Source organism: Lacerta agilis, chromosome 8 (genome assembly GCF_009819535.1).
Source record: "Lacerta agilis isolate rLacAgi1 chromosome 8, rLacAgi1.pri, whole genome shotgun sequence".
In the NCBI taxonomy this organism is placed as follows: Eukaryota; Metazoa; Chordata; class Lepidosauria; order Squamata; family Lacertidae; genus Lacerta; species Lacerta agilis.
This window is the reverse complement of record NC_046319.1, coordinates 47,466,560-47,593,872: the sequence shown is the minus strand read 5'-3', so window position 1 is coordinate 47,593,872 and position 127,313 is coordinate 47,466,560. Positions and strand designations below refer to the sequence as shown.

Below are 127,313 nucleotides of genomic sequence, written 5' to 3'. Positions count from 1 at the left end.
CCACCCCCATATGAGACCACTTAGGAGGCTGGTTTAATGCCCAAGAATGAACATTTGTGGTCTCGGGGGGCCGCCTTTATTGAAAGCTGAAGTGCTCAACTCAGGCATTGTGTCTGTAAATGGGATACTAGCAATACTGAAATCAGCAACTAGGGAGATGCTGTCTTGTCTCACAAGGTGTGTTTGTGTGTATGTGTGTGTGTGTGTGTGAGTGAGAGAGAGAGAGAGAGAGAGAGCGAGAGAGCTCATTAAAAACAACAATGTCCTGTGCATGGTTTTATTAGCCTGAGTTCTATCGATTTCCTTTTTCTCTGATGAGAGAAGAAACACAGATTTCAGCTCAGCTTGCCCGTATGGCTTCTGATTAGCAACCCTTGAGAAAAATTCAGGGGAAAGGGGGCAGAAAAGCAAACCGGATGCATTGGCTTTGGCGCTTGTGTTGCAATCAATAGAAGTCAAACTCCTTCGAGCTTGTGTGTATTTGATGAATTTCAGCTGATTTGGGATCCTGGAACGACCTCAGATCAATACTAACTTGCTCAAGGGCCGGACTCTAAATAACAAAGGCAGCAGAGTTTTGATCCACACAGAAGGACGTGTCAGCTTAATGAAGTTTTGTGAGTGCAATTAGCTTTGAAGTTAGGGGTGAAATTCGGGTCTGGCAGATTCAGACAAGGCTCAAATTGGCGTTTCTGCTATTGATTCCTATTGATAGGACACTGGGAGAGTCAGATCCCTATGACTAGGACTCAAAGACTGGGACAAAAATTACATCCCTATCCGATACCTCCCATTCCTATTTTCAAGACCACATTGTATAAACAGTATTGTATAAATGCCACCTGTATTATTATTAATTGAATGTATATACTGCCCTATACCTGGAGGTCTGAGGGCGGTTCACAGAAAAGATCAACATAAAAACCACAGTATATATAATCAAAATAAAAAACAACAACCCAATAACGTCCCCCCCCCAAGAGCCACATTTTAAAAGGGTATAGGATGTCAATCAGATCAACCAAAGGCCTGGTTAAAAAGGAACGTTTTTGCCTGGCGCCTAAAGGTGTATAATGAAGGTGTCATGCAAACTTCCCTGGGGAGAGCATTCCACAGACGGAGCCACTGCAGAGAAGGCCCATTCTTGTGTTGCCAGCCTCCGGACCTCTTGAGGAGGCACACGAAGGGGTTTTACACCTGTAAAACTAGTAAAAGGAATGAACAATAATGAATATAAGGAATGTAAGAAGAGACCAGCTTGATCAAGTCAGAGGCCCACCCAGTCCAGTATCCTGTTCTCACAGTGGCCAACCAGATGCCCATGGGAAACCAGCCATCAGGATTCGAACACTCTCCCATTCTGTAGTTCCCAGAAACTGGTATTCAGAGGCAGATTGCTTCCGACAGTTATTACAGATGCATAAAACCAGGTGGTTCCATTCTAGAAACATTTAGTTGACTTTTTTTTCTAATTACTACTGCAGAACATAAAACCTTAACCTTTATTTGCAGGGCTTGGGGGTGGGGCCAGAAAATGGTTCTTCCTTTCCCTTACAAATTGTAATGTTTGGCGGCTACCTGTATGTTGCCATTGTGCTGTTTCCTGGTTTTAATATAGTTGATTTCATTTAAAGGTTGGATTTTAATATTTTAAGTACATGCCGCCTAACAATCATGGGTGTTGCTTCTGTACACACCACCCCATTGGTCCCTTCCGCACCTGGAAAGAGTTCTGAGCCCTGACTGCAAACAACCCCAGTGCACACTAAGCTGGCCCCAAGCCTCGGAGGCAAACGGTTTGAGCCACAAAATCCCTGAGCCTCTCAGGCCTGCATTTTCCACTTGAATGTCTGCCATTTCAGAATCTGTTTCAAATGTGGGAAACCCTGATTCTAGCTCAGAATGTACCAAAACCTGCTGGATTCTAGCAATCAGGGTGTGTGTGTGTTTCAGATTACATGCTCTCCTATGTTGCAATTTTTATAGGAATATTAAAACCCTTTTTATTTGCTGAGTACTTTCCCTATCCTTGGGGAATTCTGTGTCTCAGGCTTTAATGGTGGATTCCAGCCCTGCAATCATGGAAATATGGTATATAGCCACGTTCCTTGCTGTCGTCATCGGAATCAGGTGACAACTTTTAAAGGGAAGAGTTCTGAGTCAAAATGGTTGGTATTTCTATCTATTTCTCGTGGAAATGTCTATTGTCTCCCCCTCCTTTTTTCTTTTTCTTTTGCTGTGGCTACTCTTAACCCCGCACTGTATCTGATGATTATGATCTGTAAGCCAAGTGAACTGAAGTAAACACATTGTAGATTTTTCTTACACTGATGCAGCCAGATTGCACCAAATGTGGCAAACCACATACACCATATATGTAGTGCATATATGGTGCCACAGCCATGTCCTTGATGCCTTTAGAGGTTCACTTCTGTTTAGAAATATGAGGGTGAGATACCTGTTTTACATCAGATGTTCTGCCCCTTCTTTCACACTAGTATCTTGTCCATAGAATCCATAATAGACAGCAGGTGTGTTTTTTAGCCTTAAAATTTTATTATATCATTTGCATCAACCATATTCCTTTCAGCACCATAGAAGTGAAGAAGAAAGACTTCTCTTCATTTGCCAAAATATCTTTTAAAAAAGAGAGAGAGGTGTAAGCTGATTTCATTTCATTACACACAAAGAAATGGATGGAACATTTTAATTTGGCTTTCTTTAATATATATTTATATATTATATATAATCATAACAAAAATGCCAGAAGGTTTGTATGTGCTTACCATATAAAAACATTAGTTTTTAGAAGGATACGATACAGAAAAAAATCATTGAAATTAAAAAAGTTTTTTTTAAGGTTTTCTAAATCTATTAATACAATATTTAAAAAGACAAAGATTCATAGTTAAACTGTGTGCAGGTTATGGACAAAGGAGAATGACTGCTTTAGTAATACCAGATTCATTTATTTTTTAAAAAAAGGTTAATCTGTCTTGTCACTGAAAACAGTTAAATTGGGAATTTTTCTATTACACAGGTTGAAGTCTACACAAACTCCCTTTCCCCAGCTGGACAGAGACAGGCAACATTTCACTCTGTGAGCTGGGCCGATATGTGTTGACTGGCAGATTTCAATTCCAGGCTAAGCATACATTAAAATGGACTGGGCTGATTCTATGAGACTGCAGCCACACATTAGGGACTCAGGGAAGTGGCTTCCAGCTGCAGTAGCATGGTCATTGATTGAGCACTTCATAATGGTAAGACTTTTGTCTGGGAAAAATGTGACAATGGAACTTGGAAGAGAAGAAAGAGAAGGAGGGGGTGAAAAAGAGAAAGAAAAAGGAGGAGCAGCAGAAGGAAGATGAGAAGGAGAAGAACAATAAGAAATTGGAGCAGGAGAAACAGAAAGAAGATGAATGAGACTGAGGAGACATTGGAAGAGGAGGAGAGCATATTTTAGGCCTGACGTTTCTGGAATCATGGCAATCTAGAACATTATGAGAACTGCCTGATCAGATCAAAGGTCCACCTAGTCTGGCATTTTCTCACCAAAGGTGGTCAACCAGTTACCTCTGGGAAACTTAAAAGCAAGAGATGAAGAGTTCTCTCCTGCTGTTTGTCCACAGTGCCCGGTACTCAAACTGCATCTGAACATGGGAGGTCTATCAAGCTACTGTGGCTACTTGCTGTTATATATACTAGGTGATGTCTGAGATAGTGGCCTAGTTCAGATACAGAACGATCTCAGTCTGACAAACCAAGAGGTTTGGGCATGCATTACCTGCTTTGCTTCCCTCCTCCTTTCTCTCTTACAACTTTATACAGTGCTTCTCCGGCTTGTTTCACTATTTTATGTCTGATCCAGGAAACTGCAGTTTAAGCTCTAATTACAAGCCAGGATTGTGAAACACCGTGTGATTGTAGCTGGAACTGAAACCACAGTTTCCCACTACTGTGGTTTTAACAAACCCCAGCAGTATTGAAACAAGGCAAGTGAAAGAAGGGCGCTTTCAGGAAATGCTGCTGCTTCTCTGTCTGGTTTTTCAGACTGAAATCACTACAGCTGAACGAGGCTGGACACTCTGAGAATCCTGTAACTTGGGAAGACCTCAACTTTTCAAGAAGCACAGAGCCGCTGCTGCTTATTGTCTTTCAGTGATTCTTGGTAACGTGTATCCTATGAGACAACCATTAATCTGGTTCATTATGCTGTATGTTTCCCCACCCCATGTCACACAATCAACTATTGGTGCCAAGGAATGTGCAGTGTGGCGTTGTCATGCTACATGTTGTGTTATATGAAGAAGCAGGAAACAGATATGCAATAAACCCAGCTCTGTGTCTCTCATAAAGTCTACTTCTGCAATGAAATAACAAGCTGATGCTAAGTATACACATCTCCTTCCCTCCTATTTCATCACACTTGATCAACATAGTAGCACCTGTCTCCATCCTGTTGCCCTCCAGATGCTGCTGAACTACAACTCCCATCATCCCTGACCACTGGCCATGGTGGTTGGGGCTGATGGGAGTTGGAGAACAACTGCTTGCTTGCAGAAGGTCCCAGGTTTAATCCTTGGCATCTTTAGGTAGGGCTACAGGGGACCCCTGCTAGAAGCACTAGATGGACAGACTCAATGTAAGGGAGCACCTTTTGCACATAACGTCTGGCGAGCACTAGGTAGGGGAAGGGTGGCATGTAGTATCTAATGTGCAGCATCAGTTGCTAAATATTTAACAAAGCCACCAGACCCAACTAATTTTAAAAATTCCATCTAGCAACTGCAGGCATGGCAAGGGGGAGCCATTAGGTTATGTACTTTGCACTAATAATAAGCACAGTATTAATAGGGAAGGAAGGAGAGCACTTATAAGAATGTCAGACAGCAGTAGCTACAGACAGGAAGTTGAGTCCAATATTTCTCAAGCGAGGAAGCTGTGAAGGTGGGTACGTTCTTATGGACTGTACGTAAAGAGCGCGGATAGCCAGTGCAATGCCCTCAAGATGTTGAGGACTACAATTCCCACAATCCCTGGGCATGCTGGCTGGGGCTGATGGGATTTATAGTCTAAAACAGTGGAAGCACATCACATTGGTGACCCTTGACATTGAGTATATCCAGCTGGAAACCATATTCTATGATGGACAGTGTAATCACTGAGTAACTGATAGTGCAGTCCTATTCCTGTTTGCTCAAATGCAAGTCCTACTGAGTGAAATAGAACTTACTCCTAGGTAAGGGGGCTGTGAATTTATAGACGGAGGGGCCCTGAGCATATTCTGGAATGTAATTCAGCTTGAGCAGGAGTTTTCCCTTAAGTAGCCAGGGGGCCTGATGTCCTGTAATTGCCCAAGAAGAACTAAGGATGTGGAGAGGCGCTCTCGGAAACATAGTTGGTCTTGTTTAATTTCTCTCATTAAAAACATCTTTCTTTTCCTCCCTCCCTCCCTCCCTCCCTGCCTTCCTTCCTTCTCTCCCTTGACATTCCTGATACTTTTCTCTGGAGCAGGAATCAACCAAAAATGACCTTGAAGGATCACTTTAAATGAAATCTGTTGATCCCTCTGACACCTGGATTTTTCTCACTGCAGGGAGTTTTCTCACCAGTCCTGTACTCCCTGTACTTGGATACTTAATGCTGATTGGTGAACAGCAGGTCACAGCACACCATGGCCTAGCAACCTGTTTATTGTGAGTCCAAACAAGCATGTTTGTAAAACTCTTTGCTCAATCTTTTTCAAAACTTTATTTCTTCCCTTAAAATCCCCTAAATGTTTCTCCTAACAAGGGACCAACAAATTCACTTTCAAAATGTCCTTGGTGAAATTCCATGGCAACTCTAAAAAGGACAATAAAGTATCCTGTATCTAAGGGGATTCATAGTAGTGCTATATAATACTTTAAGAATAGCTGCCTCAGGTTATACTTCCTAGATACATATCATGTACCATGATTCTAGATCCCACAGGACTCTGAAGAGGACTCATATGAGTGCAAGATTCAGGTCACTTTCCTCAGGAGAGAATATTCAGTAGCCAGTCCTGTGATCTCCTGCCTAGAGGATGTTGACCTACAACCAACCTTGGACTTAGAGGATGAGACTACTGTTCTTCAACCTTAAGTCCCCAGATGTTGTTGGACTCCAACCCCCATCATTCCCAACCAGCATAGCCAACAGCACCTGGGAACCCAAGGTTGAAGAGAAATGTTCTAGACCTCACAGAAGCCAAAGGACATAGAATTTGGTGAGGGACTCTTGAGGAATGTAGGTGTCTCCTTCAAGGAAGTGGGGCTTAATGCAGAATAGGTCTTGCCTGCTTTAGAAGGCCTCAGATGGCTTTAGCTCCCTGTTGTGGCAACATCTTTCACAATTCAGCCAGCAAGATCTACTGGGAACTGTCCAGGGTTCTTATTCCTGGATAGAGAGACCTAACATGACCACCTGTCTGGATTTAACTATACTTGACCATGCCCAGAACCATATGTCCCCATTTTCCTGGAGTTCAAAAATTCCACCCATTTTCAAAGCTTTATAGCTCGCAGGATACTTGTAGAGTTCTATAAATTATGCAGGCAACACAAACCTTGGTCTCATCCTCCCTTAGGGAGCAAGTATCTCATTGAGTCATGAGTGGCTTTGAGGAGATGCAGATGGTTTCTGCTCCTTTGAATTTGATTCTCCCATTTAAACACGCCTTTGGGGAGCTCGTTGAGTCGACCAGTTAACCATTTTGAACGGTCGGCATGAGTCAAACCTGAGGTGGCTTTCATAAGAAATCCTCTATCTCTAGTATCACCTCGCTGGCATTGTGTACAGGTATATGCACATGATACCTGTTCAAATGTCAACATTTCCTAGTCTTAGAAAAACATTTGGGGGAGTCCCTTTGGCAGGGAACTGGCTGGTTGTGGAAGTGTGGGAAATCAAGTTCTTGGAAGGTAAAGGTAAAGGGTAAAGGGACCCCTGACCATTAGGTTCAGTCGCGGACAACTCTGGGGTTGCGGCACTCATCTTGCTTTACTGGCCAAGGGAGCCGGTGTACAGCTTCCAGGTCATGTGGCCAGCATGACTAAGCCGCTTCTGGCGAACCAGAGCAGCGCACGGAAACGCCATTTACCTTCCTGCCGGAGCGGTACCTATTTATCTACTTGCACTTCGTGCTTTTGAACTGCTAGGTTGGCAGGAGCAGGGACCGAGCAACGGGAGCTCACCCCGTCGCGGGGATTCGAACTGCCAACCTTCGGATTGGCAAGCCCTAGGCTCTGTGGTTTAACCCACAGCGCCACCCGCATCCCTAAGTTCTTGGGAACCAATGCCTAAATACAAAATGCAGGCACATATTAACACAGTTATGATTGATGTGCATGTGAATAAATCAGGGCATTTTCCCTTGCAACATACAGGGGAGCCAATGGGAAGGGATTGTGTTATATCCATGGTTAGTTCTACTCTGAGTAAACCCACTGAAATTGGTGGATATGGCTAACTTAGGTCCTTTAATTTCAGTTGGCCTACTCTGACTAGACTAGAGCTTGGTTGCTGATAACCCTTTGTGACACTCTGTGCATGAATCGGAGACTTATAAATCAAATTCAACATACATCAGAGCCTGTGCTCAGCTTCGTCTGGCTCAGCCTGGTGCTTTCCAGATGTTTGGGCTACAACCCCTGTGGCCACTGGCTGAGGCTGATGGGAGCTGTATTTCAAAACACCTGGAGGGCAGCAGGTTGGGGAAGGGCAACCAGCATCAGTCATGCAGCTCAGGGACTGCCTTTATCTGCAGGGCTGGGATGGCACGCACAGGATTCAATAGCCACACTTCAACTAGGGATTAAGGGCAAGGTGACAAAGGGCACACCATGTTCACCACCTTCCCATAAGTTCAAGATTTCTCCCCTCCCCAGCAAAAAGGGAGGAGAAGGTGGTGTGGTATTCAGTGACAACAGCTTGTGTGACTCCCCCCCCCCCATGGGTTATGTGGAATACAGGAATATGCTCCAAGATCTGGGTGTTTTATCCTTCCATCTGGTTGTCCACATCATTGAAAATAAAATTGGATCCCAAGGGACTTTAGGCCATGTACATAATACAGCTGTTGTCTGGACAAAATGTAAATTTGCAATAACAGGAAAGAATGTGATCACAGACGTACGGGATTTACTTTTCTTTTTTTTTTCAAAACACCGTTCTCTGGAATGAGAAGTATATTTCTTCCATTTGCCTTCAAACAGGATTCCAGCTCTCCCATCGCATATCGAGGCAGCAGCAGAAGGCACAAGGTCAATGCACTAATAAGGCAAAGGAATACGATTCCCAGCCTAAAAGTTTCCCCAAAGTTTGACCCACAATACTATTCAATGGTTATGAATGACATTGTTGTTGATTAATCCAAAAGGATCTACCTCTTTTTTTTACAACTATCAAATTTTCTACAGTTTTAAAAATGGAGAATATCCAAGAACGATAAACTCTGAGAAAGTTTACTTCAAAACTGACCCTGACTCTCCCCCCCCCAAAAGAAACCCCACAACTCACACAAAAAAATAAATCTTAACACATTTAAATTTGAAAGGGGAAGGAGGAAAAACCTGGTTTGGTTTTCTTTTTTTCTTTTTTTAGAAAAGCAAGAATTCCCAGAAAGTAACCTGTAATTTAGACAAGTTAGCTTTTTGTGGGTTTTTAAAACTGTAAATAGTGTAGCACAGTTTGGCAGTAATTGGTACAATTGCTTATAGACCACACAGCATGTCTACTTCAGCTACTCACAGAATGTGGATATCTGGTGGTAATTTACACAGCTTAAAGGGAGCTATTTAAATACTGCGCCTTGGCTTAGTTTTACTGCTAGTGGTAAACATTCTAGACAGAGATGGTGGACAGCATATGAGCTGTAATTCATACTGCTTTGGACAGGAAAAAAGTTAATAAAATAAAAGCAAAACAGAAAAGTAGAATGAGAAGCAATGTTGCAGATAAAACAATCAGTCAGGTTTAGCTTGGGCCATGAACTAGGAAATCCATTGGTTCCTGCCTGTGTAGAGAAAGTTTGATGCAATGAAGACAGATGAATATGTGGGGAGGGAAAAATTTTCTTTTCTCTCTCATAGAATCAGAAAGTTGGAAGGGACCCCATGGGTCATCTTGTCCAGCCCCCTGTAATGCAGGAATCTCAACATGCAGTCCCCCATCCAATTTGAAACCTTACTGGACCCTGCTTAGCTTTGCAAATGTTCTAGCAGTTTTTATTGCAGATTGATTTCTGTTCTGGGCGATGACATCCTATTTGGTCCTGGTCATCACCACCACAGGGGTTGGTACAGTCCATAAAGGTGCTTTGATTTGGACATGATCCAAACTAGCCCTGATTAATACACTTTCTGCCTCTGCTTCCTTGGAACATGCAAAGCAGCCCTGTGGATGCTAGTCATCTAGGGCAAATGGGCACTGCCCCACCAACCTCACAGCCTGCCTGCCTTTTTTCTTACAATGGCTGGTGGCACTGACCGTCAGCTTCCTCCTTTGTAGAACACAGCAGCGAGGAGGATGGGAACAAATGTAGAGCTAGTTGGCACCACCTGTCATTGTCTCGGGCTCTGCCTACAGTTGGCCTCCCTGCCTTCCACCCTATCTCAGTTTGCACCACTGGTGGTGCCTTAGCAGGTCTGCTGCAACCTCTGCTCACAGCTATTTGCTTTCTGGAGTTCATTGCTTTTGAACGGCCAGATCAGGCATCTGTGGAAGTTTTACTATTGCTTAGGCTTTCAAAGCACGGGAGGAGAAAGGTGATTCCCTTTAAAGCTGACGCAGTCAAGTCTCCTTCTCTATGAGGGTTGTGGAAAGGCAAATTTCTTCCCACTCTGATGTCTCCAGATTTTTACAGGTGCAATGATGTGCCACAGGCTATGGCCCACCTGTAGCAAACCTTTGCAGCCATTATGGACTTCACTTTCAGATCCCTTTGTCCAAGTCAGTTTTCAAATCCCTTTTAGAGCCATTTCAAGTGGACCCACCCCATCCTTTACAGAGAAAAACCCATGACTGATTTTTTTTTATTATGTTTGCCCTGTTTCCATTTCTCCAGAAATGTTTGCATCATTTTCAATCAGTTCTCTCTGATCTACCAGTCTTTTATTTCATCTTCCTTGATTTCTTGTTCTTTGTTTTTCAGAAGAGGCAAAAAAAACAAAAAACCCCTGCTTCTGGAGCCATCTGGTTCTATGGTACATCTTGTTCAATCTCACAGCTATAGCACTGAGATCTGTTGCCAGATTCTGAGACATGCTCTCCACTGAGGATGGCCCCCAGTTAGTGCATCTGTACAAAGATACACTAACTGGGGGCTTGCCTCCTGAGATGATCCGAAATGTTGCACTGGTTGCACTGGCAACAACCTCTGTCGTCCTTAGCTGCAGAACCGCAGAATTATGAAGCATTACGAAATCAGAGATTTCGCTAGTGACTGGTGGGGAGGCTTGGTTCAATCTATGCTACACCCTAATGTATTTTGGCAACCGTGGAGCTGAACAGGCAACAATAATGCCTCCCAGTGTACCTAATACACAACAGGAACATGTTTCAGTGTGCAACAGTTGAATGACAAGCCCACAACTGTTTAAGCATATTTGAAAATTCTGAAAAGCAGATTGGGTTGATCTATGACATTTGATCTTCCACCATTTATAAGTGGCAATACTATTTTGGAGAGGTACAGATTCTTCCTGCTCTGGAAGGTGTGCTTGTCACTTCTAAAAAAAGGAAAGTGTCACATCATAAGTGCAGACTAGGAGAGAAACAGATTGTTGCAGGTGAGGGTCCGTGCAGAGTTCATAAAATAAATTTTTGTTCAGGTAGGAAATAGATAATAGTGTTTGGGTACTTATTCATGAACTTTATAGATGCCTGTGGGAAACCAGCAAGCAGGATTCGAACACAAGATCATGGCTAGTAGCCATCAATAGCCTTCTCCTTCATTCTAATTCTCCAGTCTAATTCTCTTTCAAAGCCATCCAGATTGGTGGCCATCACTGCCTCCTGTGAGTGTTGCAAGTGAATGAGGTTATAAACAAATGAGGTGCTGTGACTGGACAGTGGAAATCATGTTTAGGCCATGCTGCCCCAAAAAGCCACTCCCTCTATCAATGGGTGGGCAGAGAACACTTGGTGGTTCTTAGTGGGGGAAACTCAGGCACTCTGCATGTGTTTAAAGGCACTCTTTCTTTCCTTCATACATGCTGTACAAGCCCTGCTGTGGGAAGAGGGATGGGGTTCAGGAATTTCAGTCCACCACCTCAAATCAAGCTGAACCACCAAGCTGAGGGAGCAGGGCAGGAATGGAAGTCCAGCAGCACACGAGAAGAGCGAGCAAACAAATCTTCTGCAACAAAAAGTTAAGAGGTACAAATAGTAATGTGTGAGATCTTCCTCTCCTTGAAGTGACAGGCACATCTTCCGCATGTGGCACCTTTTAATCTGTCTGGTTCAGAATTTACAGAACTTCCCTACTGTGTCTTGCTATGCACTTCTGGTGAAGTTGCTTGTGTTTCAGCTAAGGCTCCCCACCACCTATTTCCTTGCATTGCCCTCTCTGTTCACACAATGCATGAGGACTAATATACACATCACTAGAGTAGCCACTGCTGCCCTGTGACTGGTTCCCATGCTGCTCTGATCGGGTTCAAATGAAGAAATCCCACTGGGATGGGCAGGCAGAACAGGAATCAACTTCATTGGTGCTATACCTCCTTGAGGGTTGATAGCACTGGTGTGGTTGCATTGTACATGACCCATCTGTTCTATGCGATTCCTTCATCCAGACAGCACTGGAACTGCATGGAATTCAGCCATGCCACTTCGTTGACATATTCAGTAGGTCTATGGGCCAATTCAGGCATTCAGCAGAATCCACTGGTCATGTTTCCCACGTGGTTGTGATGGTTGGGTTTACATAGTTCAATTCTCCCACTCCCCACCTATAGAAAACTAACACACTAGGGAGAAGATTTAGGCTAGCCTTTCCCCTGACATACTACCTTTCCATGTGCTGAGAACTATCCTTTGGTGGAGGAACGTTCCAATATTCACATAACTGAGGTGGGTTCCATAGCCTACGCCAAATTTACATGTGTTTATTCATAAATCCAATCTGTTCCTGTTCCGTATTAATCTGTGTTTTTTTTTAAAAAAAAACTGTACAAGAATTTGTATTTCAGTATTTTGATATGGATTTCAATATGCATTTCATCACAAAATATTTAAGTATGTATTTTGTCTCAATGTAGGCATTTTATTCTAAAATATGCATTATTAAATGCATTTTGGTATCACAAAAGTTCAGAACCTGAAGGGTAATTATGGCCTCATCCACACAAAAGGAGCTGCAGATCAGGTCAGAGCCACCAGAGAGTCAGAGTAGACAATGCTGAGATAGATTATTAGACTGACGAGGTTGTACCCAAGAAAGTTGTCCTGTTAGTAAAAGGACTCCCAGAAGCACAACAGAACCTCCTTCACTTCCCTCCTTCCTGGGCATCCCAAAATCTGCTCTGGAGGGTTGGGGAGGAAACCCAAACAGGTTTTGGGGAAACACCTGGGGGAAGGAGAATGAGGGGCATCTCCGTGGCACAAGAGGACATCCTTCCACTTCATTGGATACAACTTATTGTCTGGGGGTGACATAAGACAGCTTTGAAAGTTTGTGTGCTAAACCTCTCATACTGCAAGCTGCAATGGACCAGTCCAGGAAAGATGCCACCACTTGTCTCTGCCACATCTGCCATAGTATCTTCTGAAATCTTTTCTCCAGGATTGCATTGGAAGAGAATATTTTAGGATTCGACCCTACTGTTTTGACAGTCGCCTGTGTATAGGCAATATGACACTGTTTTCCAAACTTGGGTTTTCAAGGTCCTAAGAATGCTGTCGCCAGGATGCTTTGGGTTCTGAATTACCATTGCCATCCTTCTCGTTTCCCCTACCTGCCCACCCACCTCCACCCCAATGGTACCTCACTGACCATTCCATTCCTAAGTGAGTGGCATGCAATCTGGAGGCATGCTTCTGACGCAGGCATGCTACTACAACATTAACAGGCTAAAAAGAAAAAAAAGGAAAGGAAAGGGGGGAAAGAAAAGGATATTTTTTTTAAAAAAAAAAGGAGAGAGAAATTAAGCATTAGCTCATTAAGGATATACTGTATAAAGAAATGATTCAAAAACTCGCTTTTGGAGCAGCACTAACACAGAGACTGATTACAAACTAAATTGTGCTATATATCAGTATATATATATATATAAAAACATTGTTTTGTAAGAATGGCACTGGTTCAAAGAATTGGGACTTCTACCTTGGTTCCTTTTAAGTCCACAGTGAAAGTATAGAAATACAGGCTTGCCCGGTTGCCTGGCAACTCGTGACGCTTGTGGGTGGGCTGACACCCCCCTCCCTCCCCCATCTCCCCATGCACACATTCACATACGTTCTCTGCTTCCCTTTTTAACATCTTCCTAACAGGATGCAAATGGAGAGGAATCTGAAAAGCAGGTAGAATCGCAGCCAGAGGGTAGTCTGAGTCAAGCCTGGTCTCGAAGGGGGTGGGGGCATCCGAAAAATCCCACACTCTGTCTTGCATCTTGGTCACAAGTTTGGAAGTTGCCCCTTCTACACTCTTGGGGGACAAAAAAAAAACCGGTCCTTTTTTTAAGGATCCTCTTCTCCCGTTGAAACCATCAGGCGCATGGCAACAGGCAGGTGATCAGTTAAGCCTGCCAGCTGAGTAATGAAACTGAACTCTTCCACTTCCTGCGGAGGAACAGCAAAAGAAATGGTTTTTAAGAAGAGCTCTATGGTGTGTGTGTGTGTGTGTGTGTGTGTGTGTCCCCACCACTTTTAAGGTTTCAGATGAAAATAAGCATATCAGAAGAGCCTGGATCAGGCCAAAGACCCAAATAGTCCAGTGCTCTGTTCTCATAGTGACCTACAGAACTCTGCCCACCTGTGGGTCCCAGGAACTGCTCTTCAGAGGAATCCTGCCTCTAACAGTGGAATGAAAACAGTGCCATCATGGCAAGTACCTGCTGATAGCCTTGTATTCCATGAATTTATCTAATTCTCTTTTAAAGCCATCCATGTGAGTGACCATCACAACTTCTTGTGGGAGTGAATTCCACAGTTTAACTATTCGCTGTGTGGGAAAAAAGCCCTGTCTTTTGCCTGACCTGATTCTTCTGACATTCAGCTTCATTGGCTGACTCTGAGTTCTAGAACGATGATGCCCTGCCTACAGTATGGCTGAAGCCAAAAAAAAAAACAACAACTGGGCATCCTCCCAGGGGCATTTTAATATAATAGTGTCCCATCAGAGGGTGACTGTTCTTAGTGAGCCTTGAGGAATGCTGCTTGAATCGAGAAGCACTGTCCATCACAACTGATGCCAAATTCTGACACGCAGAACTGTTATCGGTATGCTTGTTCATATGTGATTGGGCTTACCACTTTCCACTCTAGATAGAGTCCTTCTTCAGTGTAAAGCATGTAGTCAATTCGCCTCCCGTTCCCCTTCAGAGCTCTCTTCCGCCCCTTCTGACTTGAAGCATGGGTCTTGCTGGTAGGAAAGACAATATAGGCTTTTCGCCCTTCTTCACTTTCCATTGTCCTGGTTAAAACACACACACACACACACACACACACACACACACACACACACACACAGTGGTTTATTATGTGTCAGATAGATCTACAACTGTGTCATCCACTGTTCTAACAAATACCAAAGGGGTTCCCAGTTTTTGGTGGTGGATGCTTTAGTGGAGATAGCAAGGGTATAAGATCTTCTATTTCTGAAGTTTCATTTTATATCGGTAACTTCCAGTTAACTACGCAAAACTATGGAATAGCATATACCGGTAAATATACATTACAATTCTTATACACCCAATATCAACAAATTATCTCATGTGCGTTGTTGTTGTTGTTGTTGTTGTTGTTGTTGTTGTTGTTGTTATTCTAAAGTACCTAATGTTTCCTAAGAACTGTACGATTCTTTAAAAATAATATATAAGTTGGTCCACCTAGCTATATTGTCTACACTGACTGGCAGTCAGAAACCTGGTTTCAGGCAGAAATCTTTCCCCACCCTACCTAGAGACAATAGGGGTTGAACATGGGACCTTCTGCATGCAAAGCAGATGTTCTACCACTGAGCTCTGATTCTTCTATCCTTGGACAATAAAGCATGCCTCTCTTTAGCTGTCCAGTTCTGGAGGAATGGGCAGTCAAAGCAGTGTACTTCCCTAGATGTTTACTCCGAAGTGTCTTACTGAATGCAATGTGGCTTACTTCTAAGTAAGTGTGCATAGGATTATTGACTATTTATGCTGAATCATGGGCTTATTCTTCAAATAGTAGTCTTGGATTGAAGATCCACAGTTGGACTTTGTGAATAAGGCACACACCAAAATTACCACACTATACCATCAATTATCTTGGAAATGAGAGAGATGAAATCTTGATTTTTTTCCACAGAAGGAAAGGAGACACCGGTTGTCAAGGCCTGTGGCTCCTTTTCAGGAAACTTAAAAGCATTTTAAAATAATTGGTACAATTGATTCTTATTACCCAGCCTTTATCAGCCTTTAAAATGTAAAATCCAGTTTTAACATGTTCTGAAGTATTATCTCTGGGGACCTAAGTCAATTGACACTAGCTTGCTTCTGATTAATTTCAGTATCAAGGAATCAATACTTATCAATGATCCCTGGATGCGATTTTTGTTTTTAATTGCAAAGAGGGAGGTTCGTTTCTATGAAGATGGTGGTTCAAATATGGACCGTTGTGTAATTAATCGTCTTCAAAAGTACCACAGAAAAGACATTCTTCAGACTGCTTAGGGGGAAAAGCTCATGGCATTTTCATTTTTTTTAATGAAAGAGCTGTTGGCTCTGACAGCATTGACCTCTGTTGAAACACCAGCAGATTATCTCCGCTTCCTAACAGCAAATTAAGTAAGAAGCTGAGAAAAGTGGCTGTGGTGGCTGCAACACATTTCCCTATATTTCCTGCAATATATTTATTTGAAAAATGGCTGTGTTCTATGGTGCGGTTACTTTATATAAATGGCGGATTTAAAAATGCCTGGAATCCCTTTGCACATTGTAATTTCTGCCTCCCACCACTCTTCTGCATCCAGCCAGTCCATGACAGATTGTTACCTTTGCACAACAAGTTACATGTACTATCACAGTCCTATGCATTTAACTGAGAAGTGAGCATCAGACTGAAACTTTCTAGGGGACCACCCAGGCTGGTTGCTTCAGTTCACATGTTGTTTTCGAAACTGTGAATTAGGTTAAGTTAACCTTTAAATGCAAACTGAATTGAATTTCTCCCCCATCCATACTCAAATTACCACCCAAGGCTGCTTTTCTCCCCAGGACATAAAATATATGTGTCTACATATTTCCACTGAGATTTAAAATCTACCGACCTATTGGCTGCCCTGCCTGTATCCCCCCCCCTTTTCTCCTCTAGAGGAAACAATCTTTGTTGGTCAGTCAACAGAAAGAAGCTCGGATTCTCGATGCCACAGAACTGAAAATTATGCCTATGGCACAGTGGAAGTGACACTTCCCACCAGTCAGTTTCTTGACCTCACCATGATGTCAGGAGAAGAGTTTCCCTTTCCTCATGAAGTTTGAAATCCAACCACACAATAAGAGGCACAGGGGTTTGCGGGTGCAGATGATTAGCTGACCCGAAAAACCGTAACCCGAAGCGGACGTAACCCAAGGTACGACTGTAGTTCAGAAAAGTGTGCCACGTCAATCTCAGTGACATCTGCCATGATGATCAATATAAGGAACTGATAAATTGCCCTTTTGGTGCCAAAGATTGTCTGGGCTGATAGACTATAACCTGATTGTATACAACACTGTGACAGCTTTAGACCCGCAATAAAACTTGACTGATAGGCAGGTGACCGCCCCTTTGAATAGTGGCATAGTATTAAGTGAAAGAGACCAACAACCAATCCACCCTAGGTCTGTGAATATCTTAATTAAATGGCCGTTTCTTCACTAGTTGCCCTAACAGTATCCTATTAATCAAGTCAGAGGTGGAGGCACATTGTGACTAAGCAGCAACGGTGTTTATTGATCTTTTAAATAAGGAAATAGGGCCATGTAGTCACTCTTATTGATGTATTTAATAGTGCGGGCTTCTTAACTTTATTAATAGATTTCCAGAGGTTGGTGCTGGAAGTCTAATGGAAGCCTAATTTACTGGGCTCTTTCCAGAACTATTGATGCCAGTATAAACAAGGTGATAAATTAGTTTCTATAGCTTGGGCAAATTTTATTATTGAAGGATTTCCACAAGAGTCCATTCTAAACCTCATCTAGTTTGTCAATGACATTAGCAATTTCAGATAGGTATCATTTGCAAGTTCTTCAGCAAGTTTTCTTTTTAAAGATGACGTTACAATTTGAGAGCTGCTTGACAACACATCAATTTTGCATGGGGATTAAATGCCAATCAAACAAGGTGTTTTGAATGACCAAGAGGAACTTGACTTAAAAATAAAATGAGAAGTTTGCTTTCAAAAGTGCTACAGGCCACATGACTTCACGAGTGCTTACTTTTTTTGCCTTAGGGCCTGTGGAATTTTATTGCATTTGATATTTATTTATTTATTTAAAAAATCAGTTTGCACTGTGGCCCAGCAAATCCTACATGCCAGAGTAGAAAGGAAATGAGGTCTAGGTCCTCCAATCTGGACCAACACAGGGACTGTTCACCCTGCCCCAGATTCAGCCCCAAATCAATCTGGAGGTGAGGGCAGTGCTTTTATTTCAGGGGGTACTCAATGGTACATAGTACCAGCACCTCCTTTTTGTTGTTAAAAAGGGTGGCACTTATTGTAACAACTTCATGGTGACTACTGGCACCTATTTTTCTGGGGGGGGGGAGCACTGGGTGAGAGCGAAGAAAGAGGCACTCTCTCCTCCCCCCCACCACCACCACTGAGAACACTGTTAAAAATATAAAAGCAATGCTCATTGGTGGTGCAGATTTAAAAAGCAGTCACTATATTGTATAAGCAGAGAAACGAGGTGATACTTACTTCTGCAGGTTATCTGCTGTGCACACTTCTTCATCGTATAGTCCTTCTGGATCTAACAAGGTACCTGGGAAGAGAAAGGAATTCATGGGGCTCCTATCAACCTTGGCTTTCTCCCTAATGGATGTAGACCAGATTCTGTATACTGTACAGTACCGAGTTGCGTTGCTGCTTCCATATATGATGCCAGTTTTGAGGCGGGTAAAGGCGCAGCTGGGCCAGGAAGGGGTTTGTGCATGCCAACCAGCTGATTGGCAGCACCTGCCAAGCCCTGTGCACAACTCTCTGCCACCATCTTTAGTCCCCTCTCCATCTGAAAAGTCATGCCGCTGTTTAAACTTAAATACAATGATGGTTGGGGAAGATAAATAAAACCATTGTTCGTGTTACACCGTGAGTGTGTGTTTTGATGTTTTCTTAATCTTCTTAAGCATATTTTATACTAACTGCAGAGCAGCTTGTCAAATTCTGAAGGCTGAAACAAAAATCGCTGAGAACTATGTGAACGAGTTGTGTATTGAACTGAAGTGGAAATTCTATCCTTTACGGAGGAAATGAACTAATTCCTTTTTGGAGGGGGTGAACTGGAACGGATTAATGAGCTCCCCCCCCCCAGCACTGCTCCCAAACCAAGCCCAAGGCTATGGTAGCATCCCTTACCAATTGCCCACGATTTGTCCTCCCCTGGACCAAGCCGGCATGGGTCCTTGTAGCGCGTAAACAAGGAATGCTGCTGCTCCAGCTTGTCATCTGCAGCAAGAACACAAAGGACCAGGAACAAGGACATCAGTGGCATGTGAAGAAAGGCAAGGGCAGAGGGAGGCAGGGTTGAGGAATCTGCAGCCCTCCAGATGTTTGCTGGACTGCAACTCCCAGCAGTCCCAGCCAGCTCAGGCAATGGTCAGGGAATAAAATGTAGAGGCCACAGCTTGAGAAACCAGAGGCCACACAGTGGGCATTCTTCACTCATCCTGGATTTATATTGCATTGCATTTACATGGGGCTGCCCTATGTCTGGATATCAAAGATGGAATTGATGTCCAGAGCAATTTCCGAAATGCAGCATTTTGTACTGGATCTTAGGTAAGTCTAACATTTGTGGGGGGGTTTTGTGTTTTTGTTTAAAAGTAAGTTCAATAAATTTCAGGTCTTCCTAAAAAAAACCTCACCAATTTTGGGGGGTTTCCTTAAAAAAGCTAAACAATTTCAGTGGTTTCCTTTAAAAAAGCTCGGGGTGTCCTGGTTTTTACTTTTTGAAATATGGCAACCCTAATTTACTTCCATGCCACTTAATACCAAGGCAGTCTCTAAGCAATTCATTAAAATATTGAAGAGTTATATCCAACTAAGTTTTATGCAGAGTGGGCCCATTGAAATTAATGGACCTGCACTAGGTCTACTCCAAGTATGACTAGCGGTGGATAAAGCCCACACTATACACTTTTCTTTTCCTCTTCCTTACTCCCATGTAGATCTCTCTAGACCTGTCAATTATTCCTTGGGGTTGGACTGATCTTTAGATTGGCTAAGGCAGGCAGCTAATTCAAGCAGTCGAAAATGGTGATTTTTCTGTTTTATTGCTGCAGTTTGCTAGGGAGGGGGGAATTATTTGGAAATGCCATTTCAAGGCATAAAATTATCTTGTTAAGTTTTGGGAAATTTATTATTTATTCATTATTAAATTTCTATACCGCCTTTCATCTAAAGATCACAGGGCAGTTTACAATATAAAAACACAAAAATACATACCATGAAAACAACACACACACACACACACACACACACACCCCTGTTTAAAAGGCCATAGATTGTTTAACTAGCTAGAGGCCTGGGGGGAAAGGAATGTTTTTGCCTGGCACCCAAAGATATGTGGTTGAAGGCGCCAGAGCATTCCACAAACGATGAGCCACTGCAAAACAGGCCTGTTCTCATGTGGCCGGCCTCCGGACCTCTCGAGGAGGAGGCACAAGAAGAAGGGCCTCAGATGATGATTGTAGGGTCCAGGTCAGTTCATATGGGGAGAGGCCCATATGAGGTTTATGCAGTTAAACCTTTCCATTCCATTCTGCTTTAGATCTAACCCTGTGCAAACACCTGAAACCTATGATGCCTCTTAATCATTTTTTTTCTGCATCTCTCCTGGAAGGAAAAAAAAAAAAGAATTTCTTTTTGCTTCTCCTGGGGGAATCCCACAAGTGGCTGCCACCGGCACTAATGATGTCATTTGTCACTGTCTATTGTCAAGGCAACACAATCCATAAATGTGCGGCTTTTAAAAAGCGGCGAGGAAGAGAAGAAAGAAGCCAAACTGCTAAAAATAAAACAATGCTCTGAAGGTTATGCCGATCAGATCATCTGGCCAGGGTTCACCACTTCTGCATCTTACTTTATAGAGCAGTGACCTGATTTGTATCCAGGTGTCCTAGGGTGGGGCCAAAAAAAAAGGTTGCCAAAAAAGTAGCTCTCTCAGTCTCACGCCAATTTATTATTGCCCATTTCATAGGTCCATCACAGGCACTGACTCCTAAGGGCTGAGGCAGTCTTGGTCCCCTGAATGCATTCTTTTAGGGGGGGCTTGCCCCCTCAATTCTCAGAGGACATTTGGCTCTGCCCTCTGGCTCCTCACAACATTGTGTCGGGACACCTAAAAGATATGGAGAAGCTGGCAGCTTGGTTGTCCATCAGTGCTACTAGCAATGATACCAGAGGCTATAAATGGCTCCTAGGAATGGGGGATATTTTTTGTTCAGTTCACGTTTAAAGGAAATTTGCACTTTCCAAAACAATCTGTGAGCTGAAACACAGCACTCCTTCAAAATTTTCACATGATCCCATTTTGTTCTCATCTTGCTTTGGAAATGGCAAATGTGGCAAGCTGGCCATGAAACGAGAACCGAGTCGACATTCTCTCCATCTCTATTACCAGCTACACGGATTTGAATCTTTGTAAAACTCAGTAAGCTAAAAATTTCTCCGAAAAGAGATTTCTAGGAATACTTTTGGAGAATTTCACCCTTTGGATATTCAGTGAAATCCACCCGCTCCTCATTTTGCTGCCTACAAAGAGCATGGAGAATTTTAAAAGGCCTGCCCAGTCCTTGAAGTAGCCTAGCTTCTGTTTATTGATTTGGCCATTTATGCCTGTCTTTCTATGATAAAGTCAAGTGTAAGGTGGTTTACAAAGAAAAGACGCAGCACAACTAAATTAAAAGCAAACTGAAGAACAGTATGAGCAGCAATAAATCAGCATCATTTCACATTATCTCTGTTTATTTTAATAAATTAACTCCATTTATTAAAAAGCATCACTTTCTCCAGTGATTTATTATAGCTCTGGTTCACCCTTGTTTATCCCAGTACTGTACATTGTCATGAACTTCACACTAGGAAGGAGAGCAGGGAATAATTAGGAAAAGAGGATGGTGGTGATGAAGAAGATGATGAGGGTAAGGACCAGTGGGATTCCAAGCACAACACAGTGTTGGCCAATGAAGGCAGGTCCATTAGGATGAATAGGGCACTGCCCCACCAACCTTGGTCTATCACCAGCCAGCCTTCCCCTGTCTGCCTTCTTACAGTCCAGGGGGTGACACTAGCTGCCAGCTTTGTTGTGCCAGTGTTGTCTTTAGCAGGGAGGAGGATAGGGGTAAAAGTAGAACTAGCTCTGCCTGCTACTGGCTCTGGATTTATCTACTCTTTACTGGATTTCTCTGCCCTTTGCCCCACCAGTCCCAATGGGCACCAACCACCAAGGGCAGAGGTGGATTTAGGGCAGTGCAACCAGCACTGCTGTGCTGGGCACCGAGCCTAGGGCTTAGCAGCTTAAAATACATCAAGCAAATAAGTGGCTGTCTCACCTGATGAGCAATTGTCAAAGTTGAGATCTCCACAGAGTACATCAAATGCCACCAGCTCCTCTGGATTGGCTGTGCTGGAGGAGGAGGTAGATTTTCTGAAATCAGCCAGCCAATCCTGAAGCAGATCCAGTTGTTCGCATCGAACAGTACTGTCCCCTGCAGGAAGCACAAAACAAGGGTTCTGGAGCAATTCCAAGTTTCATTGTATTTATTGTGGCGGTATCTTAAGCTACTAGACCATAAGATGCAATTCTAAAATAAACATGTTGGAGTTCCTTCAAATGTAAAGAGTTTTTTTTTTTTTTTAGGAATAGAAAAATGTGAGTATTGTGTAGAACAGGAATGGGAACCTATGATCCTCAAGAGGTTGTTGACCATTGTTCATTCTTCCTGAGACTGAGGGAAGCTGGAGTCCAATATCTCCTGAACAGCCACAGATTTCCCATCCCTGGAGCAGAATGTGGATTTAAAAGCATTTTCAATGAAAGCCAATGGGCAGACTTTCTTTGTCTCTTTATTTTAAATACTTCTTAACCCACTCTAGATGAGCCAGATAGACCAATGGTTTAACTCAGTACATCTGATCATGGGGTTAATGTGGCAACTTTGTTGGGTAAGGACCAAAGAGCTCAGTGGTTGAGCATCTGCACGTGGTCCCAGGTTCAATCCCTGGCATCTCCAAGTAGGGATGGGACAGACTGACTAGAGAGCTGCTGCCAGTCAGTGTAGACAATACCAGTCAGTGTAGACAATACCAAGCCATTTGGACCAATGATCTGACTCAGTATAAAGCAGCTTCCCATGTTCCCAAGGGCTCATTCAACTGCTCCTGGCAAGGGAGCACGTTTGTGCAAAAGAATGGAAGTACTCCGCACAACATAAGGAACACAGGAACCTGCTTATACTGGGCCAGGCCATTGGTCCATCTGGCTCAGTATTACCTATGATGACTGGCAAGATTTCTCCAGTTCTATCAGGAGATGTTGTGGATTAAACCTGGGACCTTCTGTACGCAAATCAGGTGCACTAAGGGTAGGGGAGAAAGTCCTTTTTGTTATGCAGCTGTCAATTGAAACTGAGCACCTACACTTGGCGGCGGCAGCATTCCATGCAGTGGAAAGGGGCAGGGGCAGATTTCACACATGCCTTTGTTTATCTAGTGAGGTCCAACTGATACTCTCCAAGGGCTCTGCTCTCAGCCAGGTTTGCATCATCAGGTAGCTGCCCCTCACTTTTGCAATTTGATTTATGGGACGGTGTGTCTGTGTGATGCACAAGCCGTAAACGTCCTTGCTTGACTTCCTTACCTCATCCATCATTCACACCATTCTGTTCAAAGATAATTTGGAGCTGGCTTGGAAATTTCCCTTTTGAATCACCAATAACGGCACGCATGTAAGCGACATGCTATATACGTTTTCATTAGCTCAGGTTGAACCCCTTCCCATCTAGTGTTTTCAGTCATTCAATATGTGTCGGCTGGTTTTAGGCAAGGGAAAAAATATAGATCTACAAAATTTGTGACTGAAGGCACCAGGGGGTATTGAATGAGTAGCTTTTAGCTACCCAGTGTGTCATGTGCCTTATTCGCTGAGCCACCAGGACAACTCTCCACAAGAGGAAGCCACCGACTACTATTTCCTGCTCTTCGGTTCCCCCAACTGCAAACAGCCAGAAGGAGGTACTGCAGCTCATTGATTTAGAGCAGGCTTCCTCAACCTTGGCCCTCCATATGTTTTGTGGCCTACAACTACCATGATCCCTAGCTAGCAGGACCAGTGGTCAGGGATGATGGGAATTGTAGTCTCAAAACATCTGGAGAGCCAAGGTTGAGGAAGCCTGATTTAGAGATTGTGAAGTGACAGAATGGGGCAATGGGATTTACCCTGACTTAAAAAATCCAACTCCAGCCTGGATCTACAACTTGAGAAACAACACGTCTCTTGAGTAAAGGCCAAATTGCTAGCAGACAAAGCTAGTTTACTCAAATGTTAAGGCCTCTAAGTTAAATGGGACTTGCTTCCTCAAAAGTGTGAATTGGGTTCTGAGAGCCCTGACACTATCAGTGGAAAATGGTCTTTTTAATTTTTGAGTTGCTATGTTGTTGTCTGGTTTTGTTTTGTTTTTTAATCTGAAGATGCAGTGTTGGTGCTAAACATAACAGGAGTGATTTTTAAAATTCATATCTACAACTCAGGTAGCAAATCAAAAGAAGTCACGGTGAAGAATGCAACGGATCACCTTTGAATCAAGTATAATTGAATGAGGCAGAGGATTGGGGTGGATTTCCCAGTTCTGTTTTGTAAGTTTCCATCAGACTGGCTGTAACCAACATCCTGCTCTGCTTTTCTTTCTGATTTCCAGTGGATAATTCCTATAGATTATTTAGCGATATTTTTGCTTATTTATTCAAATGAAAGAAACATCTATCCTATTAACGTGATTTTTTTTATTGAAATGAAATGTTTTCATGCCACTCGGTTAGTTAATTGCATATCATGTTCTTATTGTTGCATGATTTCATTTGACAGGGTTTCTTGCCCTGCAAGGCTGTATAGAAATACTGGGTGGTGTTTTAGTTTTACTCAGAGCAGACCAACTAAAACAAATGGGCCTAACTTAATGTTCATTAATGTCAATCGGTCTACTGTGAGTAAAACTTACTTGACCCGTATCCACTTAAATAAAATAAAATATTAAATGCATAGGAGTGGAGTTTGTTCTTTTTTGCTCTTTGCTGGGAGCTTTTTGTCACCCCTTTATTTAAAGCATGTGGTTGTGTGGTTTGTGTGTAAGAGATTTATATTTATAGTTTGCACTTAAAGGGGAATCAACCAGATCCACACTTTCTAAAACAATCTGCAAACACAGCCATCCTTCAAAATTCACATTTCTCTGAATTTTGCAACACAGTTCGCCAACCGAGTGCATAAAAAATACATATGCTGGTGTGAAAAGTGCATAAAAAATACATGCTAATGACAATAACATACAAAATTGCATTTTAATATGGGAAATTGCTTTACAGAAATGTGTATATTAAGGAAAATTTATTCTAAGAAGAGTTTGGATTTAATATCCCACTTTATCACTACCCTAAGGAGTCTCAAAGCGGCTAACATTCTCCTTTCCCTTCCTCCCCCACAACAAACACTCTGTGAAGTGAGTGAGACTGAGAGACTTCAGAGAAGTGTGACTAGCCCAAGGTCACCCAGCAGCTGCATGTGGAGGAGCGGAGAATCAAACCCGGTTCACCAGATTACGAGCCCACCGCTTTTAACCACTACACCACACTGGCTCTCTAAGGATCTAAGGATTGGGGGGGGGGGCAAACTGATGTGGAAATGTGGATAATGGAATTTCGTTTTGGGAAACTGAGAAACTGAGAGAAACTGAAATGGATAGATTTTCTCATTGCTGGTGGTGGGTCTTCCCCCTGCTCATGATTTTCAATTCAAAATCACCTCTGGCACATTTTCTCAATTAAGAGCAGCTCCAAAGACGTTGTTTTTAAGGGCCTGGTGTCTTTGGGCTGACAAAGGGTCTCCACTTCTGCTAACTGCTGACTCCACCGTCCCCAACACTATTCTCCCGCTACTTCTTTTTCAGGAAGTACAGCTCCTGCTTCCCAAAATGCAGCTTGAGTTGCACGTACACCTCTGAATTCTAAATTGGAGCCAGGCTTACTTTCAGGGGCCATCAATTTGTATGTTTCAAAACATTTCCAAATAGGCTTTCTTTGACAAAAACACATCCCAGACCCGCACCTTTTATGTGGCTCAAGCTTTTCTTTTCTGCCATCACGATCCATCCCTCATTTTTTAGAAACACAAGAAATGTTTTGGATGAGATAACCGGCACAGCCAAGGAAACTCCACTGTTATGAACTCAGGTCGTTCTGTTTTGTTCCATAAATGAACAGAGATTTATTGAAGGACATCTAAGCCTTTAAAACATAAGCTCTCTTGTACTTGAATACAGTGTGATAGATAAGCCGGGAAATATGAAGCAAACATATGAAAGACAAACAGGAAAGGAACTTGGAAGCCTTAAAGGGAGACATTCTGATGGGACGAAGGGGGAATATTCCGGTCCTCTCTCGCCATGCTTTTTCCTTGCCTTAAATATCTGTCATATGGTCCAAGAGTAAATCCACCAGAATCTGGCTAAAGTGCAGGGGATGTGGAATAGTATGAAGGAACTGTACAAGCACTGCACAAATAGCCATAATATCACATCTGGGTATTACTACTACTACTACTACTACTACTACTGTAAAGTATTGTTTATACTACTACAGTAAAGTATAGTTTAAGGTTGAATACCACTGTTTCAGTGTTTCTCCAATGGCTGCTAGCCATGATGGCAGGGTTCTCCCACCATCGATGGTGGCAGTATGCCTCTGAAAGCCAATTGCTGGGAATCACAAGTGCACAGAGTGCTGTTGCATTCAGGTCCTGCTTTTGGGCTTCTTAGCATTAGGGCACTTGATTGGCCATGGTGAGAGCAGGGTGCTGGATCGAATAGGGCATTGGCCCAATATAGGGAAGGTACCAAATGGATACATCCCTGCTACAGAAGAAGTGTATCGAGAAGACAACAAAACCAGAGTCTGTTTCATATCATGGATAAGATCAGCAAAACAAAGAATAGAATCAGATCGAAAATATATTGGAAGGCCTATCACTCATTGGGCACTGTGGTCTAAACCAGTGTTCCCCAACCTTGGGCCTCCAGCTGTTTTTGGCCTACAACTCCCATCAGCCCTGACCACTGGCCTTGCTAGCTAGGGATGATGGGAGCTGTAGTCCAAAAACAGCTGGAGGCCCAAGGTTGGAGAACACTGGTCTAAACCACTGAGCCCCTTGGGCTTGCCAATCAGAAGGTCAACCTAGCAGTTCGAAAGCATACCAGTGCAAATAGATAAATAGGTACCACTGTGGTAGGAATGTAAACAGTGTTTATGTGCGCTCTGGTTTCCATCATGGTGTCCTGTTGTGCCAGAAGCAGTTTAGTCATGCTGGCCACATGACCTGGAAAGCTGTCTGTGGACCAATGCCGGCTCCCTCGGCCTGAAAGTGAGATGAGTGCTGCAACCCCATAGTCACCTTTGACTGGACTTAACTGTCCAGGGGTCCTTTATCTCCTTTTTATCTCCTCTTTCGACCCAAGAACCACATTCAACCTTTGTACCCCAAAGTTGGTATTGTTAACATGTCCATTCCAACCCATCACTCTTTTGTACCAGCTTTTTACAAAACAAAGTCTAGAATGTTCCATCTCCAGTGTTGTATATACAGGAGAAGTATTTTTACAGAGAGTCCTAGACTTCTGCTAACAGTTTATGCTGGGAGAGGAAAGGTTGACAAGTTGAATTTATTTGATCGCTTTAAAGAGACTTGGTCTATAAGGTGTTTCCCACCAATGCCACCATTCCTTGTAGAAGTTAGGTGGCAGCAGGGGGGGGGCAAAGCTTTTAAATTTATTGGCTATCCCCAAAGCTTTACCAGATGACATAATGTTTATATTGAGATAAGATTTAAATAATATTTGGATTATCAACCATTACAGAGATTGGCTGAGGATGGCAAGTTTATTTGCTGACATGAAGTTGGTAGAGAAACAAAGTTGCCCTGGTCTCTTTCTGGATACTCTCAGGTGGCCATGAAATGACTCAACATGGTGGTTTTCCCCTTCCACATCATAAACTGATTTTTTTTACGGTTGTATTGTGCTGGAGACACACAAGGTAATGGGAAAGATCCAGCGAAACAAAGTAATGGGAAAGATCCAGCAAACAGTGGAAGGAGAGGCCAAGGAGAGTGAATCACAAATACAATCCAAGCTCCTTTGTGCTGGCTTGGGGCTAGTTGGATTGGATGGAGGTCAGGTGTCCCTTCACTGAGCTCCCCCAGCTTCTGCCGGCCTCTTTCCAATGTCACTCCGCCAGCACGGAGCTCACTATTCTGCCTGCCAAATGTATGGGACATCAGGATCTGGGACAGAGGGGCAGAGCAGGCCTGGGATCTGCTGGGATCTCAAGGAAGACCGACTACCACCCCATGACAGCAACTAGACCCAATTTGGGCCCAACTCATACACCAACTCTAGGTTGGTGCAGAGATTTGCAAGCTTCCCAGCTTCTGCTCCAACCAGCACATAGGAGCCAATTCCTAGGGGCAGAGGTCCTTCTGGTCCCCCCAATAAATTATTTGTGGGGACTGGGCCTCCCCAAAGTTGATGGACGTTGCCCTTCAAATGGTGTGTGTGCACCATGTCTTGTGATCAATTATGTGGGGTGGGGCTTACCTCCCCCCCCCATATTTTATTCATGTTGGAATGCCCTTGAGGCACCAGCATGAGCAACAGATGTGGCGCTTTGGATTGCAGCCTCTGTCTATTTCTAGTTTATGACACTTTTGCATCTACTCACTCACATGTCTGCCCAATCCTTCATCTATCGATTTTTGTTAAAGCCATCACAGAAATTTGTATTTAAATATGTATTTTCAATCTATTTTCTTTAAAAATTAATTTATAAATGTGTTTCCTCTCTAATTCCCACCCTACTTGAAGCCAGCATTTCAGTGCCTGGCCCTCTCTCGATGGATCTTAGGCTTCCAATAGATCTTGCAGAGCTGATGTCTGTCTGCCCTGGCTCTGCAGAAGACTTGGGTTAATGTACAACCCAACATTTTCAGCTGAGATGGTTAAAGTACTGACAAGAGACCATTGAGAAGAGAATAGCCAAACCCACTCTTTCTATCCCTATTCCACAATAAGTAGCAAAAGAAGCAAAACAAAGATTGGGAGAGCAATCTGTACGGTACCTGCCAGAGCTTGCAAGTGAGTGCAGGAAATGTATCCCACAATTCTTTGGTCCTGAGGTGTACTTCCCACTTGCACCTGGAAGGAAAATAAGAGAGGAACAGAAGGGTTAATGGACCACCACCAGACCTTTCAGGATCAAAACCCATTAATTGCAGGGAAAACATTAGAACTATTTTTTTGTAGCAAAGGTCTCAGGTAAGCAGAACTGTTCTCAGAGTAGACCTATAAAGAGAAGAGGCACTGGTTATTCTTCTTGGGGGTTTTTTAGGTGTATTTTGCAACATGCTCTTGGTGCAATAATAGTGCATTAATGATAGCTTTATACGGGACCATCCACATATCATTCTGCTTTATTAGTTGTATTGTGATGCTTCCCCAATGTTAATACACAAATACCGTCTGGAGGGGCACCCTTGCACTATAGTGCAACAAAAAGGGGAGAAGATCCAGAACACACAGACACACACACAGCTCTCCTCTTTGCCTCTTTGCCCATTCTCACTATCCCTGATTGTATAGCTGGCATGCACACAATGTGTGTGCAGTGGGAGCATGAAAAGAGGACAATAGGTGGACCTTAAATTAACTTCATTAAGGACTCCTAGCCATAGTGGCCAGGGTGCACTTGCTGGGGATCACAGGTGGGGAGGGTCTGGTTACACTCTTGTCTTGCTTTTGGACCAGAAGAGGCACCTGAGACCAGGATGCTGGACTTGATAGGCCTTTGGCAGCAGGGCTCTTTTCAGGTATTGTTGTTTTATTGCTAAGGCCGATGGCTGATGCAAATAAAGATTCATTCATTCATTTCATATGGCTCAACAACATTTTTTCCTATGGTTCCGGGGTTGATCCTGCATTATGACTTCCACCCACTGAGTACCTTTGACTACAGTGATACATTGGTTCTTGAATTTAATCTGTTCTGGGAGTCTGTTAGACTCCCAAAACTGTCTGGAAACCAAGGCGCGGCTTCTGATTGGCTGCAGGAGCTTCCTGCACTCAAGTGGAAGCCGCGTCAGACATTTGGCTTGCTTCCAAAAAACATTCACAAACCGGAACACTTACTTCCGGGTTTGCGGTGTTCGGGAGCTGATTTGTTCGGGAGCCAAGCTGTTTGAGAACCAAGGTACCACTGTATATACGTTAAAGGATTTGTGTTGAGTGGCAAAGTTTCTATAATCCACCTTTTCATGCAGGAACCAAACAGGCAACATGTTGCCCCAGATGCTTGATGAACTCTCCTGCAAAGACACCTCACTCAGTCATTCGTTTCAAGGTTTGCTGAAGGCTTGAGAGTAGCTGCAGTCTATCTCCACTCTTAATCAGTTGCTGGAAATCACAAGGGGTTGGAGGAGTGTTGCTATTGCTCTCCTGCATGATGGACATCTGGTTGGCCCCCTTGGGAACAGAATGCTGGAGTAAATGAGCCTGATCCAGCAGGGTTCTTCTTATGTTCTTATGGTTCTGTGATGGCAGGAAGACTACCATTTTTCTCTCTACTCCCCGACAACCCTTTTCTGTTCCTCTAGCAGGGTGAAACTTGCACCAATCTTGTACCAGCTCTAACTTCATTATCCAGGCTCACCCTGTGCCCAACAAATCAGGCATATTATACTACCCAAAGGGTCTTAGCTGGGTGGAGGGAGCCTTTGGAAGTGATTTTGCCAGAAGGCACACCTCACACTTGCTCTTGATTTCAAGTTGATATTTCATTGGGGAACAATGAGATGGACAGAAATGTTGGTAGAGCCTACAAACAATCAATAACCTCAACAAGGAGCGTAACTTTGCAGGCTTAGTCACCACCCTCCCAATAAGACCATTAATTCTAGAGTCTAAAATTACCCAATTGCACTGCTGCCTCTTGCCCCAGGTGAGATTTGTAGGCCCTTAAACAGACAAGGACAAGGGGAAAGCCATTGTGGGCACTTGCACTGATAAGGCTACCTCTGGAGCAACTGAAAGCGATGTGAGTATTTATTTCCCCTTTTACTTCTACATTTTTGCATTGCTCTCAGGCACAAATGGGTCCTATTGGGAAGTGCATTTCAGGAAGCATGGGCAGCCAGTGAAACTATAAACAGCTCCCCAGAGAGCTTGGTTCCCCCCCCCCCAAGTGAAAGGACAAATACACACCCAGCCCTCACCAGACTTGTAAAATTAAGGCAGGTTCTGTGCCAAAATCCCACACCCCCAGAGGATTTCTTTTCCTTGCCCCTCGTAAAAGAGGCAGAAAAACGACAGCTTTTTTCACAGGGCTGGGTCGCAATTCTGGAAGAGGGTGGACAGGCTTCTGCCCAGTACAACATGATATGCTGCACCCAGTGATCACCAGTAAGAGTGTCTGTTTCAGGGCTGTCCATAGAGGAGATTTTTCTCAGGGCCACAACAGCTGAAGAAAGTGGCACCCCTTCCTTCTGTGCACTTGCAATGAAAATTGGGCCACTCTGCACCTAACAGTTTCATTTTGTACAAGGATGCAAATGATTTCCTCTGAATACCAGCCCTGGGAATCGCAAGGGAGGGCAGAGCTGTTGCACTCTGCTCCTGCTTGCGGACTTCCTGTTGAAGCATTTGTTTGGCCACCATAAGAACACGATGCTGGACCGTGATGGGCCAGACCCAACAGGGCTTTGCTTTTTTATGTTTTATCCCTTGGAGCCTCATTTTCTTATGTCTTTTAACCCTCTGGTAGGCATTTCATTAGTGACTGCAGGATGCTAGTTAATCCTATGCAATACACTTTCAAAAACAAAGACTTTCCAGCTTGCCTCTTGCTAAGTTGAGAACACAGGTACAGCCTTTCAAGGACAATTGAAGGCAAGACAAAAAGGCACATTTCCCTCAAAGCTTTGGAAATGCATTTTCTTCTCTCCGATGTGCTGACTGCCTGCTGCATATCTGGCTTCAAACTGGGGGTCGAACAAGATTTACAGAAATCCCTTTTTATGAGTTGGCATTCTTGCCCTCTTGCCTGCAGAGATTTATTGTACTTTACAAAGCAGCTATGCTATGTTAATATATTATTTAAGCACGCTAAAACAGAATTAAATGTAAGTATGAAATGTTAATGGAACTAGCTCTAATTGCTCGCTGGTTCCTTCCACTGGTTTGGAGTGCCTGGTGACATAACACAGCAACTTGTGGAACTCTCTGCCACAAGATGTGGAGTAAGTTACTATCTTAGATAGCTTTAAAAAGAAAAATATTGGACAAAATAGGGACTAGGTGATTAACCATGATAACTAAATGCCTTGCCAAAAACTAAATGCCATTGCACACAAATATTGTAGCGTTGTCAATTTTGGTGCTGACCCGTAGCTGTCCCTTTAAAAGTGCACTGTGGTCCAGCAATCAGCAGGTGGTGATTTAAGCAGGGGGGGGGGAGCTTTTTCAGCCCAAGATTCCATTTTGGGCAACGTTTCAAGGGCCACATGTCAGTGGGGGGTGGGACCAGAGGCAAAAGTGGGTGGAGCAACTAATGCAAATTCTACCCTTGTGTGGTAAGCTAATTTCTACACACTCACAAACACCTTTCTTTTCCAGCAAGCAAGCAAGCAAGCAAACAAACAAGCGGCACTATAAGAGTTCAAGGGCACATTCCAGTCAGACAAAAATACTCTGGGTGTGAAGCAAAGCCAGTGAGGGGGTGTTGCCTTGGCAAACTACAGAGGGCCAAATAGGGAGGCCTGGAGGGCTGCATTCAGTCCCCAGGCCTGAGGTTCTCCACCTGATTTAAGCTCTGTGCAAAAGAATTTAACCTGCAGGTTTTAGCAGACAACACACATCTGTTTAAAGGTAGAGGAGCAAGGCAGTTTGTTTTTCCCCTCTGGTCATTTGGCAACACTACAATCATTGAAATAATTGGGCATCAAATGCAGATGCTAAAGAAATACAAGGCAAAATGTTGTGTTAAAAGTGCTCCAGTTCAGGGTTCCAGCCAGCTTTGCTGGCTGTGCTCTTGTCCATGATACTCCATTCCATTCTTTTCTCCCCCAACCTTCCTTCTCAATCTTTGAGCATTCAGTCAGCATTCAGTGTGGCCATGAAGCATACTCTACCCCAGTGTTTTTCAACCACTGTTCCGCGGCACACTAGTGTGCCGCGAGATGTTGCCTGGTGTGCCGTGGGAAAAATTTGTTTATTTGATTCCTATTCAAGAGAATTACTTTATATATAGTCAATATAGGCACAGAGTTAAATTTTTTAACATTTTCTAATGGTGGTGTGCCTCGTGATTTTTTTCATGAAACAAGTGTGCCTTTGCCCAAAAAAGGTTGAAAAACACTGCTCTACCCCCACCTGGGTCTTCTGGGGTCCTTCCTCCCATTTATGGTTTTATCCCTTAAATATATTTTGTATACTTCTGCAAACCATGGGGCTTCACTTGAATCTTCTGATACCTCCCTCTTGCTCATTTTTCCAGGCAGATTTTAAAGGATTTTCCATTACAAATTTGCCTGGAAACAGGATGAGGCAGACTTAGTTCCATCCTCTCTGAAAACTGGGATGGATCAGACTTTTATAGGTCCAATCATCCCTATGTGCAACAGTTCCATTGCCAGGTACCTCTGAAAGGTAAAGGAAATGAATGAATGAATGAATGTGGTGGCAACTAAATGCCCTAGAAATAAAGAAAAGCAGGAAACAATGAGATAGCTAATCACATTCTTATTTAAAGGAGGGTCTATTCTGCTTAATAGTCAAAGGCAAGAGCTGCCCACTGTTGCTTTTCTCCTAAGATTCTCGTGCATCTAGAATGTGTGGATTCCAGCCAAGTCTTGCATTAGCAGAGGCTGTGTGTGTGTGTATAAAATATTTATATTACTGCCTAGGAATACATGGGAAACTGCTTTTAAAAGCTGATGCAGAAATTCCCAGGACAGGTATGTAGGCAGAAATAAGCACAAGGTGCTTGCAAAACCCTAGAAAGTTTACTAAACCTCTGAGAGTTTGTCCATCTGTACTTGTAAATAGGCAACACAGTGGGACTTATCACAGTACACATATGAGGCTTACACTAGCCCAGTTCAATTTTGGACTTCTCTTTCTTTCTTTCTTTCTTTCTTTCTTTCTTTCTTTCTTTCTTTCTTTCTTTCTTTCTTTCTTTCAACAGCTCCTAGCTTCATTTTAAAAACTAAATAAATGCTACCCCATCTTTCTTCCTTAGCAGAACTCAAAGTGAGGCTTTCTGGGGATTTCCCACCCAGGAACTGACCAGATCCCAACCTGCTTAGCTGGCTCCCTCCAGATGTTTTGGACTACAACTTTCATTAGCCTCCACCCAGAATGGCCTGGTGGAAATTGTAGTCCAAAACACCCAGAAGGTGACAGGCTGGGGATGGGTGCTCTGATCACTACACACCATACTGGCCTTTTTTTGACGCTCCCTTCAGTTTGTGATTTGCCATGGGGAGTGGTGATGCTGTTGCTGAAGAAAAATAAGTCTAAAGCTTCATTGAGCTGATGGAGCTAGTTTGCTGACTCTTTAGTTCTTGAACAACGTAATTGCAAGAAAAACAAGCAAACAAGACAGTTTGGAATTCATGACAGAATTCATGCAGCATGGCTTGCAAAATCTTATGGTGATCAATGAGATTTAGGCACCCATAACTTTGCACCCAGCATGCTTAATAAAATGCTTTGCACAAGATTTTTTGAAATGGCACCGATGTTGCTCCAGTGCACTTTCTAGCTAGGCTAGAGGATCTGAGCAATATTTACTGATTTGTTTTATTTGGAGTCCTGGCAGTAAACAAGTCCCTCCATCCCATCTTAGTGAAGACTTGGGAGTTGATAATTAAGTCTATCAATCCTCATAGTAGCTGGAAAAGAGGCTTACTTTCCTGCAAGAGGGGTGGAAAAACAGCTGCCAGCTTGCCTGGATGGGTCATAAATCAATGACTCAGCTTTGGGCAGCTGGAAGCAGACTGGTTTTTTAATCCCTTAATCCTTAATATATGCACATGCTGAAGGGAGTCAGTGACATGAATGATGCCCAGATTCTGGAGAGGTTTGGCTTCTCTTTTTTTTGTTTTTTTTGTTTTTAATTTTATAAAAGCCCCATACAGTAAAAGAATCCAGATTTACACACTGCTGCCCATCAGAGCAGATAAAAGCTGTGCTAGATGGATCAAGAATGGTTTGTCTTGGTACAAGGCACCTTTCTGTTTTGATGTTCAGTATGTTCCTACCCCTGCACCAAGGGTGGAGGTTATCTGCCAGTGGAGGGCAGATCCAAGTGGTGGGCTGGTCCAAGGGCCAACGTGGGCAGAACCCCCCTTCTCACTGTGTCTTTCCAGAACCCCCTTTTCTGCTCCCATTTCTCCTTACCTAGCAGGCTGCTGGTTGTCCCTTGTGCCACAGAAGCCTGCCAGTCTCAGGCTCCAAAACCCTCTCCCAACAGAGATCCGAAAAGCACTCTCACTTTAGACTTTCGGGGAAGCCTTTTTTTATGGAGACAGGCTTCTGCACCTGCTTACATTTTTTTAAATCAGCCAGTCCCTGTAATCACATCGCACTATTTTTATGGTGTTTAATATATCGCCATGTTATATTGTGTGTGTTTTGGTGGTATACAATACTTGAATGAATGAATTGATGAATAACACACTTGCCAAAGCTCTGAACAAGCAGAATAATTTTGAAATTAGACTAAAGGCTGCATGCAGGCCAGAAGCTGCCCACCCCTGCCATATTTGGAAAGCCAGAGAGGATCCCTACCCCTAAAGGACCACCTTTCCATGTATCTTCCCCTACCTTTTGCCACCTGCCCTTAATCTGAGGCTTTCCTCCGAGTGCCACCTCCAAGGGAGGTCCAGCGGGTGGCAACAAGAGAACAGGCCTTTTCTTTAATAGCCCCTTATTATTGCAATGCTTTCTCCAGGGAGGCCTGCCTGGTACCTGCTTTGTTATGATTTTGGTACCAGGCACAGATATTTTCTCTCTCCTCCATACATTCTGGCTGCCCCAATCATTTGTTTGTTTTGTTTCGGTGTTCATCTCCAGTTGGGTGCAGTGTTAATCTTCTGAGTACAGTATGTTTTTAACATGCTTCAGTCATTTTCATGGTTGTTGTTTTTATTTTTTACTTGTGTTGTAAATCGCTTTGGGACATTTTTTGTAGTGGGAAGTGACATACAAATGTAACGAACCTAGAACAAGTTCCCTTGGGAGCAATGCAAGTTGTGCCGCCATTTTCAGTGGGGTTGTACAGGGGAAAACGTAGCTGCCCCCATGGAACCAACAGCAGACAAGAGAGGAAGCTCTCAGACCACCTTCTAAGTGTATGCATTTTTTAATTTAAAAAACTTTCATGCAAAGTTTTGAGTGTTTTTTTTAAGGATTTGTGCATATTCCTCCTAAAATATCCACATGGAACCAGAACAATGCAGGCACTACTGTAGAACTCTGCAGAACTGGAACCAGTCAGAATTTGGTCTTGTGTCCATCGCTACCTTGTATGCAAAATGTCCCAGTTTCAGTTTCTAGCCATTCCCAGGAGAGCTGGGAAAGACTGAAACCCTGCAGAGCTGTTGCGGATCATTGAAGATGCTACTGAAGTAGACAGGTCAGTGATCTGCTTCATAAGAACATAGGAAGAGACCTGCCAAAGTAGGCTGATGGCCCATCCGGTCCAGCATCATGTTTTCACTGTGGCCAACCAGATGCTCCTCATGCAAGCAGGACCTGAGCACAGCAGCACTCTCTCTATTTGTGATTCCAAGCAACTGGTATTTAGAAGCACGCTGCCTCCAACCATGGACAAAGAACATAGCCATTGTGGTGAGTAGTCACTGACAGCCTTAACCACCACTGCCCATGAATTTGTCTATACCCCCTTTAACGCCACCCAGGTTTATGACCATCACTGAATCTTGTGGTAGTGAATTCCAAAGGTTAACTGTGTGTTGTGTGAATAAGTGCTTCTTTGCATCTGTCTGGAAGCTTCCAAGCTTCAGCTTTATTGGGTGGCCCCAGTGGGTTCTCATATCACGAGAGAGGTTCTCCCTACCCATTCCCCTCACACCATTTTCAAGAAAGCATCCTTTAAGAATTGGAGGGCACGGCTTGCTTAATTGGCAAATGGGACCCAGGTCTTGGAATCCTCCGAGATTTATTGCATTCCGTTGCAAAAGAGTTCCCTGTCGGCACCTGCAAACTGTTTGCTGTGGTGCTGATAAAGAACAAGGGACGGAAAGTACAGCCAAAAGTCCAAGTAAGAGCTTGGGCAGGAGGTGAGCCAGCAGCTCCCCAAGCTCATAAACTGACAGATGCGCCACACAGTAAAGTCAATGCAACTGGGTTTATGAGATGGGCAAAGTCCATGGCCACTGAGATCATAATGCCTGCCTTTTCTTCCCTGCCTTCACAACAGCTCTTTTTGCATCTCTCTCTCTCAGAGATGTTATTTTAACCAGGGATGGGTGACATTTTGGTTTCTCTCTGTTTCTCATTTCCCCCAATCTCAAATTCATTTATCCACACATATTTGCGGAACAATTTTCCTTAATATAATGTACTTTCGTATGCTGTTTTTCACTAACATATGCATTTTTATTCACACTGAGGGAAGACTGAGGTTGATGGGGAGTGTCCCTATTCATCTGAATGGACTAGGATCCACTGCCTAGCTCCTTGTCCCTCCCCTATCAGTAGCAAAAGCAGAAGGCAAAATAAGAAAGATGACACGCATTTTCTTAATTTGCCACAATCTATACAGGCCAGAGGGACCCAGGTGGCACTGTGGGTTAAACAGAGTCTAGGGCTTGCTGATCAGAAGGTTGGCGGTTCGAATCCCTGCCACAGGGTGAGCTCCCGTTGCTTGGTCCAGTGGTGTCCAACTCTGGGGTTGCGGCGCTCATCTCGCTCTATAGGCCGAGGGAGCCGGCGTTTGTCCGCAGACAGCTTCTGGGTCATGTGGCCAGCATAACAAAGCCGCTTCTGGCGATCCAAAGCAGTGCACGGAAACACCATTTACCTTCCCGCCGGAGTGGTACCTATTTATCTACTTGCACTTTGCTGTACTTTCCAACTGCTAGGTGGGCAGGAGCTGGGACCGAACAACGGGAGCTCACCCCGTCGTGGGGATTCGAACTGCCGACTTTCTGATCGGCAAGCCCTAGGCTCTGTGGTTTACAAGCACAATACTCTATGCTAATTAACCAAGATATAGAAAGGAAAATTAAAGCAATGAAACAAAAAAGATTTGAATTTGTAAAATAAACCAGGGAAGTTATTAGCCTAACAACTGAAAAAAGAAAAAGAAAAAAGGATAATCTATAGTTTGCTTTAAAAAAATGGAACCCCCATGACCAATCAAAAAGAGATAAGACACAAATTTGTTAAATTGTACATAGACCTTTGTAAGAAAGAGCAAGAAAACACAGAATTGATATTGAAGTATTTGGCAGAATGTAAATTGGACAAATATCAGAAGAAAATGCAAAGATATTAAATACTCCAATATCAATGATGGTAATGCAAAGGGCACTAAGTCAAATTAAGACAGGAAAATCCCCAGGGCCAGATGGTCTGTCAGCAGGATATTATAAGAAATTTAAAAAGGAGTTAATGCTTCCACTGAGACGTTATGAACAGGGTACTGGAGACAGGAAGGATACCAGAGTCCTGGAAAGAAGCATATATAACTTTGAAACCAAAATATAATAAAGACGTATTAGAACCTAAAGTTTATAGACCGATATCGTTATTAAATAATGATTACAAATTTTTCACATTGATATTGACAAATAGATTGAAAATGACTCTAAGACATTTGATACACGAAGACCAGATGGATTTTCTTCCTGGGAGACAATTGAAAGAAAATGTTAGGAACATTATAAATGTTTTGGAATACTTAGAAGTCCATATTGAAAAGCAGGCTGTGGTAATATTTGTGGACACCGAAAAGGCTTTCGATAATGTATCCTGGCTATTTATGATGAAGTTACTGGGAAAGATGCGATTTGACAAAACCTTTCTAAAGGGTATAAAATGAATCTATAAAGATCAAACAAATATTATAGTAAGTACTAATATTTCAGAAAAATGTAAGATACACAAAGGGATGAGGCAGGGCTGCCCATTGTCTATTCATATTCATGTTACAGGTTTTGGAGCAAAATATAAGGAAAATGATAGAATACAATGAATAAAGCTGGGGCAGCAAAACTATAAATTAAAAGCACTTGTGGATGACTTAGTGTTAACTTTAGAACAACGAGAGAGAGAATACCAGAAGTGATGGAACAGATAGGCTGATTTGGAAAACTAGCTGGTTTCAAATTAAATAAATGAAAAACCAAGTTGATGGTTAAAAATATGGACAACCAAGCAAAAAACAATCTAGAAATCATGTGTGGGAGGAAAGTAGAGGGGGGGAATAAATATCTGGGGATCTGGTTAACAATGAACAACTATAACATTTACCAAGTTACCGGTAACTACGTAAAGGTTTGGAAAGAGATAAAGAGAAATTTGGAAATGTGGGAAAGAATGAAACTATTGTTACTCGGCAGGATTTCAGCTATTAAAATGAATGTCCTTCCAAAAATGTTTTTCTTATTTCAAAATATCCCAATAATTAACAACACTTGATACTTCAAAGAGTAGCAGAAAAATATATCAAGGTTTATCTGGCAGAGAAGGAAGCCCAGAATGAAACATTAAGTCATGATTGATATAAAAGAAAGAAGAGGCTTAGCTCTACCAGTCTTTCAAACCTACTTTGAGGCATCATGTTTATGATGGATAAAAGACTGGATATTATTGAAAAATATCAGAGGTTTAAATTTGGAAGGACATGATATACAATTTGGGTGGCATGCCTGCCTGTGATATGGAAAGGCAAAAATGAAATGCAAAAAGAGCAGATAATAAAAGCAAAATGATTATGGTTGCCAATTAGCAAGGCAATTCTGGCAAGCATCTTGGCAAGGGTTACCTAAGGAACACTTAGCTCTCCATGTGGGTGCCACCACAACCCACCTCCCCAGGGCTGCAAAGTTCACTGAGCTAAGGATTCTAAAGTTCTTTGCACACAAAATGGTGAAGAAATGATATAAAAGAGCTAGAGGAGAGGAGAGCCGAAATCATGGCCCATAAGGACGTTCTTTTTTGCAGGCCATATCGAAATGAATAAGGGCCAGTCCCGGGACTTGGGACAAATCCCATTCATTTTGATGCTGTGTTAGATAGACTAATGGTCTGACTCCGTATGAGGCAGCTTTCTATGTTCCAACGATGCAGGGTGTTCTTTATTGCACACCACAAATTTTGCATTTCCATAGTGGCCCAGGCATACAAAGTACACACACATATATGCACTTGTCCTGCTTGCAGACCAGAAGGTCCCTGAATCAGTTTCATATAGAAAAAGACCTACCTTGAGAAACAGGGCCCCCTTAGAAGACAAGGCGTCTGTTCCTTTTCCATTGGGATAACAGTGATAAGCAGCATCCATAACTGGGTAGCGGCTGGCAAAAAGCAGACCACTGTTCACAAACTTAAAGGTACAGCAGCCATGGCAGCTGTAGACCCCGACATCGTACAGAATGTATTCGAAGTAATGGTGGAGCTCCTCTTTCAATTTCTCAGCCGCCCTTTTGTCAAACACTTCCTGCAAGCACAGGAAGTCCAAATTGGCAGGGAAGAAAGCAGAGATCTCATGGTCAAAGAGCTCATCTGTGTTTCTCTTTTTTCTCAAGGAGGTCTTCTTCATCAGTGAGGCCTTGTAAAGGAGCTTGCTGTTGACAGTGCTCTGGTCCACAGGGCCGTCTGCTGCACGCACCTTCACTAGGGACTCTCGTGAGGCAGTGTAGCTATCCAGGCTCCCAGAATCCCCCTCTTTCTGCTTATGGTTCGGAGTCTGGCCTTTCAGGCTCTCGGCTTCAGATTCTGGTGATCGGTCTGCTGGCCCCTTGCTGTTATTGACTTGGCCCCCAGTGCCATCCGCTTCCAGGTCTGAAATGTGCCCATTGTCCTCTCCGCCTATGCGCACAATGCACGTGTTGCCATCTTCACCCTCATTGGTATCTCCTCCAGCTTTGCCATCTCTACCATCTTCGCTGTTGTTCGAGCCGGAGTTGTCCCCTTTGTACTCCATCGAGGTTGTCCTCTTGATGCCCACATTGACTGCGCGGTTATTACTATCTCCGCCCTGAGGAGAAACCAGGCTGCTGAAGCTTGCTGCGCTGATGGATGTGTTTGTGGGGGAATCAATGTAGATTTTGATCTGTGGCCTGCTAGCCCCATTCCGTATCCGTCGCCCGACCTCCTTAGCACGAGCCTGTGTGTTGAAAACATTGTTCAATCTTGCCAAGGAGTCTGGGAGCAGGCAGACATTGGCGCTGCCAAAGCAGAAGCTTTTCCCATTGCTGGCGGCCTTCCACTCCGTGAGCAACGTGCTTCCATGGATCTGGCTCTTGTCTTGCAGCCTAGAGTAGACGTACGGTCGCCTAGCAGACTGGAGAGGGGACCAGAGCAGGAAGCCAATCAGGGCAAAAGGCAGAGAGACCACCAGCAGCGCCAGGTAAATTGGAGTGGTGATGATGATGCACAGAGCGTGGAAGTAGCACGGATCATCTCCCCTTTGGCGCTTCTCATAGGTGGTAGGCACAAAAGAGGCTATAAGCCTGTCTCCAAGCCAATAACATGGGAAGATCAAGCCCCAGGAGAAAGAGTGCAGTGCTGACAGAAAGCCATTTGGAAATGGGGAAGTGTATAAAACCATTGCAACTCAGTTAGGACACCCCTTCAGGACCTTCTACATGGTGTCATCACCACCCGCCAGCCATCAGAATGTCCTAGTGAAGTTGCGTTTTCTAGACTGCAAGAAGCAGTTATCACCTTAGGAACACCATTTCATTTCGCGACAGTGAGAAGGAAGCGAAGCAACCATTCCTTTGGATGTTTGGTCTCTGTAGACTTCAGAGTGTATCATTGCTCATCACTAGAAGCCGTGGCAGAAGTGCACCTGCGAAGACAAAAAGAACAAGAATGGTCATGTTCAGAGGTGTCCACTGAAGGGAAGAGCTATCAGAATTATAAAGCTGTAATATTCCCCACAAACAGTCAACCAGGGTGATACCCCCACATGCCAGTCTGGCCACCAGCATCTCCTATGGCACCTGCAAAAGTTCTCAGTAACTATCCCTTCAAAAATCCACAATGCACGAGTAACCCTTTGCTCTTCCTGCCAAGTGCCTGTTTACACTGGTTCAGCCTCTCTTCCATTGCACACGCACCCTCAGGCATCCCCAAACTTCACTGGATATCAGGATTGGACACCCACCCTCCTACCAGTTTGGGATAGAGGAACAATGCAAAGCACTTTTCTCAGAGAGTGAGTGTGATGGTGGTTGATTTAGGTGCCTTTCCCCCCATGGATTGGGTGTGGAGGCATGCTCACAACTTTTTGTGGCCCTGTCTCTTTTTCTGCTTTTTTAGAAATGTATCTTGCCACATACCCTATGGCAGCCATATTCTGACTGGTGCCCAGGACACTTTCTCAAAACAGCCTACTGGCCCAAAAAGGTTGGTGATACCTGTACTGAACCATACAAACTGAGGGCTGCAGCCATAAAGGACCTGTGCGGTCCTGACCCCCTCAATAATATTTCAGACCCCTCCCTGAATATTCAGCTTTCACGAAAAAAGGTAAGCTTTTATAGCGGTACAGTATAAAGGAAAACATGCAGGCAGTATTCTACCCAAGTCTTTGCAAAGTAGCACACCTAATTCTGCCTTCTTGTGTTTTGGGCAATGAGTGCAAAGATAACCCATGCTATTTTCCTCATGATTAAGAAGAGAAGACATTACAAAAGAGTTTGGAAGAGGCCTGGATCTTTGCTTTAAGCTTGTAGTCAAGAGTTACAGATTTATCTGGGTTCCTGATCTACCACCAGATATAGTTGTGGGATGAAGCAGAGAATTCCTGCAAGGAACTGTGAGCTGTATCCTGATCAAAACATGTCCTTGGAACTTTGAAATCTCTGAAACTGATACATCTTTACATGGTTCCTCTCTCTTTTCCTTCTGTCCAGTGCAGCTTCTTTGGTGAGATGGGAATGTAATAACAAATAAATAAGCAAGTCCCAGGGCCAGCACACGGTTGGGCATCATCGGGTACTTGCTGAGGCCCATGCCTACCTGCCCCCTGCCTACCTCCACAGCCCCCTGGGGCCAAGTCTACTCTTCCTTGCTATTGCTGACTCTCGTCCTGTCACCTTGGGGTATGCAAGCACTGGCTAGTGGGAGGAGATGGAGATGGAGCTACACCGCACTGTGAGGTTATCTCCTTCCTATTTATCCTCAAAACAACACTTTGAGGTAGGTTTGGGCTGAGATACTCTCACTGGCCCAAGGTCACCCAGTGAGCTTCGCGTGGCCTTAGTGGGGACTTGATCCCAGGTTTTCCAGGTTCTACTCTGGCCACAGAGTTCTTACTGTGCATAACCTTTGCCTCAAATTTTTAAAAGTGTGGTGGTCAGACTGCATTGGCAGCTTGGAGGGGATTTTACAATCTCTTTCTCTCGCAGTCACTGCTTGAGCCACCACTGCTTCTTATCTCAGCTCTGCCTACCTCTTAGCAAAGGCAACTTGCCAGTTATCTGCAGGTTCTTCCTAGACAGCAATATGTGTGTCTTGCATTTTATCACTTAAGCTAATCAGCCTTGAAACAGCAGAGAAATCTAGGGACTGAAGAAGAAAAGGATGGAAAGAGGCATAATTCCAGGAAGCAGCATATACTGTGGTCCTGAGACATTGTGAAGTTACCAAGGAACTGTAAAATGTACTATTGCGAGAATTCTTTTTGTGCAGAACAAGGTAAATCACACAGTACTTGAGGATCTCCTGGCCATTGACATGGGTGCAAGTTGCATTGCGGAGCACGCAACACATCCCACAAATGGGGGCTGTGTGCCAGTGGAGGGTGGGGCTAGAGGGGCGAGTGGGTGGGGTTACCTTTATACAGAAACACAAAAGCCAGAAGTTGCTTTCTACACACATACTACAGCATCCTCCATCCAGGCGAAAGCAAGAGGAATGACCACAGTTCAAGCAAAAGAAGGAGGCTGCAAAGCAAGGCCAGTGGGTGGCCTGGGGAGAATCACAACGGATGGATAGAGAGGCCTTGAGGGCCAAATCTGGCCCCTGGAAGCCTCAGGTGTCAGGGTGAGGAACCTGTGGCCCTCTAGATGTTTTTGGAGTACAATCCCCGTCATCCTTGGCCATTGGCTATCCTGTCTGGGGCTGGTGTAAATCCTATGTACACTTAACGGGGAGGAGATCCCACTGAACTGAATGGGACTTACTTCTGAGTAGACATGTTTAGGATTGCACTGGAAACATTTTGTTGTTTGTGGGGAAATGTCTGAGGCTGCAACCCTACGAAGACACTTACCTAGAAGTAAGTCTCACGAAATTCAGGAATGTTACTTTCATAGCATTACTTGCATAGGATTAAGTTTTTTCATACGGTGTGTGGGTTGTTTAAATCCGTAACAAATTGGCCAAATCTGCTGTGACGTGATTTATACATTTGTATATTTCTAAATTTGCTACGGCCAATGGCTAAGGAATGTAATGCCACTAATTGAGCTTCTGCCCGTGGTTCATCGCTCAGAAGCTAAGCTATTATGTGCCTGACTTTGGAAATTAATGTGTTTGCGAACAGCTCTGAATGCTATTGAATGAGAATGTGTGTTAAGACAACTTTCTCTAAGAAGCTAAACCAAAACTCAATGGAGCAAAACAGCAGGAGGATGAAAAAACCAATCTGGCAAGCAACACAAAACACTCCCCACAAGTAGAAAATGAACGTAGCGGGATGAAGGTTGGGAAGATACTTTTATTTATATTTTACAAGGGGGACTGTTCTGATGTGGCACAGCACAGTCCAGCACATCTTGCTCCACAAACCACATGTTGTGACCAGGGCCGGATTTAGGTTTCATGAGGCCCTAAGCTACTGAAGGTAATGGGGCCCTTTATATATCCAGCTGTTCATTGCCAACAACAAATTGTCACTGTTTTTTGTGTTGAATATATGCTATATGGTAATTTATGGACCTAATCGGTATCTAAAGCCATTTGCACATAACAAAATACATATTTTATCAAAGTAATTTGTTTTTTATCTTATATTTTTTTGGGGGGCCCCCCAAGAGAGTATGGCCCTAAGCTATAGCTTGTGTATAGCTTATACATAAATCCATCACTGGTTGTGACAGATGGAGTGTTCCACTTGAATTAAGTTTCAATCCCTACCGAACCTTAAAGTTTATTGATTAATCTTAGCTACACTCAGCCGAACCGTACCTCACTGGGTTGTTGTGCAGATAAAATGGAGGCAGGCGTGTACCTTAGGGAAGAGCAGAAGGTGGGTTGGGATCTTCCTACAGTCTATCAGTTTATTTCTGATTCCCCAATAGTTTGATGATGGCAACACAAATGTGCCCCCTCCCCTTTTAAATTTGGCTGTGGCAATGAAGACCCCCTTGGAATAACCAGGAGGGGACAGACACTAGTGTTAAAGGACTGTGGAACAAACTCCCAAGGCTAAGAATGTGCCTCTGTTTTTAATTCTAACTGTGGGCACCAGTAAATACCAGATATAATCTAACCTCTGTGCAAGCAAATCAGGATGAATCTAGTAGGGGTTGTATTCAACCAAGACTTAACTCAGAAATTAATGACTACAACTAACTTAGGTCCATTTATTTTGTTGGGGCTACTCCAACTAGAAGTTAGTTGACTATAACCCTGCAATAGTTTGGAAAGTTGTTTGTTTGTCTGTTCACTCTGCATCTGAAGATAGCCTAGCCAAATGCAGCATGATGGTTCCTGAGATCAAGGATCAGGTTTTCATTTAGGTTTGGTTACAGTTTGTAGCTATTTTGAACCAAGGTGCCAGACTGAACCTTTCAAACCTGCACAGATTTTAACTAATGATTTCAAAACTGTTCATGTTTTTGGTTTCTTAGAATGCCTAAGTAATGCTGGGCACGAGACTGCAAATGCTCAATAAATAGGAACCAGGCAGAGGGCCTTCTCAGTAATGGCGCCTGTCTTGTGGAACGCCCTCCCTTCAGATGTCAAGGAAATAAACAATTATCTACTTGACTTTTAGAAGACACCTGAAGGCAACCCTGTTTAAGGAAGTTTTTAATGTTTGATGTTTTATCGTGTTTTTGTTGGGAGCCATCCAGAGTGGCTGGGGAAACCCAGCCAGATGGGCAGGGTATAAATAATAAATTATTATTATAGGTCACCTGGAAGAGTCCTGCATGGGGTTTACACCTGGTTCTGCTTGGTAGACTGTGAAGACCTATGGGTACTTAAAAAAAACACACACAATTAAAATATAGATTCAGCTTAAGAAATAATGCCAGAGGGTCTGGGAATGGTAGATTTGAATTTTATAGATGGCAGAGGGATGCAGTAATGAAATTGAACTAAATGTAGCCTTCTTGGTCCAGTGTACCAAGGTAACATGTGCTCTGTGCCCAATCCCATAATTATCCAAGAGAATGGAACAACCATGAAGAACTCTCAGCAGTCCGCTGGGTACTTAGCATGCTTTGAAGAAACCCCAGCCTGATTGTGTAATTACCCAGCAGACCAGGGGTAATTGGTCTCTGGGGTAAACAACATATGGTCCTTCAGGGTGTGGAGATACCAAATGGAGAAGGGACTCATCATGCTGCACCCCTTGCAAAAAGATGGCGTGTGCTTCCAGTGGGAATAGTGGAATGCAATATAAGAGCTTCAATTTGCATGTAATAGCTGGGTTCCCTTTCCCACTCTTTATTTTTATTTTAAACTACCCACATAAGATAAGCCACAGCAGCCAAAGACAGATCCCAGGGTTATTCCCTCCACATTAAAAAGATCCATAACTATCCCTTTGAGAAAAGCTTTTAGGACGGAATAGAGATCAAAGCAATCCCAAAAGAGTCTGACTTCTGGTTACAATCTTGGTTTCTGTACTGGATGGCTTGGCTCGGTATCGGGTGACGTGGCAAAAAAATGAGATTTCTTGGGGCTGTTTTAAACCACCCCCACTCCCAATCTAGGGCACAATTTCAGATCTCAGGAGGACGGAGACAAGGAGATTTCAGTGGGAGGAGAACAGGATTTCTAGCCAACCATCAAGTGGGGAACCTGTGGGGCCCTCCAGATGTTTCATGGTATCTACTTGCTCATTGGCCACCCAAAACAGCAGAAAAGATTGCATAGGCTAGTGTAGATGCATAGGTGCAAATTTTGAAATTACTATAATTTAAATAGAAATATATTACATTGTTTATCAAATTTATATCTCAGCTTAATGATTGTTTCTTCTATGCTTTTACCTGTTTCTATTTTATCTTTAAGCTTTTGGATGCTGCATGTTGCTTAAGTAATCTTAAGTAATCTTTTATATTTACAATACTGAAGGGTGTTTTTTGTGTTATAATATTTGCCATTTTATTGTTATGGTATTATGAAATTGTTTTTGTGGTGCTTGAAATGTGTTCCTGTTTCCTTTGTTGTAAGCCGCTATGAGCATTGTTGGATATTGTTCCTGTTTGGTTTTATTAATGGATTTAATATATTTTTTAACTGTTTTAACTTTGTGTTATGTTTTTATTTTATTTTTTTGCACACCACCACAATATTTTCAAATGGTAGGCAGTTTACCTATTCTTTAAACAAATAGATATTACTTAGAGCACGTTCACATCGTACACTGAAAGAACGTTCAACACACTTTTAAAGCACAAAAGCTTCTCCAAAGAGTCCTGGGAACTGTAATTTCCCCTCACAAAGCTACAATTCCCAGCACCCTTAACAAACTACAGTCCCCCAGGTTCTTTGGGGGAAGTGATGTGCTTTATATGTGTATCAGGTGTTCCTTAAATGTTTGACGTGAACAAAGTCCCCCATTTTTGTTCTTGGGCAATGGTGGGGACCTAGTTTCACTTCCTGTGTGCCTTTGATGAAGGAACAATCCCTTCCAGTCAGGATTCAGGCCTCATCATGCGACTGAAACTGCCTTGGTTGCGCTGGTCAATGATCTCCAGCAGGCTAGGGACAAAGGTGAGAGCTGTTTCCTAGTTCTGCTGGATCTCTCAGTGGCCTTTGACACCATTGACCATAACATCCTTTTGGACCGACTAGAGGGGTTGGGAGCTGGGGGCACTGTTATGCTGTGGTTCCGCTCCTTCCTCCTGGGCCGTGTTCAGAAAGTGGTGGTGGGGGATGAGTGTTCAGACCCCTGGGTTCTCACTTGTGGGGTGCCTCAGGGTTCCGTCCTCTCCCCCATGCTTTTCAACATCTACATGCAGCCGCTGGGAGAGATCATCAGGGAGTTTGGGCTGGGTGTTCATCAGTATGCGGATGATACCCAGCTCTACCTCTCTTTCAAATCAGAACCAGTGAAGGCAGTGCAGGTCCTGTGTGAGTGTCTGGAGGCGGTTGGAGGATGGATGGTGGCTAACAGATTGAGGTTGAATCCTGACAAGACAGAAGTACTGTTCTTGGGGGACAGGAGGCGGGCAGGTGTGGAAGACTCCCTGGTCCTGAATGGGGAAACTGTGCCCCTGAAGGACCAGATGTGCAGCCTGGGAGTCATTTTGGACTCACAGCTGTCCATGGAAGCACAGGTTAATTCTGTGTCCAGGGCAGCTACCAGCTCCATCTGGCAGCAGGCTGAGACCCTACCTGCCTGCGGACTTTATCACCAGAGTGGTGCATGCTCTAGTTATCTCTCACTTGGACACTTGGATTACTGCAATGCGCTCTATGTGGGGCTACCTTTGAAGGTGACTCGGAAACTATAACTAATCCAGAATGCGGCAGCTAGACTGGTGACTGGGAGCGGCCACTAAGACCACATAACACTGGTCTTGAAAAATCTACATTGGCTCCAGTATACCTGAAGGAGTGTCTCCACCCCCATCGTTCTGCCTGGACACTGAGGTCCAGTGCCGAGGGCCTTCTGGGTGTTCCCTCTCTGCGAGAAGCCAAGTTACAGGGAACCAGGCAGAGGGCCTTCTTGGTAGTGGCACCCACCCTGTGGAACACTCTCCCACCAGATGACAAAGAGAAAAACAACTACCAGACTTTTAGAAGACATCTGAAAGCAGCCCTGTTTAGGGAAGCTTTTAATGTTTAATAGATATAGGTATAAATTATTATTATTATTATTATTATTATTATTATTATTATTAAAATCTCTCTCACCTCTTCCCACCTTTCCCAGAGGGGAAAAATGGGGGGGGGGGACAGCCTTAGCTCAGTTGAAGGACATCTGTATTACATGTCCCATGTTCAATCCTTGGCATCTTCAGGTAAGACTGAGAACGGTGCCTGCCTTAGAGCCACTGCCGATCAGTGTAGACACTACTTAGTGAGATGGACCAATGGTCTGACTCAGTATAAGGCAGCTTCCAATGTTGAGCTATATTTACCAAACGACCCAATATGCTGCCTGATCCAGGTTAAACTTAGTTGTCGCCATCCTAGCCAAGACTGCCTGGTTGCCTACCTTGTCGCTCCCTTACTGTCACGCCAGGGAAGAAGCGTGGAAGCTATCAAACACTACTTTGCTCTCAGAGTTTACTCCTTTCCTTTCAGCCCTTAAGAGCTAAATCAAACAATTTCCAGCCCTCTCCAAATATGCCACTCGGGCAGCCCATAAGCTACCAGAGTCGACAGTAAACAAGCTGTCAATTTAATTGAGTGCTGCTATAAAAATGTATTTCAAATATGTGTTCATAAAGTTACAGGAGATGCTCTCCCATGGATGGTTGCTGCCAGGGTCCTCTCTAAACGAAAATCCCCAAATAGCCAGATCGTTCTTTGCTGAATGGAGTGAAGCCAGGAAGGCTGAGCCGCATGTCCAGTATTAAATGAAACTCAGAGCTTCATGCTCTGGACCTATTTATACATGCACTGGGGACATTTCAAACGCGAGCGTTTTTCTGGCCAAGCAATGCGAATATGAACACAAACCTCTTCGGGCCAGTGGTTCATTAGATTTTTACTTTGTCAAGCTGGATTCAGTTCCTCTTTTAGTTGCCAGCATGCCTGGGCTGTTTTCAGCAAATGTCTCTTTCTCTCAAGACCACTTCAAGCCCAGCATATTTCTTACAGCATAGATGGAGCGGCAGGGACCCTTAAGACATTTTTGCCATTAGCTTCTGCCAGCATGTCTAATGGTCAGGGATGATGGGAATTGTAGTCTAACAACATTGCTGGGGTGAGCACAGATTCCCTATCCCACTTTTACAGTAATGTTAGGAATCAGATCAGCAGTGGGCCCTGAACCTGTGAAATGTCTGGCAGATTCAGTGTGAAGAAACTTGACCACAGTTATATAGTGGAAGAGGAATGAGAATGGGAGTAGGGAGGACAGCTCCAGGCCATTTTTCAGAGTAGAACTGATGACATTATCTCTCAGAGAACCAGGGTTAATTGACAGACTCTCCTTACGGTGGCGGGTGAATGTGATGATAATGAAGCTTTCAAGTTTTACATTTTAAAAGAACAGTTTAGCATAGCGGAAGGCAGGGAAAGAAGAAGACCATCTAGCAGAGGCTGAGCATTTATTTCCTTTGATGGGGTTCCTACTTCATACCAGAGCTTTAGATTATTCCATTTAAAAGCTAAAGGTTGCATCTTGTTGTTTTAACCAGAGAAAGTGGGATATACATTGCAAAGCAAATAACCATCCACTATTTGCTTCTGCTGCTCGCACAGAGAGGCCAAACAGTTGATCATGATGCCTTGTGACCACCAGATATTCTTTGCCAAGGATTGTGTTTTGCATTGGACATCACAGCCAGGAGGGCCAGATCATGAATCTCTGCAGTATTATTATTATTATTATTATTATTATTATTATTATTATTATTATTATTATTTTGCTAGGGGCAATACAGAAGGTTTATTTAGCGTAAAATGGAGATGTTTACATTCCTTCTTTCTTCTGTGCTAAACTGTCCCAGTGGAAAGAAAGCAATTGCTTTTTAAGTAAAACACAGAGCTGTGGAAGTGATCTGCAGAAGCCACAATGGGAGAGTCAAATCTATGGTAAAGCCTTTTGAGGAACTGCTTTTCTCTGGACTCCACGTGTCCTGATAAAAACAACAACAACAGCAACCCAACCAAAGATGTTTTCCTTTCATACGCAAGCACACTAACCCCCTTCCGGTGTGTGAAATCATTCCACCAGCCTCTCAGTGCAACTGAGGTAGATGTTTTTTGCATTCATTGAAACAACCTACACCCATGTGAATAAGAAGACGAAGAGGGAATTCCTTATGCAACGATCAGAGTGTGGGAAAGACAGCAGGGGAGAAGGATCCTCCATTCTCTTCTGATCACAAAGAGATAATGTGACATAAGGGTTGGAGCATCGGTCTAGGAGGCGAGGGTTCAACGCCCTACTTGGCCATGGCATTCAGTGGATGACCTTGGGCCATTCACCATCTCTCAGCTTTACCTATCTCATTGGGTTGGTGTGATAAAATAATGGGGAGGGAGAGAGCCATGTATGTCACATTGAACTCCTTAGAGAAAAGGCGGGATATAAACACACAGTTGAAGATGAGAGGAAGGGAGAAAGATTTGTAATGGTGTTACCCCCACGCACCCGCTGCTGCCCAGGACTCAAGTGTCAGGCAGCCACCATTTAAATTACCCACAATGCCCTACAGTAGCATTGGATTAGAGATGTTGTAGAATATTTAAATTGAACTCACCTAGCGGAGCACCAGGAAAGGGGCCCAACAGAGCACACTGTGCCAAGAGTCCGCTTAGCTAGCAAAATTTATTTTTTGTGGCAAATTGGAGCTTGCCACCATGTCACAAATGGCAAGACCTCTGGTAGCCCACCAGTATGTATACTCTATTAAACTATATAATGCCAATAGTGTGTGTGTGTGTGTGTGCATGCACATACACACACGAATATAGATATAGATCTACAGATATAACTGCAGATTGGCTACTGGGCAGCATATGAGGAAAGCCTCATCCATCCACCCTATTAAATATTTTGAAAGTAGACAAATCTCACCTTCATGTCCTTATTTGGCACAGGGGATCAGTAGGACAGGCAAGTGAATCCACACAGAGCCTTGTTTATAGAGGAGCAATGGAACTGGCTGTTTTTGCAAAACACTGTTGGGTCTGGTTTAGTCTTCTGCTTCATAGCAGCTGTTGTAATTTAGTTTGTGTTTCAATAAATCTCATCTCTGTGGGCATTTTGTTTAACTGATCTACATGAAGGCAGAAGGGATGTTTACGTTGGTGCTCTGGGTCAATGGCAGCAAAAGAGGAAGGGATGTCGGGGGTAAAGACCAGCTCTGCGCTTTCCTCACAAGTTCATGGATTCTAAGATACGGTTACCAGATTTTTTCCAAGAAATCCGGGGACACTTAAAAAAAATAAAAATCATGCTTTATTTTAGGAAAGGGTTGCCCAGAGTTCTTGACCTTTTTTTTAAGGGGGGGGGTTCCGAAGTTGTCGGGTGCGCGCACCTCAACACAAGGCAGGTGAAGAAGCCCATCTACAAACACACAAATGCCCAGAAGAAGAGGTTGGGGGGGGAAGAGATCAAGTAAAGGCACTCGATGGTCTTGGGAAGTCCCCAGGCATAAATCCGGGGACATAAATTAAAATCTGGGGACATTCTGGGGTCAGATTTTGTCTGGGGACAGATTGGTGAATCCGGGGACTTAGAATCTAAGAGTGCAAAGCACAAAAAGAGTGCTTTGTTAGAAATTGAACTGAATTAAATGCACATTGAACAAACATCTGAGGCCAGCATTGTTGATAGAAGGATGGTGGTGGTTGTACAACTCAAACATGATTAGTTTTCTTAGGGGGTCGGATGCTAAGGGAAAGTAACATGGCAATAACACTTTCCTTAATTCCAACCTGATCAGCGAGATTTTGTATCCCCAGTTGCCTCACTTGTGAAGTGTTTAATGAGGTGTACAAGAGTATAATGGGGAGCCTAATGTGCTTAATTATCAATAGGTTCCAGAGTACAAGGAGATTTCTACCTTTGATAATGATCTAGAATTTTACCTGGGTGCATATCAGTGAGAGACTGGAGAGGACCCTTATCAAAATTAGTAGTTGCCCTTCACCCTAGGATCCCAGCGCAGGCTTACAGCAATTGAAAACACAATGTTAAGAACCGTCTAAAACAGAAATAATGCAAGCTTGCTTAAATGAAGTTCTTTTGTTTTATATTGCTCCTGCTTGATTCTTCATGATAACTAACACCTCTTGAAACACCCAGCACTTCTTGGAGGCTGGGCAAAAAAAAAAAAAAGTAATTAAAGATGGTGGTGGCCATGCCAAAATTGCATCAGACATCGGAGGTGGGCCTTGGTTGGGGCATTAACAGATGCTGCCTTTTCCCACGACTGGGACTCAAGGCAGCTTATGGATAAAAATGCAAATCACAGATAAAATACAAAAAGCTAAAAGCATGAAGGAGAAAATCATTAAAAAGTAATTAAACCCTAATATAATTTTTAAAAATATAACCACATATCTATTAAAATACATATAATAAAAACACCACAGCACTATTAAAACCCATTCCTTAAAAAGCAGTCAATTCCCCAAAGCCTGTTGGAACAAGAAAGTCTTCACCAGTTGGTGGGTATACAAGGAAGGAGCCAGTCTAGCTTCTCTAGGAAGGGAGCTCCAAAGTTTGGGAGCAGCCACTAAGAAGGCCCTCCCCCATGCCCCTACCAAGTGTGCCAGTTCTTTCCCTCCTCATTTTGATCCTCAACCCTGCGAAGTAGGTTAGGAGGCTACAGCTGCAAGAAGTGGTATATAGGGCAGGGATGGCGAATTTTTTTTCCAGCACAATGACCTCATTCCCTCAAGGGTAAGCTTCTGGGGTGGGGGTGCCAGTGGTGGGCAGAGCTAGAGGCAAAATGTGGGGGGAGCGAGTTAGTGGACCAATGATCTGGCCTGTTAAAATGCAGCTTCCTGTGCTTTTACAGGAGCAAGGAAGAAGAAACTGGATAGGATGATAATCATTATATCATGTCTAGCCCGTGAGCTTCTGAGGCACCTGCTTGACCAGAACACTTGGCTAGATGGACCTTTGGTCTGATCCAGCAGTGCTCCCCTCCTCCTTTCCTGCTTTGTGGGCTGCGTGGTGCCTTTTAATGGCTCAAAGGTATGTGTTGTCATTGTTCTGTAGACTGGAGGATGCTCTTAAATGACTGCTGGCACCAGGGATGAGTGTTTGATAGCACAGCAGTTCAGCTGTTGCCTGGGAGACCGATCCACTTCAGCACAGAAGATCTGGGACAAACTCCCCCACAGCTCAGGGGAAGACCTACAACTAGGCACAGAAAATCCCCAAAGAACTTAGGGGAAATCCTTGGGGGGGGGGAGTCATAGAATCATAGAGCTGGAAGGTTTCCTCAGCTCCTCCACAACGTTTCCTCTGGCCCCTCAGCTTTCATTCCTACACTGACTAGTAGTAGTAGTAGCTCTCCAGGGTTTCAGGCAGGCATCTCCATCGGTCCTACCTGGAAATGTTGGGGATTGAACCTGGGACCATCTCCACACAGAGCAGATGCTCTATCACTGAGCCATGACTCTTTTGACAAGGAACTAAAGGCAATGGTCTCCCATTCAAGCATGGACCACTGAGTCAAGACATTGGTCCATCTAGCTTAGTATTGTCTACACTGTCTGGAAGCAGCTCTTTGGGATTTCAGGTCGGGGGCTGTGAAAATGGGTGGGATGGCATTTCATCTCAGTTCTATAGCGACCCGTAAGTATGGAATTGCCTATCCTGTCTGCACAATCCAATCTGCACTTTTAAAAGAAGAAGCACCGGGTCCCTTAGCACAGATCCTGATCCAGCCACAGATACTTGCCTGATTAGACTTGTGGTGGGTGGAGAGAAGTGGTGTCTAATTTGCCCAGAAAACTGATTAGCAACCAATAAATGTAATGGGGCCTAAATGCTGTGCTTTCCAAGCTTGATGACTTCAATTAAATCACACAGCCCACTGAGTAATTCTGCAGGGGACGTCACTCAAGACTGGTCTCCATAGCAACTCCTACCCACTCCAAAATAAAAAATAAAAAAAATAAACAGCCCCTCTATCTGGCATCAGCAGGGTGTGATGAAACACCAAGATGCAGAAAATAAAAGTTTAGTCGGGGTGAGGAGGGAACATCAGCCTTAATATCGCTCTTTCAGCACTTTAACTGCTGATTATCTCACACTGTAGAATTCAGATTAAAATCTTTCCCCCTTTGAATTGCTTTCGGTCCCTAATTTGGAATGCTGAAGCAACAGGGAGGTTTAAGGGCTTGCCACAGAGTAGGGGTGGGGAAGCTTTAATAGAAATGAATTTTGCACTGTCTTCTTACCAACTCATCTACTGATACGCAATCCCTGTGAGGCTCATAACGAGGCCTGACTTCATAAGCAAGAGAGGGTAGCTCTGAAAACGCAGGCAAAGGGCCTTCATTGCCAGGAGTATATATTAAAACAAATATCACGGGGTTCAAGGCTTGAAAAAGTACATGCTGTATAACAGCCCTTATCGCCCACTTAGGACCAAGCAACTCAGACATTTTTTGCCTATATAGTACCAAACCTCTATAGCGCAGAAGGCCATTTCAGAGAACAAGGTTCCAGCTTTGATTTCATGAAAGCAAATTTTGCTTGTCTTGGGAGCAACATGGGGATTTAGGGGATTTTTAATGAGCCATTTGGCCCATCTAGTCCATCATCCTGTTCTCACAGCGGCCAACCAGGTGCCTGGGCGAAGCCCACAAGCAGGACCTGAGCACAAGAGCCCTCTGCCCTCCTGCAGTTTCCAGCCACTGCTATTCAGAAGCATTACTGCCTCTGATGGTGGAGACAAAGCACAGCCACCATGGCTTGTAGCCACCAATAGTCTTTGCGATTAATTCGTCTTTTGAAGCCATCCAAGTTGGAGGCCATCCTTTAAAAACAGATTGGGTGGTTCTGTCTTGAATGAGTTTTGCTTGCATTGTCCTGCCCCTTGCATTGAGTGCCCACGTATGAACGCCACTCATGCAGGTTTTTTTTTTTTAAAAAAACCCAACTAACTTTATGCAAAACTATTTGAAAAAGTGTGTTATATGTGTAAAATAGTCATATTCCTACGGCATAATTTTATACATATAAAATTTTTATACAGTGATATGCATTGTTGTATGCATCTGTTTATATGCTGGTTCCTTTAGCAAACATGGAGTGTATTTGTATTTAATATTATATCTATAATGAACAAGAACTGTCTGTATTTTTAGCAGAACTAGAAAGCAGGGAGGGGGAGCTTGCTTCTCTCCACGATTAAAGGGCGAGATTGGTATTAGAAAAAAATCTGCCGAGATAAGATTGACATTCATATTTCCAGCTGTGCTGGCTGTTCTTGATAGGAATGTCAGGCCAAAACATCTGGATGGTACCAGGTTTGGGGGGGGGAGGCTGAGCTACAAAATATGATCTCATGGTGGGGGCAAAGACTAGGTAAACCCATCTTCATCTACCTGCTTATCTACAAGTTTAAATAATCTGCTGTGAGTCATTTATCTGAGCTGGTGAACATGGGCTAGGTGTGAGATTAATGTGTGTGATTAAACCAGTGCTTAGTCTATATCTCACTTTGGGACAGGCATTATTCATCCACTACACAACTCTCCAGGGACAAAGGATGTTTAATGCATAAGTTTAAGACACACATTTTGTTAAGAACCCCTCTTGGGGAAGAGGAGCAGCTTCCTATCTCTTGGGGGAGGAAAGGCCATTTCCTGGTTTATGATCTGCCCCCCCCCTCGCTCCATACAGATCCATTCACTTGACACAAAAATTGATAGCATAGAATTAATCCCCAATGAATGGCCACAAGCATAACTTGGAGAGAGGAATAAAACTGCTCTTGACAAACTAAGCTAGAAGGACCAATGCGTTGACTCAATACATGGCATCTTCTTTTGTTCCTATGTTAAGCAGCCTCTTTCCCCACCTGCTGCTTTTCTAGTCTTCACTGCAGCCTCCAAGGCTGCTTTTTTTGTATACAGTATACAGTGGTACCTCTGGTTACATACTTAATTCGTTCCGGAGGTCCGTTCTTAACCTGACACTGTTCTTAACCTGAAGCACCACTTTAGCTAATGGGGCCTCCCGCTGCCGCTGTGCCACCAGAGCACAATTTCTGTTCTTATCCTGAAGCAAAGTTCTTAACCTGAAGCGTTATTTCTGGGTTAGCGGAGTCTGTAACCTGAAACATGTAACCCGAGGTACCACTGTATATAATAACTGTCTAGGGAAAGAGAGACAGGACTGTGTGTCATGTCTAGTTTGGCTCATAGATTGTAAGTATGAGGGCAAAGCTGGTGTCTTATTTTGATTAATCGACAGAGCCCAGTTAACATTAAAATACATTACTGTCATCATCATGATAGCAAGGAATAGAATACCTTGAGAGCTACCACACTGCCCACCAATCGCATACAGCCACTCTTAGGGGCTTCTGGGTACAAAAAAAACCTCCGGGTTTTGTGCCTGTTTTGGATTGCAAACAGGGGGGGAAATATACACACCCTGCATGTGAGCACAGGCACAAGTGGGTTGTGAAACACCTGCAGGTAACACTAATCACAGTACATTTATTTAAAGCGTTATATGCAAGTTACACTGACTTTTAGTTAGGGTCGCCATATTTCAAAAAGCGAAAATCCAGACACAAAAGTTTTTGAGCTATTTTTAAGGAAATCTACACTTCCGACACGGGTTGTCAAAAATCCACATTTTCCCAGACATTTCAGTGATTTCCACCCAATGGTTGAATGTTCAGGAAATTCCAGATGTATGGCAGCACTATTTTAGTTCCTTTCTAGGCACAAAATTAAGGTGCTAAATGGTTTGGAACCAGGATACTGCATGGACCACCTTCTTAAAGTGATCCAAGTTGGGGGCTATGCTATCACTATCTCTTGTGGGAACAAGTTCCATAGTTTAAGTATGTGGATAAGTACTTTATTTTATCTGTCCTGAACTTTGCAACATTCAGCTCTGTTGGATGTCCAAAATTCTAGCATTATGTGTGTGAGAGAAGAACCTCTTCTCCAGCTACTTTCTCCATACCATGCAAAGGACACCCTGACTTGAAGACTTTGATAGCCTTATCCTCCGTTAATTTTAAAGCCATCTATGCTAGTGGCCACCACTGCATCCATTGTTTAACCTTGACCTAGTTCTCCCTTTTGCCTGTCCTGAATCTCCCAACGTTCACCTCCATTGGACAGCCTCGAGTTCTAGCATTACAGGAGAGGGAGAACATTTTTCACCATCCGCTTTCTCCAGCAAGCGCTATCCTGTCATTTGCCATAGGCCACCTCTCCCTTGGAAGCACCAGTTGCACACATATTTCCCTTACGGAAAAGCGGAATGTGAGAGTTCGCAGAGCCCTGTCGCAGCCTGCGCCTTCCTGAGATCCTCTTGCTCTACTGCATTTGAATGCCTGCTTTCTGTAGCCGCAGCTTTGTATTCCACCCACCCTCAGTCTCAGCCCATTAACATTCTATTCATCTACCTGCACCTATGCAATTACAGCTCACTGCATCCACTTTTCATATGGAAGTGGAGCTGGCAAAGCAAGAGCACTGCCTTCTCCATTAGGTCGCTTTGCATCTGGATGTCAGTCATAATATCCTTAGTATGTCATTTCTGGCAAGAGGTCTGCTTGCCTTGAGCTGGATATTAAATGTCCTCTGGATAGCAAGCCAACCTTGATCGGGGGATGGGTTCTTTAGGGGGAGCAGGAGACCCACATGCATTTCAATGATGTTTGCTTTCAAGAATCAAGGAGACCTCTGCTTTGAATTTCAGCTTGAATACCAAAGGATGCTTCCCGGCATTACCATTTCATAATGCAAGTTCCCCATCATAATCACTGGATGAATGTTGCTCATCAAGGGCTATGATGGGAGCGTTATGAAAGAGGCTTGCTGAAGAAATGCACAGAGCAATTCAGCATAGCTTCAGCATGGAGATTTAATGGATGGTCCTGACTCGGCATGCAAAGTGGCTTGTTCTCATGGTGCATAGTTAAGCTCTGGCGTTCACTCTCATGAGATGTAGTGATGACCAGCAGCTTGGATGGCTTTAAAGGAGGAATGGATAAATTTCATGGAGGATGATGCTATTAATGGCCACTAGCCACGATGACTATGTTCTCCCTCCACTGTCAGAGGCAGCAGGTCTCCAAACACCAGTTGCTGGGAATCATAAATGAAATGTGTGCTATTGTACTTAGGTCCTACTTGTGGGCAGCAGTAAAACTGCTGGCACATTTGCAAAGCTAAGCAGGGTCCAGTATGGTTTCAAACTGGATGGGAGACTTTTGTGTTGAGATTCCTACATTGAAGGGAGTTGGACTAGATGACCCTTGGGGGCCCTTCCAACTCTACAATTCTATGATCTGGTTGGTGACTGTGAGAACAGGATTCTGGACTAGATGAGCTTTGGCCTGATCCAGCTGCAGGCTTCTTTTTATGTTGGCTACCTCTAAAGCAAATTCAACAGTAGATCAATAGGCAGTGAAAAGTCTTCCCCAAGCAACAACTCTTAGAGCGCTATAAAGAGTTGCAGGTTTATTGTGGCATAAACTTTCATGGACTCAATAAATCAGTTAAAGTTTAAGGTGTCATAAGATCCTGTATTGTTTTGGCTGCAGCAGGCTAACACGTTACAGTGGTACCTCGGGTTACATATGCTTCAGGTTACAGACTCCGCTAAGCCAGAAATAATGCTTCAGGTTAAGAACTTTGCTTCAGGATAAGAACAGAAATCGTGCTCTGGCGGCGCAGCATCAGCAGAAGGTCCCATTAGCTAAAGTGGTGCTTCAGGTTAAGAACAGTTTCAGGTTAAGAACAGACCTCTGGAACGAATTAAGTACTTAACAAGAGGTACCACTGTACTCTTTTGGAAACTGTCGTAAGAATCCGGTGTGGTTTATTGTAGGATCTACTTCAAAGTCTTGAAATCCTATATGTATGTACTTTGAAATATGTAGATTCATCACAGATAAGTGGCTATAGGACTGCAGCCTTAGAATCACAACTTTTTAGCCTTTATAAGATAGAAGACTCCCTGGAAAAGACCCTGATGTTGGGAAAGATTGAGGGCACAAGGAGAAGGGGACGACAGAGGACAAGATGGTTGGACAGTGTTCTCGAAGCTACCAACATGAGTTTGACCAAACTGAGGAAGACAAGAGTGCCTGGCATGCTCTGGTCCATGCGGTCACGAAGAGTCGGATACAACTAAACGACTAAACAACAACAAGATAGATTTGAGAATGTAATGGGGAAAATACTGTTAATACAAGGTTGGGGAAGCTTTTATAATTTCTGCCACTCCACTCAGAAACACATTAATGTATATGAATGGATTGCCATTTTTAATGGAATTCATTTTCAGATACGTATGCCTCGGATTGGCATCATTATATGTTTACTATTTATGTATACAACTTCACCAAGGTATTAGGTGCTTAACAACAGTTCAGAACCAAAAAAGCCCCCGACAGGTCCCTGCCCCAGGAGGTTGCAATCTAAAATGCAGGAAGAGGCTGGCAAGAGTGAAGGGAAATTATTGGTGAGAAATTTCAGTTTATATGTATTTTAAGAACGTGCATCTACCATGAATGATGGTCTAGTCATTTTACTTTGCTGGATAAGTGCAATTTGTTAATCAGCTGAAGTTTGGCATCTAATACATCGATGAAAATAATAGGCAAATGGTGTGAAATTAAGTGCCATTGCATTTGGTCGGTGTCCATCTTTTGCCCACGAGGCTGGAGAGGATCCACAACTGATTCTTCCAAGCAAAGTTCCATTTCCAACCCCACTTTTGAGCTGCTGAGCCTGGCGAAGTGAGCACTCATTGAAGGTCAGCAACAGAAGCAGCTGTTTGCCTGGTCCTCCTCCAAATCATGGCGACGCCCAGAAATTAAAGGGCATGGGAGGAAAAACTTCATTCTTCAGGCACAACTGGGCCTGGAGCCACTGGCACGTCATGCTTCAGGCCAGAAAACCCATCATGACATGGCTGTAAATGATCTCATTGCAGGGGGTTAGACTAGATGGTGCCTTGGGTCCCTTCCAGCTCTGGAATTCTACGATTCTATGATTCATTGTGGCAGCAAATGGCCTTCAGATCTAATGGGCCGCTTGCTTTTTCCACTGGTGCCAAGTTCGGGGCATCGCATTGTGCTGCTGCTTCTTTTAATTATGTTCTGTAGCCAAGACATTGTGCTTCTCAAAACGAGAGGTAGGCCTCTTCGCGGAGACGCATCCCAAGCTGCCAGAACTTTTTCTGCCAGGTGGTCTGACCAGGGTGGGAAACACAGAGCTAGCCCACACCATGATTCCTGCCAACCAATGTTCCTACGCCAGTGTTCTTAGAGGAATAGCCAAATTCAAGGAGAATACTACCTTCAGCGTGAGAGGCAGTGTGTGTCTGAATACCAGTTGCTAGGAATCCAAAGAAGGAAGAGTGGTCTCGTACTCAGATCCTACTTGCAGGCTTCCCTTGGAGGCATCTGGTTGGCCACTGCTAGATGGGTCTCCAGCAAGTTCCTTCTAATCCCCTGCCTCTACAACAGGCAAACATTTCAAGCAATATAAACGAAGGTAAAACCCAGGAATTCCAACCCCTGAAGGCAAACAAACAGCTTCAAAAATGAATATTATTTGCTTTAGAAATAAAACATTTGCCTCTCTGCCCTTTCCTCATTTGCTCACCAGTTGCGAAGCCTTTGAGGCATGATTTGCAGTCATTCACATACCTGTAGACAAACACACACACACACACACACCCCTAAAAGCTAGGCAGGCTTGGGGGGGGGGAGAGATGCTTTCCTCCTCTCTTTCGTTTTTTTTCCCAGAGAAAACCGAAGCTTTCTCAATTTGATCCTGAGGGGAAAGTCGGCTTTAAATCACTCGACTTGCAATTAAATAAGGTGCCTAAGCTGGCACCCTGGAGGCAGCCCGGCCAGAGGGCTTGTGGGGTGATGTATCGCTGTGTGAGTAATGTGCAGAGCCACGACAGTGGAGCTGCTGGAGCACTTCCCTTTCCTCAGTCGCCCTTCATGCTCCTCTTACATAAGTGCAAACTTGGACAAGAGACGCCGTCGTATTTTAAAGCAAGTCTATCATACTGAAGTAATTAAACAAGGGAGAAGAGGGACCGATTAGGAATCCCCAAGGGGCAATGTTGAAATAGGCAGTGGCTTGCTGATATGAGACAAGCTGTTCTAAACTAAGCGGAGGAAGGGACTGAGTTGAACATACGAAGCAGCCTTATACGGAGCCAGAATGCAGCTCCCTCTAACTTGGGATTGCTGGTTCTAGCTAGCGGTGCCTCACTGGGGTTTCAGATGTGGGTCTTTCCCAATGCCTGCTATTTTCTCCTTTAGCTGGAGATGTTGGAGAATGAAGCTAAAACCTTCTGTGTGCATTCTTTCATGAGACATGCCAACACAAGCCAGGCCCTGTAACTAAGAACCAGGGATGAGAGGAATCTGTCGATTTCAGTTTCTCTCAGTTTTCCATTTTCCAATCCTAATTTCAGTTCTCCACATTGCCACATCAGTCTTCAGTTGTTCCCCCGCCCCACAAAGTCCTCCTGAAAATTCATCAGTATTATACTGATCTGTATAATGAAATAGATTGTGTAAGAAACAGGCTGCTTTGCACGCCCCTCTCTGAAACTGACCTTGCTGAAGATTGGATGTTTCTAATGATGGTGAATCTGTCAATTTCTATTTCTCTCAGTTTCCCATTTTTCCACATTTCAGTCCTCCACTTAAAAAAATTGAAGTCCTTATGAAATTTCATCAGCATTTTTGTTGACTTTCTCATAATATACACAAGCTTATATGCAATTTGGCCTAATATAACATTTTTGCAAAACATTTTTTCTTAATATAATGAATTTTAATGCATGCTATTATATACACTTAAAATATCCACAAATATATGCATTTTTATGCACACTTTACTGCAGCATATATATTTTTGTATCCATTGCCTGAAGGGAGAGCGGCAATGCAAAATTTGAGAAAGTGCAAATTTTGGAGGATTGGTACGCTTCAGTTCTTATATCATGCTGGAAAGTGCTAATTTGGGAGGTTTACATTTAAAGGAGAACGAAATCAAAGGTCAACCCCACCCCTACTCAGAAGTCCTGCTCCATTTATTTCATTGTTCATTTGATACATTGTGCTGATTAGTTGCTGGTTGTTTTGTCAGCTGCCTCAGAAGGGTTTATAGCAAGGGTGGTGTGTGTGAGAGAGAGGGGGGGGGGAGAGATTTGCAGAGGGAAGCCAAGATTCAAAACAATTTTCAACAGCCTGCCTAGGATATATTCAGAATTGAATTGCAAGTAAACAGTTACGGGTTTGTTTTTAAAATCCTATCATAAGGAGAGGCAACAGTGCTCCAGAGGCAGAACCACATTGGGCCTCAAAATACTTCCCTGAAAGGACACTCCTGAAACAGCACTCCTTTTTCTTCTCCACTCCTTTGCCGTTTTATGAAAACTGTGATAATTTCCAGGACACTATTCACAGCTATCAATACGCCACTTTTGCTTTGTGAAATTAAAATGGGCTATCCCTGCTGTAAGGTGTTGTGTTCAAGCAAATGATGGTGACCAAACCTCTTTACCGAGAACAAACATGTGATGAAAACAACAACCAACCAACCACTAGAAACCTGTTTTTGCAGCTGCCCCCAAGTCTAGCCTCTGGGGCTTTCCAGCTATATGCAAAACCAGACTGAAATTGCCCCAGGCTTTGGTGAAATGGTACACATACAACACAGATTGAATTTCTGTAACATTACACCCAATGCTTTTTTTTCTAGAAAAAGAGGTGCAGGGTCTCCCACTTTTTTCGGACAACACTGTTGTTGTTGTTTTTTTAGGGGAAGAACAACTCTTTTTTGGGGGGGGGGACGCCTTACAATGTCGCCTCAGATGCGATGCCCCACAGCCTCCGACACAAAACCATGAGCAACATGCAGCCCAAAGCCTCCGACACGCAGCTCTGAAAGAAAGCCCTGATTGCACCTATTGCAGAGGATTTGCCTGTTCATGTCAGGATCCAGGCAGTGATCTGGAAACCAGCTGGGCCAGGAGAGCCAGGAGCAGAGGCGCATTGAATCAGGTCCTCTGACACTGAGCTCAATCCAGAGCCTCCTGAACCTGAGACCCCTGAACCAAGAACTCCAGATCTAAGAATCCCCAGTGATGGCAATCCTTGAGTTATACATCACTAAGCTGCCGGGCTCCTCATTGCTAAGGGCCTCACATTCCAGAGCCTTTTCACTCCCACAGACAGTGTACCCAGCAAAAGGTGATGCCCCTTTAAGGCTCTCTATGACACCAGCAAGGAGGTGAGGCCTAATAGGAGGTAGACAGGCCCAGTCCATAGTGGACTCGTTTTAAGACCAAGCACTAGTCCAGGGGTCAGCAAACTTACCATGCCTCGGGCCGATGTCTCCAGCGCTGAACGCACTTCCAGGTTGGAGGAGCACTGGTAATAGCTTGTGCACATGTGCACAGGCCTCCTCCGACCTGGATGTGCACCGGAAATAGCGCACAAACTATTTCTGGTGCTCCTCTGACCTGGAAGAGGGCAGCCGTGCAGCGCAGCACCGGCAAGAGCAGGCGGCGACAGTGGGTGGCGGGGGTCGCCGCGGGCCGAATAAACAAATCCCTCGGGCCTTATCTGGCCCACGGGCCTTAGTTTCGGACCCCTGCTTAACCTGAACAAGTTTTTTGCTCCATTGGACCTGTCCAAGGTCCTGAAGCACCTTTCTTTGACCACACTCCTTTCAGTGGAGCCACAATCCACCCGCACTCTGTCAGTTCAACCTCACCAAGACTGGAAAGTGGGGTGGTGGTGGACCACATTCAAAACTGGGTGCCTGACAAGTGGCTTGCCCGATGCGCTCATCATGACAGGCAGTGTGGTTCAGAATGTCAGACCGGGACCTGGAAGACCAGGATTCAAATCCCCACTCAGCCACGAAATTCACTAGGTGACCTTGGGCAAAGTCACCAACTCTCAGCCTAACCTACCTGACAGGGTTGTTGTGAGAATAATATGGAGAGGAAGAGAGCCAAGTATGCCACCTTGAGTTCCTTGGAGGAAGGGTGGGGTATAAATGCAAGAATGAATGGATGAATGAATGAATGAAAAATATAATGCTTCAGATGATATTGGAACCAGGGGCTCTTAGCAAAACCAGTTTTGGCACAGTTCAGCATCCTCTGGGAACGTCCACCTTGAGGCATTTGCCGGCAGGCATTCTGAAGTGCCAAATGGCTCTTGCACGATTTATCCCAGTGATTTCATGGCAAGCCACCAAAAACGCTTTCCCCCTTAGATTGCAGAAGTCACAGCAAGGCCTCTCTTGAGGACACTTTGCATACCCAATATGTGCACACAGAAGGCAGTGGCGGGTGGCTGGGTGACTAACAGATCAGTCCAGCAACCAGGACAATGAGGGAAGCCTCATTCAGCCAACATCCTACCAATGTAAATGGGGGGTGATGGGGAAGGCCTGAAGTTAGGAAATTATAAAATACATTGTTTTAAGAGACATGATCCCTGCTTCTTTCCCATGAAGGAGGGAATGAGCCTGTTAAAATGTCACTTTCCCCTTGCAATTTATAATATTTAAAATATTTGCTAAAATAATAATAATTAAAACTGCCGACTGATTAATCAGGGCTGCTTTCTGAGTGTATGAAATATTTCTAATCAATTAAGCCAGCTTTTGCCACCCTGGTGCCCTCCAGCTGTTTTGGACTACAACGCCCATCGTCCCCAGCCAGCATTGTCAATGGTGAGGGATGCTGGGGGTTGTGGTCCACAAGACCTGGAAGGCACCATGTTGGCTGCCCCATCTAACTGATCTGGCAACTGAATGCTTCTACCTCTCGACAATGCGTACATTTCCAACCAACCCTATTATTGTATGTACTGGTTCCTTTCTTCCTGCTAAGCATTCTTTAACATGCCAGCATTGTGTGTGGTCTTTAAAAACAAGCTAGTGCTCTTGTATTCGTGCAAAGCATTGTGTATGAATCTCTCCAGGAAAAGGTGGAGTGGGGGAAGAGAAGACTAACGGATTGACAAAGAAGCACAAAGGGAAGGCAGCAATTGCTATCTGAACCTCTGCTGCATTAGCATTGCTGTCAGTCCCTGGCTTCTATGCCCACTCACCCCCCCCCTCCACAGTCAAGTGGTTCAACCTTCCCTTTGGCATCCATGACCAGGAAGCACAGATTCCATTGAACAGTTCTCAGCATCTCACTGCAGTGACGTTATGGAGACCTCCGCTGGGAAAGGCACTGACCTAGTTCAGCAGTATCAATGGAAATACAAAGTGCTGGGAGTGGAGGGATTCTGCCCAGTTCCTACAGAACATTTGCAATGAACTCTGGGTACTACCTATAGGAGGAACTGAACAGCATCAAGCTGGCGAATCTGAGCACTGAAAGCACAGCTCTCTACAGTGAAAGGCAAGGGGGAAACTGTCACAGCTGTAAAGTACCATGAGCACCCAGCAGCTGCATGTGGAGGAGCGGAGACACGAACCCGGTTCACCACATTACAAGGCCACCACTCTTAAACACTACACCACATCAAACAGGAACATCTGTTTGGAGGGCTTTCTCCTGGGGATCCTTCCTTGTACACAGCAGTTCATAAGAATCCATAGCCAAAGGGATACAGAACGATGGGGAAAGGGCATAGCTCAGGGGTGCAACAACTGCTTTGTGTGCGGAAGGTTCCAGGTTCAATTCCTGGGAAGTTCAGATAGGGTTGAGGAAGGCTTCTGCTTGGAAACCTGGGAAACCATTTCTAGCCGGAGTAGAGACAATGCTCAGGAATCTTAAATAAAATGGGCCAATTCAGCGTATGCTGGGGAAAGTACATTACTTAATTGTTTTGCATGCAGGAAGTCTCAGGTTCAATGCCTAGCATCTGGTGAATGTTCAAGGGCAAGAGCTCATTATAGCAGTCCCCACAGCAGGGGAAAAGGCAGCATACAAATAATAATAATAATAATAATAATAATAATAATAATAATAATAATGGCCATGCCTCCATGAAAGTCCAAAAGTGCAGGCAGCAATGTTGATACACATGCACTCATTCTCACACACCAAAGAGTAGTAGTACATACCATAATACCCAGTTCATGAATATCAGCACGATTGCAATCTTATGCACAGTTCCCCAGGCGTAAGCTCCGCTGAACTCAATGGTGCTTAATATTGCTTAATATTGAGGACATATGTTTAGTTGGTTTGTTTATTTGTTTATCTATTTATTTGCATTTGTAAGTCACTTTATCTTGCCCAAAGCAAGATTCTATGATTCTATTATAAAAGGATGTAATATAGAGGAGGGTGAAAGGTTGTTTTCAGCTGCTCCAGAGAAGCGGACACGGGGCAATGGGTTCAAACTACAAGAAAGAAGATTCCACCTAAACATTAGGAAGAACTTCCTGACAGTGAGAGCTGTTTGGCAGTGGAATTTGCTACCAAGGAGTGTGGTGGAGTCTCCTTCTTTGGAGGTCTTTAAGCAGAGGCTTGACAGCCATCTGTCGGGAATGCTTTGATGGTGTTTCCTGCTTGGCAGGGGGTTGGACTGGGTGGCCCTTGTGGTCTCTTCCAACTCTATGATTCTATGATTCAAAGCAACTTACAACCAACCAACCAAACAACCAAACAACCAGCCAACAACCCACATTAAAATCAAGGGGCTGTTCAGCTTGTAACAGAAGACATTCAGACAGCTGAAATGCAACCTATACACTCTGAATACAAATGCAAAGCATCTTGTCAATAAGTTTTAACTAGCATGAGGTAGGAACCCCATCAAAGAAAAGAAGCACCCAGCATTTCCTTAACTATTTCCCACTATTCTCTGACTTCCTCTATGCTAACCTGTCATTAAACAAACTTGAAAGCCTTGTTATCATCTCATTCACTTGCAGCTGTGGAATCATAGAATTGTAAAGTTGGATGGTATCCCCAATGGCCATCTAGTCCAACCTTCTGATAGTCAGGAATCACAAGTTTGGAGTGGAAAAATGGGGAACTGAAAGAAACAGAAACTGACAATTCACCCATCCCTAAAAACATCCAGTTTTCAGCAATCTCAGTTTAAGAGACAGATAGTGCAGAGCAGCATAATTCCCTGTTTGGCCTCTTAGCTTCTCTGCTACCGCCAGGGCTGGTGTGATCATTAGGCCAGCTAGGCAGCTGCCTAGGGCACAGACCTCAGAGGAATACAGTACTGACCTTTGAGGGTCACAGATTAGTTTTTGTTATATAGTTTTGTGCCTTTCATTTTTTCTACAGGACACCTGTTTTTGAAAATTGAAGTTAGCTAAAAATAAATTAAAAAATTGTGGCAGTGCAAGTAGTTAGCCTTGCCCAGGGTGCAAAATAATCTGGCACCAGCAATGGCTACAGCAGCTCATCTTCCTGGGTTAGGACTTGGAAGCACATTCTCCAAAGAGCTGGAAGGGCCTCTGCAGCAGTTCTAGGAAGCTTGCTGTGTTCTGATAACATGTGAACTGATCTGTCATGGCAGGGTTGGACAAGACATGCGGCGAACGAGAACAGTTTACTTTCCAAGCTGAAGAGATTCAGGGCAATTTTAAATTTATATTCAAGGGGAAAGAGCCAGAATAGAATGATAAATGGGAGCCTGCTGAGATCTTGGTAGCAGGTAAATGAAAGCGCAGTGTGCTTTGGATCATAGGGATAATGATTTATGATGATCGCAGGATGTTCCCTCCTCCTCTCCCCCAAAGGAAAAGGCGGTCGCAATCTGATAGCCATAGCCACATAAGGCTTCTATCATAAAGCAGGGGAAATACATAATTTTCCATTCAGTATGTTTTTATGCATGCATCTGCCTGTTCCCAAATGTCAACCCACTCTTTGGGTGTGGAGTCTGTCCTTAATAAAACACAAATGCAGCAAATAAAACACAAATGCAGTCAAGACTAATCATAGATTTGAAAGGGACCTCGGAATTCATCTAGTGCAATGTCTAATAAGCTTATGGAACTCACTGCTACATTGTGCAGAACTAGCCTCTTAATCCTCTTTCAGGTGTTCTTATGTGTACAATGCGTGTGTAGAGGAAGGGGGCTCACTGCTGCTCTATACCTGATCTCCAAAGGTTCATTCAGATATCTGTAGGGAGTCCCTACATATGCACAGGAGTCCTCTACAGACATCTGAATGAATTTGTTTAGGCTGGATTCTGAAGCATGCAGCCCTCCCCTATTCATTGTACACAGAAAAACACTCGAAAGGGGCATCATATAACTTTTAAAAATAGGTAAATTCATCAGTAGCTATTAGCTACACTGAATACACCCTCTATTTCCTGAGTCAGTGTATATGACCCTGAATACCAGATGATGAAAGCAAATGATGACGGGGTATCGGCTTTCATGGTCTCCTTGTGCATCTCCTGGAAGACTCGGAGTCTCATGCTCTTATCAACTGAGCTATCCATGTGTTCTATAACTCTGATGTCTCTTGTTGGACAATTCCCAAGCTGAAATGGATGGACAATTGGGAAGGTGTGTAGGAACTAACCTACTGTGCAACAGTAACATCTGCATTTGTAGCTCAACCAGCTTTTGTCTCTGGCCCCAGCAACATACGACATGCAGCCATTAAGCATACCCTATAACTGAGAAGCCCCATTGAATGCTGGCTTTATTATAAGGCCTGGCCACCAATTCAGCAGCTGGAGGGCAGGACCCGTAGCTTAGAATGCTGAAGATACTAGATACCAGTTTGAATTCCCTTTGAAAAGGGGAGCAGGGACCAGACAGTTTGTTGACTGAGACCCTGGAGAGACCCTGCCAGCCAGAATAGATGACAAACATTGTCTAGATGGACAGATTGTCAGAAGCCCTATGGAACAAGTTTGCTGTGCCACAAAGAAAAGCAAAACGCCAGCAGGCAGACCATATAGACCAGGGCCTTTACGAAGACCAATATTGGTGATTGCTGCTTTTGGATGCAGCCGCAAGGATATGAGCTCATATTATATTTCAATGTGCCTCTTTCTATCAGTCCCATTAGCCACTGATTTCCTTCGAGGGCATGAATGTGGAATGAAGGAAAGAGATGTTTAAAAAAAGGAACATTTTCCTTTTATTTCCCCCTCGCCATTGCCACCTGCAAGCTCTGCTATACCATTCTGCTCCTGGTGGTTTGCTTTGGAAATTTGAACTTTCCATAGTACTTTCAGAACTGGCAGCAAAGAAATGATTTCTGCAAGGCTGTATTACGGTTTCCTGATTTGGACAGTACTAGAGGCACTTTGAAATAATATCCTGGGAATTCATTAGGATGGATCCCATCTTGAGCTGCCTCCAATTCGTCCCCTGAGATCTTAGCCTTCAAGCCTATTTTCTTCTCTCCTTCCTTTATTAGCTCTTGCTGACAATCATTGCGATATTTTCCTAACAAGTAAGATCCCTGCTTCTCATCCATAGAGATTACTTTCATTTAGAGCTCTGGAATATGCAACCTATCTTCGCATACAACCTTGCCCAACATGGTGCTTCAGCAGGGTCAAGGCTGGACTAACCATTGTGCTAAGGAATCTATAGAGTGGAGTCCTAATCGTGCTGTTTTTGGAGGTCCCGGCATGAATCAGCCACTGCGTTAAATAATGAAAAATGGAGGATAACTTTGGCTCAGTTTGACACCCCCCCTTTATATTTCACCACTCTCAGAATCATAAAATTGTAGAGTTGGAAGTGACCCGAGGGTCTTTTAGTCTAACCACCTGCAATGCAGGAATTACAGTTTTAAGAATCCTGGAGATATGGCCATCCAACCTTTGTTCAAAAAACTTCAACCGAGGAGAGTCCACCACTTTCTGAGGAAGTCTGAGTGATTGGGGCTTGGAAGAGTGTAATATATGTGGCAGCCCTTAAACTATGTAATTTCCTCTCTGCCAAGGTGTGTGGTACCTTCATTATGTAACTTTCATCATATGCTGAATATGTACCTCCTGGCCTCTAAGACCTGAGGCATATATCTCAGTATTCATCCTAGTTTCTTATGTTGTTGTTGTTGTTGTTGTTGTTGTTGTTGTTGTTGTTGCACTTCCAGGATCAAAACACATCTATCCATCTCTGAAAATTGTGATACACAAAAAATGTCCATATTATGGGAAAGTGTGCACAAAAATGCAAATGTTAGTGAAAATAAGATACAACCATGAATTATATTAGGGGAAATTGTTACTTATAGAAATGTTTATATTAGATAATGTTACACACAACATTGTGTATCATTAGGAGAAATATGCGCTAGAATGCTGATGGATTTTCATGAAGACTTTTTTTTAAAAAGTTTGCAAACTGATGTGGAAATTTGGCAAATTGGACTAAAGACTGTGAAAATAAGAAACAGAGAGAACAAAAATGGACAGTTTCATCTATCCCTATAAGTAACCTATAGAGTTGGATATTTGTTGAAAACGTGGCTCCTTGCTATAAATCAAATGCCTGGGAATGAAGCTGAGCTCATATTTTCTTCTAGAAAACTCCCTGCTGTTCAAAACAAAACAGGAGCTCTTCATTATGAAAGGAAGAAGCAATCCCCAGCTGGAAGGACATTAAAAATATGCACAGACTGGAAAGCATGATGTGCAGAATATGATCTGTAGTGCAAAAATATGGTCAGGAACCATGAATGGAAGTGAATAAAGACTTTTGCTCACGTCCCTTTTTATGCAATCAAGTAACTGTTATAGATATAAATTTAGAAACCCCTATTATTATGGACTGGAGCACCCTTGGGCATTTCTTTCTTGTTATTTTTCATTTCTCTTTGGTGCTCTTTCCAGTAATGACAACACATATTCTTTGGTCCGGAGTAACAGTGAGTAGGAGTGTGGTTTATATTATCCAAAGGGGGCCAGTATATAGAAAGGCAACATGAGGAAACATAACAAAAGTGTCTTGTCAGGAAATCAAGGAGTATAATGAAGAAAAATAGGACTTGTAGAAAGATGGGCCACTGTTTACAAGCAGCTGAGATCACAGATGAGGGCCGAGAGAAAGCAGTATTTATCCCTGTCTGTGGCAGAAAAACACACTTCCTCTCAAGAAGCTTGATGTGGCCTCAAAAGCAAGGAGGCAAAAGTGAAATTGCAGGCTCCATGCTGGGGAGACTGTTCCTGCGATAGGATCAGTGTGTGCCCTTGCCAATACAAAGGCCCAAAGAGGGACCAACAAGGTAATAAAAGTGAAAAGGCCAGATGTCTTTGGCCGAAATAACTCAAAACCACTCAGACTTGATTGGAAAGGAACATGGACCTGAAGAAAATGAGAGTGGAACAGGAAGTCCTAGGGTGCCCATCTTTCCGTGTTCCAAGAGGGCATTACAAGCAAGGATTTATGTCCAAGAGAAAAGCCAGCCAAAGCTTTCGAAAGCCAGACCTGAAGGCTCCAGAAGCCTTCAGAGAGGAGACTGGTGCTTAAGTGGACACCATGGAGAAATAAATAGTGGTAGACTTTGGCTGGTGGAACATTGTTGCATGAGAGAAGACATTACCAGAGATTGTTGTGCAACCATTAAAGATGGTTGTGCAACCAGTTAGCACACATAGAATTGTGGAGTTGGAAAGAACCTCGAGGGTCATCTAGACCAAGCCCCTGCAATGCAGGAATCTTTTGCCCAATGTAGGGCTTGAACCCACAACCTTAAGATTAAGAGTCTCATGGTCTACCAACTGAGCTAAAAGGCAAATCTTCCTAATTATGCACTTTCCAAAACGATAGAACAACCAAAAACACAACTATCCTTTAAATGTCTTACTTCTCTGAATTTTGCAATGCACTTCTCTAACAGTGAATTGTGTACAAAAATGTATATATTGGGGTAAAATGTGCACAAAACAGAATATATTAATGAAAAATAACATGCAAATATGCATCAGGCAAATGTGCATATTTAAAAATGTATACTGGGCATAATTTAAAATATGTATGAATTTTCATGAGGATTTAAGAAAAAGCTACAAACTGATGTGGAAGTGTGAACTGAACTTAAGATTGGAAAAATTTCCACATTTTGCAGTGCCATTCTCCAGCCAAGTAATGTGTACAAAAATGCATACAGGAGGTTCTGTGAGTTTTGATGTTCCAAAAACAGTTGCTCAGAATATACCTCAGTTATGGAAATCATGCAGGCATTTATCGCCCATAAGTGAACACCGCTAGGCCAATGCACACCAAATGTCTTTGTGAGGTGGCGACAGAGAGGTCAGCCTCTGCAAACAGCCACTCTCAGGGGGGCAGAGATATTCTGTGCACAAGCACCTCCTGTCTGCTTTGGCAGCCACAGGGCTTGGCTGCTTGACCAAAGAACTAGTGTGCAGCCAGCAGGATGCCTCTCAACACCCCCACAGGTCATTCAAGGTTGCGTAGGCAAGAGACTTTTCCATCCTATAGGCTGGAAAAAAGAAGAAGCCCCAAAGTTGGGGTTTCACCCAGCTCAGAAAGAGAGCTGAACTGATGAGAACTAATGCTGTTGCCAAGCTTCAGAATTACCCAGTTTGGATTGGAATACAGTGGTACCTTTGGTTAAGTACTTAATTCGTTCCAGAGGTCCGTTCTTAACCTGAAATCGTTCTTAACCTGAAGCACCACTTTAGCCAATGGGACCTCCCGCTGCCAGAGCACGATTTCTGTTCTCATCCTGAAGCAAAGTTCTTAACCCGAGGTACTATTTCTGGGTTAGAAGAGTCTGTAACCTGAAGCATCTGTGACCTGAAGTGTCTGTAACCTGAAGCGTCTGTAACCCGAGGTACCACCATATATGAATTTGGCCTAGTTATCATCTGTGCTGGCATTCCAAGCATGGCTCATTGGTCTTCTCTAAGCCTTGAATTACAACCCGAGCCAAAGCTTCTTTTTTTGTTTTTGCAAAATCTCTCCCCCCCCCCCCAAATTGAAGTTTTTGAAGAAATTCACCAAAAAAAGCAACACTTCAGGTAGGGGTTGCCATACGCTGGACATTTTTACCAATTTTTGAAAATTCTGCCTGGACGCTATTTCTGACGGATGAATCCAGGATATTTTCAGGAAATTCCGGATGTATGGCAGCCCTATCCTAGAAACTCTTGTCTATTCTGATGTATTTGCAATCTGTTGTAAGATGTCTAGTGAACTTTGGCTAGTAGGTGGGGTCTACATACAGTGGTACCTCGGGTTAATAACTTAATTCATTCTGGAGGTCCATTCTTAACCTGAATCTGTTTTAAACCTGAGGTACCACTTTAGCTAATGGGACCTCCCGCTGCCGCTGCGCCGCCGCCACACAATTTCTGTTCTCATCCTGAAGCAAAGTTCTTAACCCGAGGTACTATTTCTGGGTTAGCAGAGTCTGTAACCTGAAGCGTCTGTAACCCGAGGTACCACTGTACTACAAATATGTAAAGTGCAGAATATTCTTTGGGAGTAGTGCTACTACATTATACGGCCTTCCCACGGGGCAGTCTGCTGAGGAAGTGAATCTCATTGCGTTGACTCATTGTAGCAGCTCGGGGTTTTTCTTCCAGTGAAGAAAGAAAAGAAGAAATAAGCCTCAAGTACTTTATATATATATTTTTCAGGTACGGTTTAAACACACATAGAATTTCATCCCGTGCAATCCTGATGCAACGCAGGAAAAATTGGGCCCCGCTCTCATTTCAGCTAGACTCCATGTATGGCTTAAACATTGCTGACCACATACCCATTTGAATTATCTTGCCGCAGGGCAAAAACAGGTGAATGTTAATTCATTCCGGGATGCAGCAATTTTCAACATATCCTGCTATTTTTCCTTTGTAAAGGGGAGGTGACTCTTGCTTATTCATAGGTGATATCCTTCTCTTCCTTATGACTGCTCCTTTCCTGCTCGGTAATATTTTCTTACTAGGAATAAAATTAAGATCAACATTCCCCAGACTAAGTATTTAAAATTAGCAACACAAGCTGTTCTTTTTCTTAAATGTCTTTATTATTGCAAAGAATAACAGTGCCAGCCCTATGCCGATTATTAATACTTAAGAAGGCAATGTTGGCACGCCACTTGGAAGTTTTGCGTAAAATCCTGCCGTTATTTAGAGCTGTCAGTGCCAAGGGATTTGTGGGTCTGGGTTATGCACAGGATGGAAAATAGGATCCTCACTGTTTCATTATTTGGGGCTACTGTAACACCGCTTCTCCACTCCTGCCTCCCCCCCCCACACCCAATACCACTTAAAACTAACACAAAATGTGTCCAGCAAGCAAAAATTCTTAGTGAAGTGAACCATAAACTGAGGCAATCGCTTCTGCAACATTATAAAAGCAAGCTGTTGATCCAGGCTTAATTATGCAGCAATGTTGGGTGCTTTTTTTTTTACCAGTCCTGTACAAAAGTGATGCTTTAAAGGCTTGCCTCACATCCTCAGAGATGTGAAAAAAAGCTAGTATCATTAGGGGCATTTTGCAGAAGAATGTTTTACGGGGAAATGTCCTGCGATCCTCCCATATTTATTTCAATGCATTTATTTTAAGATGTAAACCTGGTTGGCTTTAAATGTGGGGCTCAACAAATTATTAGAGGATAAGGCTATCTATCGCTATGAACAGCAAAGGTTGTGTTCTACTTCTGGTGTTGGAGGCAGAATGCTTCTGAATACCAGTTGCTGGGAAGAGAGCTGAGGTGCCCTTGTCCTGCTTATGGTTTTCTTATCAGCATCTGGTTGACCACTGTGAGAACAGGATGATGGACTAGATGGGCCTTTGGTCTGATCCAGCGAGGCCTCTCATGGAGCCTCCACATGGTGATGTAAACGGGGGGGGGGCAAGATCTGTTGCATATTAAAATTGCTTCCTGCTTAATTTTGAAAGGCTAGATGGTTTATTGTGGTGCAAGTGTTAGAAAGAATTAGAAAGGTTATGTCATAATAAATGTCAGGGTTGCACTCCCTCTGAAGGAGCAGGTATGTAATTGGGGGTGCTCCTGGATCCATCTTTGTCCCTTAGCTCTGTACTGGTTAGGATGGAGGTTTACTGGTGGGAGGAAGATTGCAAATGATCTGGAGAGCACCAAGTTTGCAAAGTTGTTGTAGAGGTTTTTATGATTCTCTGACAAGCCTTATGGATTCTGCCCTGCCCCCACTCTAGATCTCTCTCTCTCTCTCTCTCTCTCTGCCATGCAACCCTGGACATGGCAATATTGAGGTTTCTATTATTCTAGCTGTAGGCCACCCGTAGTTAATGAAAGGGAAAGAACACTCCATTTCCTTAGGTATTGAGGCTTTGAAAATAAATGAAGATTGTGGTGGTAACAAATTTTCAGTGACGTCAGCTACAACTCCAGCTCATCAGTTTGCCAGCAATCGTTAAGTATTTATGTATCTCTTCACCACCTTTTCCAAGTGATTTATAGGTAAGATTCAACTGTTAAATATTTCAGTCACCGGTGCTCATTGCAGGCAGCTTTTGGCAGAGCCAGTCAGAAGATTTCTACACTATATTGATCAAAAGCTTTCAGCATCCAGCAGAGAGACAGGGGAAAGTCTCGACAAGAACAACATAATCTGAGGCTCTGCTGGAATGCAAGCTGATTTAAAAGTTGAGACAACGGGGGAGAAGAACGAAGATGGTTTGTGTTACCGAACAACCATCTCTTGTCTTAATTGTCCTTAGATTAGACCTGCACTGTTTGTGCCCCACTCACTCCAATACAACCCATGACTATGAATGGATGGATCTGTCAGTTTTGGTTTCTTGCAACTTCTCGCTTTTCCAATCTTAAGGTCAGTTTCACCTGATTTTTGCATCAGTTTCTGAATTTTTATTTTTCAAGTCACCATGAAAATTTATTAGTATTTCAGTGTGCATGCCTCCTGATATGCACATTTCTTTGTATGCCATTTCCCCTAATAAATGCACTTTGGCATGAAATGTTTATAATTTGACCCATTTTAATGTTATTTTCACTAAAATATGCATTTTCATGCATACTTTCCCCTAATATTCACATTTTTGTATACACTTTTTTTTGTTAGAGAATTTTGAAGGGAAGTTACATTTCAGTTCCCAAACTGCTGAAGGAAGTGTGAAGCAGGCTGACCATAATATAAGCACACATAATACAAATTGTGAAAAATGAAATAAAAACAAACAACAAAAATAACAACAACTTACATTGAAGCATCACAGTAAAGAGGTTATTGGGTGGTCCTGAATTAAGGTGACACAGTATAAAGTATTATTTTTGAAACCAGAAACTACCATAATTAAAGTCAGAAAGGCCACTTTTATCATTGCCATCTGTTGTGAACTTCATATTCCCTTCTTCACAGAAGGCTACATTTTGAACACTCCTTTTGGATGCTTCTGGAATGGTCCTCATTGAAATTTCTTCCTGGATTTTGGAATTCTGAATTGACTAGCCTTGTATACCAAAGCAGAACCAATACCTTGGGAATCCTCAATGGCAGTGTGTGTGTGTGTGTGTGTGTGTGTGTCCATCCCTCTGATCTTAATGTTTGCACAGAGCCCTAAGCCTGAGCAATTTGATGCAGCTGTCACTTTCTTTGTTTCCTTCATGAATTTTCCTTCCCAAACTAAAAATGCATAGGCAAGCATTGACAAGGTATTGTGCAAAAGAAAAAGAAAAAGAAAAAACCTTCTTTGGATCATATGCATGATGATACAGAGCTGCTTTTGTTGGTGATCAGCTTAACCCACTATAGCTCAGTGGGAAAAGTCCTAGCTCAGTGGTAGAGCATCTGCTTTGCATCCAGAAGGTCCCAGGTTAAATCCTTCCAGTTAGGGATTGGAATGACCCCACCTGAAACCCTGGAGAGTTCCTGTCAGTTAATGTAGACCACACATATGGCCCAACAGTCTGACTCAATATAAGGCAGATATCCCTATCTTGATGGGAAGAGGTAGTGGAGCATCTGCTTTGCATGGAGACAGTCCCTGATTCAATATCCAGCATCTTCAGGTAGGACTGGAGATCTCCATTGTCTTAAACCCTAGAGCAGGGGTAGGCAACCTAAGGACTGGGGGCCGGATGCAGCCCAATTGCCTTCTCAACCCGGCCCGCGAATGGTCCTGGAATCAGTGTGTTTTATATATATATATATATATATATATATATATATATATAGAGAGAGAGAGAGAGAGAGAGAGAGAGAGAGTCTAGCCCACCATATGGTCTGAGGGATGGTGGACCAGCCTATGGCTGAAAAAGGTTGCTGACCCCTGCCCCAGAGAGATGCTGGGAGTCAATGCAGACCCTCCTGATTTACATGGACCAATGGTCTAACTCTGTATGAGGCGGCCTCCCATTTTGTTCCTATTTGGAGGAATAGGGCTATAGCAGTGGAACATGAGTTTGGCATGCAGAAGGCCCCAGGTTCAATGCCAATCATCTCCTGTCAGGACTGGAAAAGATCTCTGCTGAACCCTCTGCCAGTCACTGTAGACAATGCTGAACTAGATGGGCCAGTGGCATTAAGCAGCTACCTATGTAAGACTCGGTTGCGGGGGGCGGGGGTAGGCACCAGCTGTAAACACAAGACTCCACACCTTGTCCGCATTTACCCAAGTTATCCAGTGGAGAGAGGAAAAAAGGTCAAGCGATGAGTTCCTCTCCTCCGTGTCACAGCAGAGGTCTGGAGTGGATAATGATGGCAAGTGGGAAAGAGAGGCCATCTGCTTATTAGTGAGATGCTTTAATATGCTTTCTATATTTAGAAGGCAAGTCATAGTTAATATTTATAAGGCACGCTTTCAATCAGGTGGCTAATTTCCGCTTTCAGGCAGTTGGACACGTTATTACCAAAAGGCAGCTCTGACATGTATACCAGAAGGCAATGTTTGTTTCCTGCTTTAGCAAGAGGCAGGAACGGAATTTACCGTTCCAATCTGGCGTCGTCAACTGGGCTGCCTGAACAATGGGCGATAAAGCAGGGATAGGCAACCTGGTGCCCTAAAAATGTTGTAGAACATCTGGTTCTCATCTGCCTCAGCCAGCATGGCCAATGGCCAGGGATCGTGGGAGTTACAGTCCAGAAACTGCAGGAGTGCAGTAGGCTGGGTATGCCTGGATTAAAGCATCGTATCTGGTATGAAAAACTAGTCTTGGTACACATTGAAGACTAAGGGTTGTGGCCAATGTTAGTCCAACTCTGGGTAGACACACTGAAATTAATTTGCATGACTAACTTAGGTCCGTCCATTTCAATGGATCTACTCTGACTAGAACTTACTTGGTGGCCACCCTAACAAATGTATTACGACAAAAGCTTATAGCATTTGTTAGCCTTTGAGTTGTTACAAGACACTGCTGCTGTTTTTGCTGCCACAGACTAACCCAGCTTCCCTACTGCAAAATATTTGGGATGGCCTGCTTTGGTTTTTAATCACTGGGATTTTTAAAAGCTTTGTCTTAGGAGCACATACATAGCCACTGTACATGTTGTTCCTTTGCAATTAATACGTACCATATTTTAACACACCCCCATGTATAAGACACCCCCTATTTGGGGGGACTCAAAATTAAGAAAATGGGGGGATTGCCCCATGTATAAGACTACCCCCCTTTAACATAATTTTTAAGTAAAAAAAAACCAAACCTAGTCTTATACACGGAAAAGTACGGTAACCTCAATCAACTTGTAAACATGACCAGTCCGTGTTCTCTGCAGCACTTGAATAGCCTGGTGTCCTTTCCCCCCTTTTTGAAATATAACCAGTGTTGTATCCATCTTCAGTGCTGTGAAGGCTGGCTCCCTTTGTGATATTCTGGGCCATTTCCCAAAAGTTTCTGCTTTCATTTTATTAAAAATTAAGGTTATAGGCAATGCTTGCGTAGAAAGAAATGTGCTCCCGCCTTTTAATATTCTTTCCAATGAGTTTGAAAATGCTAGGATGACTGACAAGTGTCAAATCCCCATTTTGCGGGTTTTTCTGTTATGAATATTCAATAGCATTAAATTAGCCGGCCTGCATTTGGGATCTGGATGTTCCACACTGATTCCCTCCACACCCATTTCCACGGATCAGAACTAAAGTCCAGGTGGGGTTTTTTGCTTAGCCTAAGGGCCACATTCTTGGTTGGGCAACTTTCCAGGGGCCACATGCCAGTGGTTGATGGGGCCAAAGGCAAAAGTGGGTGGGTGATGTAAATATTACATGAAATGTTGGAAGGAGACTGCATTCTCTCTAAATGCATGAAGAGAGATAATAGATTCCCTCACCATAAAAGGCCTGACTAAGGGCTTATTTGTAGCTGGTTCACACATGCAAATTTATCTTTCCATCACTGTAAAATCTAATGGTGGCCAGGAAATATAATAAATAAAATCATTTTTAAAAACGTGAATGGTCCGTTTTTGCTATAACACCACACGTAGAATTCCCATTATATCAAAAACCATTATTTTAAAGAGTGGAACCAATCAGATTTCAGCCAAGGCAATCTCTGTGTAACCAGTGAGATTGAAGAACAACAACAACGTTTTGTTTTCAATTCCATCCCTTATGATACCTAGCATGAAATTTGCATATTGAACAACAACTGCATACTGGGTCAACATTTTCATCAACTTATTGACCAAAACCAAAATATTCTTTTCCTGGTCAGTCACCACCAGTTCAGACTCCAAGGGTATGTGTGTGAAATTGAGAGCTTTTGTCCCAATGTGCATCAATTATTTCTCTCTCTCTCTCTCTCTCTCTCTCTCTCTCTCTCTCTCACACACACACACACACACACACACACACACCTCGAACTGTGGGATTATCAAGAAACCTGACCACCTTACTGCTTTCTCCTAACTTCAAATAACCGATGATCAAGTTAAAAAGAACTGGTCCCAAAACTGTCCACAGAGGGCAATTAAAACTGTTCCAGAGTAAAGATTTTGCCCTCGCTCTGAATTAGGTTTGTTTGACCACAGTTTACATAGCCAAATCTCATTGACTACATGATAATCTCACTGTTTCCAGCAACAGAAGACCAATTTGAATAAGGAACCTCTATGTGAGCAGGGAGGAAAGTTCTGCTTAATTTAGATGAATGCAAGAGGACTGCTAAGTTTTGCAGCTGCAAAGGCTTTTTGAAGGATGTTCAAAAACCTCTCTAGAGTGTTTGAAAAAGCACCAGGAAGGGGAAATAAACTTCACAGTGTTTCCCTTTACAAACCTGGTAAGATGTTCAGCTGAATCACATACGTGCTACTTTCCAAATGGATATTCAAATGAGGGGATCTAACAAAATGGAATGCCAGATCGGCCAAGGAAGCAGCTGAGAAATCTCCATATCAGAAAACGAGCACCTATTCATTTATTTTGTTTCGCAAAAAAAATTATATACCACTTGATTGAAAACAAAAAAACCTCAAAGTGGCGGCCCTCACCTTAGGCATCCAAAGGAGCAGGTTGTTAGGGATGGTAGCAGATTCTGCTTCAAGTGGATTGCACCCAGCTGCAGACCTGGCAGTCAGAGATGTGTATCTATCTGTTAGTCCTGTTTTATTATCATCATTTCCTATAATGGAAGATGTGGGTGTAGGAAAGTAAATTGGAAATTTACAGATTGTTCCTTGTTGAAGGAAAACTATACGAAAATGATGTATAGATGGTATATTACACCAGTAAAAATGGTAAAAATGTACAAAACTGGGTCAAACATATGTTGGAAATGTAAAGAAAAAGAAGGGACCTTTTTCATATGTGGTGGGAATGCAGAGAAGTCAAAAAATATTGGGAGATGATATATAACGAATTGGGGAAAAAATTAAATGACATTTGTTAAAAAACCAGAAGCATTCATATTAGGGATTTTAGGCCAAGATTTGCCAAAGAAAATAAAGAACTTATTTATTTATGCCACAACAGCGGCAAGAGTTTTGTTAGCTCAAGGAGGAAATCCCAATGAAAGAACAATAGCAAGAGAAATTGATGAGTTATGCGGAATTGGCAAAGTTAACATATAAACTACGTGAGAAGGACAACCGTGGAAGGAAGGAAGAATGTGAACTTTTTACAAATTATTTAAAAAGACAACAAAGAGATTTGGACTCCTTGGCAGGTTTTGAATAAACATCCACAACTTTATTAGTAGAATATTGACAGATATGGTAATGTACAATGTTAAAACATGCAGAAACAATATGTATAAATAAATCAGAGAAGGGAGCTGAGGGAAGTCCAGGGGGGGAGGGGGGAAAGGGATGTGTATTTGGTTGGGAGAGCGAGGGGTGGGGATTAGCGTGCTCTGGTCCATGGGGTCACGAAGAGTCGGACATGACTAAACGACTAAACAACAACATTTGGTTGTATTATTGACAATTTGTATTGATTTAAAATTTAATAAAAATATTTACAAAAAAATAAAAAGGAAGATGGGGTGTCAATTCATGGAAAGAGACCAATAAACTGGACTAGAACAAGCCCAGTAATAAAGTCTATGGTGGAGAGAGCTAAACTATGGAATGTCGAATGTATTAACCTGGAGACAGAGAGGAAAGAAAAATTGGGAGAGCAAGGGGTGGGGATTAGCCTGCTTGAGCCGCTAGGGGATTATAGAGCAGGTGTGGGGAACCTCAGGCCCAGGGGTCCAAATGCAACCACAGACCTCTCTACCTCACCCCTGGGAGTCTCACATTGCTCACTGGCCTTGCTGGCACCTTCCTCAAGCGCTTTAGTCTGGCTAGAATGTGCCCTATGGAGTGTGATGATTCATCTCGCTTGCATGGTTGCGGGATGCTGAGCTGTGGACATGTTTATGTGAGTTATTTTATTTAACAACGTTTTATACTGCTTGGTTTTCGTCAGACCTCTAAGAAGAAATGTTAAAACAGTTAAAAACATTTAAAGATAATTAAAATTAACAGTAAAACACACCAGCATCTATGTGTCTGGATACATCAGGCACCACTTGGGTGGCCTCAAGCTGTGAAGCGGTTTCTAAATCTGTAAAATGAAATCATACACCAGGCGATATCTCTGCAGTCATTCAGATATTCTTTCATAACTTTCCATGAAGGAGAGTTTATTTGCCCTGAAGCCCGACCCTTGGCGACTGCTCTTTCATATTATGTAGACGGTGGTGGGATTAAGGGTCTGGTGATGGGGGATATGACAGGAACAAAGTGACTGAACACTGATATGCAAAAATCATGGCATTACAAAATCAGTTTGGGAGACAAGTGGGCTGTACACACACACACACACACACACACACAGCCTTCTGGAGAAGGCTTCCCAAGCTAAGCATGCTTTTTTGAAATTTCACGGCATTTGTCTCTCCTTAGATATCCCCTAGGGAACTGCGTTGGCATGGAAACCGTGAGCTCTTATGAATGGTTGACTCTTTGCTTCTTTAAACAGTCATCTGATTCCTTCCACTTTGCTCTCTAGAATGAGGCACGCTGCTTTTTGCTTTTTGCAAACCTGGTATTTCAGAGGGGGCGGTTAAAAGCATAAATTTTATTTCTTAATTAATCAAATTTAATATAGGAAACATGTTGAAGGGGTGTGTGTAATATCTTGCCTCACAAGAAACATGGGTGGGAGTAAAACTGCCCCCCCCTTCCTTTGTGCATTGCTTGCGTTACTTGGGGCAACCAGAACTGCGTATAGTATTCAAATACATTTCACCATAGATTTATATAGCAGAATTATGATATTGGTAGTTTTACACTTAATTCCTTTCCTAATGATCCCTAATATGGAATTCACCTTTTTCAACACAGCAAAACACTGGGCCAGTATTTTCATTGACTGATCTATCACAACCCCCAAACCTCTTTCCTGATCAGTCACCACTGTGCAGACCCTGATCTATAAAGTTAGGAGCACTTTTTTCCCAGTTTCACCCAGTTAATTCCTATTCACCAATTCTCTTCTGCATCAAAAATCTGTCCTGAGCAATCTTCACCACATACAGTTGTGACTGTGGTTTCAGAGGCTTCTGGGGGTTGTACTAATGTAAAGTAGCCCTCATCTCACATTGTGGCTGACTGCAGAAATATGACCTAGGTAATAGCAATAGACCACCTTCCCATCCACTGCCCAGCAGGGGCATAAGGATCAACAAATGGAACCAAGGATCAACAAATGGAACCTAGTGATTATTGGATTGTGGTACCACAGAGGTGGGCTTTTTCACTGACAGCATCAGTGTTGTGGAATGATCTACCTGCTGAAATATGAGAGTCTCCATCAGTATTGGCATTCTGCTTGTTCTTGAAGACACACCTCTTAAGACAAGCATTCCCCTCCCTGATCCACTTGAACCTCCTCTGTTAATTGTTTTAATTGCTGTTTTAAATATTATGCTGTTTTGATCGGCTTGTTTATTGTACATTTTAATTATGGGTGTTTATTTTAATGTTTTGATTATTATTTTTATTATGCATTTTAAATGTGTGTGGCTGTATTTTTTTCTAATTCGTTTTATACTTGTAAACTGCTTAGAAGCCATTTCGGCCAATGAGCAGTATTAAAATTATATACCGTATTTTTCCGTGTATAATACTAGGTTTTTTCCTAAAAAATAATGTCCAAAATTTGGGGGTGTCTTATACACAGATAGATCTCTCCCCATTTTCTTGAACCGGAGTCCCCCAAAACAGGGGGCATTTTATACATGGGGGCGTCTTATAGACAGAAAAATACAGTAAATTGTATTGTATTGTATTGTATTGTATTGTATTGTATTGTATTGTATTGTATTGTATTGTATTGTATTAATGGGGCTTTTGATGGTTCAAGGTATTTCACATAGGTTATCTCACAGTCATAGTCCTGTGAGGTAGGTGTGTCCCCCCCACCGCAGGTTCCCATATTCTCCACTCCCTGCTGTATTCAAGCCAAAATATGTGTTGCTCTAATTTTAAAAATCCATGTTCTTCTCCTGTCTTTGCCTCCTCCATTACCCTTTACTTTTTTGTGTCAGTTTAGATTTGAAACCCCTTGGGACCACGTAAGGGAGGAAGGGCCGTTGCCTTCATGGCCTGCATGGAGACTCCCCAGAGGCACCCTCTTTGCATATTTATGCTTGAACCTTAAGTCTGATCCTCCAGGGCACTTCTTTTGTTGCCTGCTGGATCAGAACAAAGGCCTATCTAGCCCAGCACCTTATTTCACACAGTGGCCAAGCAGATGCCAATCGGATGCCCACAATCAGGGCATGGTCCCAATTTCCCCCTCTCCCACGCAGTGGCGGAGCTTCATGCTCTCGCACTGGGGGCGGGGAGCAGGCGGGGGCAGGGCTGGCATGCATCCTGGGGGCAGGGCGCACATCCTGGGGGCGGGGCATGTGTTCTGGGGTGGGGCGCGCCGCGCATTCTGGGGGCAGGGTGTGCAGCCTGCAGGGGCGGGGCGCCCAGCGCGGGTGGGGGAACAGCCATGATGTAACCCCACCAGGATCGCGCTGCCTGGGGCGGTGCGCTCCCATCGCCCCCCTTCCTCCGCCCCTGCTCCCATGCATATTCTCCAGCAACTGGTATTCAAAGGCATACTACTGTTCTTAAGCAGTGTGACTTCTTTCCCCTACAATTCTGAGATGAGGCTAGGAGACAGATTACATGTACCTTAAGAACACAGGAACATAAACAACACAGGAAGAAGAGCCTGCTAAATCAGTTCAATGGCCTATCAAGTCCAGCATCCCGTTCTCACACTGACAAACCAGATGTTTGTGGGAAACCTGCAAGCAGGATTCAAGCACAAGAGCGCTCTCTCCTCCAGTGGTTTCCAGCAACAGGTATTTGGAATCATTGCTGCCTCTAACTGTGGAGTCAGAGCATAGCCATTGTGGCTAATAGGCATCAATAGACCTCTCCTAGGGCTTGCCGATCAGAAGATTGGCGGTTCGAATCCCCGCAACAGGTTGAGCTCCCGTTGCTCGGTCCCTGCTCCTGCCAACCAAGCAGTTCGAAAGCACGTCAAAGTGCAAATAGATAAATAGGTACTGCTCTGGCAGGAAGGTAAATGGGATTTCTGTGCGCTGCTCTGGTTCGCCAGAAGCGGCTTAGTCATGCTGGCCACATGACCTGGAAGCTGTACGCCGGTTCCCTTGGCCAATAAAGCGAGATGAGCACCACAACCCCAGAGTCGTCCATGACTGGACCTAATGGTAAGGGGTCCCTTTTACCTTTACTTACTTACTTTATTTACTTATACTTGCTTGCTGCATTTTTATTTCTTTGTTTTGGTCTCAAAGCGACATACAATTTGAAGGGGAAAGTATGCAATACCATATTAAAACGTTCGAAGATTGAAAACTTTATTAAATAAAAGCGCTACCTGGCTGCATGTAAATGAATACCTTCCTTAGTCACCCTCCTCTAATTGCTAAGCAGTTTGAATGACAAGTATGTGCAAACGAGATCAATGTAATTAAGGTGTGAGCAACTAAGGCAAATCAATATTTGAAGGGCAAACTTGGAGGATAAGGTGGCTGAGGCTGCCCTAATAGCATGTTCTGGAGGCAGAAGGCAAGCACCTTTTGACAACCTAAGTGCACATTGGGGGGGTTAATGACTAATATGAGGACCGGGGGGGGGGGGAGTGTCGATGGGTGTTCATTTTAATCATTTGTTCAAGGAGGGTGAGGGTGAAACCCTTTTCAGCCCAAGGACAGCCTCACCTTGTGAGCAACCTTCTGCAGTGCCTATGTTCAAAGGCATAAGCACTCAAGGATGGTACAAAGCAGGGGCCAGTAAAGAGTGTGTTTGCTAGAGAGGCAGGGTGGTCTGGGGAGAGTTCTAAGGGCCAGATAGTGAGGCCTGGAGGGCCACATTCAACCCCTGGCCTGGAGGTTCCCTATTCCTGCCTTGGAACCATAGGGTGGTATTCAACAGAGTTTATTCGGGATAGACCCATGAAAATTAATAGATATGACTAGGTAAACTCCATTAATTTCAATGGGTGTGCTTTGAGTAAAGCTTCATTTTTGTCTCCTTTATTGCTGTTGTCATTAAAAAAAAACCACCTGTTGAGCTATTGTTTTAAATTATATTGTTAGCTACATTGGACTTGTTGAGGAATGGTAAATGTTTTCATGCTTAAAATAAACAATTTATCTGGGGAGAAATTTGGATGAGGAGTATTTGGGAAGCTCTTCCACTTACAGTATCTCCTCTTTCAAAGGGTGGTGGGAGGGGAGAGACCTAATGCTGTGCAGTGACAAAATGGGATTTAATAAAAGGTTGCACAGGAAATAAAGGAAATAAGATTATACTAATTCAAACACTGCATAAAGAATGGACCTGCTGCCTTAATTCAGGCAATTTGAATTATTAATGATTCTTCTTTCTTTCTTTCCTCCCCGAATACTCTGTGAATGTTCCCTTGGTAAGACTTCCTCAATGCCTGGATCAGGAAATTGGGGAAATCAGTTTTCTAAAAGGTCAAATGCTAACAGCGAGCAAGATTTGTTCTTTCACACATGGCCTGGTTTCCTTCACTGGCAGAGCAGAGGCTGGAAATCATAACCTCGCACGTTTTGTACGGAGAGCAAAGGAAAGAATAAGCACCCAACGTCCGTGAGCTACCTTTCTCTGTGCAGAATGCAATCCTGTAAAATGCAAGGCACTTTCCCCTGAGGGTCAGATTGGCTAATGAAAAACACATATCTTAAAATACAATTCACAGGCAATAGGAGATGAAATACTACAACAGAAAGCTTTTTTTGTTTTTTTTAATGCATCCAAAAGCCCAAGGAAATGCAGGAGCCGAGCATCATTCCCTGCCTGAGTAAGATCTACAAACTTGGGGCAACACAGGAAGGCCACTGAAAATGGAACCCCCCCCCCCATGGTTTCTCTCCATGTCATTGTTACCTCATCATACTGCACCTTCATCCAAAGCCTTGCTCTCTGGTGTTGCCTGAAGGGCCTTCCCTTGCTGGAAGACTTCAAAGAGAAAGGAGGCAGGCATCTGTTGGGTGTTTCCCATATCTCAGGGATGAGGTCCTTTCCAGCTCAAGGGCCACATTCCCTTTGGGAAAACTTACCAGAGCCACATGCCAGTGGTGGGTGGGGCCAGAGGCAAAAGTGGGTGGAGCAACACGTGTACATTTCACCTACGGCACACACAAGCACACCCCTCTCTATTCACCATCCTGACTTGCAAGAGGCATTACCAGAGTTCAAGCCAAGGAAAAAGACTTGGGATTTGGAGCAGGGCCAGTGAGGGGTGTGGCCTGGGAAAAGTTCTGAGGGCCAGACAGAGAAGCCTAGAGGGCTTCAATCAACCTGGGGCCTGAGGTTCCCCATCCCTGCTATAGGGGTTGGACTAGGTACAAAGTCTCTTAAAATATTTTTCCTGTAATTCCCAAACCAGAGCCAATGTTGTAGATTTGAAGCAGGAACACTGGTACCATGTTCTCGTGGTGTGAGTCACCTTCACATATTAACTGTATAAAGAGGGTCCATGTAATTAAAAAGAAATATTTTTTCCTGAGTCATTGAGATTTCATACCCTACTGACCTCCTTCTATACCACAAACAGGGCCAATCTCCATGCAAGGGCATAAAGTGGACCCAATTTAGACATAAAAAATGGCAACATTCAGAATCCAGAGGGATAAAATTTCAGTCACCCAGGATACTCTGCAGTTGGCCTCACAGTCATCAAATTCCAACAAAAAAATATTTCAAAGGGAGTGTCTATGGTAAAAACTGTTGAATTAGAATTTATCAGCAAGTTTGATTTGAATGCTTAGAGCTCTCAGTCAAAACCAAGGTTTCCTTTCCCACCACAGATGTGAAATTACTAATTAGATTATGTTGTTCACAACACTGCAAATGGTCGCTGTGCTTATCTTTGTTTCCTTTGACTTTCCATAGAAATGCCACAGCTTTTGTGTTGGACCACTTCAGCATGGGGGCGGGAGTGGAACTGCACAACCTGAATGCTCCCCTGGAATATAATAGCCACCTGGACAGACAAAATTAGTATCGCAGGTATTTAAGTTCTAAGGTGAACTTAACTCCCTAAACAATCATTTCTAAGGCTACATTTTGAAATTCTGATAAACTATAGAAACAAGTGACTCACCTGAAAAAGACCTGTTACTGTCTTGGGCTCCCTGTTTCAAGATTCATTCAGCCTTTCCTTCTGTAGCATAAGCTTGTTAAAGTCGGGTTCCTTTCCTGAAATAAAATGAATATAATTCAATGTTGTGAAGATTTGGGAATGAGCAAGACATCTCTCTCCCTCTCTGAGTTACAATCATGCTGGATTATGTCCCAGCGTGAAATGTAAAATCATTATGTGCTTCTTTGTGAGACCTTTTGTTATCCATGGCTGTATTTATTTCTCTGCCTGAACTTGCACAGTTTCCATTTTATTTTGAACACTTCTCAGCCACATTTCAGTTATTTCTGGAAAACATTGCTAAAATTGTGCATCTTTGTTATTGTTGTTTGGTTTTTTCAGTGCTGATTTAATATGCGAGTCTGATTCATATGGGAAATCTGACATTCATGGAATCAAGGGATGCACAAGGAGGGAGGAAGAGAGAGAGGAAAAGGAAGGAAGGCAGGAAGATTCCACAAGGAATTTCTAAGAAAAAATTGCCTACAGTGGACAAAAATTAAATAGCCAAGTTCAAAAGAAATGACTTTGACCTATCAAAACCAGAGCATAAGGTTTCTATGATTTATTTTATGAGTTTGTTAAATGATACAAGGATGAAATAATATGTTCCAACTCAAAAAGATAACGCAGAGCTAGAAAAGGACACCCATCCATGTGCCTTATGACTGGTCAGCGTTACTTGTCCATAGGCTACACCAGAATTAGATGGAACACTCCGCTAGGGATGAGGGATAAATTGGAGTCAGTTCACATTTAAAGGAGTCTCAAAGCAGCTAACATTCTCCTTTCCCTTCCTCCCCCACAACAAACACTCTGTGAGGTGAGTGGGGCTGAGAGACTTCAAAGAAGTGTGACTAGCCCAAGGTCACCCAGCAGCCGCATGTGGAGGAGCAGAGACGCGAACCCGGTTCACCAGATTACGAGTCTACCACTCCTAACCACTACACCACACTGGCTCCCAATGCCTATGCCAAACATCTTACATCTATGGTCAATAAAAGTTGTGGCCTGATTTGACCCAAACACTGGTGTCATGTCTCATTATTCATGGAATTTTGGCAGCCCATAGGGTGGGGGGATGCCTGGGCATGCAGACCACAATTGGCAGGTTCACCCACACTTGCTCTCCACACTCTCATGCAGGAGTCCCCGCTCCCAAATCCCGCCCTTATGATCACCTACTCCATGCTCCCTTTTGTAAACTAGAGATGCCAAGGATTAAACTGGGGACTTTCTGCAGGTAAGCCATGTCGTCACCGTATGGGGAGTGAAATCAGCAAGAGAAAATTTAGCAACACACATGTTAATAGGGGAACAATGAGGGTGGGGGGATTGTAGTTTTAAAAAATGAGTTTGTTTATTTTACACTGGCACAACAAAGAACAAGACTCAGTGAACCCATAGTCTCTGCTGGGGGGAGTCTAAGAGTAGGGAATGTAGATGAAATAGTAAAATAACTTGGGAAATGATGATGATGAAGAAGAAGATTAATATTGAAATATATTTAAATGACTGATGATGTGACTTTTAAATAAAATATTAAACTTGCATTTTTTTAGAATTCATAGGCTATTCATATAACTGTGCATTATTGCAGTGTTGTATACCATTATACTAAACATCTCTGCATATTATTAGGAACAATGAATATGTTTTATATAATATAAATATATTTTAAAAATCATTTAAAAATTGTAAATTGGGAAAATGCATTCTTAAGTGATTCTGATGACATATACACCGATACATAAACTCATACGTAGTTAGTTCCCTGGCCTAAACCACAAGGGAATCTTTCCTGCCCACTTTCTCCCAATTAAAATATACCAGTGTGTCATCCTTGGTTTAATCGATGGGTGTGGAGTTACATTGGTTCTCTTTTCTAATTATGATATGGCTATAGGCGATAAGAGAGCAGAACCCCCAGGAGTGGCTCCGTCAACCAGCTAAGTGTTAAAGTTTCCCTCCATGGACCAGGTAGAATCAAATCCAGGAGTTATGAGGCAGTAAGGACTGTAAACAGATATTCCCCCTGTTGGTCCAGCAGCAAGAATTGCTATTGATTTTTGTTTTGTTTTGTTTTAGACGAAGAAACTATGTTGATGTGTGAAAATACTCCCCCCTCCCTCCGCTGAATAGTTTCTGTCAAGCCGTTGGAAGTTCACTGCACAATTGCCAAGGCTGGTGTCTTTCAGAGGAAGTGAGCACCAGAAGTCTTCGTGAAAACATTTGCACATTTACAGATTGCGATGAGGATGGAAATTGGCTGCAGTCAGCAAGGGAGAATCAAGCTACAGTCCATATAGCAGAAAGTCACTCACAGTTCACCCCAAGTACAGATACACAAACATAGCAGGACTGAATTCAGGACTTGAATGTAGGAAGCTGCCTTATACTATTGTCCCATCTAGCTCAGTGCTGTTTACACTGACTGGCAGGGCTTCCCCAGGTTTTTGACAAGGGATCTCTCCCAGACCTTCCTGGAGATACCAGGGATCGAACTTGGGATCTCCTGCACACAAAGCAGCTGCTCTCCCATGGAGCTACTGTACTTGATTTGAACACTCCTAGAGTAGCAATAACCAGAGAGGAATGTAGGAGATGCTAGGCAGAGAGACATGATTCTGCCTGAGATTGTCCAGGTTCCTCAGCTGGACATTTGCCAGGCAAGAAGAGACAGGGGTGGGTGGAGATTTTGTGGGTTTTTCTTGATGAAATCGTTCCATGCCTCACGGGACATTTCAAAGCAAGGGCACGCATTCATACACAAGCACCGAAAAGCTGGAGAATGTAATTTAGTTACATCAAGAGAAAATGCCCTGAATTTCCCAAAGCCTTCTATGTGAAAGCAAACTACACACCCTTGATTTTTCATTGGATTAATACTGGAGATTGCAAAAGAAACAGCACCCTTGCTTTGAAAAAATGGCATTCAGGGTGCTTCCAGAAGACTGTAGGTCTCATGGACTTTTTGTCATCAGAACATATACTGAGTCAGAGCATTGGTCAATCTGGATAATATTGTCAACAATGAGGGGCAGTGGTTCTCTAGGGCTTCTCAGCCCAACCTGGAGATGGCAGGTATGGAACCTGCAACCTTTCGCTTGCAAAGCATGTGCTCTTTCACTCAGCTACAGCCCTTCCCCAGCTCTGTCCCGCCATCTTTCAAGTTGGTTTCACTAAGGATTTTAGTGATCCTGGGGTTAAGCTTTCCACATTCAGGTGATAAAACTATAGACTCTAATGGAGTGGCTGAGGGAAGGATTCACACCCAGTGCAGACCCCGAATATTCGTTCCCCGAGGCATGTGAGCCTGTGGAACCCTGGTAGTTCGTTCTATGATCTGAAGATATCACATTGACATCATCTTCTGGTTCTCAAGATCCACCCCAGAAACCACGACCAAGCCACTATAATAATTATAATTTATTATTTATACCCCGCCATATGGTTGGGTTTCCCCAGCCACTCTGGGCAGCTCCCAACAGAATATTAAAAACACAACAAAACATCACACATTAAAAACTTCCTTAAACAGGGCTGCCTTCAGATGTCTTCTAAAAGTCAGGCAGTTGTTTATTTCCTTGACATCTGATGGGAGGACGTTCCACAGGGTGGGTGCCACCACCGAGAAGGCCCTCTGCCTGGTTCCCTGCAACTTCACTTCTCGCAGTGAGGGAACCGCCAGAAGGCCCTCGGAGCTGGACCTCAGTGTCCAAGATGAACGATGGGGATGGAGATGCTCCTTCAGGTATACTATTCCCCTCCTCAATACAATCAGAGCCACTGCTGTTAAAAAACACCTCTTTAAATACAAGAAGGTTCTGCTTGTGGGGGCAGAGATGTGGCCTATTCAGCCTGCTGCTGAAGCAACATCTTAGATTATCATGCTGATATGTCAGCACACGGCTTCAATGAATTCCACACTGCTGTTGAAGCAACATCCAAGGCTATCCTGCTCATGTTAGCTACCATCCTGATCTCCCATGGAGCTGCCCAAGGTGCTGTTCATGCCTGAGCACCTACATCTGCCTGCCTCTGCTTGGAACAAACCTCCTTCTTGGAAATAAACTCCCTTGGCTCCTGATTCAGCCTCCTGCTTGGGTTTCCATACAAACTGCCCATGCTCGTGTAGTGGTTAAGAGCGGTGGACTCGTAATCTGGTGAACCGGGTTCGTGTCTCCGCTCCTCCACATGCAGCTGCTGGGTGACCTTGGGCTAGTCACACTTCTTTGAAGTCTCTCAGCCCCACTCACCTCACAGAGTGTTTGTTGTGGGGGAGGAGGGGAAAGGAGAATGTTAGCCGCTTTGAGACTCCTTCGGGTAGTGAAAAGCGGGATATCAAATCCAAACTCTTCTTCTCTTCTTCTTCTCATTGGCTGGGCCAAGATAAAGATATTCTGGGGAGTGCCAGAGACCAGTTTTATTCTCCACGTGATAAGATGAAGGCATTCTTTGTACAACTGGGTCAAAACAAAAACATTTCTCCTCCCTGCCCCAAATGTGTAGGAAGGATTCCTATAAGCTGCTGCTCACAATATTTCTGAGGTGCTAGCTGGATGCGTGACCCTTCCTTGCCCAGTTCCAATTTATTTCAGAGAGCTTGGTCTGGTATGGGGATTAAGATGGGGACAACACTTAAATTCAGAGAGCACGATCAAGATACTAGCTCTTCTAAGCAGAGCTCCATTGAAAACCACACTTTCGGTGCTTAACTTTGGCTTGATCACACCCAGGTAGCCTAATACGTTTAAAGCAAAGGTATTCACATTATTAAATGAAATATAATTTTGATTATTTTTTGCCTGTTTCCCAAAGCACCAAACCAGGATCCAAAACAAATCCTGTGGTCACTGCACATCCCTACTGTGGGGCACATCTGCTCATGCACTTCAGCTCAAAGAGTCCATCCTTTCTGGTGATTTGCTCACTGTTTCCTCTGTGGAGCAGAATTTGCACAGTTAAAGTTACCTATACATGATAGAAGGCCATTGTCCTAACAGGACACAGCAAGAGAGACCACTCTTTGTACATTTCCACTGCATTCCATTTTTTTAAAATCCTAAAAGACACATTTGAGAAGCAAAACGCTGTAGCTGGGTAGCCAAATATTTGCATTTTAAAGTTTTTCTCCCTACCCCTAAATTTAGCAACCGGAATGTGCAAGCAGATAAATAAAACAGTGCTCTCCTCAGTAAAATGAAGGAGGCAGCAGTCTCGAGAAACGGGAGGACATGCCAATGAGAGATGTTTAGCAAAAAGTCTCTGCCAATATCAAGACACAAGCAAAGTGGCTCTAGTTGGTAGCACCTTCTTTATAAGAAGAGTCCAAAATGCAGCTGGTGTTCCATTTAGAACTCGTGTAACCCCTATTCTAAAATAGCTGCACCGATTGCCAGTTTGTTTCTAGGCCCAATCCAAGGCGCTCACATTAGCATTTAAACCCCAAACAACTTAGGCTCCAAAGAGCTGAAAAATTGCCTCCTTCCCTACAGACCCCCCTCGGCTGCAAGGACTGCCAGAGGGGGCCCTCTTAGTAGTTCCATTGTCCATTGTCAGACTAGAGGTCCATCTAGCTCAGTATTGTTTACACTGACGGGCAGCTGCTCTCCATGGTTTCAGGCAGGGATCTCTTTCAGCCTTGTCTGGAGATCCTGGGGATTGAATCTGGGAGCTTTTGCACGTAAGGTATGGACTCTATCACTGAGCTAAAATAAACACATACGCCCCTCTCAGCATCTGCCCTGACAACACAGCTAAACCTGTGATGGGTGGGAACCACTCAGATAAATTTGGAATTTGCTTGGTGATTACGAGCCAAAAGTTCACATCTTTTCTGAGAGCTATCTCCAGCTGTGTAGTGTTGTGAGACTCATTCTGCTCTCCATGTTGTTGCTGAAACACCTCAATTTTCCAATGAAAATATATAGGGATGTGGGAGGAATAGGAGAGAGAGAGACAGTTGCCTAAGTCCTGGACAGTAATTGCAGGTGAAACAGACCCCTGATCTCTCCCACAGATGCATCTCCCCCCCCCTCTCTCTCCAGGGAACTGTGCACTCCCTGAACTACTGATACAGGACACCGCTCAGGAAAGGCTTCTGAGCCATGGGAGTTAGAGAGCTGAGCACATTTCCCTGGAGCATGAAGATATATAAGCTTTAGGGGGCTTTTTCACAGCTGTGTATGAGCAACGACTGTACTTCATGTCCAGGTCTTGGACAATAAATAAATGAAATCTTAAGGGACACCTGAAAAGTCATTGCTAGCACATTTTGCAGAAACATGTTTTTGAAAAGTTCAAGCCAGAGAAGAACTTCGTGGGGAATAAATGCTTGATTCATAATACATTAGAACAAATCTGTACTCTGGACCAAGTAATTACAAACATTAGTGGTGAACACCTACCCACCCAGAGGGATGGGTGAATCTGCCTATGTTAGTTTTTCTAAAACAAAAAGGGGGGGGGGTCTCATTTTTGCAGTCTTAGGTTTAGTTCTCCATAATTCATCATTTTAGTGCAAATTTCTCCCAATATACACATTTTTATGTGCACCTTTGCCCAACATACACAATTTGGCAAAACAATTTCCCAAATAAAATGCATTTGGAGTATGTTGTTTTCACAAATGTATGCATTTATTTTATTTTATTTTATAGCATTTTTATGCAAAGTTTACCAAAGTGCAACATTCAAAGGATGGTTGTGTTTCCATTTGTATATTGGTTTGGAAAGTGTGTATTAAGAAAGTTTGCCTCTAAATAAGAACTGAATAGGGACGCGGGTGGCACTGTGGTCTAAACCACTGAGCCTTGGGCTTGCCGATTAGAAGTTCAGTGGTTCAAATCCCTGTGACGGGGTGAGCTCCCATTGCTTGGTCCCAGCTCCTGCCAACCTAGCAGTTCGAAAGCACATCAAAGTGCAAGTAGATAAGGGAAGGTAAACGGCATTTCCATGAGCTGCTCTGGTTGCGCCAGAAGCGGCTTAGTCAGGTTGGCCACATGACCCAGAAAAACTGTCTGCGGACAAACATCGGCTCCCTCGGCCAGTAAAGCGAGATGAGCGCCACAACCCCAGAGTCATTTGCGACTGGACTTAACTGTCAGGGGTCCTTTACCTTTACCTTTTTAGGCTTCCCTTAAATATAAAATGGCTTTTTTTGTTTTTCATTTTGCATAAAATAACAGCTTTGGCACCACTTCAGGCACCAGTTTGGCTGCCCTCAGTAGCCCTGTTGTGTTTCTTTTGTAATTTGAGATGACACTGTGCTATGGTGTAGCATTTGCTGCCTCTATTGGCCAGTTGTTGTTGTTGTTGTTGTTGTTGTTGTTGTTGTTGTTGTTGTTGTTTTGTTTTGTTTTGTTTAAAAAAAAACACCCTCAAACACTTTGTCTTTAAGGTAAACCCACCACCTCCACATGTCTCTTCTTTAAGGTAAATCTACCTACCTGAAAAATCTTAGATTGCATCATGCTACCCTCTGAAAGTAATGGAGGAGTCTCGGTCAGATATTGGGAGTCCATTAACCCAGGGTGGAATTCTAGTCCTACTCAGAGCAGACACATTGACGTTTATGGTCAGGACCAACTTAGTTTCATTAAGAGCACTGAGTCTGAAAAACACTTAGCTGACTAGAACCCCCAGGCTGCAATATTGTCCCTACATGGACAATCTTTTAAAACAGTTGATACAATGCCAGATACAATGACTGAGGAGACCCAGATTCAAATCATGCAGATATAACATTCTCTAGGTCAGGTGTAGCCAATGTAGCACCCTCCAGATGTTTTGGACTACAACTCCCATCAGCCTCAGCTGGCATGGTCAATAGGCAGAGATGACTGAAGTTGCAGCCCACATAGAGGGCACCAGACTGGCTACCCATGCACTAGGTGCTCCTTAGGCAAGTCACCATCTTTAGGATAGTTGTGAGGATCATATAGGAGCGGAAGAGCCATGTATGCCATCCTGAGATCCTGAGAGGGAAGGGTGGTTTATATATAAATACATTATTAAATACTGGAAGCATCTTAGGTATGGTTTAAGACCCTTATGCTACTAGTGTAGGGCAGGCTTGCTTTCGCAAATTGCATTAAAGATGCAGCAAATAGGCTGACAGAAGGTGGTTCTTTCTATTTCTGATGGCCACTAGGGATGTTGGAGAATTCCATTAGAAATGAAAATGGTAGTGGAAAATGCTGCAATTTGCATGTTTGTTGGAGGTTAGGAATGGAAATCATGGTAGCGAATGCAAAATAGTATTTGCTATCGTTTCTTCAGTCTGCAGATGCTCCTCGGTGTTTTTCGTTTTTGCATTGTTTTTAAAGTTTCTCTTCCATGGAGATGCATTGAAATCAATTGTGTTATTGATTACATAATTAATTTAGTGAGTTTCAGTCATAGTGGATCTCAAGATAAAGAACACGGGTTTTAGTGGAAGCTGAATTATGGCAGAGCAGAGGCAGCACTGAATGTGACAAGCCCAGAACAGGACCGAAATGGCCACCTACCGGCAGCTGCAGATTATTTACATTGGCAGGGGGTGGACTAGATGGTCCTTGAAATCCCTTCTGTCATTTTGATTACATAAAAGTACAGTCTACTAAACAACAGCATTCTTCAGTGTTTTACATCACACTAATATTCACAAGCTCTTCATCTCCACAAGTCTCACTGAAGCTTTTCTTCGAAGGAAACATGCATGGCCTCAAGCTGTTTACAATCAATCAAGGTGGGGCTTTTAGGACAGGAGGAGGGGCCTGAATCTACCTCTATACTTTTGAGAAACGTCAGCAGAGACATTTCTGCAATCAGTTTCCTGCCAAGACTAATAACAAAGAGGTTCATATTTTCTGCAACAGTTTAAATATGTGTACGCTCCCCTAGGCTTTATTCTCATCACTCTTAAGGCCTGATTTTCTTCTTGGTACTTGGTACATGCAGGGCAGAAATACGGCTGCAAATAAACCCTCCTTGGCATAATTATGGTGCACAGCCCTGATGCTTGAGTCATATGCCCTCTGAATGGAAAAAAAAAATTATCAGCATGCAAAATTGCTATGAAACTTTACCAGTCTAGCAATGAAGCCGTCCTTCTCAGTACCTCAACAATAATTTTAACAATCCAAGTCACTTAAAACCTGCTTCCAAGCTGAGAGCATATTGTGGTTTTTTCCCGGGTAAGCAGAATTTCCTATGACTGCAATTCAATAAGTTATATCCCAGAAACAGTCATCAAATTCATGTCACTATTCACTCTTGAACAGGGCAGGAGCCTTAGAATCTATCATCAAGAGAACAGGGAAGTAGAATGGCTTGTTCTTCTCAAAAAGCAAAATAATGGGGCCCAAGAATAATGCATAAAAAGTGCAATTGCAGCCTAAATGAACACATTCAGCGCACGCTGAAAGGGAACCTCTTAGGAAATAACAATAGACCTGCTTGGCTTGTAAAATACATCATTAAGCTGCACAAAACCAAGGTTGCTTCTTTGTCTTCAGGAAAGACATAGACATTTTGGAAGGAAAGGTTTCTCTTGATGCATAATTTGCTGGATGCATATAGTACTGGAATTGGAGCAGAGAGACCCAAGTTCTAACCATGAACTCACTACAGGTTTGGTTCCAAGGGGGCATATAGAAATATACAGAATATATGTATATACAGAATATATGTATACAGAAAAAATGTGCATACTCAAACTGCCCCCTTGTGACCACCACCATGGAAGCACCGCTTGCCTCCTGGAGCCAGCACACTAAGAGGGCCTTGTCCGGCAAGCAAGGCAGACAGCTTAAAAGCTCTTTCTGTGCTGGGAATACCTGGTGCAATAAGACACCTGGTGCCAGCAGTTCCCATGGGAACTCACACAGTCCAAGATCTCGCAAGAGCATCCCTGAGCTCACATGCCGATTAGGTCTTTTCTCCTAAGCAAGGCAAAGAGCTTAAGAGCCCTTTCCACGCCAGGAAAACCTGGAGCAAAATGAGCTTTTAAGCTCTAAGTTTGCATATAACTTGTTGAATTTCAACCAGCCTTCAACCGTGCACGGTTGAAATCGTGGAAGTTGTACTACATTTTTGTCTTGGCTACAGTGCAAGATGGATGTCAAGGGCATCATTTGGCACCAGCTGAGGACCTCCAGACCAGCAGTGGGAGCACTAACAGGTCACCACTTCAAACGGCTTGTTCACTTGCCTCTGGCTCTGGCCCAGAGTGGAGGAGCAAACAAACAACAATGGCAGGGAGGACCTGGACCTGCCTATGTTCACATTGGCACTGTCCGGCATGCAAGCAACAGTGAGGCATGTCAGCAGCAGGAAATGAGGACATTGAGGTGGAAGGCTCATGGAGAGAGGGGACCTCCATGGATGGTGTCCTGCTCAATAACCCCTCAAAACCTGGATTTGCTGCTACTAGGGTAAAAACAAATTCAAGCACTATTCTCCTGCAAATTTCCTTTCAGTCACTGAATATTCAACCCAATGATACAACTTTGCATACCGAAGGTCTCAGGTTCATCCGTCTGCATCTTCAAGTAAGTCTCGGGAAACCTCCTGGAGAGCCACTGCTAGTCAGTGTAGACAGTAGTAGGCTACATGGACCAACCTCTCACATCTTTTGTCTTTCTTCTCCCCCCACCCCACCCCCGGCCGCCCTTCCAGCTCTCACTCCATTTCAGCTATCTCTTCTTCACTCTCTGTTGAGCCTGATATTATGTTTCTCTCCCCTTCTTCCCTCCTCTGTGCTCTGTTGTTCTTTGTATAGCACCTTGTACATGGATGGAGTAACAGCAGGCAGCCAGGCACATGAATTTGCTGCTACTTTAGTCCAGTGGTTCAAGAGACACCACAACCATCCTTATGAGAACTGATGAATGGGAACAAGATGCCCCTTGCAAGAAGATAGAAGATGGAGAGGTTGTGTGCAGAAACTATTAGTGTTTCTGTGGCATTTACAGCCTGCTGTATAATGGCAAGAGCCACATAGATTCATAGAGCTGGAAGGGATCCTGAGGATCTTCTTAGTCCAAGAATATGCAGCTGTCCCTTATGGGAACTGAACCTTCAACTTTGCCATCATCAGCCCCACACTCTAATCAACTGAGCTATCCAGCTGATTGTGCTGCTCTACCTAGTTTTGGGCAGGCCACACCTATTACTGCCACTTAGAAGGCTGCTCCAAAGGGAATTCAGCCTTTGGGCTGAAACAGGTCTCCCGTGCCAGCCTTAAATGGTTGGGCATGTTATGCGCTGTGTACAATGCTCAAATCTTCGGGTGCTCAAATTTATTTCTTCATCAATTAAGCATCCAGTCTATCCATTAATTGCTCAACATCGCACCCTCTGTTCTAATATCAAAAAGCACTGCTTGGAAGAGGGCATCTGAGCAGCACAAGCTCCATCGCGTGGGTTTCGTCAGCAACACGCACTGCTGCTTTGCTGTAGGATGCTAATTGGAGAATGTTCCTTTTTCATCCCTTGCGTTGACTAGGAGACGTTTCTGGGCGGTAGAATCTGGGAGAGCTTCCCAAACTACTGAATGAAAAAGGATGGATTTGCTATGTTCCCAACAGTGTTCTCTATTCAAATTAAATTAAAGGAAGAAATTAAGTTTTCTTCTACCGTATTGCTTGGCTAGGTTCCTAATTATTAGAAAAGAGACAGAGAGGAAACAGACCTCGCACTGCCTATACCTTAGCTAAGCTGCTCACAGCTGGAAAATTATAACATATCTCAATGAATTTGGCTTAAAAATAGTACAGTCAGAAGGGAAGGGAAGCATACATATTGTTATTCTTAAAAACTATGTTCAACATCCTCGTACTATTTAACTTTGTATTATTCAAGGGGACAACATAAAGTTCACTCTTGCTTCTGAAGAAAGGTCAGGCACCTAAGAATAGCTGGGAACATCCAGGAGCTCAAAGAACTTCCTACCTGTTGATTTAATTCTGCTTTGTCCAGGGATGTCCGCTGCATAGACACAAAAGGTGCAACGAAGGAGGGGGAGCAGTGAACCCCAACTCAGAAAGTTCATTAGGCTGTGAAATCTGTCCATTTCAGTTTCACTTAGAGTGCATTCAAATGTAGGGAATATTGTGGTAATTTCCCTGTCATGCTAGTGCTTCTGTCCTGTTTTCTAATGCCCCTTTCATACTGGGGTAGCTAGTGCTTTTTTCTGGGGAGGGGGGGTATGCAGGGGTATGCATACCCCTAAACATTTTGTGAATCTTTGTACTTTTGTCCATTTACTGTATTTTTTTCACCCGGTTTGAGCTATAAAATTGTGATTTTATTGAGTCAAAATGAGAGTACTCTTAAACAATTTTTAAGGGGGAAAAGCACGTGTGTTATGTAGCTTTTTGACCAATATACCGGCATGCCACACAACATTTTATTCACACCAGTGAACGTGCTGTGACACAACAAATGCCATCGGACCAGGTTGCTACTCCTCCACCCTTTCCACACATGGGTGCTTCTGTTCCCCTATGAAAACTGCAGGAAGTATATGCCGCAGTATACCGTCCCCAATTTCAATTTTCTGGGTTAATGGGATTGCAAACAGGTTTTTTTTTCTGTTAGCAATTACCGGTAACACGAAAACTACGCTAATCTAGAAACCGTACATTCGGTAAAACACTGCACCAATAATCAAGAAATCACACATTTGGTAAACATTGCACAACAAGAATCTAGAAATCGTACTTAGGACCACAGCTAGGTAGCCTTTTGGCAGGGTTGTATCAATGCGCACACCGGTAACACAGAGGAGGAATGACGGATGAACTGAATCAACTGCTGCAGCAAGCAGTGTGTGGTCCAATGCTGGAATTAATATGAGAAATTCCAGTTAAACTGGATGCTCAGGAGAATCAGAACTCAGAGCAGAACAAAGCGATGCATCTGGGAAAATCTGTATATCTCTAAGCCGGTTTTTTTTAAATGACCAATATATTAAGGGGCACCAATGAGGCATCAGCTGCGCCCAGACCTGCACATCTCAAGTCCCCAAAGGATGTTCAGGTGTAACAAATTGGTCAGTTTCCCATGTGCTCATTCTGAAGTCTGTTCTGTTTTGCATCTGCATTAATCTTTGAGGGAGGGGTTTTTTTTTTACACAATAAAGGTGTTTAGAAACTTTATGAAATAAATAATGGTTGAAAATTTGTACTTAAATGTGAATTTAAATACATACATTTGAAAATACTTTGCCACAAAACTCTTCTTGAAACATATTTTTCCTCAAATCACTCACTTCCGAAAGTATTTCAGCCCACAATAAAATACTTTCTAATGCATTTTGGAGCCGCGGTCTGCAGAGAAGTGCAAAATCTTAAGAACAACTTATGGGAGATCAGTTCATTTTGGAATGCGTTAAAGATCAAATTCCTCAAGCATCGCTAAGAGGCAGTTCTGGCATCAGATGGACCCAACAGCCCTGGGTGGCAAACAGTCTTATGCGAGGCAGGGGGTGGCATACCTGAAAAAGCAGCTTCGCAAAAAATAAATAAATCCCACAACCCACCCATTTTTCATTGCTGATCTCCTGGAATAAATTATCTCCTCTCACCAGCAATCGCAGCATCAAGAAAGCAATTGCCCAGGAGTGTTATCGGCAGCAAAACCTGCTTGCTGAAGGAGAAGGGTGGTGGAATATAAGCAACGCTCCCATTTAGACATGTGCTATATTTAGATTTCCATTTTCAAGCCTCAAACAATCTCCTGTTCTCCCCCTCCTCTTTCTCCCTTCATGGGTACAGCAAAGCTTTTAAACAGTACTGCAAAGTAAAAGTAAAAAATAAAACGTGTTGAAAAATAAAACGTCACCCTGAGAGACAAGTAATGAATCTGTTACGAACAACTGTTTTTCCATCTGAGGACCAAATGCCCAGGGGCTGCATGTCAGGGACTGGTGGGGCCACAGACAAAAGTGGGTGAAGCAACTGTTGCGGCTCTTAGCTTTGTGCAGCAGGCTGCATTCCAACCTCGCAAAAGTCAGAGGTTTCTGCACAGAGACAGGCCTCTCGCCATCTTCCATTGAGACAAGGAAGGGACATTATCTCACATTCTAGGCAATCAAAAGTACCTTGAGGGTGGCATGGAGCAGGCCTCCGAAGGGTGTGGTCTGGGGAGAGGGACAGATGGAAATGCATTGATATGTGTGGAGAATGGCCACCCTGCGACATGGTTTTTTTCTGTTGCAGCCCTGAATTTCTGTCTTGCATCATCACTGTATAGCTTTCACCATATGCTGATGAAGCACCGCTTTTGACACCTCAGATATGTGGGGTTTTTTAAAGACTCACTGTCAGGATCTTCCCCAGTATTGCTCATGAGTAACGACAGAGCCTCTTTTGAAAACTAAGGCTATTTATTAAGCATTGCTATTTACAAGCGGAGATAGTCAAAAACATGACCGTTCAATCACTTATCAGAATCCGGAAGTACATTCCTACGGCTTCCCGCCCAACACCAAATTTTCGGCACCCTGAAACAATGTCTCCTGTGTCCCCTAGCCCCCCTTCTCTGTGCCTGTGTCGGAAGCTGTGAGCTTCTTTCCGATCTCGTCTGGCTGGTGGTGCTGGGTCTTTCTGCAGCATCATGGAGCCCTTGCTCCGCTCCCTCGCTTGGAGACAATTCCTGGGATAGACTGGAGGAGGAGGAGGAGTCTGTTTGCAAAAGGGGCTCGGGTTCCCTATAGCTTAGCGAGCTATCTTCCCTTGAAGAGCAGCTCTCCCTGCCCTGCTCCTGAGCAGGACTCCCTCTCTCCCTCTCCTCGCGAGGAGCCGGGCTACTCATGACACTCACTCTATTATATTAACGCATTTAAATATTGCCGTTTTATATTGTAATCCACCCTGGGATCTTATGGTGAAGGGTGGGTAAGAAATCCATCACCAGCATGTCATCACTTTTGAAGTTTTTAAACCCATGGGAATTACCAGACATAGTGAATTCGAAGCTGAAAGTCCACCTCAAGTACTACAAGTGGCGTCAATTGTGCGTAAGTCAGACATGCCTGTAATGGCAAAAGATTAGAAACAACAGACATTACCAAAAAGAGGAAGAGGTGGCATACCATATTGGCATACCATAAGCTTTTCTATCAGCTCAGAGAGAGGGTGAAAATTAAAAGTCTCATCTCACAGCTTTATTACAAGGGTAGGAAAACCTTTTCAACACAAAGGCCACATTCCCATCTGGTCAACATTCAGGGGCCACATAAAAGTTGTGGGTGGGCTCAGGAGCAAAAGTGTGCAGAGCATCAAATATACATTTAGATTTGTACATTAGGCTGGTTTCTACTCTCTCTCTCTCTCTCTCTCTCTCTCTCTCTCACACACACACACACACACTCTGCTCCATCCAGGTAAACAAGAGGCCTTATCAGAATTGTAGGACACATTCCAGCCAGGAGGGTGTGAAGCAGGGCTGGTGATGGGTGTAGCCTGAGGAGATAGGTGTGGCTAAAGAAGGGGTGTGGCCTGGGGAGCATTTCAGGGGTCAGACAGAGATGCCTGGAGGGCTGCATTTGTCCACAGGCCTTAGGTTCCACCCCCACCCCCCGCCTTGTTAGATATTGGAATAAGATTAAGCTATAAGACCAAATGTAATGGCTCTTGTCAAAGTATGATTTATGGAGATCGCTGCTGTCTTATAAAGTTTGCATTGTATGAAACAAACAATAACTTGTTGCTTTTTTATTTTTTAAGGTTTTAAACCATGTGAGTCGAGGTTTGAAGAAGTTGTTACATCTGGTTAAGCTCATTGCCATTTTGTGTTCCTTGCGCCTTCGCTCTTGCCGGAATGCCATAATTCACAGGCGACAGGCCGTAAGCGCTGCAGACAATGCAGGCTGTAGCAAAGTATTTGGGAACTGGAGTGGCTCTCGTATCGTAAAGGCAAGAAATAATGTGGTCTGCTTTGTTGCCAAATTAAAGCATTCAGGAGAGGAGGTCATGCTCCTGGCTGGGATTATTGAGTCTTTAAAATTCACTCCTGTAATTAGGTTCTGGGGGAAACTAGAAAGGAATTAAATGAATACATTTCTCCTGTTTTCTGAAGCACATTGTCTCGAGCCTGCTAGAGAAGGGCCTGTCATTATGATGAGCGAGGGTGATTAAAGGGGAGAGGGGGAGGGGCTGTGCATGGCTGGGGAGGTGGGGGAGGGAGAAGTCTAGCGGATACAAATGGAAGCCACCGCTTGCTTACACACAGCAGTATAGGGTGTGGAAGGAAGCCAAGCAACTCTAAGTACAAAGGGAAGCAGGAGATGGTGCTGGGTTCAGTTCTCCTACTGCAGCTTCCCCAAAACAATATTCTGGACTCTACCCACCCCATCAGCCCCAGCCAGTGTAGCCAATGGCCAGAGATGATAGGAAGCAGTAGCCCAAAATGGCGACCCACAAACTCCTCCCCTGCCTAGACCGCTGGAAAATTGTTGAGGGTCTTGGCAGACCACTGGATTTATCTGCTTGTCATTTCGCAACTGCAGTGTGCTGTGCATGCGCACCCAGGCTTACAATTAGTGCTCATTTGGAATTTCTCAGAAAGCATTCTTTTCTGAGATATTTCTCACTTCTTGTCCCCTCACTTCCCTGCCCCCTGAAACGTAAGGCCACTTTTCAGAATCTTGACTCACCATCCTTCACTGCCCTGGCCCTGGAGTTCAGCAGAAACCAAGACACTGAGCCAGAGGCTGCAGCATCGCCACCTATGGAGAGCATGACTGAGCTCCTGATACTGGTGACCATGGGGCTGCTGTACCTGAGGCTGGTGGACAGGAGTTTCTGGATTAGGTCCTGCAGCACCAAGGACCATAGACCCAGAGCCAGGGAAGCAGCTTCCCCTGGTCCAAGCATCTGAGCGTCTCTCATCCTACCCCACCAGTCCAGCTGCATAGGAAGCACAACAGGACAGGGGACAGTGAGCACACAAGGAGTGCCCAGTTACAGATGAGAGGGCTGGCCCTTTGAGAGACTGACTCTCTAAAAAAAGGGTGGAGCCTAGGAGAGATGGATGGGAGGCAGAGGCTCTGAAAGCTTCAGTCCACCTCTAGCATTTATTGGAGCAAGTTGCTCACTCCCTGGGCTCCTTTGCACCACCAGACCAGGACAGGGCAGCCATAATTTATTGGTGGTGGCTGCAAGTTGTGTTGAAACAGTGCTAGGTCTCTGGGGCATTGTGGAGGATTCAAAATGGTAACCATGGCTGTCAACCCAGTGCCAACTGGTGCCATAGTTGTTTTTTAACTTAGGAAAAAAGAAAGAAGCTCTGTTACTGTCCTTGCTAATGGTGGTCCCCACCCCTGGGGGGGGCAAATGAAGAATTTTTCCTTCCCCTCGATAACAGTTAGTGAAATCTTTCCCCATTGCCCAGTCTGCAAATATGGTGGAGAATTTTGAGAGGCCGTCAGTACAGAGCTCTGCTTTCAACCCAATCTCAAAACAGCATAGTAAATCATTAAGAATCAGGAGGAAGAGAAGGAGGGTGTCAAAATTAAAAGCATAATACCAAAAAAGAAACTAAAAACATAGTTGTATAGTAGCTGAAAGTGATGAATCGCAAACCTTTTGATCTTTTAATGGGGAAGAGAATGATTGAACCAAATACCAGCTGACATTTCCAGAAATGTCCCTGTCCTTTAAACATGCTTCCATTTTTAAAAATATTAAAAAATTTCCCAAACCCTCGGCAGGGTGAACCAGTGCCCTAAACATCCACACTCCCTGGCTACAGCCCTGTGGCCCACTATAGCATGCGATATGCCTTGAGTACAGTATGGCTCCCTTGTAAGTGGGTCAGTCTGAGCGGCAAAATCATAGTAACTCATTTCCTGACCCAAATCCTTACCATGTTTATTCAGCCACAGAGCCCTTGATTACCCAAACCTGCCTTAGGGAAGATTTGCTACATTTCATTCACCCCCACACCAAAAAACAGGCTCCCTGACACATTGGTTGAGCATCTTTAGTCCTGAAAGGCATGCGTCACTGACATTTTCTGTACCACAAAAATATTACAGCTGCCAGCATTATCTGACTCGGCTACTACATTGTGAAACAAAAGCTTTGCATAGCCGCCTCACCAAGCAGCGCAACTCTTTGCTTTATATACTTTCTGTTTGGGAAACTCAGGTCATCTTCCTAATGCAGCGGTTCTTTGTGTTATGTTCCATTCCTCTGGAAGGACCCAGTGGGCTGCCATTGTTTGCCATTGTGTCCATATGGGATACCATATGCTTCCAGGGAAATATGTATGTAGTTGTCGTACTGAAATATGGCCTTGGGTTTTGGTTTTCAAGATAATGAAGGGTGTTTTTTTTTTCCAAGTTAGCAAGCTCTTTGAAATATTTACATCATCTCTTGGCATTGCCCTTCACAGCACTGCCTGCTTAACCTCACTATCGCCACCCCTGTGAAGTTAGCTGCAGATGAAACATTTACAGCAACATTTATAGCAGGGATAGGGAACTCTTCAACTCGCTCCCACAGGAGCCAGTGATGGCCACCAACCTGGAAGGCTTTAAAAGAAGATTAGACCATTTCATGGATGAGGGGGCTATTGAAGGCTATTAGCCACGGTGGCTATGCTCTGCCCAGTGGCGGAGGAAGAGGGGTGTCATCGCTGAGGGGGGTGACAAAAAGACAAAAAGTATGAGTTTTAAAAAATAATTTTAAAAATCAGGCTCACAAAACGTTTTAGTTCAGTCAACAAACGTAACAAAATGCGGCTGGCATTGGGCGCCACACTCTGAGGGCCGGCACTTACCGTGGGGTCTGCAGCATGGCTCCCAGTACGTTTCCGAGCACAATTCAAAGTGTTGGTGCTGACCTTTAAAGCCCTAAATGGCCTCGGTTCTGTATACCTGAAGGAGCGTCTCCACCCCCATCATTCAGCCCGGACACTGAGATCCAGCGCTGAGGGCCTTCTGGCGGTTCCCTCACTGCGAGAAGCAAAGCTACAGGGAACCAGGCAGAGGGCCTTCTCGGTAGTGGCGCCCGCCCTGTGGAACGCCCTCCCATCAGAGGTCAAGGGAATAAACAACTACCTGACATTCAGAAAATACCTGAAGGCAGCCATGTTTAGGGAAGTTTTTAATGTGTGATATTTTTGTATCTGATTTTTGTTGGAAGCCGCCCAGAGTGGCTGGGGAAATACAGCCAGATGGGCGGGGTACAAATAATAAATATTATTATTATTATTATTATTATTATTATTATTATTATTATTATTATTATTATTATCTCTCCTGGGAGTGACGTGGCGGCTTGAAACGGCAGCGTGGGACTTGTGTCTGCCCTCTGCCTCTCCCTCAGCCACCCCACAGCTGAGGAGGAGGCAGCGGAGAGGCTCCATGCAGCACACCCAACCTACATGGGCAGCTCACCCTGCCCCAAGCTGCAGGACGTGTGGGCTGCACCCGGCACCCAAGAGGCTAGCTACGCCGCTGGCTCTGCCTCCACAGTTGGGGGCACCAATGCTTCTGAATACCCAATGCTGGAAACCACAGGAGAGGAGAATGCTCTTGTGCTCAAATCCCACTTGCTGGTTTCCCACAGGCACCTGGTTGTCACACATATCACCCTTGATTCAGTGATGGCTGCCGCCCATTGGGACTGGTAGGGTGGAAAGCAGGGAGGCCGACAGTAGGGGGAGCCACAGTCAATGAGAGGTCAACTAATTATGGTTTCGTCTCCATCCTCTTCCCTGTCTGGTTCTGGAGGGATGAAGGAGGAGGAAGTTGGAAAAAGGCAGGCATAGCTGAAATCCTTTGCACACTTTTCCGGGAGTAACCTCCATTGAACACAGTGTCACACACTGAGGAGTAAACATGCTTAGAATTGTGCTGCATGAATGATACCAGTTGGTTATATAGTCCAACATATAATATAGCCATTAAGTCTATACAGCAAAGTTCCCCAAACATCGCATAACAGAGGCACATTAATTTATTTTTACTGAATTATAAACAGGAAGCAAACTTCAATCCTACACCTCAGAAGGCTTACTTCCAGAGCAGGGGTGGGGAGAAAGTCACATGTTCCCAGCCTTCCTGTATCCCAGGGGTGAGGAACCTGTGGCCCTCCAGATATTGCTGGACTGCATCTCCCATCATCCTTGGGACTGGTGGATGCTGCAGTCCAACATCACTTGGACGGTCACAGATGTCCCACCTCTGTTCTTGCACCACACTGACAGTTAGTTCTCATGTGCCCTGAAACACAATGCACAAATTGTGTCCCGGCAACATTGGAGTGGTGCGCTTCCTTTGCAAAGCCAGCTCTTTCCAAGTCCACAGGCATGTCGCAGTGAGCCTCATTACCGCCCTATGGTGCCATCGCTTCCTGCAGATCACACAAGTGGAGCTGGCATTTCCCTTCATTATCAAATGCTGTTGTCTGCCACAAAACAACAAATGCATGGGGGGGGGAACACTAGGCACACTTCCCCCACACCCCTTGCTGAGTTCATCTGTGGATGCCCTCGGTCGCTTCTGGACATTGCAAATTACAAAACAATGGAAGCTCTGGGGAGCAGGCAATTACGGTGTTGTCGTACACTTTGCTGGAAGGAGGACACAGACAACGCTGTTGATACAGGCAGGGAATGCTTATGAAATGCCTCCATCCTTTTGAGGACAGATGCAAATTCGCTAGCTTCATTGAAAAATCATTGTCCTCAGCATCCACTCATTCTAACAAAGCGGTCCCTGGAGGCTATTTTGGTTTGTCATCATGTCATGTCAATAAAAATAGTTTGTGCCTGCGATTCCATTTTTAGGCTATTGCTTCTGCAGCAGAGGGTTGTATTCCCCCTGCCCCCATATGCTTCCTAAACCACCAGTCGGGGTGAAATTACTCCTAGTTTACAGCTGCTTCCAGTGAATCACTGATGGCATAGAGACCATGGAACATTTTATCGTTTCTTTACTCAAGTCAATTTTTGTACAGCAGAACTAGGGGTGGGTGAAGCTGTCCATTTTGGTTTCTCTCTGTTCCTCATTTTTCCAACTAAGTTCTTCACAATTCCACATACATTTGAGATTATTTTAAGTCCTCGCGAAGATTTTTCAACATTTTAGTGCAAATTTCTCCCAAAGTACACATTTGTGCATTCACACACCCCCAATAAAATGCATTTTTGCATATTATTTTCTCTAATATGTGCATTTTTATGCACACTATACCCCAGTATATGCATTTTTTTGCCCATTCTATGGCTGGAGAAGTGCCTTGCAAAATTCATTGTGAATTTTGAAGTATGGGTACATTTCAATTCACTTACAATTTTGGAAAGTGTGAGTTAGCCTTTAAATGTGATCTGAAACAAATTTCTCCCCTATTAGGAAGGAGAAACTCTCTGTTCTATTTAGAATATGGAAGGTGATCGGAAAACTGTTCCATCCACTATATGAGGGGTGGGAGAATTCCCCCCGCCCGCCCGCCAAAGGGCCCATTTCCTTCTGGGCAACCTTCTATGGGCCGCATTCTTTTCTGGGTTGCTGCCTGGTAGCCGTCTTTGGATGAAGGATTGCCAGTCTAGTCAATATATGAAGGATCAGGCCAAAAGCCCGTCTAGTCCAGCATCCTGTTCTCATGCTGGCCAACTGCATAGGTTGGCCCACAAGCAGGACCTGAGCACAACAGCACTCTCCCCACTTGCTATTCCCAGAAGCTGGTTTGCAGAGGCTTCCAACAGTGAAAAGACATATTGTACCAGACTAGCCAGCAAAACAGTATTCTACCCGGTAACCAGTACTGTGGTCTGAAAAACCAGCGAAATGAAGATTCTGCCAGGCACTACCCATGACTTGTTACAGGCTCCACCCATGATCCTCCCATGACCCACAAATAATAATAATAATAATAATATTTATTATTTGTACCCCGCCCATCTGGCTGGATTTCCCCAGCCACTCTGGGCGGCTTCCAACAAAAATCAGATACAAAAATATCACACATTAAAAACTTCCCTAAAAAGGGCTGCCTTCAGGTATTTTCTGAATGTCAGGTAGTTGTTTATCTCCTTGACCTGTGATTCAGTTATAGCCCCACCTGACCTGGATCTGCACCCAGGTCCTGCCCATCGCTAAATATATTTTCTTTTAACTCCAAAGTTGGCCATTCTTTGTGTGTTATTTGCATGCGCTGTTTTTCTCAGGGCACAGCTACAAACCTGGGATCCTCTGTGCACAAGATTTTTATTACTCACCTGCAGTAAACGATGGTTCCAATTTATATGCACTGAGATATTTTTTTTAAGGCAATAATAGATTTTTGTTTATTTTTAGCCGAGAATCATAGATTGTGGAATTGGAAGGGATACTCGGGGTCATTTAGTCCAACCCCCTGCAATGTAAGAATCTCAACTAAGGCATCCATGACAGATGGCCATCCAACCTCTGCTCCAAGGAAGGAGAATCCACCCTCTTCTCCAGGTGAAATATATCCCATTCCCTCAACCATTCCTCATAAGGCTTGGTTTCCAGGCCCTTTATCATCTTGGTTGCACTTCTCTGCACATGTTCCAGCTAGTCAATATCCTTCCTTACTGTGGTGCCCAGAACTGGATGCGAGACTCTAGGTGGGGGGTCTGACCAAGGCTGAATAGAATGAAGCTATTACTTCCTTTGCTCTGGACACTGTACTTCTGTTGAGGCTTCCCACTCTTGTTTTCCTCCTGGGAGTATTCTCCCCATTGCTCCTCATTTAAATATATGCAGCTTTGAAAGGCCTATCTTTTCTGTGACTGAGCAACAGGGAAAAAAAGAAAGGAAAAAATCCCAGCTGGGGTGGGAACACAATGATCAAACTTCTTTAAACCTGGCCAGGTGACACCTCAGCCGCAGACCTGTTACTGGTGCCTGCCTATTGGCCATGGAGCCAAGCAAGTGCCAGCTAAACATTTGCCAACGTCATCTTCATATAGAAATAATTATATACAGAGAACACTCACACACATACGAGGAGAGCTTTAATGCGAGCTTTAAATGTAAACTGCAGAACTGAGGGCATCAGCAAATCTGACTCTATGTGGTTCAGACTGCATCAGAAATCCCTCACTGTAGTGGTTAAATTAATTAGCATGCTATAGCTAGCAAGATTATCACCAGCAACTGCTGTTATGAATGGTTACTGTGTAATTATGTTACATGCATTTGGGCTTTGTAGAAAAACGGAACTGACCTACATTTCATAGCCACTTGGCTCAGCAGTTTACAAAACGTTTCTTTTCCATCCATGCGTCTGTTGAAGGAGGGCAGGATGTCACGGCAGACGATTCTAGTCTGGTTTCACCACAGGAAGGTCTTTAAGGTGCTGCAAGACTTCTGCAGCTGTTCCAAGGGTAAGGTGGATGCACCACAGAGATCAGCAGCACACAGCAATAAGCCAGTGGAATCAAAGCAAGCTCCTACTGCACTCCCCAAATGCACACTAAAATATTCACATTTGCTGTAAATATAGCTTGTATATAGCTGAGGCACTAATACTTTGGCCACCTCATGAGAAGAGAAGACTCCCTGGAAAAGACCCTGATGTTGGGAAAGATGGAGGGCACAAGGAGAAGGGGACAACAGAGGACGAGATGGTTGGACAGTGTTCTCGAAGCTACCAACATGAGTCTGACCAAACTGCGGGAGGCAGTGGAAGACAGGAGTGCCTGGCATGGGTCACGAAGAGTCGGACATGACTAAATGACTAAATGACAACAACATAGCTTGTATGGTAGCTGAGGAAGTGGTGTGTGTGTGAGAGAGAAAGTGGTTTTAGGGGCACCAAGGAACTGAAAGGAAGCACTGACTTCCCAAAAATTTGTAGCGCCAGTTTTTCCAAAGCTCACACTGAAAATCATAGCAGAAGGGGGAAAAAAATCTGAAAAAAATACAAACTTGAGCCAGGGAATGTCACAGGAATGAGAGATACGTGATTCTTGAAGACAGCATACTAGGATATCTCATGAACAGTCTTCCGGTGCAAATTGCTTTTACCCAAAGATAGCAGAGCTTCCTAAGGGAAATGTTCTTCTCAAACACTCCAATCTAAATAAAACAGCATTTTGGAGTAAGAAGGGCCATGGTTCAGTGGTGAAGCAAACACATGTAAGCAAAAGATTCCTGGTTCAGTCTTTGGAATCTCCTATTAAAAAGAACCTCAAGCAACAGAGCTGAGAAAGATCTTTGTGAGAGACCTTGAACAGCACTAGGCTTGATAGGCCAATGGCCTCTCTCAGTGAATATGTAAAGCAGGACTGACCAAGATGATGCCCTTCAGGTGCTGTTGGCCTCCAACACGCGTCAGCCCCAACCCAACCAGCTTGGCCAATGGTTATTTGTTATTTGAATGCCATGTTGTTTTCACCCTCTCCCACTGTCGCTAATATATGCATGTTTAGGCACGCATTCAGTTTTGTACACATCCCGTGCACTGCAAAAGCTGGAGAAGGGTGAATTTGAAAGAATGGCTATACTTCAGTTTGTATGTTGTTCTGGAAAGTTTGAATTGGGTAGATTTAAATGCAAGCAGAGTCATATTTCTCCCCCATCCCAGCCATGGGTTACAGAACTGGAAAAAAGTCCTCCCGGGGAACATTAAGAATCTGCTTTAAATAAATATGATATGATTCCTTAGATCGAACTCTCACTGTAAGTACTTGGTAAGGGAAAGTGTGTCTGGGGTGTGTATTCTATGTAGCTTTGTTCACAAAGGTTTCTCCTTTTTGCATAATTACATGGTTCCCTTCCCCACTCCACCCCCTGTTCAAATGGGTCTGTTTGTTCATAAGGTTCTGTGCAAATCAGAATACTGTTTGCCCTGACATACACTTAAGACTTCTCGTTTCAAACAAAGCATAATAACAGGGCGGTGCAGCAATTATCCCCAGAGATCTCATCTCAGTAGTATGTTGGGCAACAGAAAAGGGGGAAAACTGCAATTAACTAATCTAAGAACTGGCTGGCACATGCGCAGGCTCATCCCTCGAAGGCTGAAACATCAAGCCACAATTTACGACTTAAAATGTGAAAGAGTCAACAGGGATGCAACACCACAGACAGAACTTTCACACTTGCGGAAGCATGGATTTTAAAAATAAACAAGTCACACCTGTATGTGGGAATGGGGTAGAAAGTCATTTGGACTGCATAACTTGTAGTTACTGGACCAATATGCAAACCAAAACAAAGTTATCCTTCAAATTTACACTTTCCTGAATCTTGCAATCTTCCAGTACAAAATAATAATAATAATAATAATAATAATAATAATAATGCACGCACACACACAAAAATATATTAGAGGAAATTGCATAAAATGCTTATATTAATGGGAATAATGTACAGCATTTTGGAAAGCTGCTTTTAAATGCACATTTTAGCCAAAGCTGCATACAAGTGTGTGTGTATTAGGCAATGCATTAGAAGATCCTCACCATTGTCACGCCCTGAGGCCAGTGCCCTTGATGTAAGCTGCAGCAATGCCCATGTCAGAAGGGCAGATCTATGGCTCTGTCTCATCACACTACTGCAAGCCAGAGATCTATTCTTCTGAACAGCTTGATGAAGATTTTGACCCAGTGTTCAGTGGCTGTGACAAACACAAATTTCTTTCTAGGAGTCATTAGGAAAGGGTTTGAAAAGAAAACTACCAATATCATAAAGTCGTTATTCAAATCTTTGGTGTGGCCCTGCTTAGAATACTGTGTATAGTTCTGTTCACCTCACCTCAAAGAGGATATTGTAGTGTACTGGTTGGCCTATTGTGAGAATAGGATGCTGGACCAGATGGGTCTTTTGTGTGATCCAATTATGGGGCTCTCGTCTTATGTTCCTTTGCAAAGATAGACAGAAGCTATATGGCCAAGCAAACACTACACATGTTGCCCAGGTTAAGAATACAGCAAAATCAAAACAACAGACCTATTTCTAAATTCATTTTCACCCTCTGCAAAACCTAGGAGCCATTTCCAGCTTTGCTCCCCTCCCGCTTTTTATTCATGTTATTTTCCAATTGGGTCTTGTCACTGTAATTAGGGGTAGCTGAATCAGTCTAATTCCAGGCCATGTCTCTTCTTTATGTAGGCATGCTGCTCAATTCTGCAATAATGTGCACAAAAAAGAGCACATTTAAATACACATTCGTAAATGCGTTGCCTCTCCGAATACATGTTTTAAAAGGATTTGCAGTTTTTGAGCTGAGCATTACATTGGAACTTCCCAGAACGGTGGAAGCCCATGGATAATTAGGCTGCAATCTGCATATTAGTGCAGGAGGTGCTGTAGTTAACTGTGTTCTGAAGTGTGACTGCATAAGAGGAGGGAAATGAATGAAGGATGGAGCATGAAGGTCAAGGAGTCAGGGTGAAAGTTTAGGGGAAGGGGGAATTGTCAGGGAAGGCCCAGCTAGGATTAAAGCAGTTGGTGGGTTTTGCCTGCCACGTAGCAATTAGTCACAACTTGTAAGTTGCGGATAGGCTCTGGTTTAGGTGATAGGCGTGGCACACATGATGTGGCCACGCCTATGCAAATGCAGGATATTCCAGTACAGGAATACAGGGACTCATTGGTTTGTCGGTCCCTGAAAGGCCCAAGTCTAGGGGACTGCCTGCAAGGGTGCAGGGAGATGGTCGAACCAGAACCTATGCAACCACTCACTTGGTTGTAATCAATCAAGTTGTGGCCTAAATTCTGCCAAAAACCAAACCAAATACCTGTCTCTTGTGTGAATTTATTTGGGGAGGGTTAACGTTCTAAACACGCAAAATGAGAGAAACTGAAATTTAGAGATTCACCTATCTCTACCTTCATGTTGCACCCACGTACCATAATCTTTCAGACTCTTTTAGAACAGTCTTCAGAACAGTTACTTGGGGAGCCTAAAACCACCCTGAATACCACTGATTCCAGGTTTTGGGGGTGCTCTTTGCTAACATGCTCTCAGCCCCCTCAATTCCCAGTGTAGAGGCCCAATTCTTTCTCCCTCTGCTGTTGCCTTCAGCCAACTCCCCTGCCCCAAGACCATTTCTGAGAATTCTTTCACCAGCTTTCATGACTTCTGAATCGAGCAGTAATCCAGACGTGGAGTGGGGGGCTGCATTGGCACCCCTCTGATGCCACCATAATCCCCATATGGGGATATTCCTGCATATTCCTGCATTGTAGGGGGCTGGCCTAGATTATCCTCAGGGTCCCTTCCAGCTCTACAATTCTATGGTTCTGTGATCACCAGCTTCAACAAGAAAGGAACACTCCAGAAGGAGACTATGGAATTGAAGAGGAGGAGGAGGAGGAGGAGGAGGTGAACCCATCTTCAGGCCATTTAAGGTGTGAAGGATGGAAGAGGTAATCTGGAGATAGAAGAATAAAAGGCCTCAGTCTGGCCGCAAGCTTTGCTGGAATAAGTGGGAACTGTCTGTGCTGAGGCAACTTTTGACCAGCCTCCAGCCTTGCCACTTTCTCCATGGGATCTGCCATCGGACCAGTATGGACAATACTGAGCTAGATGGTCTGACTCTGTATAAAGCAGCTTCCTATGTTCCTATGCATGTCCACATGCCACAGCAAACATTTCCAAAAAGAAGAAAATGTAATTGTTGTGTATAATGAATGATTCAAGTGGCCCTTTGTTATGGGAATAGTGGTGCGTTCCAGCCATGGTTAAAAAGTTTCCAGCCATATGCTGAATGATAGTGTGAATTGCCAGAGGTACCAAATTAAACACTACCACCCAGAGTCTAGTTTTACATTCAGGCAGAGGGAGTATAAGGCACAGAGGACCCACTGCTGAGGTGCCTTCAGGATGAGAAATACATTTAGTATAATCCACTTGCTCTAGGGGGGAAATCCATAAAAGATGAGAGAAAAATGAGAATAGCAAAGCCTGTTAATGAAAAAAAAAGTAGCAGTTGTTCACACTCCAAATGAGAAATTTTCAAAAATTATAGTTTCATTTGCAAAAGACTATTCAGGATATTCTAGACTAGTCAAAAACCATTTTCCTGAAGATAGCAAGCTATAACCAGAGTGACTTCACTACCGAGGAATTAACCTAAATTGGAAGCCTAGTGCATATTATACAGATTATTATTATATCTTGAGCATTTATACACCACGCTGATAAACCTCTTCTGGGGAATGCCTTGCTCTGGTCTTTGCGCCAAAGCTGTATAATTCCTGTTAATTAAAAAATAAAATTTCTGAACATGTCTTACTTTTCCACTTTATGGAGAATGTGTGTCTGTCTGTCTGTGTGTGTGTGTGTGTGTGTGTCCAAATACCAACCCAGCATCTACTTCCTTCCATATTGCCATTAACATATACTTATATTAATTGCTCCAAGAACACATTAATAATTAATAATAATAATAATTAATAATAATAATAATTTAAGTATTTACCCACCCTTCAACAGCAGATCCAAGGGCAGGTTACAACAATTTTAAAATTCAGAATTTAAAACACCATGTTACACTTGATTAAGGAGCCATAGCTGCGTGGTAGCTCCTTCTGAAGGTCCCAATCTCCTTCCCCACCTTATTTCCACAAGGAAAGCCTTATAGTGTAGCTCCAGAAACAGCCTGGTGGGACTTCCGCTTAAGTTCACCTAAAATGCTACAAGACCATCTCTACACAAGGCTGTGCATGCTGAGAACAACTTTTCATCCCCTGAAGTTTCCCAGATACCCGGCTGGGGGCTGGGAAGGATAAACACCCAATGCCTGAGCCAAAGTCTCCCTACATCTGAATCTTAATAAAGTTGTGGCCAATTTTAATCCCATAGCACGTTGTCTTGCGTCATTATTCCGCTCAGGGGTCGCCTGGGGTTTGGGGGACTCCGCCTGTCCATGCAATGAACCTGTCCATTTCAGCCTCTGCAAAATCCTGAGACCACCACAACCCTCTTTGAAACATGAGCAGCTTCTAATTTTCATTTCCCATTGAGATGGCACCCTGGCAGTGTAATGGTAACTCACTGAAAGAAGAATTAGAAGCTTTCTCTGCAGTACCTTACCCTGTTTTGGATTCAATCTTGCAAAAATATCCCTCTCAGGAATTACTTACATTTAAAATATAACTCCAGCTTGCCGGTGTTTGGACTTAAAAGCCATACTTTTTAAGTCACTGTTATTGCTGTAGTAGATTGAGGCGTATGAAAGGCCTTCTGTTTACTGCTTCATATTAACAAATCGACAACTTCTGCCCAATTGGTTAGCAAGCAGATTGGATAGATGTTGCCACAAGACCTTCAATTATAAAACCAGCCCCTCACATGGGTGCTTTTTTTCTTTTTCTTTTTTGAAAGTAAAATGACAGTCCTCATGGAGGGCTAGAGTAAATAAGATAAGACTCTTTCCATCTTGCTTTGGGCAATCTTCCCTAATGAATGTGCAATAGCATTTCCCAACATCTCTTATTCTAGGACCTCACTTAGGAACTTAGGAAATCAAAGAACTACTCTGCTTATAGAATCATATAATTATGAGAGGGACCCCAAGGATCATCTAGTCCAACCCCCTATGTTCTGAATTTTCACATCAGTGTCTGATAAAGATCTCTCTTTAGGATCTATCAATTTCTGAAACTTTCACTTCCTTTTTTTGCAGCAGTTATCTACAGGTGTCAGTGGTGGCAACTGGATTGCGAGAGAATGGCCTAGTGCCCATCTTGTTGTCAACTTGATGTGAGATAAAGACATTTTAAAAAAAATTCATGCCTCTTAAAATTTGTCTTCGCCTTTGAAATCTGTTGTGAACTAGTAAATTTGTTTCAGCCTAGTTTTTATTTTCTGCTGCCCTCTGGTGCATTCTGATTTCAATTGTTGTATTGTTGCTGTACACAGAGGCAGCCCACCCCATTTCACCACCTGAGGAGAAACAGGAATCGCTGCCTCTGGCCCTGCCACCCCTGTACTGGAACGGCTCACTATCGGCAGAGGCAGTGGAAGCAGTGGGGCAGGTGAAGTGCCACCTCTTGCACTTCTGCTGCCTGAGGCACGCACTTCACCCCGCCTCATAGGCAGGCCGGCTCTGGCTGTGCAGTAGACTCGCAACTCCCACATGTTTGGCATGTGCAATTTCAACTTTACACGGCTGAAGATCAGCCAGTTGAAATCACACAGATTTGATGCATGGAAGGTAGAGAGTTTAAAAGCTATTTTTGCACAGGGTTTTCCCAGCACGGAAGGCACTTTTAAGCTCTCTGCCTTGGTCTGGGAGGCTCTTGCACAGGCTCTGAAGGCTCTCGAGAGATTTTGCGGGAACTCAGATGGCCCTGCAATGTCTCCTGACAGTGTCCCAGAGCCCAGAGAGCTGCCTTGCTTGTGGGGTAAGACTTGTTTGGCATGCCTGCTCCAGAAGGTAAGGTAGCTCATGTGGGGGCAGTTCCAAGATATACAAACTATCGCTGGAACCTCATTCCCATGCAAGTTGTGGGTGGAGTGTATTTATAATCTTATATTCATTCTGTAGGCTGCCCAGATAACAAATGTTTATAAGGCATGAATATAAGTAACTACATAAGTAAATGAATAGATAATGAAATAATTGTCAGGTTGTAAGGTTCTAGTCGATATGGGCAGCCTCCCAGTATTTTGCACTGCATTACTTGAAAACCTTCCCCTAGTCTATGGCCCCTTCCCTGCAGAGGTGCATGGTGAGGCAAAGTCATTTTCCACCAGGGAACTCACTGAGATATGCCTTGCTCAGCTTTCCATGATTCCTATAAATGCACATTGCAAGCTCATTGGATTGATTAATCAATTGGTTAAAAGACACCCTGAAGAAGACAGACAGATGATAGACAGGCAGACAGATAACAGGAATCATAGTTCTCCCTGGAACCAAACCTCTACTGTATAAAATGTGATACTAGCACTTCAATCCTGTACATCTCTACTCCAAAGTAAACCTTATTTAATTCAGTGGGAATTACTCCCAAGTAACCACGTAGCCAGAGTTGTCTTTGCTACATCAGCTGACCATTTCCCCAGTACATTGAGATATAAAGGAGAAAATTTGCAAAAGGAGGTCTTTTCATGATTTCTTTTGCAAAACTGGTGTGAGAAGACTTAGGTGCGTGTACACACACACACACAATACGTTGTCTAACAGGTGAGGAAAATCTATAAAATAATGCTGAAGATCAAGTCTATTAGGCTGCCACCCATATGAACTCATCATCACACGGAGTGGCTGTTGGGCAAATGTTCCATGTCTGCATGGCTCTCCAGTCTGAATGACCCTATTCCCTAGCAAGTGTGTCTAGAATCGCAGCCCGAAGTTTCTTTTTAATGTGTCTCCTGCCTTGGGCAACAGTATGATTCTGTTTTCCTTGTTCAATCAGGTTAGCATGGAAAGTGTTTCAGCGACATTCCCTTGTCATGTAGTTGTCCTGTATTTTAGCGCAACAAGGGAAGCGTTCAGCTGTAAACACTGAAAGGGAATACTTGTTCATCTAGTGGGCTGCTGAAGTCATGGGAATATGATAGTCGAGTGGCAAAATTGCAAAGCTAAAAATAAGATTCTAATCAAATGAAAGCAGAAGACAAAAAGATCAGAGCACCCACTATCTCTTGCGCAGAGGATGTTGAATTCTATGCAAAATGCAATCGTGGTTTTCAGAGGGGTTCTCAAATCAGTCTGTTACAACAAAAAATACCAGTGAATCTGGCATAGGCATAGGAGCGAAATTTGATTCAAATTGGAATTAAATGTGAATCAAACCAATTTGCACTAAAAATAATAATACACAAATGGAAATGCATCCTTTGAAATGAGCACTTTCCCAGCTATTGCAATGCAATGCAGTTCTCCGGCCCAGTTAGATGTACAAAAATGGATACACTCCAGTAAAGTGAGCCTAAAATGCATATATTGATGACAATAACATACATACATATTAGGAAAAAAATGGACTGCAATGCTGATGAATTTTCATGATGACTTTAAAAAAAAAAAAGAATTGGCAAACTGATTTGGAGACCTACAGGCATAGCTTTGGTGGACTAGAGTCTACATCAGCCTTTCTCAGTCTTGGGTCCCTAGATGCTGTTGGACTACAGTTCCCATCATTCCTAGCGAGCATGTCCAGTCCTTGTGGATAATGGGAGCTGTAGTTCAAGAACATCTGCAGATCCAAGGTTATGAAAGGCTGGCCTACATCATCAGATGCATGAAGTGTCCTCCTCAGTTGGCAGAAACAGGTGCCTGCAAGGACAAACTAGTGGCCTTAAGCTCTTCAGATTTGCCTCTTCAGCAACATGGGACTGGGTTCAAAAACACCCTGCTTTAATAGAAATTCCTTCTCTCTAGTGAGCCCTGAAAACTGTAGCTGGGGTTCAGAGGAGAGGGTCATTGCACTGAGCACACAACCACAATTTTAGGCAGGTAATGTTGCATGTGACATTCTGTGCAAACTGCAGGCTTTGTGCTTGCATTTTTACTTTGTTTTATTCTTTAACTACTGATGAAATCAGATGTTAAAAACAATCTAAAAAAATTCAAAATATAAATAAAACCAGCAGTTTTTAGCATACGCATCATAAAACAAAATGGTGTATTAAAATAACATACCACATTTACAAGTCTGGGTGCAGTAAGCTTGCTTAAACAAAAACAAAGGTTTATATCTGTTATTGTTCCTTGCTGGGTTAGGTTACTTGGGAGACCGGGATTTGTTAAGTCACTAACAGGAGGGGCAAAGTGGTTGGCCCTGACCCAGCTGCCAAACTGTTGAAGCCATTACAGTACAAACCAACAAAGGAGAATTCCTTGAGCGAGGTCTAAAGTGAAAAGGGAGGATCCCTCGAGTACAGAGAGAGAGGGCAGCAAGCTGCCTTTCAGCTATGTCTCTTGGGCAGGATATGCGCCAGGGGAAAGGAGTTTAACCGAGGCGACAGCTGTGGAAGCAACAACTTTGCCTTTTGTAGGATGCTGCTGCAGGCATATCTAAAATCAATGCCTAGGGCGGCTCATAAAAAACTTTTTTTTAAAAAAAAATGCCTGCTCCAAAGGTCTTAGCTCTCTACACTGGGGATTATATAGCTATATCTGAAATTTCATGCATATCAGTTAATTCCTTGACTGCCTAAACAGGGCCCTACTGCCTAAACAGGGATCAAGGGCAGGTCTTGATGTTGCCTGGGTCACAGGGCTCAGATTTGGAAATTATTTGGGGGTTCTTCACTCCTGCATTCAACAATATGGGAAAGGGGCAAGCCACCCATGAGGAAAGCAGAAGCGATTTCTCCGGGTGGCAGGCTCAGCACCATTGGGAGGGGCGGCAGATCTGGGCCCAAAGGAGCAAGCTGCTCACTGCCCACCTCTTCCACTGCCTCCTATTCCCCTCTCACATTCCCCTCTGTTTCTGTCCGCCCCCACTGCCACCGGCACCTCTCCCTCCCCGGGCCTCCTTTCCAGGCCTCCTTCTCCCCTTTTTCTCGGAAGTTGGGGTGGGAACAGAAGAGGAGCTTGCATCAGGGGCCAGCAAAGAGTCAGTATCAAGGTGACATCAAGGTGGGAGAGGCAAAATGTGCTGGACCAGCCCTGATATGGGAGCACCCCTCCCTCAACATGCATGCATACAACATAAATGTGCTGTGTATTCCCCCCCACCTGCATATGTCCATTATGGATCTGACCAGGGTGCCGGTGCCAGTGGCAATATGTGCATATAGATGTCCCTTTAGTGCAGGAGTGAGGAACTTGTGGCTCTCAATATGTTATTGGACTCCCAGTTCCCATAATCCCTGGCCATGTCAGCTGGGACTGGTGAGAGTTGAGGTCCATTGACACCTGAAAGGCGCCATGTCCCTCCTCTCTAGTGTTTTGGGAGCTGCTGTTGTGGTCGCAGCAAGCACTCCATTAAACACATTGGGAAAGTGGTTCTAAGAGCTGGGCCAGATGAGCAGAACCCTTGTGGAGTGTACCACTGCAGTCTGTGGGGGGGGGGGTGTGCATAACTCGTGTTTGAAACATCTTCCCTTAAAAAAAACATTACCTCTAAATTAGGATATGGTCAAAAAATCAAGCCTAGAACCTTCTCCTTGACACACTAATTTTAGGTGTGAGTAGTACATTTAATGTGTGTATGGCATTTGTACAACTGACACCCCTCCCCTTCATTTATAGCATGAGTAAAGCCCAGTACCGCATGGGAGATCTACTCTTCTGTTTTATCTCTCAGCTGACTCTATTTTCTGTACAGTGAGGGCTATAGCTCTGTAGAAGAGCATCTGCTTTGCATGCAGAAGGTCCTAGGTTCATTTTTTTGTCATCTTTAGGTTGCACTGGGACAGACTTCCCTGTCTGAAACGTCAGAGAGCTGCTGCCAGGCAGTGTAGCCATTACTGAGCTAGATGAGCCAAAGATCTGATTCAGTATAAGGCAGCTTCCTATGCTTCTATGCACAGCACAAGAACTATGGTACCTGCTTTCCATAAAGCGTCAAAACAGTGACAGATCTGGAGGCTGATTTCTTACTTTCAATAACTACATGGCTGAATTCCTAAGATACTCCTTGTAATGAACCCACAGGCACAACGGTGGCCACCTGGACAGTATAAAACAATAATCATAGAATTGTAGAGTTGGAAGGGGAACCATGAGGGTCATCTAGTCCAACCCCTTGCAATGCAGGGATCTTTTGCCCAACGTGGGGCTCAAACCCACCACCCTGAGATTAAGAGTATCATGCTCTATATATTGATTAATCCCTTCTCTAAAATGGACGCATTGAGGGAAAACACTTATTCATTCTGTTGAAAGGGGTCAAAAAGACAGGCGGTTGTCTCTGACTGAGATCTACTCAGAGCAGATGCACTGAAATTAATGGAAGTGGCTAATTTAGGCACATCAATTCCGGTAGGTCTACTTTGAGTACAACTTAGTTGGAGACAACTCAGCAGGCATAGGCAAACTCGGCCCTCCAGATGTTTTGGGACTGCAACTCCCATCATCCCTGACCACTGGTCCTGTTAGCTAGGGGTGATGGGAGTTGTAGTCCCAAAACATCTGGAGAGCCGGGTTTGCCTGTGCCTGACTCAGAGGCTAGGAACATTCCATTTATTAACACTATGCTATACCTAGTTTGCCCATTATCCTTTTATGCAGCAGGCGTTTTACTACACATGGCAGTGCCACCCCCCAACATCTGAACACTGCTATTGGCATCTTAAGCACACAATAAAGTTCACAGCCCTTTATATGGGTTTTTTTAACCTCATCCCCGCCCCCCTAGTTCTGCACTCACAATTATACTCTTAAGCGTTCTGCTACTACAGTGAGCCAAGACTCTCCACTCCACCTAGAAGCATGAAAGAACCCAACCACAGTAATCATGGGTAGAACAAGGCAGTAAAGGTGTGTAAAGAAGGACCGGATTCAGTGAGTTACTTTGAATGATATAATCCCAAGAATCACAAAGAGTATTTGTAAACATAAAGGACACAACCCCAACCCCAAAGGGACCTCCCCTTTCTGTGTTCCTTCACTGATCTGCAAGCCTCTTGACCAAGATGCTCTTACACTGGCACATTCTGAACACTGCCAGATACAAAAATGCCCAGCTGGATATGAAATCTTCTTGACTCCATTCCTGCAGGATCCCAGAAAGAAAAAAGGGGTGTGTGTGTGTGTATGTGTGTGCAAAAAATCTTGCCAGGAAAGGCTTTCAGGCAGAGAAGCCTGCACAAGAGAGCCAAATGGGCAAACATACCAACAAAAGAAGCACAGAGTTTTGCTTTTTAAAAAAGAAAGAAAGAAAGAAAATGGCAAACACAACCATTCATGCAACAATCAAATCAAATAAAAATGGCTGACATTATTAAAAGACACATACACACAGAGAGATACAGATACACACCCACCAGCTCATCCTGAAATAAACCACCTTTGTTCTGGCTCCTGGCTGGTTATTGTTGTGATACACATTTTATTCTGACCATTTTATCAACAGATATTCTGAGTACTTTTGACTTCCAGTGCAGTGCATGCTGCAGATTATCTGTCAGATGGGCATCCTGGATAGAACAGTCCAGAGGTAGGCTGCAAGAAAGACAAAGCCATATGGCAGAGAGCTAATTGGTTTGCGTTTGGCTCCCTCCTGGATTAGGCAGGGCTTCTCTGCTAGTTTTGCATCTGTTTCCCCCCACAGCCAAAGGCAAATCATAGGAGGTATTTGCGTGGCCCCATGGTTCATTGGCATGGAAAGCATGCTGCTCCTTGATTAAACTTCAATCTCTCTGTCTCTCGTTTTTCCACGCCCAGATAAGCACTTCGCCGAGTTGCCTCTGCTGTGCTGCTGACCTCTTTTCACTCTTTGGTGACTGAGAAAACCGTAAGGCGACAATAATCAACCCAGCACCAGAACTGCGAACAGCACAACCCACCAGGTGTGGGACAAAGGGTTGATCTGGGCACCAGAGCTGAGAGCCCCGGAGAGGGGTGCAATACCAGCACAGAGGCAATGTTCCTGGCTTGATGGCATATGGCATTGCTCAATATTCACAGCCAGCCCTGTCGCTAGGCACAGAAGTCTGTGGCGTGAACCACTGGTGTGCAACAGACAGTAGCAAAAAAGAAAGAAAAGAAAAAAACCAAATCACAAAGGAGAGGGCAGGTCTGCCATTCGGCCATAAGCACAGCCACGCTGGATTCCCCCCACCGCCACTCTGCTCCGAGGGATCAACGCCCAACCCAGCTTAGCTTTCTCTCCACCCACCCACCTCAGCCAAAGAGTGCTGAATGAGAAAATATTAATATCTGTGGAAGAAAATTAACTGTACTGTAGATTTTGGGGGAGATTTGAAGGGTAGGGGAGGCATGTTGGTGAGAGGGACTGTACGATGCAAGGGAACCATTTTGCAATCTGGGCTGCCCACCGCCTCCTACTTATGGCTGTAGTAGTGACTCTACTCCACGCTTCACCCCGCATAGTAATATCTCCCCACAGACGTGCCTGCAGGCACTTGTGGACCGACTCAGCGCACCCCTCAAGTTATTCTTTTTTTAAAAAATAATAATTGAGGTGGGGGCATGCTCAGTCTCACCACCACTCGCGTGACCCGCCTCAGTGCATAAAAGGAATAAAGCCGCGATCTGCTCGCCTGTTCGCAGAGCCTTCTGGACGCAAGGAGAGTCCGTGCGCGCCGAGGCTTAAGCAAACACACAAAGGATATGAATACATACACCCTTCCGGAACAGCAGAGACAGGCGCTTGGGGAGGGGCAGCAGCATGGACCACGTTCCCCTTTTCCTTACTCCAGATCGCCTTCCCCACGCTGGAACTCCACACCCGCGCACAACAACAGGAAGGCGAGAGCGCGGCGGGCAAGCAGAGCAGCCACGCGAAAAGCGAGATCCCGCTCCCTTTCTCAAATCCGTATACACACATTCATATATATTTGCATAGGTGCAATCGCTTACTGTGCGTGGCAGTGGAGGAAGCCGGATCCCAGTCCCATGCCGCCAGCCGAGGGAGCAGCAGCCGGCGGAGCCTCCTTAAACGCGAGCGAGGCTCAGCACCTTTGCGCTGAACAGCTCCACACACAGCCTACCCATGCGCGTCGCTTCTCTTGCACCAGCCGCCGCCGTGGCCACCGCAGGCTCCATCCTTCATCCCCGCCCAACTCCGCCCCCGGCTTCTCCCATTGGATGCGCCGCCTGGCTGATTGATGCTAAAACGATCGTTCCAATTCCACCCCCTCTCTCTTCCCCAACACACACACACGAGTGACGCCAGCCAAAGGAGGAAACTATTTCTCCCAAGCCGGAGCCTAAAAGGAAGGTTTGGACTACATCTCCCAGCCACCTCTGCGGTGGATCGCTCACTCTCTCTCGCCTCTGCAGCAGGGGGGCCTGGGATTTGTAGTGCTTGCCTGCCAGGAAGGGATCCCGCCCCTCCCCCCCCCAACGAGACAGACAGGCTCCTATCGCCTGGTGTGCAAAGATGTTAAGGTATCGAGGGAAGGTTCCTGTAACCATGAAAGTCGCTGAGGTCCATTTCATACTTACAAAGGGGGGGGATCTCAAGGGGGTAGCTGTGTACAAGCTTTAATGCATTTTAAGACCTGGGTTGGTATTAAAGCCATGATTTCTTTGGAAATGTGCAGTGGAATAATAATTACAGTATAACCCCTTGAATTCTGCTATGAATTTGAGCACAATCTTATTAGTACATAGTTAAGTACATGTTTCTATTTAAGCTGTAAGCCACCTTGAGTCCCTGTCTGGGGGGA

The 127,313-nt window shown here is 43.9% G+C and overlaps 1 protein-coding gene across 1 annotated transcript; it reads right to left on the bottom strand.

Annotated features, from left to right (window-relative positions):
* Positions 1 to 13,182: 13,182 nt before the first annotated feature.
* Positions 13,183 to 126,678, bottom strand: SMPD3 (sphingomyelin phosphodiesterase 3). Its single transcript, XM_033157224.1, has 9 exons — positions 126,502 to 126,678; positions 89,038 to 89,132; positions 40,199 to 41,788; positions 28,809 to 28,884; positions 21,979 to 22,134; positions 18,782 to 18,871; positions 18,125 to 18,188; positions 14,497 to 14,659; positions 13,183 to 13,806 (listed from the first exon to the last, which is right to left on the bottom strand). Exons 3-9 carry the CDS (start codon positions 41,543 to 41,545, stop codon positions 13,705 to 13,707), a joined length of 1,998 nt encoding a protein of 665 aa, XP_033013115.1. The 5' UTR covers positions 41,546 to 41,788; positions 89,038 to 89,132; positions 126,502 to 126,678; the 3' UTR covers positions 13,183 to 13,704.
* Between the last annotated feature and the right edge of the window lie 635 nt (positions 126,679 to 127,313).

Coding starts and splice junctions, on each gene's coding strand:
- SMPD3 (XM_033157224.1), bottom strand. CDS start 41,545: ATGGTTTTATACACTTCCCCATTTCCAAATGGCTTTCTGTCAGCACTG. Junction 18,872..21,978: donor CTTTGACAATTGCTCATCAG/GTGAGACAGCCA, acceptor TTCTTGCTGCAG/ATGACAAGCTGGAGCAGCAG. Junction 14,660..18,124: donor ACAGCAGATAACCTGCAGAA/GTAAGTATCACC, acceptor TGTTTTAACCAG/GACAATGGAAAGTGAAGAAG.